The 120,038-nt window shown below is 44.0% G+C and overlaps 2 protein-coding genes across 4 annotated transcripts; one reads left to right on the top strand and one right to left on the bottom strand.

Annotated features, from left to right (window-relative positions):
- Positions 1-6,179: 6,179 nt before the first annotated feature.
- GK5 (glycerol kinase 5) lies at positions 6,180-70,113 on the bottom strand. 2 transcript variants are annotated; one of them, XM_040348787.1, is made up of 16 exons: positions 69,914-70,113; positions 55,798-55,891; positions 55,650-55,725; positions 51,985-52,078; positions 38,101-38,232; positions 34,103-34,178; positions 23,590-23,651; positions 20,638-20,711; positions 20,481-20,541; positions 20,233-20,359; positions 19,210-19,314; positions 14,850-14,944; positions 14,167-14,270; positions 9,178-9,237; positions 6,544-6,677; positions 6,180-6,387 (listed from the first exon to the last, which is right to left on the bottom strand). In XM_040348787.1, the coding sequence occupies exons 1-16, from the start codon at positions 70,034-70,036 to the stop codon at positions 6,239-6,241; spliced, it is 1,566 nt and encodes a 521-aa protein (XP_040204721.1). In that variant the 5' UTR covers positions 70,037-70,113; the 3' UTR covers positions 6,180-6,238. The 2 variants fall into 2 exon arrangements, with proteins under 2 accessions (XP_040204721.1, XP_040204722.1); XM_040348788.1 differs by lacking the exon at positions 19,210-19,314.
- A 2,908-nt stretch (positions 70,114-73,021) lies between these two features.
- On the top strand, positions 73,022-97,531 carry RNF168 (ring finger protein 168). Of its 2 annotated transcripts, none has more exons than XM_040348786.1 (7): positions 73,022-73,164; positions 79,658-79,995; positions 81,741-81,817; positions 82,429-82,608; positions 84,435-84,562; positions 85,576-85,648; positions 94,689-97,531. In XM_040348786.1, the coding sequence occupies exons 2-7, from the start codon at positions 79,683-79,685 to the stop codon at positions 95,583-95,585; spliced, it is 1,668 nt and encodes a 555-aa protein (XP_040204720.1). In that variant the 5' UTR covers positions 73,022-73,164; positions 79,658-79,682; the 3' UTR covers positions 95,586-97,531. The 2 variants fall into 2 exon arrangements, with proteins under 2 accessions (XP_040204720.1, XP_040204719.1); XM_040348785.1 differs by having other exon boundaries at positions 73,023-73,243.
- Positions 97,532-120,038: the final 22,507 nt, after the last annotated feature.

The following is a 120,038-nucleotide window of genomic DNA, read 5'->3' as shown; positions in this document are numbered from 1 at the left end:
GTGGGTTTCATTGGCTCCTATCCATATTGGACCTAATATGTGTGTACAGATTGGCCCTGCGTGTACAGTGCCTTGAAAAAGTATTCATAACCCCCTTAAAATTTACCCTTTGTGTCATATTACACCCAAAAAACGTAAATGTATTTGGATTGATTTTATGTGATAGACCAACACAAAGCGGCACATAATTGTGAAGTGGAAGAAAAATGATAAAAAAAAACTATTAGATAGGCACCTGAACAACCATAACATACAAGGATATACAATGTAATACTAACATAAAAGCACACAAACAGGTTGGGCTTGATGGACTTGTGTCTTTTTTCAACCTCACCTACTGTAAATGTAATGTTACAATTGCATTCAGAAGTCACCTAATTAGTAAGTCCATCTGCGTGCAATTTAATCTCAGTGGCCCAGATTCAGGTACATCTGCGCGATATTTGCGGGGGAGCAGGGCAACGATTTTGCCCTGCGCCCCCGCAAATATTTTGCGCTGCCCTCGATTCACGGAGCAGTAGCTCCGTAAATTGCGAGGGCGCGCCGGCGGGAATCATTTAAATTAGGCGCGCTCCCGCGCCGAGCGTACAGCGCATGCTCCGTCGGGAAACTTTCCCGACGTGCATTGCGGCAAATGACATCGCAAGGACGTCATTTGCTTCAAAGTGAACGTGAATGGCGTCCAGCGCCATTCAAGAATCACTTACGCAAACGACGTGAAATTCAAATTTCACGTCGCGGGAGCGGCGGCTATACTTTAGCGCAAGGCTGCCCCTTCTAATAGTAGGGGCAGCCAATGCTAAAGTTGCCGTACGGAAACTCCGTACCTGGCTTGCGCGGGGCAATTTGCATACTACACGCTGATCACAATGGGAGCGCCCCCTAGCGGCACACGCAAGAATGCAGCCTAAAATCTGCGAGGCATAAGGGCCTTATGCCGCGCAGATTTTAGGCTGCAGTCGGTGTAACGAGGTTCCTGAATCAGGAGCACTCGTTACACAGGAGCAAGTAAGCAATTGCGCCGTGTAACCTATGGTTACACGGGCGCAATTGCTTCTTGAATCTGGGCCAGTATATTTACAGTTGTTCTGTGAAGTCTTCAGAGATTTGAAAGAGAACCTTAGTGAACAGCATCATGAAGGCCAAGGAACACACCAGATAGGGCAGGGATAAAGTTGGAGAAGTTAGGTCTTTTTCCCCCCATCGGTGTAAAAAAATAGAACATGTTTTACATTTTTCCTATGGATAAAAAAACGATAGGAAATTCCGATCGTCTGTGTGGAACTCCATCGGAGAAAAATCCATGCATGCTCAGAATCAAGTCGACGCATGCTCGGAAGCATTGAACTTCATTTTTTTACGCTCGTCGTAGTGTTTTACGTCACCGCGTTTTGGCACGGTCGGAATTTAGTCTGATAGTGTGTATGCAAGACTGATAAAAGTCAGCTTTATTGGATATCCGACGAAAAAAATCCATCGAATTTGATTCCATCAGAAATCCAATCGTGTGTACAGGGCTTTAGAGTCTGCAAAAGACTTGACTCGACTGATCAATACATACAAATGCCTAGGTCAGATAATTTTATGTGTTGCAAACAAGAAATCATTTTTGTAACATTCAGCTGGTCTTTTCACACAAAACACAAAATAGAAAAATGTCGCCAACAAGCTTTTACTGTATTTTTTTTTTATAAAATAAAACATTTATTTCTGCAGTTTGGAGTATCAGATGTCTATTACAACCATTATTTACAGTATAACTCTAGTTATTTTGTACATTGTACACAGACACCGCGCAAATCTGAGGAAATCACACATATCATGCTCTAAAACAATCCACCTTCTTTATTTTTGTGGTGAAAAATATACTGCAGGGCACAGCTTTGTATTGAAGGTGAGTAGTGCAACCTAAGGTACTTTTAATCATTTAATTTGTTTTATTTTAATTTGTACCCAGCCTGGGCCCATTTTATTTATTTTTTTAACAAGAGAAACTGCCTGGGCCCATTTTAATGGAAAACAAAGGATTAAAAGTTGCGGTTGAGCGTTACATTAGTCCGGATTTGGTGTAACCACAGTAGATGCAGTATAAAATAAATCACAACTTGCGTTAGGGTCCTTTCACACTAGCGGACCGTTCGTCCGTTCATTACAAGTCCGTTAACGGACTTGTAATGAATCCCTATGGGATCGCGTCCGTTAGGGGATGGAGCATCCGCTAGCGTCCGCGTCCGTCGGGATTCGCTTTTGCGAACGGAAGAAACCCTATTTTTCTTCCGTCCGGCGGAACGGATCGGATGCAGACGGACAGACGGTCCGTCTGCATCCGATCCCCCATAGGGGAGAGCGGAGCAGAGACAGGGCGGTCTCTGCACTGTGTGCGGGGACCGCCCTATCCGCCGACAGCTCAGCGGAGATGACGGAGTATCCCCGCTGAGCTTTGGCGGACACACAGAGCGGACACAGAAACGGTCTGCTCCGTGTGAAAGGACCCTTAATTGCATCACTTTCATTTACAATGGCCCCAGGGCCAGACTCTTTTTTTGGGGGGAAGTTGTCCATGTGTTTTCCAAGTTGCTTACGAGATGTATTTATTTCGCCCTCCGTTTCTAAAACGTCTTCCCTGTTTGTCTGAAGGCCAAATTCATGTCAGTGCTGTGTGGATGTTGGCATGTCATAGCATGCTGGCTGTGCTTACAAAGGTCTCACTGTTGGTTACAAAGGTTCCTGGTTAGAACCCCTTCTCCTCCCCCAGGAAGGAGTCAAGGGATGTCTTTGGGTGGGAACACCTTGATGACTGGAGCATTTTGTGAAAAACAATAGAAATATAGGTAGTGTAAAAGAACTCGTTTCATACTAAGGATATATAAATAAGCCTCTTACTGAAGTTCCAGTAACGTTTTGTACATTGCATCTGCATCTTCTGTATAACTGTTTTTCCCAACTGTTAATATCAGGATTGAGGTCAAAGTTTATTTAAAAAAATGTAAGGCTTATTTAGCCCCCTTTACACTGGACGCAAGCCATCCAAGGCCGGTAGGAAGGGCTCTTAATCTTTCTGCACTGTGATTGGCTAAACAGTGCTGACACCATCAGAAGCCCGTCCCTTCGACTCCTGATCATCAGCATGTGATCGTGAGCGATCAGTGACTGCATGGTTACAGTCCTGGGGGAGACAAAAGAACGCACCCCAGAATTACACAGCGAGGCAAAGGTGCAGCAGCTGGGTGCGAAGGCCCACCTGCTCATAGATGTGTATAGCGGTTGTAAACAGGGTTAATAAGAACGTAAAACAATAAAATTGTGCAATAGCCCATAGTTCTATCCCCCCCCCCTTCTCCTCTACCACTACTGAAGTTTTTTTTCCTATTTCTGACAGGTACACACTTCACTTCTGCTCAGCTCACCTAGGTGTGGGCCCATGTTCTTAATCTTACTTTTATATTGAAAATCTGGCCCTCCTGAACATTATTTATATCCTTCAAGCCTAACCCTGGACACTAGAGAAATAGCCTTACAGTGCACCCCCCTGCAATGCAATAATTAAATGCTTGTCAACTCCATGGGTTAGGAGGAAGGAGGCTGTGTTACTTACCATCTTCAGCTCCAGCAAGCTCTGGCACACTCTTCCTCTCCCTGACACACCAAAGCTGTAAGCGGCCCCTCTGCATCATCAAATACAATGTAGGACTAATAGTCTACCATTGCAAATGAGGGGGTAGGTAAGTGCTTTAAAGGCCGGCTGGTTTCATGGATGGAGGTTGTCTGCAGGAGCGAGGAAAGGTTTGACATCTTGTTTCTCTACCCCTAGATCGAACAAGTGTTTAACACTTGCAATATGTGCATAGGGGGCACTGCAAGGGTAGTTTTATTTTTTTGCCCAGAGGCTATAATGTATTTAGGGTTTTATTATATTTAAATTGGTTATAAAGGCTTAAGCTTTTCTACTTTCATGCATTCAATGCATGAAGGTAAAAACCTTCTCTGTGCAGCAGCCCCCTCAATACTCACCTGAGCCCGATCTTCTACCAGCCCTATGCACAAGAGCCTCGGCCCTCTGGGGACTCTCCCTTTTCATTGGCCGACAGTGGCGGGAGCCATTGGCTCCCACTGCTGTCAATAATAGCCAGTAAACCAATGAGGAGAGAGAGGGGTGGGGCCAAATCACAGCTGTGTATGTGAATTGGACACGCAGTGCAGCGGCTCAGGAGTGAGCCTGCCTGGACGGCACCATAGTAAAACAACTGCACAGAGCAGGCAAGTATAACAGGTTTGTTATTTTGATGTAAAAAAAAATCCAAAGCTTTAATATCACTTTAAAAAAAGGAATCAGTCATGTCTGTCCTTTCCCATTTTTCCTCCAAACTGTAAATATTAAGTTCCTGAAGTTTCTCTTGACATGTTTTTATCCATTAGACATTTCCCTATTTTTGTTGCCCCCTCTCTAAACTCGTTCTATCTTATCAATGTTGTAAGTGAGGTCTCCAGAACTGGACACAGTATTCCAAATGAAGCCTAATGCCTCGTTCACACGACCGTTTTTTCCGACGGGAAAACTACTATGAGAGCTTTTCTTCGGGAATACCGGCCGTATGTATGCTCCATCGCAGTTATTTAGATGGAAAGACTGCCGGACAAAAAAAAAAAGAAGAAGAAGAAGAAGAGCAGGATCTCTCTCCCCCCCCCTCCATCAGGAAAAAATCCTGACGGGAAAACCGTTCATCTGTATGGTTTTCCGACGGGTAAAAAAAACGCACATGCTTGGAAACAAATCGACGCATGCTCAGAAGCATAGAACTTATATTTCTCTCCTCGTTGTAGTCTTAAGTCACTGCGTTTTTGGCAGTCAAAAGTTCACAGGACTTTTGTGCGAATGTGTTTATACAAGGCAGGCTGGACAGGAATTCTGTCGGGAATACCGTCGTTTTTTATCTGACGGAAATAGGCATAAGGCTGGCCATAGAAAGAGCAAATTTCTTTCATGCAACCCGTTTGATTCCCCTATCAACACAGGCAGTGTTGGCAGGCGAATCCCTCCCGCCAACCCATTGTTTTCTCCAAGTGGAGAGTCTGCTGGGATAACACAGTGATTATTGCTAGCAGCTATAACAGTCACGAGCAATAATTGCATGTAAAATCCAGCAGGCTGGCTATACCTAATTTGAGCAATTGCTCAACATGGGTGCGTTCATCCTGCCCATACATGGTTTGAATCTCCTGCTGAACGGGACGATATTCGAACAGTCTATGGCCGGCTTAACTAAACATACAGGAAAACTGCTTTAGTAATATACCCCAAAATTGCCAGGGTACACGGTTTGCTCATTTTACAATCATCTGAAATAAGTACTTCCAATTTTTTTTCCTTTGTATTAAATGGGCAAACAATGTACCCACGCACTAGCAGAGGATTCCTTTTTCCTAGGTGCATTATTTTGAATATTTAAATATGTTGAACTTCACTTTGAGCAATCTTCCAGCAATGCCAAATCATGCTCCAGACACCGTCAGGGATATGAACCCTATTACACACCTTTGTGGCATCAGAAAAAGGACATACCTTGCCCACCAAACTTTCAGTTTATATCATTTACATGTAGAATAAATAGAAGAGGACCTAGTGCAGAGCCTTGTGGTTGGTCTGTTTCAAATAAACCCTATCTACAACCACAGCGATATCTATCTTTTAGGCTTCTTTCAGGCTTGCGGTAAAGCAGCAGCTAACTGGCATTAGGAAACCTACTGAACTTGTTCATTCGGATCGCGATTGAGATGTGGCCCTCATTGAACTTAAGTCAAATTCTGCTTCCAGAGTTAAAAACGCAGAAGCTGTGAAGCAAAGCATCATAGTGCATATACTGCCTTGTCTGGCTGTATTATCAAAACTTGGGTGGGCGCCTGTTTTTACTGCCCCCTCATCTGAAAGAGCCCTTAGGAGACTGTTTACCCACTTAACACCCTGTGGGTAAATCCTATTGTGTAAAATAAAATAATAAAACACAATATTAGCAGCACTAATGGAGTTGTAGAAAAGAACTGTCTAAGGACAGCATAGAAATAAAGAGTACTAAAACAAAGACAGTTACTGGTTATCAAGTACAAGTTCACAGTAGGTTACTATAAGAGACAGTTACAACCCTGTCAATTATCTCCTCCCAAATAATGCATACATATTTCAGTTCAAGTTCACAGGAGATTTACGAGAACAATTAATGCCAATATTGTAGCTGTTCAGGACTCAATAGTCATTATACCAGTTGGAGCATCTCTGCAGTGCCAGCTCCCATTCAGCAATAGTGTTCTCATAGTCTTTAAGTTTACGCTGTGGTTCAAAAAGAAGCTCAGGTTCTCTCAGTTTCTTCAGTTCCTCCTTGTTGGACCAAATCCCTTAAAGCACAAAAGGGACACATTGGAGTATAAAGTCAGTATTTTAATCAATACTGTGGCTGGATTATAAAAAAAAATATGAATTCTTCCATTGCCATTCCTAGATCTAATGCATGATTCTGGTACTTTTATTTTAGCAGCGGGTGAAATACTTACCTACAGCTAGTCCGGCTAGAAACGCTGCTCCAAGGGAGGACATGTCTGTGTGCTTTGGTTTATCAAGAACTTGGCCAAGCAAATCTGCCGTCATCTGCATGACAAAACTGTTGTTGCTGACTCCTCCATCAGCCCTGCGGGGAGAAAAACAAATCAAGTCATCATGATGAGAGGCAATGCCAGATACTATGGTGCTCAAATACTGTATGTCTCAAAACCCGAACCTTTGTGTTGACCATACACCGTATGAATTTTGACTGTTTTTTGAGGAACTGGGAGAAATATGCTTAAAGGGTTGCCCCATCCCCTCAGCGGATACCTTAAAAACAGGTAACCTGCACCCACTTCCGGACAAGATCGCTGTACAGCGATCTACGAAACTCCCGCCCCCCCCCTCGCTGCATTCTGGGAGACACACAGGTCCCAGAAGACAGCGGGGCCATTAAAAAAGTGCAGCATGGCTCACGCATGCACAGTAGGAACCAGGCTGTGAAGCTGCAAGGCTCCACTTCCAGTTTCCCTTAGTGAAAATGCCAGCACCCAGAGCCGATGAACGGATCGGCTTGGGGTGCCGACATCGTGGGCTCTCTGGACAGGTAAGTGTCATTAAATTTAAAGTCAGCAGCTACAGTATTTGTAGCTGCTGACTGATATATTTTTTTTCTCCCAGGCTGGAACTCCTAAAAAGTACACTAAAAAGGTTCCTGTTAAAAAACAAACAAAAAAAACCAAAAACGTTATACTTACCTCCACTGTGCAGCTCGTTTTGCACACAGTCGCCCCGATTCTGGTCTTCTGGGGTTCCTCGGCGGCTGCCCGCAAGAAGTAATACCCTTCTTGGGAGTTCTCTCCCAAGGGGGTTAGTTCTTGCGAGCACGCTCCGGTGATAAAGATGGCAGCTATAGCCGCAGACTGTATCACTCGGCCCCGCCAGCGCTCCACGTCATTGGATGTGATTGACAGCAGCACGAGCCATTGGCTGTGCTTCTATGGCCAAAGTGGAGAAGAGGACGTTGGGGGCGAGCGCAGCAGGTGAACGGGCTCAGGTAAGTAAAACAGGGGGGCTGGGGGGCCCTCATTGCCATGTTTTTTTTTCACCTTAATGCATACAATGCATTAAGATGAAAAAAAAATAAATGAACCTTTACAACCTCTTTAAGGGAAACCCTCCGTAACAGAAACAAAGGGCTTTTTCCCACATTCGTAACATTTTAAAGCAGCCTAAAAGCACATTAACGCACCTTTAGCATCAATGAGCATTTAGGATGTGTTGTACAGGTGCTCATGTTGCATCAGGCAACACTTCTCAAATGCCTTGTGTGTTGAAAAAAAAAAAAAAGACCAACAAGGCTAAAATGGAAAAGAATCACTTTTGATGCTTTGCAAACTCACCGCAATATATATCACTGATTAGGCTGCACTGATAGACAACACTGTTGGTATTGCACTAATAATTAGGACAATGATAATCAGTGCCACCGATTAAGAGTGTAGATGTCCCTTAACAGCTGGTTATTGGCTCCGCTCTCCTCACACTGACAGCATGAGGAAAGGAGTGCCCATAACCGGCTTCTGTTTACATCGTAATCAGCTGATCATGTGGTAATGGGCCACTGTGATTGGCCCTTTAACCTGATCACAGAGCGCACCACAGGTGGTGCACGGGCAGCGCAATCATGGGAGGACGTCATATGATGGCCTCCCGGCAAAGTAAGCCTCCACTGTAGCCATCTTTCAGCTATAGCGCAGGCAAAAAGTTGTTAAGATGTGGTTGTGACATGTTTCAATAGAAGTAAATAGAGGCAGCATTATTTCTGCCTTGCAGCACTGCAAAGCAACAGTAAAGCTGCAGTGTGAACAGCTCCATCCACTCATCATTGTAACAATTTTGACTGGCATTGATAATTGCTAAAAAAGCGACCCAACCGCTTATTTTCAATGTGTGAAAGAGCCCTAAGGGGGATGAAAAGGACTGGCAAGTTTTACTTAACTACAACCAAAAAAAATAAAAAAATTAGTTCTCCTGTCCTTCAAGACATGGCTATTTATTCGTGTCATAAAATGGCTCCCATACATGCATTTAGCAGTTTACCAAAAGCTTAAAGTAGAATTCCTATAAATGCTCCATCCACTCCCTCCTAACACCTATTCTGACTAACTTGTATAAGCAAAGATGTGTATATACACTTATTTTCTGGCCGCTCCAGTCCAGTCACATGATCTCACCTGTGACAGCCTGTGCCATCTGCAGCGATGGGAGAGAGTGCTAAAAAATGGCTGGCAATGCCTGGGAGTAGTGACATCACCCATAGGCTTCCCTTCTGCTCTCTGCATTTCCTCCCCTCCCCTGCAGCTGCGACCGGCTGATACAGGGGAGCCAGATCATGTGATGAGATCAGCACGGCCTGAAAATAGGTACGTATATACATCTTTTCTTACACCGGTTAGTCAGAATAGGTGTTTGGAGGGGGGGGAAGGAACATTTTTAAAAAGGATTTGACAAAAATTCTACTTTAAGTAAAAAATGTAATACATAGGCAGAAGATTTAAGGCCTTCTCGTCAGCCAATCTGCTCATTCCATAGGTACTCAAAGCTCCCCACGAGAACACAAGTTGACCAAATCATGAATTTACCTGATCTTTGAGATTTTAATGGAAGTCTCCCTGCGCATTGTATCATACAGCTGCTTGTTCCTAAAAGTAGAATTTGAATAAAAGACGGTTATGTCAGCGAAAGAAAAAATGTACACCATAACATCAATGTTTTTTAATTAACTATTTGTTTTTTTCTGTAGTGACAGATATTAATTGTAAAGTTTTACTCTGCAGTGCCCAGCAGCCCCCCGACACTTACCCGAGTCCTCTATCGACCCAGCATTGTGCCCGGTTTAAGTTCTTCTTACCTCTCTCACAAGCTTGGCTGTCAATTCAATTATATGAGGTAGTGGGTGGGGTGGGACCGAGCCACACTATGTGTGTCTATAAACACACACACACACACACACACACACACACACACACACACACACACAGCTCAGGAATGGAGCCTGAGCATTCGACCCATAGCAAGTGGCTTGCTATGGGGGCAGATGGAAAAGGAGCAGACAACGCTGAAGGGGGGGGGGGGGCTCCAGAACAGGAGGTAGGGTACAGCTTTGTGCAGTACCATTGCACAGAGCAGGTAGGTGAAACATGTTTGTTATTACAAACCAAAAAAAGTCAGATTTGCTGATTTAAAGTATGCGTATAGGTGACTGTAGTTTGTAATTCTGGATGCAGTACAACAACCAAAGTGGATTGCTTGCTCTGAAAATCCTCCATTCAGAAAAAAGACTTGCATTCTATTCACAGAAGGCATTCTGTGAATGGAGGAGGTTCAGATGAAAATGCCCTCCTCTCCTTCAATCACATTACTCCATGCAAGGCTTTATCTAAATGATGGATGTGCTGAGCAAGCGACCCAGTGACACATCTGTATTACAGCCTGGACTGGAAGTCTCAGGGCCGAACATTCAGCACCAACAGGAGACTGTGGCTGAAAAAAATGGAGATTTAACAAACATTACAACAGCCAAAGATGGGGCACACTTCATTAGAGGTAGCTTACTTTTCCTGTGCAAATGTACAAAACAGTTTTTGGCCATACTTCAGCTTTAAGTCTTTACATAGTGTCCATGTCGAATGCCATTAACATTTAATTTAATGATTTCTTTTGTTACCTGGAGCAGTTTTTGACAGTACTTCATAGTAATGTGAAGTAGTGAAAATAACTGACAGAGGTATGTCTGATGTAGCTGAAGTTGCAATGCATTTTTCAGATTCCTCTATTACTAACATATCACCCTATAACATTTTACATTTACTAATAAATCATCCACAGTCTCCAACATGGTCAAAATTTGTTTGTATACTGTACATATTTAGTAGTATTAGGTTGAAATGGAATGGACATTAGGGATTGCATATAGTTGCAGTTAATGCTGTTTTTTAATAAAGTGAGCTGTTAAAGCTGGAGTTGGTGCTAGATTTCTTTCGGTCATGCCACGTACACACAATTTTTCAGCATGTCGAAAAAACAAAGTTTTCCCAACTTCATCATTAAAACTACGTTGCCTACACACCATCGTTTTTAAAAAAATGCTCTAGCAAAGCGCGGTGACGTACAACACGTACAACGGCACTATAAAGGGGAAGTTCCATTCGCCTTTGGGCTGCTTTAGCTGATTCCGTGTTAGTAAAAGACAATTTGCGCTTTTCTGTCTGTTACAGCGTGATGAATGTGCTTACTCCATTACGAATGGTAGTTTTACCAGAACGAGCGCTCCCATCTCATAACTTGCATCTGAGCATGTGAGGGTTTTTACGTCCTTTTAGCCCACACACGATCATTTTTTACAACCCGAAAAACAACATCGTTTACAACAACGTTAAAAAATGCAGCATGTTCGAATTTTTTTTTTTTTTTTTTTACGTTTTTCAAAACCTGAAAAATTATGTGAAGCCCACACACGATCATTTTAAATGACGTTTTTGAAAAAAAAAATTTTCATGCCGAAAAATTATCGTGTGTACGCAGCATTAGAGATGACAATAAAATTGCAGTAACCATTGATGGCACATATGCTAGTGGATGAGAATGTAAAATGCATCTTCAGCTCATATACTGATCTTCTCCTATAGTTAGGACTGAGTACGAGTACCAATACTTTTTCTGCTGCTGATGCCAGATACCGATACCTATTTTTAGTGTCATGTGAGGTTTTTTTAGACTAATGAAAATGTTTTACCATTTCTTTAGACTTTTGAAGAACTATAAGCCCTGGTTCACACCAGTACGGCCAGGAAAATCACGCGACTTTAGCACAATTTTAAAGCCACAGATAAGTGCAATGTGGACCGCCGATGCTTAGTATCAGCACCAATAAAGGTACCAGTGCAACACTGATGACCAGGAAAAGGATGGCTCTAAAAGTAAGGTGTGCATGCCACCTTTGCAAATAAAGAATTAACCAGTTAAACCAATTAAAATTGCCAAGAACCACTCTTGACTTGACTAAAGTCTCAACTAGAGATATTTCACATCACTTCCTGTCCCAACAGGAAGTAAAGTGAAAATGTGCCATACACACATAACACAGTCTAATCCTTTCCCATTTATCCAAACAGTATAGATTTGGCTGGGCTTTAAAGTGGAAATAAAACCCTCCAATCTTCCACGGCAAAAAGCCTGATCTACAATGTCTATGGTGCTGCACATGTGAGATAGGACACCAGCCATTTGAAGACTTGACAGTTTGGTTGAGAGCCAACATATAGCACTCTTGACAGTTTTAGCCAGCGATGTGCTGGTGAAACCATACAATAACTGTTTTTCAGAATACGTTAAATTGTCAAGTTTAGTTCTTCGTTAAGGTTGTCATGTAATATAATATACAGGAAAAAGAAATCTCGCGCCAAATGAATTACACTAAATTATATACTTGATAAACCAAGTGACTAACTGAGTGAAGCTGCTCCCAAATAAAATCAGGTGACTGACTTGCATATATTGTATAGTGAGGTGAGGGGCGCTATATCAAAATAGTGGATGCGTGTCACAATGTGCGTTTGAGTAGTACACAGTGTAACTGTGTACCCAAATCTATGTGAAAAACCAAACAGATTATAGTCTAAACTCTATAAGTACAATAGTGCCAAATGCTGTGGAAAATAAATAAAATATATAAAAAAAAAATAAAAAAAAAAAAATTTAAAAGAATGTCCAGCAAATAAATAGTTAAGTGCAAAATGGATCCAGTGTTGTATCAAGTCCAGGTGCAAAATGCAAATGATCCAATCCCAAATCGCAGGGAAAAGTGCAAATGCTAAAGTGCTTGTGAATCTTCAAAATAGCCAAAGTGCGAGATAGAAGTGATCCGCCTTCACCTATAGGTCACCAGAATAATAATGGATGGCTCCTTACCACACGGTGTTGACCAGATTACTTAAAATATGGTCGATCAGGCTTGTTTTAAATGAGGATCAGCAGGGTCTCATTGGATTCCAATGTCAGCGATTGCAGCAAATGGTGTACCAAGAAAGGAGAAGAGATACCACCATAGTGTAAAACCATTTAATATACAAAAGTTAAAATTACAATGCCAAATGGCCTCTTACTGTTGCTGGTGCCCGTTCCCGGCACTGAGGCTGTAGGTGGTGGGGATAGTAAGACAAGATAAGAGATGGCCGCGTCCTGGTCCACTAGCGTGCGTTCCACCGCTAGTTGTCCATCAACCAGTGAGACCGGAAGTGCGTGGCTATGCGTGTGCGCTCGGATACCGCCTCGACGTCACGTTTCAGTTAAACCGTCTTCAGGAAGCGTATTCCTGAAGACGGTTTAACTGAAACGTGACGTCGAGGCGGTATCCGAGCGCACACGCATAGCCACGCACTTCCGGTCTCACTGGTTGATGGACAACTAGCGGTGGAACGCACGCTAGTGGACCAGGATTTTTTTTTTTTTTTTTATATATTTTATTTATTTTCCACAGCATTTGGCACTATTGTACTTATAGAGTTTAGACTATAATCTGTTTGGTTTTTCACATAGATTTGGGTACACAGTTACACTGTGTACTACTCAAACGCACATTGTGACACGCATCCACTATTTTGATATAGCGCCCCTCACCTCACTATACAATGTAATATAATATATAAACATTCAACTTATTGCAGATTGATATACTCATTTTTGCTTTAGGGCTTGTTCACACCATACTTGCTTGAAAACTGATGGACATGGATGGGAAAACCGTGAAGATGTCACTTGCAGAGACATGCACTTTTCAGTGAGTTGTTATGCACATCAGTTTTCACGCGCGTTAGTTATGTGCCCTGTTAACACCAATGTTAAAGCGGGAGTTCACCCAAAAATCAACTTTCTGCAGTTAGATCCAGCATACTGCTGACATCCGCAGTATGCTGGTCTTTTTTTTTTGGTACTTATTGTTTTAGCAGTATTTCTTCTATGGCTCCGAGCGGGGATTACTTCCTGGTATAGGCGTTCCCGAAGACAAGCAAGTTGATTGACAGCCTTCGATAGCGCGTCACGGCTTCCGAAAATACACACGAGTGACACTCGGCAATTTACGGCGCCTGCGCAGTCAGCTCTACACGGCAGGCGCCGTAAACAGCCAAGTGTCACCTGGGCTATTTTCGGAAGCCGTGACGTGCTATCGAAGGCCGTCAATCAACTTGCTTGCCTTCGGGAATGCCCATTCCCCGCAGGATTCCCCGTTCGGAGCCATAGAAGAAATACTGCTAAAACGATAAGTACCAAAAGAAAAAAAAAAGACCAGCATACTGCAGATGTCAGCAGTATGCTGGATCTAACTGCAGGAAGTTGATTTTTGGGTGAACTCCCGCTTTAATGTCACTTCAGTCTTTTTCCAGTGCAGAAAACTACATAAACGTTGCAGATTCCTGCGCAGAAAAAATCTGCACATGATGCCAGTGTTGTGGTGTAAACAGGGCACATAGAGAACAATTGATTTTTGTTGTGCCCTTGCAGAATGCATGCAGAAAAACGAGGTTAGCTAAAAAACATATACACAATGACTTGGCCATGCTATGAATCTATACCTGAATGCCACAGATTCCAGTATCGCCCGAACAAGGTGGCTTTTGCTGGTGGAAGGCTTTAGTCCCATGAATGACGCACACGCATAGGGATCGTTCACTGGAGCCTAAAAGAGACAAAGTGCTGAGTAAGGGAACCCACTCCCTGCCCCTGCCTTTTATGTTTTATAGTAATAGATGAACACTTACATACATGTACCGGCAGCAGGAAGGGAGAAAACAGACAAGTTACAAGCAGACAACACAAGTTATATGCATAATCTCCGTCTCCCAGAGTGAGATGTACATGCATATAATACAAATTTACAAAATGCAACAAATGTAAGCCAGAGACAGATCTAAAAAATTAAGAATGATTGTGCTTGTTACAGGAAATTGTTGTTTTCCTTGTGCATTGACCCCTTCACCGGGACCTGAAAGAATTACCTCCTACAGTGTGGATGCAATGCAGCCAAGCCAGATTTGTTACAGGTGTGGGTGTTGGAAAGAATGTGCCACATATCAGCTATTATATCTGCACTGCAAGAACCAGCCCACACAACAAACAGCTATGTCTAATAAATAAACCACAGTACAATGCAAGAAAGGTCAGTATGTCTCCCATGACACTGAGCTACAGCGCCACCTCTGATCAAGACTGAAAGCAAACACATCTTACTGCCGGAATCACAGAACATATATTATACCTGTAAACCTGTAAATGAGGGTACAAAGTAAATTCCTCCAGAGTCTGGGACACTTCTAGCCATTTCTTCTGTGTCTGCCACATCTGTGTAGAGATCTTTAAGAGAAATGAAAGTATTGAATAAGCCATCGGTTCACAGTTCTAACATCAGTCATATGGGAGTGCCATTTCTAAATGTTAGGCTCTCTGGTGCTACAGGGCCACCAGCTATGGTTTAAATATGTCAAGTGCATTTTTTTAAGAGTTAAAGGGGTTGTAAAGGTTTGTTTTTTATTTTCCAAATAGGTTCCTTTAAACACTTAAGGACCGCCGCCTGTAGATATACGTCCACAGAATGGCACGGCTGGGCAGATGGACGTACCGGCACGTACTGTACATCTACCCAGCCGTGGGTCGCGGGCCCGCGATCCGGTCCGAAGCACCGGGGCCGTGGGACCCGATCGCCGCTGGGGTCCTGCGATCGGTCCCCGGAACTGAAGAACGGGGAGAGCCGCGTGTAAACACGGCTTCCCCATGCTTCACTGTGGCGGCTGCATCGATCGCGTCATCCCCTTTATAGGGAGACACAATCGATGACGTCACTCCTACAGCCACACCCCCCTACAGTTGTAAACACACACTAGGTGAAACATAACCCCTTCAGCGCCCCCTGTGGTTAACTCCCAAACTGCAACTGTCATTTCCACAATAAATAATGCATTTTAAATGCATTTTTTGCTGTGAAAATGACAATGGTCCCAAAAATGTGTCAAAATTGTGCGAAGTGTCCGCCATAATGTCGCAGTCACGAAAAAAATCGCTGATCGCCGCCATTAGTAGTAAAAAAAATAAAAAAATTATAAAAATGCAATAAAACTATCCCCTATTTTGTAAACGCTATAAATTTTGCGCAAACCAACCGATAAACGATTATTGCAATTTTTTTTACCAAAAATAGGTAGAAGAATACGTATCGGCCTAAACTGAGGAACTTTTTTTTATATATATATATATATATATATATATATATATATATATATATATATATATATATATATATATATATATATATATATATATATATATATATATATATATATATATATATATATATTTTTTTTTTTGGGGGGGATATTTATTATAGCAAAAAGTAAAAAATATTGAATTTTTTTCAAAATTGTCGCTTTATTTTTGTTTATAGCACAAAAAATAAAAAAACCGCAGAGATGATCAAATACCACCAAAAGAAAGCTCTATTTGTGAAAGAAAAAAAAAAGGACGCCAATTTTGTTTGGGAGCCATGTCGCACGCAATTGTCAGTTAAAGCGACGCAGTCCCGGATCGCAAAAAGGGGCCTGGTCCTTTACCTTCATGTTGGTCCGGGGCTTAAGTGGTTAAGCTAGTGCATTGTTGGTTCACTAACCCTTTCCTTCGATTTCCCTTCTAAATGTTTTTTTTCTTTGTCCGAATTTCCCACTTCCTGTTCCTCCTCAGTAAACTTGCCCCCATCATCCGAGCCGTTCTGGCTGGGGGTTAGTCAGTGTGCTCGCCCCCTCCCTTGGGACTACATCCCTGCGGGGAGACGCTGTGCAAGCACACTGACTAACCCCCAGCCAGAACGGCTAGGATGATGGGGGCAAGTTTACTGAGGAGGAACAGGAAGCGAGAAATTCAGACAAAGAAAAAAACATTTAGAAGGGAAATCGAAGGAAAAGGTAAGTGAACCAACAATGCACTAGCTTAAAGGAACCTATTTAGAAAATAGAAAACAAACCTTTACAACCCCTTTAAATAATTCCAAGCCAATGTAACTATGCATATACCATACCTGGCTGATCCCTCTGGAAGCTGTAAATCACCACTACTCCAGTGATTTCCATTTATTTCCAGGTGATGTCATTGCCCCCTTCGCATCCAATCAAATAATGATTTGCATTTATTCAGAAAATTCAGAATGACGACCTCCTATGGGCATAATGCAACAGGGTAGCCGCTTAGCATGGGACCCGGAAGCAATTGGAGAATATCGAATTAGGGTCTACTTCAGTGATTTTCAGCTTTCAGGGGCATTGGCCAGGTATGGTATATACCAGCGATAAGCAATTAGCGGACCTCCAGCTGTTGTCAAACTACAAGTCCCATCATGCCTCTGCCTCTGGGTGTCATGCTTGATGCTGTCAGAGTCTCACTATGCCTCATGGGACTTGTAGTTTGGCAGCATCTGGAGGTCCGCTAATTGCTTATCCCTGGTATATACAGTGGCTTGCAAAAGTATTCACCCCCTTGGCTTTTTACCTATTTTGTTACATTACAGTCTTTAGTTCATTGTTTTTTTAATCTGAATTATATGTGATGGATTAGAATAGAATTGTCAAAGTTGGTGAAATAAACTTAGAAAAATAGATACATAAAACAAATTTTTCAGAAAAAAAAAAAAAGATAATTGGCATGTGCGTATGTATCCACCCCCTTTGTTATGATGCCCATAAAAAGCTCCGGTGCAACCAATTACCTCCAGAAGTCACATAATTAGTGAAATGTCCATCTGTGTGCAATCTATGTATCACATGATCTGTCATTACATATACACACCTTTTTGAAAGGCCCCAGAGGCTGCAACACCCAAGCAAGAGGCACCACTAACCAAACACTGCCATGAAGACCAATGAACTCTCCAAACAAGTAAGGGACAATGTTGTTGAGAAGTACAAGTCAGGGTTAGGTTATAAAAAAAAAATTCTCATTTTTGATGATCCCTAGGAGCACCATCAAATCTATCATAACCAAATGGAAAGAACATGACACAACAGCAAACCTGCCAAGAGATGGCCGCGCACCAAAACTCACAGACCGGGCAAGGAGGGCATTAATCAGAGAGGCAGCACACAGACCTAAGATAACTCTGGAGTATCTGTACATAGAGCGACAATAAGCCGTATACTCCATAGAGTTGGGCTTTATGGCAGAGTGGCCAGAAGAAAGCCAATACGTTCATCAAAAAATAAAAGTTTTGATTTTGCGGAAAGGCATGTGGGAGACTCCCAAAATGTATGGAGACGGTGCTCTGGTCCGATGAGACTAAAATTTAACTTTTTAGCCAAAGAAAATGCTATGGTGCAAACCCAACACATCACATCACATCACATCACATCACCTAAAGAACACCATCAGAAGTCGGGACTGGAAAACTGGTCAGTGTTGAGGGAAAGATGGATGTTGCAAAATACAGGGATATTCTTGAGCAAAACCTGTAGCACTCTGTGTGTGATTTGAGGCTAGGACGGAGGTTCACCTTTCAGCAGGACAATGACCTCAAACACACTGCTAAAGCAACACTTGAGTGGTTTAAGGGGAAACATGTAAATGTGTTGGAATGGCCTAGTCAAAGTCCAGATCTCAATCCAATAGAAAATCTGTGGTCAGACTTAAAGATTGCTGTTCACAAGCGCAAACCATGCAACTCAAAAGGAGCTTGAGCAGTTTTGCAAGGAGGAATGGGCAAAAATCCCAGTGTTAAGGTGTGGCAGCTCATAGAGACTTATCCAAAGAGACTTGGAGCTGTGATAGTCGCAAAAGGTGGCTCTACAAAGTACTGACTTTAGGGGGATGAATAGTTATGCACATTGACTTTTTCTGTTATTTTGTCCTATTTGTTTTCTCCACAATAAAAAAAAAAAAACAACATCTTCAAAGTTGTGGGCATGTTCTGTAAATTAAATGATGCAAATCCTCAAACAATTCATGTTAATTCCAGGTTGTAAGGCAACAACTCACGAAAAATGCCAAGGGGGGGTGAATACTTTTGCAAGGCACTGTACATAGTTACATTGGTCCAAGCTAGACCAGTGTAAACGTGTTAATATGTGCCAAAATATATCTTTTGGTCATGCCCAAAATTCAATGCTGCCCTATGTCTTGTACACTGTGTAGTGTTACCTCAGGTAGTATTACTATATATGGAAGATCCCCAAAAGTACTGGGGGAGAGATACTTTAGCTGGCTGCAGTATTTTCCTGGAGGAAGGACTCCACCTGTAAAAAGATCACCTCCCGATCTTTAGTTATATTGTGCCAAGTGAGCTGAGCCACCTTCACCTGTAGGTCAGCTGACCCAATAATGCAGAAAGTGACCATACGCAATGAGGTCATGAGTATGTAGTGCAAAACACCTTTATACAACAACTGGTAAATACTAAAATGTATGGGCGTTACATAAATTATAAATATTTCATGCAAGACTCTTTTAGTCTAGGAATAACCCTGCCCATATAACATTTGTGGAACGCCCTAAGGTATAAATTCACCCTTTGTGGTTTTGATCAGTCTGAACCTCTCCAGTCATTTGGCTTATATTATGTGACTTATGACTTACTTAGCACTTACTAAGCTCTTGTGCCCACTTTATAGCAGTTCCAGTGTCTGAAGCATTGCCCTCTGCTAAACATACCACTTCGTTGCCTATCTTCCAGCCAATCAGGGGATACAGACCTGTTAGATGGGAAAGAGATAAATAAGATTTCTTCTTAACCCTTTGTAATTTAAGTTCGACATACAACTGCTAAGAAAAGCCATTTTTTTTTTTTCATTAAATTAAATAAATTATTTATTTTTTCATATAAAATGGGTTTGGTACAGGCACATGCAAGATTCCTCGACGATTGAGTAGAGCACAACCAAGGTAGGTGTAGTATTAAGGGCTGTACACACGGGCCAAATATCAGGCGGCATCAGCCAGTTCAATTTAAACCGGACAGCATTTGGCCCGTGTACACGTCAGCCGGTCCAAGCTGGCCTTTTCGACTGCTTCTGTCAAAGGGGCATGGTCAAAAAGGTCGGTCAGTCGGCATCCAATTAGACCGGTGTGTTCTTGTGGGGGGGAAAGGGCGTCTCCCTGTCAGAACATAATAGCTCACAAGGGGAGATCGATGTATTAACATTGCATAGTTAGTACAAGATCTCCCTCCGAGCTCTTCAGTTTTCTTTCGTTCCGCCTGCTGGGTTGAATGAAAAAGAAAGAATAGTGTGTACTAGGCTTTAGGATACAAAAGAATAGGCATGATAACAAAGTGCCTAAACAGAACAAATGTTTCGTAACTCAGGATGGGTGGAGGTGTCATGCACAGCTATAAAATAACAGGTTTCCGTACTGAAGAAGATAATGTAGCTGAGAACACCACCTGATTGGGACTGGGGAACATGATGTCCAGAGGTATGCCGAAAAAAGGGGCAAAGGGGAAAGTGGGGTTGGGAGGAAGGAAAAGGGTGTACGGGGAGAAGGTAGGACTCAATCTTCCCAAACCTTACCTACCTTATAGTGTCAGTCCGTATAGGTGTGTTTTTATTTTTATAAAAGCATGCCCTGGAGAACCTGATGCAGAAAAGCTAGCTTATGTTCTTGCCACCTACCTGCTATAGAGGTGTGCAGATTGTTCCCTGTGTTGATTGCCATAAATGTTCCTGTTCCCATTGTCAGCTTTACATCTCCTACATCAAAGCAACACTGGCCAAACATTGCAGCTTGCTGGTCAGCCACCTGTCAGGAGAGAAGATGCAATTACTATAATTTATGGGTGTATTAACCATTTATGACAAATCAGTGACATCCGAGTACCCCGGAATATTGTTAGTTTAAAGAACCAGTAATAATCACTCACCAGTGCCCGTATGGGGATTGGCGTTCCAAATATGCTGGGATTTACTACTCCAAAGCTGTGGCTGTAGGCACAGAATATAAGGTCAGAATTACTATGCGAGAGCCTTTCAGAAGAAGCATGGCATGATGATAAAGATGTGAAGCATGTCTGGTGTTACCTGGTGTCCTCAACAGGAGGAAATATTGAGAGGGGGATGGAAAGTATAGAGCAGAGAAAAGAGCTCCAACACATCTGTAACAGAAAAAAGGAGGTAAAGCATTAAAACCTTTTTTTTATTTTTAACTACACAACATATATTCCTTGATGGGACCGAAAAGAGCAAGCAATACAAAGTCTGTTCTGCCAGGAAAATCTTCCTCATCGGTGTGGTGGTGTACCAGTGACCTTAATGTGGAATTGCCCATAGTGTGACAACATGACCTGGAAAAAAAAACACCCAGGGGAAACCATTGTCATTCTAAAAATGCCCGATTCAGCTAAAGCTTTGGAACATAAAAAGCTTAGAGCCACAAGAGTTCTTTTCTAGTTCAATACATCAGTAGTTCTGTTTAGAGGCATCTTCAGGGCAAAATATATACTTTAGAGCTGAGCGACACCTTTCCATAGTATATTTTGCTGCAGGGTGTGCAGAGAAACTTGTGTTCAAGGGGCCAGATGCGGCCCTTTTCATTTAACGTGTGATATCATGCAACTATTGGAGGGTGTCCTAAATTTCTTGCCTGATGTGGGCCATTTAGGGCTACCACTAGGGGAAAAAGTCAGCTCCACCCAGGCCACCCTATGTATGGATCATGGAACAAATGAAGATAGGCAGAGGGCTTCCCAGCGTTCAGAAAGACATTTACTCCTATGTCCAAGAAGCACATAAAAAATATCCCTCTGTTTACTGCTGGCACATAATAATTTAATGAAAAGAAAAAGATGAAAGAAAATAAAAAGATGAGAATGATGCGCTTATTCAATAATGTGCGATAAAGTAATATACTCAAAGAATGAATATGGCGCTTGATGGGTTTTTCAGGCACGTTTTGCATTTTTAAACGTTCTTGCATGCAGGTGTTATGCATTTTGCGTTTTACATTTTTATTCTCTTTAAACGCATAGTAAAACACACTGTATATAGCTGGTTGCTAAGCAGGGGGCCGGGAAGCTGGCTGTCACGTCCTTAACAACCGATGAGCCATCAGCAAGCTTCCCCCGCTGAAAGTGGAATGCACATTTTTTTTTTAAATCGCAAAAAAAACAAAAACACACAGCGTGGGGGCCCCCCCACCCCCGGTCTAGTATGGATTCAGGGAACCCCCCCCCCCCAGCAAAAATCCATACCAGACCCTTATGCGAGCATGCCACCCAGTAGGACAGGGTTGTCGGGAGGAGGCCTTTGTCCTCATCAACATGGGGTACGTTGCTTTGGGGTGGGGGGGCACAGAGTCCCCCTGCCCCAAAGCACCCCCTGCCCCAATGTTGAGGGCATGTGACCTGGTATGGTTTAGGAGGGGGGGGGGTGACTCGCTCGTCCCATTCCTTTTCTGACTTACCGGGTGGCATTCTCAGATAAGGGTCTGGTATGGATTATGTGGGGGACCCCACATTTTATTTCATTTTGGCGTGGGGGGGGGGGGTGCCCTCCGAATCCATACTAGACCCGAAGGGCCTGGTATAGACTTGGCGGGGTAACCCCACGCCGTTTTGTTTCGCAATTTTTTTGTAGGCAATTTTGATTTTACATTCAGCTTTAAGTGGGGAAGCCCACTGACAGCTGATGACTCATTGGCTGTTAAGGATGAGACGACCAGCTTCCCGGCCCCCTGCTTAGCAACCAGCTATATACAGTGTTAAAATAAAAAAACACATCAAAAGTTGTATCACATACACAACACTTGCGTTTTTGGTGCAGTTCCATTGAAGTCTATTGCCCGCAAATTGCGGGGAAAGAAGTCTCTTACCGTTTCCAAAAATGCAACGGCCGCAAAACGCATACATGGGAACTTGTACCATAGGAAACCATCTGCAAACTGAAAAATGCACAAAAAAGCGCATGGATGTGGATGTGGATGCCACAATTTTTGATGAAGCAATAATCATTGCTGCAAATTGGGATCACAGGTGGTGGGATGCTTGGGGGTTAATGTGAAAAGGGAGTCTGGGACCAAGAAGCAGTTAGGTTAGGTCATTAAAGTGGTATTAAAGGTTCGGCTTTTTAATAAAAAAAAACAAAAACTAACAAACATGTCATACGTGCCTGCTCTGTGTAGTGGCTTTGCACAGAGCAGCCCCAATCCTCTAACGTTGGTGCTCCTGGCTCCTTCCCCTTGGCCAGTGCCCCCAATAGCAAGCCGCTTGCTATGAGGGCACTGGTGCATGCTCGTCCCCGAGCAGTGCTCTATGCGTCCATAAAACACAAAGAGCGTGGCTCAGCCCCACCCCGCTCTCTCCTCAATGGCTCTGAGTGACTGCAGTGGGGGCCAATGAAAAGATGGAGTCCCAGGACAGCCGAGGCTCTCATGCACATCACTGGATCGAGAGGGGGCTCAGGTGAGTATTAGAGAGGGCTGTGGGGGGAGCAACACACAGAAGTTTTTTTTACCTTCATGCATTGAATGCATGAGGGTGAATAACCTTCAGCCTTTACATACAACCACTTTAAGAGCATGGATAGTTACCTATAAACCACCAGCAACTCCTGCACTGTAGCACCTGTGTGAAATTTATGGCAACACTTGCCAATAAATCTGTAAATCAAGCGTTACTCTATTGTGGGTTATTTTTGAATTATGAATTTTAAAAAAACATTTCATCCCGGCTAAACATACTTTTCCTGCATATAAAAACTGCTTAAAGAATGAGAGCATATAATGTTCCCCAATCCAATGTGTAACACCACCACAACCTGTGCAGTGTTTCCTTAGTAAGGCCCAGATTATAAGTTTTATCCTCCTCAACAGCAACATTGCTTTATTTGTATTAGCCATCACAGTATTCCCTCCCAGAGAGTCCATGCAAGTAGAAAACCTACAGTGACCACAATGATCATCAGTGAAACGTCCCACATTATGGGGAAACACAGACAGCGGTACCAATAAAAGTGGCATTGCTTGAAGTTACCTACCAAGTAAGGATCAAAAATCGCCGTCCCACTGGCATTTGAATAGTCTGTTGCATGAACAGATCCTGTAATACATTAAAAGATATGGTCATTTAAAAAAAAAAAATCCTTATATTTTGTTTCCAGTTTGCCTTACCTTATACATAAATCTATCCAAATTCCTAACTGTATGACAGATGTACATAGAGAGTAGGCTCACCTGGAGGCAGCCCTATTCTGCATTAAAGGATAGGTTCACCTTTGGAACATGTTATGTATCCCACCCATATTTAGGGTGGAATATGTAACATATTCCAGGTCCTGTCGCCTCTTCCACCGATCCTCCTTCACCTGTGACAGGGGGTGGGGGGTTCTTCTCCCTGCACTTGCTGTCCCTTTCATACTCCTGTAAATGAACTACAAGTACCATCTTCCACCATGGCAAATGGACCCGTAGCAATGGGCTGCTAAGGCACCGATGAGCACTCTTGTACTTCATTGAAAGCCAGAGGACATGTCAAACAGAAGACCTCTACAGAGGTACAGGCTAAAAGCCAGAGGACATGTCTACAGGAGCCCACATTGCCCCTGTGATATACTAATTGCAGGTGCAATGCTAACCAGGCAATATATAATGAAATGCACATTTTATTCTGCAAAGATATGTACATTTATTATTTTTTCCCTAAAGGTGAACTTATCCTTTAAAGCTACACCACCAAAGGTCTAAACATCTTTGTAAAGAAGCTGAAGACGGCCATGTGTCCGATTCCCAATCCAAAAACAGCAACGGAGAGTAACTAAGGCAGACTTGTTTGATGTCTAACTTTTCTCACAACCATGGCTACCCCACAGATACAATGCAATGATGCCACCCTTGGGCAGGAAGTGTATTACTGGCAGTATCACTAAGTGAAAAGAGAAAAAAAAAAAAAAAAAAACACACACACACACACCAACAACTTGGGCCCCTCTCACATGGGTCCATCCGTGAAGCAGGATCTGCTTGCTTAGCGAGCAAGGGATCTCTCTGCTGAGCAAGCAGATAACAGGTCGGTGTCCACAGCCTGCTCTTGTCTATGGGGCAATCGGGTGAAAATGAACCACCTGTCTATTGCCAACGGATAGGTCCCCCAGCCATCTGTTTTAGGCATACAGGATCGCATCCGATGGCAGCGAGTGTGAGCAGACATGTGTCCTTTGACATCCGCCCCTTCATAAAGAGACTGTAGGATCCAATCAGGTATGTCTAAAAAAAAAAAAAACTGACAGGTGGACCCGATCAGGTCGTCCATCGGATAGGGGCCTAATACAGCCACTAGGCCTGGTAAGCTGCAAAAGCTTAATATATAAATGATACATGATGTCTATAAATAAAAAAAATATATACAATTTTGGTTTTTGGGTTTACAATTGCTTTAAACACTTGCCAACCACCCGCAACGTACTGCAGACAGGCAGCCACTGTAGGCAACGCATACCCATATGTCGCTGCCTATTTCCGGGTTTCTGATTGTACATAGTGGGAGCCTGTCAGCAGGTGAAGGAGCCTGATTCACAGCTGGGACCTGCTGATCAGCCGTGTACAATTACAGCCCAGAGCTCTGTGTTGGCAAACAACACAGAGCTCTGTACAGAGGGAGGGATCAGAAACAGATCATAAGTAAAAAGGAGCACACGTTACACACATTACACATAGTAGGCAGGAACACTTTTAACCCCCTTGGTCGCCCTAAATGTTAACCCCTTCTCAGCCAGTGTCATTACTACAGTGACAGTAGAGCTGCACGATTCTGACTAAAATGAGAATCACAAGTGAATCTTTCAAACAGGGACACTTTCTAATGGGAAGCACACTGGCTAAGTGGTTAGCACTTTCGCCTAGCAGCACTAGAGTTGCTGGTTCGAATCCCAAAAACAGCACTACCTGCCTGGAGTTTGCATGCTCTCTCTGTGCCTGCGTCGGTTTCCTCCGGGTACTCCAGTTTTCTCCCAAACGCCAAAGAAATGCTGGTAGGTTCATTGACTCCGGTCTAAAATGGCCCTAAATGTGTACTGTATTAATGTGAGTTAGGAATTGTACGCTTAGTGAGGTTTAGGGACCGATTATACATACATACATACATACACACACACACACACACACACACGTAAATGGATGGTGTTATACATGTACCTGTAATAAATGACAGGGACAGGCCATCAATTAAAACCTGGCAGAGGTTCTAACCCCTCACTACTCTATCCAAAACCAGGGGGGGGGGGGGGGGGGAACAAAAAAACATTTTGGGTTTAGATAGATACTTTAGGAAATGTGGCTTAATAGAGCAACTTTTTTTTTTTTAATCAACAATAAACTGCCTTTTTTTAGGAATCATTGAAACCTCCTTTTTAATTCCCAGATGATTCTAAACAAGTAGAAGACAAGACAGATTTTACTGTAGTGTGAAGCAAGAAGACAGCTGGTTCATCCCACACGTAGTGGCCGATCTGTTCCACAGCATTACACAAAGGCTGAATGGGCCCATAACACCATGAACAGAGACAGATGGCAAAGTGACCCTTCGTACAGGGAGAGGCTATCATCATTTTTTTTTCTTTGTGGTCCATTTATCTTAGTTTGGATATAAATGAAGGAGATGTGTGCTGCATCTCCAATGATTCATTATCTGTGCCTTCCCTACAGTTACAGAAAAGAACTCAGTTGGGGTTAGAACAAGCATCACAGCCATCTGCCCACGTTCAAACAACTTGCGATGATGCTCATTACGAATATTTAATGCAAAAAAAAAAAAAAAATGCATAAAAAAAAAAAAAACACAGCACAGTGAATTTCTGTTTTTATAAAAGAGTCACTCTTGGGCCCTTTTAGAAATATACACAATATTTGCTAAAGTTATTTTTTTGGATATAAAGAAACTCAGAAATACACAGCAGGAGTATAAAATCTCTAAACCTGCATTTCATTTTGGTCATGTCATCTCTCATTCTCTCCTCTGCATGACAGTCCTAACCGCTGCATCTCGTCATTACTTTGGAGGATAATAGGATTTTTAGACAGCTTACCTGTAAAATCCTTTTCTTGGAGTACACCACAGGACACAGAGACTAAGGCCGGGATTCACATACCTGAGCGCATCTTTATGTCAGCGTAGCGCATCTCATATGCGCTACGCCGACGTAACACAGAGAGGCAAGTACAGTATTCACAAAGCACTTGCTCCCTACGTTGCGCCAGCGTAATGTAAATTCTTTGGCGCAAGCCGGCCTAATGCAAAGTAGGTGGAAGTGGGCGTGATCCATTTAAATGAAGTGTGACCCCCATGCAAATGATGGGCCGAACGAACGGCGCATGCGCCGTCCCGTGGACGCTCCCAGTGCGCATGCTCAGAATCACGTCGGAAAGAACTCCTAAGATACGTCGAATCACTGAACGTAACCTACGCCCAGGCCTATTCACGTAGTACTACGTAAACGACGTAAAATACAACGGCTGTTCCCGTGGTCCATACCTTTGCATGGGTTAGGCCTCCTATATGTGGAATAACTTTACACCGGACGTACGTCTTACGTAAACGGTGTATATTACTGCGACGGCCGCAAGTACGTTCATGAATCGGCATATCTCAGTCATTTGCATATTCGACGTGTAAATCAATGGGAGCGCCCCTTGCGGCCAGCGTAAATATGCGCCCAAGATACAACGGCGTGGTTGACCGTCTAACCTGCTTGTCCAGGTTTTGAGGGTTAAGTATACTGCCCGTAATTCTAGTATGTTGATGGGCAGACTCCTCTCGGTTTTGGCCCAGGATCCCTGGGCTGAAGCCTCTTCCAACACAGCTCCCCAGCCCCTTAGGCTGGCATTTGTAGATATCACCTTCCAGGTGACTGGAAGAAAGGATCTTCCTTTCCGTAGGTTCTTGGTTTGTAACCACCAACTGAAACTTTGGCGTACCTGTGAGGCCAGGCGCATGGGTAAATCCAGAGCCTGGATATTTCTGTGCCAGGCGGCTAAGATGCTGCCTTGAAGTAGTCTTGAATGAAACTGGGCAGAAGGGACGGCCTCGAACTAGGCTACCATCTTGCGTAAAAGCCTCATGGAAAGGCGGATTGAAGGTCTCTTCTTTGCCTTGACCTTATGGATCAGGTCTTTTAGCGATTTGATCTTTGATTCTGGTAAGAATACTCAGCTTTGGGCTGTGTCTATGATCATGCCCAGATACTTTACCCTTCTTTGGGCTTGTAGAGTGGATTTTTGCAAGTTTAAAAACCATCCTAAGTGCTCCAGGTATCTTATAGTGGTGAGCACTGCGTGGTCCAATCCTGCCACGGACTGATCTATTACAAGCAGATCGTCTAGATAGGCTGTTATCTTTATGCCTTGTGCTCTTAGATTGGCCAACAAAGGAGCTAGTACCTTTGTAAATACCCTGGGTGCTGTGGCCACCCCAAAGGGTAGGGCCACAAATTGAAATTGGCGATCTTCTACCGCAAACCTTAAAAACTTTTGGTGAGTGGGATGAATAGGTACATCAAGATATGCCTCCTTGATATCTATGGACGCCATGAATTCCCCGCCTTGTAGGGAGGCGGCTACTAATTGAATAGTTTCCATTCGGAAATGGCGAATGTTCAGAAACTGATTTAATGCTCTTAGATCCAGAATGGATCGGACGTCTCCATTCGGATTTGGGATCACAAAGAGGTTTGAGTAAAAACCTGAACCTCGCTCCTTTAGGGGTACCTCTGATCACCCCTCGGCATAGTAGGTGATCCAATCCTTTGAAAAAGAGTGCTCTTTTTAGAGGATCCTTGGAGAGTCTTGAGCTTCGGAACTGGGAAGATGGGATTTCCTGAAATTCCAACTTGTACCCCAGGGATACTGGGGATACTACCCATCTGTCCTGAATTTCCGTCTGCCATGCCGCTGAAAACTGACAAAGCCGTCCCCCCACTCAGCCGAGCGGGGGCGCCTCTTCATGCAGAGGCTTTGGGGTTCTGCTTATTAACTTTTGAGCCCCACTGCTTCTTGTTTCTTTGGGCCTGGTCTTCCTTGGTCTTTGTGGCTGGCTGGAAATGGCGAAGTAGATTTAACAGGAGACGGGGAGAGAGAACCTTTGTTTTTCTTCTTCTCTGGTAATAGCGTAGTTTTTTTTCGCTAGATATATTTTGGATATACTTTGCCAAATCCTCCCCAAAAAGGCGTTCTCCATGAAAGGGGAAATTCGCCAGAAGCTTTTTACAGGGTGCCTCTGCAGACCAATGCTTTAGCCAAAGGATTCTGCGCAGGATAGAATCTCTCATAGCATCTATTGTAAAGCATAACGCTTTAGGCAAATCTTCCCAAGCCTTGGACTGCTCTGGAGTCAATTCCTTCAGTCCCTCTTTTATCTGGTCTTTGATGACCTGACACTTGCCTACTGCTGCAACCGCAGGTTGGGGAACGGATCCTGCAAGCAGGAAGGAAGATTTAAACAAAGATTTCAGATTTTTCTCTAAAGGATCCTTGAATACCTGTACGTCATCCACTGGACAAGTCAGGTTCTTATTTACAGAAGATATAGCTGCATCTACAGCAGGCAGACTAAATTTCTTTGTAAACTCTTCCTTCATGGGATAAAAAAATATTAAACTTGTTAGGAGGAGAGAAAGGTTTGTCTGGGTGTAACCAGTTTGAAAACATTAGCTTTTTTAGCAATGGATGAATGGGCTTGTTAAAGACCTCTGTAGGGTCTTTAACAAGCCCAAGGAGGAGACAGGTGATTCAGTTAACGCCCAAGGAGGTAACCTGAATGTAGTACGTACGACTTCAGCGTAATATTGTACCTGCTACTTTAGCATCTGAGATGCAGAGAAGGGTTCCTCTGAAAAGCCTGATCCATCCGACTCCTCTGCAGGTGAAATCTCATCCTCATCCTTGTCCCCCTTCATATCTGTCTGAAAGAGGATCAATAATCAGTGAAGGAGATCTGCTTTGCTTTCTGTCCGTCTTGGAGGACTGAGCGATTCACTTGGCGATCTGACCTTCTAGTGTTCCCATGGCTGCAAAAAAAGTGTCTTCAGTGACATATGCAGACCCAGGTGCCAATGAAAAAACTCCTGAACGTGGCGACGGCTCCTCCTGAACTGGTAAATCAATGGTTACAGGGGAGGAAGGTACCGAGCAGGTGCGGCCAGAGCCTTCTGTCTCAGGCGGCGCCGTTTTCTTGCTCCTAGTCCCTGATCCCTTTTTAGTGGAAGACATATTATTGAGCAAGACGCCGAGGTACCAAAATGCATCTACTGCTGTGCCGAGTTTACCAATTTAGGTATGCAACTTCAAACACACAGACTAATGCATAGAGTGGGTGTCTCTCATATGGTAGTGCCCTACCAGCCACCTAGAGTTAGCGTGCCCCCAAAGCTGCTGTGTCCCGTGGGATCTCTGCTGCTGCTGGCCTCCAGGATGCATCTTTTGCCTCAATAAAAGTTCCACTTCCTTAAAAACGGCGTGCACGCCTCTTCCTGCTCCCCTCCCCCTCCTGGGGGCTTCTTATCCGGCATCTGAGGAGGAGTGCAGCGGTGCCATGTCTTTAGCAGAGCTCTGCAGCGGAGGAATTGTGCTTGTCCAAAGGATCAGACACTGTCTGAATGAGGTGAGACAAAACTCAGCTCTTTACTCCCTTTAGTGGCCCATTTTGAGAAGACACCCCATAAAATTTGGAAAAACGTCCTTCCGAAAATCCTTAGGCTCCTTTTTCTCTTACCTTCATCCCCGTTGCAGGTTTTTCTGCTGAAATATTTTTCAAACAGTACCAATCTTCAACCCTCTTTGCAGGCTTTGTGTCCCAAACCTTCAGGGATACGAGTTTCCTATTTAAAGGAGACTTCCCCCTGGAAGACTCTGACCAGGACTTTAAGTCTAAATACAAAAAGTGCTGGAGCTCAGAGCCCAGTCCTCCGACGAGAGACATTACAGGTGACGCCTCTTTGCAGGAGGCTCGGATCCATTCCACTTTTGGTATAGCTTCATAGCCTCTTGGATGGATCCAAAAAAGGCATAGCTCCTTAGCCCCGAAGGGTCTGTTTTAGCAGAGCTTTCCTTAGCACTTCTCCACGCGTCCTACACCTTAGACACTGGTGAAAAAACTGAGGTACTTCCCGAATGCGAGGGGCTATATGGAGGGGAACTGACTCCAAATGGTTGTGCCAGTGTCCAATCACATCTGGTGAGCATATAACCCATTATGTAAAGACTTAGTCTATGTGTCCCATGGTGTACGATAAAATGTATTTTTATTTTTAAGTAATAAAATGTTGGTGCAATTATTGCCATAATCATCTTTCATCATAAGAAAAGGTAATATTATGTGTTAAATACACACACACAGTCTTACCATATACGTTACAATCTGACCATACAATTTTTGTACAATCAACTCTGGATTTACTATAAACAAGGACCTTCTTAATCTGTCCAACCAATTTGAATTTAAAGGGGTTGTAAAGGTTATTTAATTTTTAAAATAGGTTCCTTTAACCACTTCAGCCCCGGACCATATTGCTGGTCAAAGACCAGAGCACTTTTTGCGATTCAGCACTGCGTGGCTTTAACGGACAATTGCGTGGGGGCACTCATGCATGCGTGCTCCCGTGTCCTGCCTCTAGTGACACAGACAGCAGGACTCGGCCCCGCCCCAATGGCTGCACTGCTATCAATCTATCCAATAGGGACCTGAGACACCGGCTGGAGCTGGTGTGCTCGTCCCCATCGCTGGAAAGACCAATTCAGGCAAGTAAAAGGGGTGCTCTGGGAGACAGCTGCATCATAGGAGGGTTCTGCACCATTTTTGGTATGAAATCAATGCAATTTTAGCCGTACAAACTGTATGGCTGAATTTGCATTGCATGCGATATGCACAGCAATATGGTGCAAATCACATGCAATGTCTGGCATCACTTTTGTGTGAACCCAGCCTTGGGCATAGTTTGTGCACTGAAAAAGTATTCCTACCTCTTGAAATTTACCATATTTTTTCATGTTGCAACCAAATTGTAAATGTATTTTATTGGGATTTTATGTGATGGACCAACACAAAGTGACACATAATTGTGAAGTGGAAGAAAAATGATAAATGGTTTTCAATTTTTTTTTTTTTTTTTTACAAATAAATGTGTGAAAAGTGTGGCGTGCATTTTGTATTCAGCCCCCCGAGTCAATACTTTGTAGAGCCACCTTTCTCTGCACTTACAACTGCAAGTCTTTTTGGGGATGTCTCTACCAGCTTTGCACATCTAGGCCCGGATTCACGTAGCACTTACGTCGAAGTATCTCGAGATACGCCGTGTAAGTGTAAATGTGCGCCGTCGTATCTGTGCGCCTTGCCCACAGAACTAGATATGCCTGAAAATAGGCTTCTTCTGACCGACGCAAGTTTCCTACGCCGTCGTATCGTGGGCGCATATTTACGCTGGTGCAAGGGGCGCTCCCATTGATTTACGATTCGAATATGCAAATGAGTGAGATACGCCGATTCACGAACGTACTTGCGCCCGGCGCATTAATATACGCGGTTTACGTAAGACGTACGTCCGGCGTAAAGTTATTCCCCATCTATGAGGCGCAACTCATGCAAAGGTATGGACCAGGGAACAGCCGTCGTATTTTACGTTGTTTACGTAGTAGTACGTGAATAGGGCTGGGCGTAGGTTACGTTCACATCGTAGGCAGTGATTCAACGTATCTTAGGGAGTATTTGACGTGATTCTGAGCATCCGCACTGGGACGGCGCATGCGCAGTTCGTTCGGCCCATCATTTGCATGGGGTCACGCTTAATTTAAATGGATCACGCCCACTTCCACCTACTTTAAATTAGGCTGGCTTACGCCTACGAATTTACGTTACGCCGGCGCAACGTTGGGAGCAAGTGCTTTGTGGATACTGTGCTCGCCACTCTGCGCTACGTCGGCGTAGCGTATATTCGATATGCTACGCCGGTATAACTATGCGCCGTTGTATGTGAATCCGGGCCCTAGAGAGTGAAATTTCTGCCCATTCTTTGCAAAATAGCTCAAGCTCTGTCAGATTGGATGGAGAGCGTCTGAACAGCAATTTTCAAGTCTTGTCAAAGATTCTCAATTAGATTTAGGTCTGGACTTTGACTGGGCCATTCTAACACATGAATATGCTTTGATCTAAACCATTCCATTGTAGGTCTGGCTGTATGGTTTAAGGTTTTTGTCCTGCTGGAAGGTGAACCTCCGCCCCAGTCTCAAGTCTTTTGCAGACGCTAACAGGTTTTCTTCTAAGATTGCCCAGGAAACAATGATTGAGTTTGGAGCTTTTGAATTTCTGGAAAATATCGGGGAACAGATGGGAGGAACTTCCGGATTATACCAGAGATGACCTTTGGAGGTGCTGGAGATACCATCACCCTTACCTTTGCCTATTTGACCCATTTCTGAGAGGTTTTGGGTCCACGCCACACGGTAAGAGTACCCATCTTTTACCTTTTCTGGATTTATGTTTATACACATATTGTTTTTATCATCAAGATTGCCATCATCATCACTGTTCCATGCCTCATATCTCACCTTGCTGGCGAGGATTACACCTGATTGACATCATTAACCGTTTACATGGACCCTTTTCTGAAGTGACTCATGACCACTTTTCATAATACTTTTTAATATTGGAATACATTTATTGTCACTTGGTTTTTCACGCATATTTACTTGCTGCCGCAAGTATATTGTTTACACACTATTTATATATTTTGTGCATATTTGGTCACACCTTTTTTGTACATGTTCACATCATGACCACATAGGTCTAGATTTATTCATTAGCACAATTTTATATTTTACTTTTTTCACATATTATCTGTATGTTGTGTGCTAGCAGCTGCCCTCTTTGTCTTTAGCAGTGCGGTTTTCTCTCCCCTATTTTTCCACTAGATTTTAGTTAGGGGTATCAGAGTAAAGGGGGCTGAATACAAATACACACCACACTTTTCACATATTTATTTGTAAAAATAATTGAATGATTTAGCATTTTCCTTCCACTTCAAAATTATGTGCCACTTTGTGTTGGTCTATCACATAAAATCCCAATAAAAATTTACGTTTTTATTTATAACATGACAAAAATGTGGAAAATTTCAAGGGGTGTGAATACTTTTTCAAGGCACTGGAATACTCAATTTTAAGGAAATGAAAAAAATCATATTTCCTATGTATGCACGCTCATTTACCGTAGGGATAGATGGCACCACATTTTGTGAGTAGTCTCCTAAGTGTATTTCACATTAATGGTAATGCTTTCCATCCTCTGAAAAGCAATCTGCAGTGGTGGAGGGAGGTGTTTGTGGGGAGAGGAATCTCCATACATGGGTTATTGAAGAGCAGTAAATACCTAGTTGGATATCAAACCCTGCCTCTCTGTTACACTTAAGAAAAAAAAAAAAAACAGAGAGTTTGCCTTGTATTAACAGGGTATGAACATTTTTTCAGGTACTAGACAGGGTTGCTTACTGCTTTCATATACAAACCACTCACCATCTGTGAGTTTATACAGCAGCCATGTATCGATGGTCCCAAAAGAACAGTTCCCCTCATCTGCTGCTTGCCGTACCTGCAAGGATAACAGAGTTAGGTTTGTGCTTTTTGGAAATTTCACATTAAGGATTTTCAAAGTGATGCTGGGTAAAAAACAAACAAAACAATAAACAAAACAAAAAAAACACACAATTATTTGGTGGATTCCATTTATGCACATATTAAGGCAAAAACCACCTAACTACTTACATTCAACCCCACTGCTAAGCTTTGCATAAAAAAAAATCCCAGCTTGGTCAAGTTCCTATTAAAAACGTTCACCTCGGTCTCCTTTCATTCCTATAGTTGGTCCCTACACCTGGCAGCCCCAGCCATTCATAGGAGTATGGACCTGGCCATAGGAATGAATGAAGGAAGCAGTATGCACACATAGGGGGGTTATTTACAAAAAACAAATCCACTTTCCACTACAAGTGCAAAGTGCACTTGAAATTTCACTGAAAATGCACTTGGAAGTGCAGTCGCTGTAAATCTGAGGGGTAGATCTTAAATGAGGGGAAGCTCTGCCGATTTTATTATCCAATCATGTGCAAGCTAAAATGCGTTTTTTTATTTTCCTTGCATGTCCCCCTCAGATCTACAGCGACTGCACTCACAAGTGCACTTTCAGAGCAATTTCAAGTGCACTTTGCACTTGTAGTGCAAAGTGGATTCGCCTTTCGTAAATAACCCCCATAGTGCAAGCTTGCCATGGCCAAGAATTATTTTTGGTAAGTATTTAGGCATGTGGCATTCACCGAAGGGGTGGAGGAAGACAACTTCACTTATAATTGGCCAAATTTAAAAGAAGATAATTATACTAAAATAAATGAAATGATAAATTACCTTTGTCATGCGTTATACCCATATTTAAGGTGTAACATGCAACTTCCTCCCGCCTACTTCTCCCCATGCGACAACGGGCAGGGATCAATAAAAAAAAAAAAAAGAGAGTGGCAATGCAGAACTCCACCCCCACTGCCGCATCATTCCTTCAGAGTGTCCTGTGAATGAATGAACTACAACGGCTATCTGCCATTGCAGCAGTCAGGCTGTAGTTCTCAAGGAACTGTGAGGGTGCTGGTGAGCACTCTCATAATTCATTGATCCTTCCTGCTCTTCAGCAACTGTCTGCCCATATGGGAGGTACAGGCAGACAGCTATAATGAGAGTTGTCAGGGTCCTGGCATTGCACCTGTGAGACTGACCATGGGTGCAATGCTCTCTGGACTCCTATGGTTATATAAAAATAAAAAAATAAAAAAAAAAAAGAATAAATAAGCCTCCCCTCTTTAGAAATATGTGTTTTCCCCCCTAAAAGGTGAACTTAGCCTTTAAACTGGCTGTACAAAAAAAAAAAAAAAAAAAAAGCGTTGTTTTGCACATTGCTTGTTTTGTCAGAACTCTGGAATCCAGATTGCCCTGGAGATATCTCTGACATCAATCCACTATGCTTTTCCTTATGTGAGATCAGGACCCAAAATGGAGAACAGAGACTTACTAAGGACCACATTTTATAATCAGCTACAGCTGACAGAACAGATCAGTCATCATAGAGCAGAAGCTTTATTAGCAATCCAATCAGTGACATGAATTACAGTGCAAGTACATAGAGCCACTGCGTGCACTTCAATGGTGACATGAAACATCAACTACATAGTGGAAGCAGCATCTAAATACACAGGATCATGCACACGGGGAGGGAAGAAAGCGTCCATGGTCACAGCATTCATATACCTATAGCAGCGGTTTGCTATTCAGCACCTTTATTATTGGTTGTCAGGAAAAGCATCTAGTGGTTGATATGAAGGTGCAGCTTTTATTCCCAATCCAGACCTCTTCTGAGATCATTGTTTATTTATGGTGTGACATGGGATGCAACATTCAATAACACCTTCCACTCGTTTGTCAGATGCTTCAGTCTCAACCAGAAAGTATGGCCTATGTAAAATGTTAAGGCTCCATTCATACCTGAGTGTACTGGAATCGCAGGCAGAATGGTGCGTTTCTGCTCGCAATTTCAGAATCGCAACAAAACAAGAATGCGTTTGCGATGCCGTTATTTCTTAATGGCACCCCCAAGCATGGCGTGATTTTGGAAGGATTTTTGCTGCAATTAATCATGGCAAAATTTAGTACATGAGCTTGCAATTTAAACAAACATTCATTTAATAATGTAATAGTGATTATTGCATTAATTTGCGTCTTTTACATCTGCTTAGAAATCAGCTTTTAGGAGGACACCTGCGAAAGAGAACAGTGGCAATCAATGGCTCTAAAACTGAAAGCTGGTTTACAGAAGTATGGAAAGATTTTTTTTTTTTCTTGAATCGTACATATTTACCTAGGTGGAGCAATGCTGCATCTGTCCCCCGTCTGCTCCAACACTGAGAACCGAGCAATCAAACACTGCTGATCATTCAGGTTTTCACATCTCCATGAGCAGAGAGCTAATGACTGTCAGTTAAAACAACAACTACAACTCCACCATTAGTGAGTGGAGGAACCTAACCACACCATGAAGATAGAAGATTTTCCTACCTGCCTTCATGAATGCTACACAAAATGTTTGGGCTATGGGTCACCTGAATCAATTTTTCCATTTCTGCCAAACTCCAGCTTCTCTTTTGATTATCACAAGGGATTTTCATCTGCAATTTGTGTTGAAATCAAATCGACCCACCAGCCGGGTAAACCGCCCCCCCCCCCCCCCCAGCCCCCCTTCTCTGCTACCTTACTTATCCTCTTCTTCATTGTTGCTTTATTTTCCCCATTGTGTGGCTTTCCACTTTTGCTTTCTTACTCTATTTTTGTGCAGGTTATGGCAACCGGTCAGCAAGGACCCTTGGATTAACCTTGTCCTTTGCCCTGCATCACAAGGGGACATTATACTTATTTAGAACATATCACTAGGTCTTAGGTAGTGACCTGGGTTCCACATTGCTAGACTTTCTGGGCTCCTAAGGCACCATTTGCAGTTTAATATAAAAGTGAAGACTTCCGGCGCTGTCTAATGGGCTGGGAGGGAGGACTGCAGCAGTACCTATGGATCTGATTCTAACAGAAAAAGTGATAATAAAAAAGTGGTAGCTGCGCTGTGGGGAAAGGGGTAGGAGAAGGAGGGGGAGGAGGAAGGGGGTGAAAGGATCGTGGGTAGACTAGATAGTGAAACAAGAGGTATCTAAATGATACTGCAATGAACAATACAGATAAATGTGCAGTGAACAAACACCTGTATGCTATAATAATTAGCAGTGAAGGTACATAGTATAAATGTTACTACATATATAGACACCCAAAACTGCATATAATATAATGTGAAAAATGGTGCAACAAAAAAAATCAAAAAAATCACACATGTGATTAATTCCTATCCATAGATGAAGACCAGATGTAAAAGTCCAGTAATTGCTCCACAGAGCAGTGTCTAGATGAAACACCTTCACCCAAGATGCAGCATGCCAGGATGTGTACTAGCAGCTCACCTCACGGCTGTTTGTCCACACAGCTAACAAAGACACTGTTCAGAGCTGGATAAGTGGGCTGGTAAACACCTCCTCCTAGTTCCTGAGACAGCTCCCAGCAGCCAATATGTGTCATGGAAAAGAGAAGGTACATACAAGGTGCATATAGTGTGACACTGAGGGAACCTCAAAAGAAGGTGAAGTCTTGAGAAAATGCACTCACATAAGTAAAAAGACAGCGGGCATCAATCTACGAGTGCCGAACACGTATCCCCCTCAGAGTGTCAGCCTTTTTTACTATTTGCAGTTTGCTGGCATACTGGGTTTGTATACTGTACCTTATTTTAATGCAAAGTGTATTGATGTGGTCTGTTTTCCTGTACTACAAGATCATGAAACCCAAATATAAAAAATAAAATAAAAAATAATTTGAACAAAAATAGACCATAACCATAGAATTATTTCTGGTATAGACTTTTGCTGGTATCTTCTTACCTCTGGAATATTCTGCAATACCCAGACCAGACGCAAGGAAACATGTTGAGTAGTAAAGTTGATTAAGCTGGCTGCTAGGAATCTTTTCCTTCGGGTGAAGAAGTAAAGAAACTTGCAAGATCCATGAAGTGCCTACAAGAAAAATAACAACAGGGAAACATGTAAACATAATGCAGACATCAAAAATACCCAGCATGTACTGGCATAAAACAAACATCAATACATCCCTACGCGTTTCACAAGCCCCGGCTCGCTTCTTCAGGGGAGGATGCATAAATGTTGAGAATGCTCTGTCTCTAAAAAATGTCATACGAGTACAGTGTTGCAATTGTCTTTCAACGTGTGACAGCACTGAAAGCCGAAAAATTGGCCTGGTCAGGAAGGAGGTAAAAGTGCCCGGTATTGAAGTGGTTAATGCCAGGATTACTGGTGGCACATGTAGGGTGGTTCACCAACAAATAAATCTAAAAGGACCCATCTTAAATCTGGAAAGGCCTGCATTTAGCAGTTCCTGGAACGTGATACCAGCCTTACTGTGCCGTTATTGCAGGCACTTTGTCATTTCTGAAGTACTTTAGTGCAAAGCAAAAGGCCATTTGGCAATTATCCTGGGGTAGCTTTGTACAGTGCCTGAAAAAAGTATTCATACCCCATGAAATTTTCCACATTTTGTCATGTTACAACCAAAAACATAAATGTATTTTATGTGATAGACCAACACAAAGGGGCACATAATTGTGAAGTGGAAGGAAATTGATAAATAGTTTTCCAAATCAATATCTGAAAAGTGTGGTGTGCATTTGTGTTCCAACTGCCTTCAGAAGTCACCAAAATGACACAAGACCAGCTTGCAGATGACCCTCTCCCTATGCCATCTCATGACACAGAAAATCGGTGGGGTACAATAAATTGCCTCACCTTTTTAATGTAAGCAAATGCCTCATCATTAGAAACCTCCGGTGATACCTACTGTCAAAGAATGGTTACTGAAAGTGCAAGATATTATGGAGGCTGGAGGAGTGGAGACATCGATGTGCTCACACGTACACAAAATTTTACAATTGTTGGGCCATGTGTTTATGTGGTTAGACCTTCTTTCCTCTGACTTGTATAAACAATTAATGTTGCAAGGATGTATTCTTGCTTCACCACAATTTTTATTCAAGTACTTTCTAGAGCAGTGGTTCTCAACCCTTCTAGTACCGTGACCCCTTGATAATATTTCCCATGTTGTGGGGCCGCCTAACAGTAGAATTTTTGTAGCGTGGGTTGTCAGCACCCAAGGCAAGAAAAGTATTTTGCGCCCCCTAACCCAGGGATATTTAGGGCTCCCTGAGCCCCTTCCGCTAGTACAATATTAAAACCCCTTATGGTACATTTTAGGATTTACCCCTCTCTCTATGTTCTCCTTTCTTTCCCTTTTATCTCTCTATCTTAATTTTTTTTCCCCCCCATCCCTCTTTCTAGCCATCTTTCCTGTTCTCTTATTCTTCCTCTCCCTTCCATGTATTCTCTATTTTTATATGTTTTTCTTCTCTTACTCCTTGGGGGGGGGGGGGGGAATAATTGGCAGTGCTGGCGGGAAGTTCTGATCAGCCAACTTGGGTTCTCTTGATCAAGGTCATCTGCTGATCTGAGAACTGTAGTGGGGACTTTAAATGGCAACTCTAATCACAGGTAGTGTTACTCACCGTGTCTCCAGATCTGTAGTGTCTAGCAGCAGTGACACCAATGCCGAAATCAGGAGATAGGGTCTCCTCCAGCCCCTCACACTTCACATTTCTCACCAGTCAGCTGACCTCTAGTCTCTGCCTGCCCCACAGCCATGCCACAGGCTCCAGGGACTGCCCTGCTGGGCGGCTGCGAAAAGGCTGTGAGGTTCAGGAACACCCACAGGATTTGGTGACCCCTGGCAAATTGTCATTTGACCCCCGAGGGGTCCCAACCCCCAGGTTGAGAACCACTGTTCTAGAGGCATGTTGAGCAGGAACTGTGTGATTATACCGTTTTATGATCTTAGAAGCTTTATTGCATCTCCTCCACCCCCCCTCTTTCCGTAGAGTAGGTAGGGGAACCTACCTTCCCTCCCCCATCCCTTTGGGTAGTCCTCATAGCTTTCTACCCCTCCTTCCTGTTTTCCCCCTATTCCCCCCCCCCTTCTATATTACCACTCATTATTTCTATATTTGTTGATGGGTTTCCGAACTTATCTAGTCTATGGATTGACAGTTATTTGCCCTTCTTTTTGTAGACAACTTGCAGGTTACTTGGGGAATGTACATTTTTTTCCATCTTTTGTTGTATTTGGAAATAGAAATATAAAAATAAAGATTTAAAGGAAAAAAAAAAAAAGTCACCAAATTAGTAAATAGAGTCAACCTCTAATTTTATCTCAGTATAAATACAGCAGTGTATTAGATAACCCTGGGGAGAAAAAAAAAAAAAAAAAAAAAAAGAAGGAGGGGGGGGGGGGGGAAGCATCATGAAGGCCAAGGAACACCCAAGACATGTCAGGGATAAAGACATTGTGGAGAAGGGTTAGGTTATAAAATATCCCAAGCTTTGAACATCTCACAGAGCACAGTTCAATCCATCATCCAAAAATATAAAAAACAAAAACTGCAAACCTACCAAGACTTGGCCGTCCACCTAAACAAGTTATGGCAAACTTTGGCACCCCAGATGTTTTGGAACAAAATTTTCTATGATGCTCATGCACTCTGCCAAGGTTCACTATCACTGACCTAAACTGACAGGCCGGGCAAGGAGAGTATTAATCAGAGAAGCAGCCAAGAGGCCCATGGTAACTCTGGAGGAACTGCAGAGATCCACAGGACAACTACTAGTCATGCACTCCACAAATCTGGCCTTTATGGAAAAGTGGCAAGTAGAAGTCGTCCTGTTTTCAAGAAGCCATGTGGGAAACACAGCAAACATGTGGAAGAAGGTGCTCTGGTCAGAGGAGATCAAAATTTGACTTTTTGGCCTAAAAGCAAAAGCTATATGGCACGGAAAACCAACACTGCACATCACCCTGAACACACCATCCCCACCGTGAAACATGGTGGTGGCAGCATCATGTTGTGGGGGTGCTTTTCTTTAGCAGGGACCGGGAAGCTGGTCAGAGTTGATGGGAAGATGGATGGAGCCAAATACAGGGAATTCTTAGATGAAAACCTGTTTGAGTCTGCAAAAGACTTGAGACTGGGGCTGAGGTTCACCTTCCAGCAGGACAATGACCCTAAACATACAGAACTACATTTTCCTTCCACTTCATCTTAGTCCATCACATAAAATCCCAACATACATTTATGTTTTTAGTTTTAACATGACAAAATGTGGAAAATTTCAAAAGGTGTATGAATGCTTTTTCAAGTTACTGTAATAATAATATTTATTCATCTGCAAATGTGGCAAAATTGTATGGCGGTATGTGCAGAAATAGCTAAATGCAATTACACATAATAGAGCAGAGGGTACATCGACTATGACTATGTGCCTTAAAAGCAATAATTAATTTATTGCAGTTATTGGTATAGTGTTGGTGCCAAATCAAACAAACATTATTTTATCTCAACTCTAGGCATTTCATAGACCATTGCTGCCCTCCCTGTAGTGTTTGTTGTTCTTTATTGTATAAAACAAATTAAAAGGGACACTAAAGGTTAGTTCTTGTGGGCGCGCTCCCGTGATACAGCCAGCGGCTATACCCGCTGACTGTAGCACTCAGCCCTGCCCCCGGCGTGCCGCATCATTGGATGAGATTGACAGCAGCGCGAGCCAATGGCTGCGCTGCTATCAATCCATCCAGTCTAGCCAATCAACGGCCAGACTGAGTGGAGAAGAGGACGTCAGGGGCGAGCGCAGCAGGTAAACGGGCCCATGTAAGTAAAAAGGGGGGCTGGAGGGCCGTGATTGCCATGTTATTTTTCACCTTAATGCATAGGATGCATTAAGTGAAAAAAAAAAAACACACAAACCTTTACAACCCCATTAAAAGTCAGAAGAATCAGACCCCCCCCCCCCCCCCCTTATACTATTGGCATCAAACGTAAAAGACGTACACAGATAACGGTTGGTTGGATAATACCAGACTGCCTTCAGGTATAATTTTTCTAAACAGGCAAAAAAACAAACTGGCACTTTAATATGTCATGCTCATGCAATCAGCTTGTGGTTTCCCCTAGCTCTCTCGACACTGGGACTTATCAGGTGATTATAAGAGGTAGTCTCTCCTTCTTAATACATAGTGAAAATGTAGTTATTATAATGTATGGGGGTACAAAAATCTGTAACAAAAAGTTATACAATTGTTATAATAAGTTTCACATTTTAGGTGGACTGATTGTTTAACTGAGAAAAACCCCCAGAAAAAAAAAAACACAGTATTTCACATAATATCCAGCAAGAAACAATGATCTTGTATGGGGCGGATGTCTGTTTAAACATTTTTTTTATTTTTTTTGGTGGGAAGGAAAGTTGCAGGTCTGGTGCTCAAATGCATGTGGGTGGAGCACGAATACCAACAAGTTGCTATGCATCATATACTGCTGTAATTTCCGAAATTTCCTGTTGATGAATAGTTTATTTTGTTATTACATTGTGATAATTTGTCAGTTTAAAAAAAGGAAGCGTTTCCTCCGATTTATCCTGGAAATTGGTATACTTCTGCTTGTGGTTACTGGGGTGCCACCCCTTTTTTTTTAGCTTGAAGCTGAATGATGATTCACCAAGTCATGGCTATGAATCATTACAGGCCAGTCTATGGTTTTCATTCACCCCAGAGAAGCAAGCCAAAAAGACTGCCCCATGTACATAAATGCAAAAACTATACACTGAGACCAGGCTATTACATCATAAAATTGTTTACAATTATTCTGATTGGTTTAAAAAAAAAAATATATATAGCTTCTGGGTTTTTTCCAGTCTCCCTGGAAAACCTTATGCCTCATATACACGATCAGATAAGCGGATGATAAAAAATCTTTTGGATTGATAGCACGATAGTCTGATCGTTGGTACACAGCTCTTGACAGCCGAACACAGTCTGTCCAACACAATCCAAAGGGACAAACAAAAACTTTGCTTGGACGACAGCCCAAAAGACAATCATTTAATCAGTACAGTATGCGTCTGCAAAAAAAAATAATAATATATAAAATCGATAGACAAACACCACGCATGATCGGAAACACAAAAAATAACCCGTAAGGAGATCGGCGAACAATACGAACGGAAAAAGCCAAAATTCATGGCAGGCACAGGGGTCACACGAATTTGACATAATTTCCGATACGTAGCAACACAAACAGGAAGGTTTTCGAGAATCGTACATGTGGTCGAGCGCTAAAGAGGGATCGGCCAATTATTGGTAATGCCGATTATTGCAGGCCGATATTAGCATTTTCTGGGGGGGGGGGGGGTATTAGTCGCAAACTAGACTGATATTTCTTCAGGCATCACCCCAGTATCGGTCTTTAGAGTGGACAGTCAGCTCTAATGTAATAACAACCGATGCATCGACTCTCCCGCCGCTAGCCCAGGCTTTCCCGTCCCACTGGCCCGAGCAACCAGCTGGCACGCCAAAGACCCAAACAAAGCCGATACTTTGTTCGGATCTAATAACCTGGAAGCAATGTCATGACATCACTTCCCGGATTACTGGCATCTTAAAAAAGGCACCAGATCTAAAATATAAAAAGTATTCAAAAACGCCAATCTTGACAAGTGCAGTGGAGGGGTTTGGGGTCTTATAGACCGCAATCTCTCCATAAAAAGGACCGGTCACTGCCTATTACTGTCACAAGGGATGTTTACAGCAATAACAGTGATTAAAAAAATATATATATATTATATCAGAATATATCGGTATTGTATAGGCACCAAAAAAAAAAAAACAATATCAGTCGATCCCTAGCGCTAAATACACTGTTAAATTCGATATTCGTATTATGTAAAAAAAATCTGATAATCATACGACTTATCATTTGCACTGTGTGAGGCATAAGGATTAAGCACTAGCAGTAATTCACAGTTGGCATGGTTAGGCTCCAGGTGGTCCATTTTTTAAATTCGACAATACACACTTTGTACAGAATCTAAATTTGGACATAGATAAAAAGCCCTGCAGTACAATGTGGGTACATGTGATCAGCATGCACAGATTTCCACAATGTGGGTCACGTATTAGGCAGGAAAAGTCAGATAAATCAGATCGCCGGTCAGTTTATCACACAAAAGCACTGCAGGCCAGAAGAGATTGATTTCTACTTAATTCAAATGCAGAGCACACATGCAAGATTACCCCTACATTAAGCAAGATATCGACATGGCAGTAGAGAAAAACACACACACAAACACACACACACAGTAAAAAATGCATATGCATTTTTTGTTTTCGTTTTTTTTTTTTTATGTATTTTTGGTGTGTTTTCTAGTTGCCCGACTCCAGTCATGCACCTGTGAAACATGGACATCAAAAAAAGAGCATTAAACATGCAACTGCGGTCTTTTTTTATTTGTATTTTTTATTCCATTCAATGGGGAGGTGCGCTTTTTAAACATGCTCCAAAAATGTAGCCTGCTTGACTTTCAAAACCGCTCCGCATGTGCAGTGCATTGGTGTAAAGCATTCCATAGCATTTCAAGGCATACATTGTTCATGCATTTTTTTTCCCCCCACTTTAAGGGTCGGTTCACATCATGAATTGCACAGGAATGCACTGTGCGTTCCTGTGCGATTCACATGTGATCTGAGTGCAGTGCGATTTCAGCCCTTTCATTTGATTGGGCTAAAATCACGGGCTGCACCAAACGTAGTACATACGCTACTTTATAAAAAAAAAAAAAAAATGCACAGCAACTGGATCGCATTGTTCTAGTGTAATCTGGCCCTTAGCATGCGAAAAAGCCCTTAAAGTGGATGTAAACCCACTCTCATTCTTTCTAAACTACTGCCATAGTGCTTATTTATAAGTATATACATGCCTCCTGCATGTATCCTTACCTGTCAAATGTCTGTTAACTAAAAAACTGCAGATTGGGTGGATCTGTTGTCTGGAGCTAGGTGGGTGGAGTCGTGATGTCAGACTCCTCGCCCACCTCTACACTCCCCTTATCAACATGCGTTTTGTCCTGTGTATTCCTTACACTAAATTTTGCTATGATCACCAACATCCTGTCAAAATCCAGAAAAGTAACCACATGACTTCAGAGTGGAGAGGGGGTGGGAATTAAAAAATAATGCCCGTCTCCGGGCTAGTGCATGAGATATGTAAATAACCTGTCACTCACAGCAAGGGGGAGGAACAGACAACAGTTTTATCCTGTTTTTTTTTTTTTTTTTTCAGTGAAAGAAACGGACAAAGAAGATTGCTCAGAGCAAGACTGGGCACAGATGATAGGAAATCTTTTACTCTACATTGTGACAGCAAGAAAAAAAAAACATATTCGGGTTTACATCCACTTTAAAGGCTCCCTAACCTTGACATCTTTCTTGATTTGGAAGCTACAACATGGCAATAATAACAAACACATCCATTTAAAACTCAATTGCTCAACTTAAAATTTCTGGAATGTGAAATACAGGCCAGTTATACAGCTTCTATCACCCCAGCCATTCTAGATACCCAGGGCTATCTGTGTGCTTTAGACAGCACTTGCTCCTCATATACAGCAAATTCATTATGCAACGCTGGAATGTGTCCTATTGAGTCATGTGATGTGTGTTACTGACCAACCATAGCTATGGTGAACTTTATTAAAGTTGCAAAAAAGATACTTTATTTACTGACAAGAAAGTTCCCATGTTGCAAACAGCCACTGGAAATAATAGTGCCATTTGTACTACTATAAATTATATGAAAAACACTAGAGAAAAATGTAACAATACATTTAAGTGTTTGTTCACCAATGCCAGAAGTCTGCCAAGCAAAACAGGTGAGTTGGAAGCTCTGGTGCATGAGGAGAGCTATGATGTAATCGGTATTGCTGAAACTTGGCTTCAATCCTCACATGACTGGGCTATTAATATTCCTGGCTATGCTCTCTTTCGGAAAGACAGGGTAAAAAGGAAAGGTGGAGGGGTCTGTCTCTATGTGAGAAGTGACCTCAAAGCAAGCGTGAAAGAGAACCTGGTTGATGGAGAGTGTGGTGAGGCTGAAGCATTATGGGTGGAACTGCATACAGATGTGCGTAGTTCAAAATTAATCATTGGAGTTTGTTATAAACCACCCAATGTTAATGAGGAGGTGGAGACTCAGCTCCTTGCACAGATGGAAAGGGCTGCAAGGGCTGGGACGGTGATAATAATGGGGGATTTTAACTACCCAGAAATTGACTGGATTAATGGCACTTCTGGGACAGTTAAAGGACAAAAATTTAAAAACCTATTGCAGGACAATTTTATGGTGCAGTTTATTGAGGCCCCAACTAGGAATGATGCTCTGTTGGACCTGATAATCTCAAACCATGCAGAGCTTATTACTAATGTTCAGATAAAGGAACACCTGGGTAGCAGTGATCATAACATGATTTCATTTAATGTTAACTATAAGCAGGAAATACATACAGGAAATATTAAAACACTAAATTTTAAGAGAGCAAATTTTCCAAGGATGAGGGCTGCTCTCCAGGACTTGGACTGGGAGGGACTATTGACACAGATGAACACAGAACAGAAATGGGAATTTTTCAAAAAGACTGTGTGGAACCTCACTGCAAAGTATGTTCCCATGGGCAATAAGTTTAAAAGGCTAAAAATAAAACCTATGTGGCTCACGGGCAAAGTTAAAAAAGCTATAAACAATAAGAAAGTAGCTTTTAAAAAATATAAAAATGAAGGAACACTAGTGTTGTTTAAATGTTACAAAGAATATAACAGGATATGTAAAAAGGAAATCAAGGATGCAAAAATTCAAAATGAACGACAGATTGCAAAAGATAGTAGGACAAACCCCAAAAAATTCTTTAAATATATTAATAGTAAAAAGGTGAAGTCTGAGCATGTAGGCCCCTTACAAAATAATCTAGAGTGGGTGACTGGGGACAAAGAGAAGGCAAATTTATTAAATGTTTTCTTCAGCTCTGTGTATACAATGGAGCATGGGGGAGGGGCTCATGTCCAAAATGGGGGTGGGAGTGACACAGCCCCAAATCCACAATGGCTCAAAAGTGATATGGTCCAGAAATATTTAGACAGAATAAAGGTGGATAAAGCACCTGGACCAGATGGCATCCACCCACGGATCCTAGGTGAGTTGAGCTCTGTCATTTCAAAGCCACTGTATATAATATTTAGGGACTCATTAATGACAGGAATAGTACCACTGGATTGGCTTAGAGCTAATGTGGTGCCTATATTTAAAAAGGGAACAAAGTCTTTACCAAGTAACTATAGACCTGTTAGTCTAACTTCTATGGTTGGGAAGATACTGGAACGTTTAATAAAAGACCACATGGATGAGTTCTTGCAGGAAAAAAACTATTTAAGCAGCAGACAACATGGATTCATGAAAGACAGAAGTTGTCAGACAAACCTGATTTCCTTTTATGAAGAGGTAAGTAAAACCCTGGACAGAGGCGTGGCTGTGGACGTGATATATTTGGATTTTTGCAAAAGCATTCGATACAGTTCCGCACACACGGCTCATGTGTAAGGTAAGGTCTACAGGATTGGATATATCAGTTTGTAAATGGATAGAAAATTGGCTGAAAGCCAGAATTCAGAGAGTCGTGGTTAATGATTCTTACTCTGAATGGTCCAATGTTATCAGTGGTGTACCCCAAGGTTCAGTGCTGGGACCCTTACTTTTCAATATATTTATAAATGATATTGGGTCTGGGATCAAAAGTAACATTTCTGTCTTTGCAGATGACACCAAGCTATGCAGTGGAATAACGTCTTTACAGGATGTCTCCAATTTACAAGCTGACCTCAATGCTCTGTCCAATTGGGCGACTGAGTGGCAGATGAGGTTTAATGTTGATAAATGTAAAGTTATGCACTTGGGGGCTAAGAATATGCATGCATCATACATACTAGGGGGAGTACAACTGGGGGGATCTGTAGTGGAGAAGGATCTGGGGGTTTTAGTTGATCATAAGCTCAATAATGGCATGCAATGCCAAGCTGCGGTTTCCAAAGCGAGCAAAGTCCTTTCTTGTATTAAGACTCCAGAGACAGAGATATAATTTTGCCCCTGTACAAATCATTAGTAAGACCTCATCTGGAATATGCAGTTCAGTTTTGGGCACCAGTTCTCAAAAAGGATATCGGAGAACTGGAGAAAGTGCAGAGAAGAGCAACCAAACTGATAAGAGGCATGGAGGAGCTCAGCTATGAGGAAAGATTAGAAGAACTAAATCTATTCACTCTTGAGAAGAGGAGAATTAGGGGGGATATGATCAACATGTACAAATATATAAGAGGTCCATACAGTGTACTTGGTGTTGAGTTATTCACTTTACGGTCATCACTGAGGACAAGGGGGCACTCTTTACGTCTAGAGGAAAAGAGATTTCACCTCCAAATACGGAAAGGTTTTTTCACAGTAAGAGCTGTGAAAATGTGGAACAGACTCCCTCCAGAGGTGGTTCTGGCCAGCTCAGTAGATTGCTTTAAGAAAGGCCTGGATTCTTTCCTAAATGTACATAAAATAACTGAGTACTAAGATTTGTAGGTAAAGTTGATCCAGGGTAAATCCGATTGCCTCTCGGGGGATCAGGAAGGAATTTTTTCCCCTGCTGTAGCAAATTGGATCAACTGGTTTTTTTTGCCTTCCTCTGGATCAACTGTGGGTATGGAGTTGGGTGTATGGGATTGTATTGTGTTTTTTATTTTGTTTGTTTATTTTTTTGAGGTTGAACTGGATGGACTTGTGTCTTTTTTCAACCTGACTAACTATGTACTGGTCATCAAGTCATTACACTGATCTGACTGACAGCACTGTCACTAGTAGGCCTTAGCGACAGTACAGTACAAAGTATGGGGTACACAAAACTAGAGCAGGCCTTATAAATGGCACACTAAGAATGCACTAAAAGCATACCCTCTACTTCCAGCACAGCATACTAAAGCTGCACGGTTCTGGCTAAAATGAGAATCACAATTTTTTTGCTTAGAATAAAGATCACGAGTCTCGCAGCGCAACATCATCTTTCACATTATACAAAAAAAAATTGGGCTAACTTTACGGTTTATTTAATTCATTAAAGTGTATTTTTCACCCAAATAAAATTGCATTTGAAAGACCGCTGCTATAAAAAAAAAAATAATTACATGCAGGACTGCCTTAGATCTCACATTGTGAATATACAGCAATGAGGTTCAAGGCACTGGGTAAAGTTACCATGCATCCCAGTTTTCCTAGGGGCAGTTTTGGTTTTGAGGGGTCTGTCCCAGTGGCAGCCCCCACGGCTTCCATATAACTTTCCTTTGATTCAATTCCATTTACAAAGCTTTTCTTCTAGTAAGCCTCTAATGCGATCTCTAATTTTTGTTGAGACCCAGGTTTTGATCTGCATTGGTAGAGTCTGGATCCACTTGAAACCTGACTGGTGGACCCATAGCTGTGCCGAGACAAGCGCGGCGGCAGCTTGGAGTGGGATCTCAACTGCAGAAGGCAAATAAGTGCATACAATGGATCTAAAAAGTCTACACATCTCATGTAGAGTCAGGTTTTTGTGATGTAAAAAAGAAAAAAATATTATAATTTATATATATATATATATATATATATATATATATATATATATATATATATATATATATATATATATATACACACACACACACACACACACACACACACACACACACACACACACACACACACACACACACACACACATATATATATATATATATATATATATATATATATATATATATACACACACACACACACACACACACACACACATAAATAATGTCTGAACTTTTTTCAGCTTTAATACGACCTATAAACTGTACAACTCAATTGAAAAACAAATATACCATAGAACACAGTGAAGACAGTCATCAAGTGGAGAAAATATGGCACAACAGTAACATGACCATAAACTGGACGTCCCTCCAAAATTGATGAAAAGATGAGACAAAAACTGGTCAGGGAGGTTGCCAACAGGCCTAAAACATTAAAAGAGCTGCAGCAATAAGTACTGGCTGTGTTGTACATGTGACAACAATCTTCCGTATTCTTCATATGTCTGGGCTATGGGGTAGAGTGGAAAGACAGAAGCCTTTTCTTATGAAGAAAAACATCCAAGCCTGGCTTAATATTGCAAGAACAAAGTATGAAGTCTCCCAAAAGCATGGGAAAATGTGTTATGGTCTGATGAAACAAAGGTTTAACTTTTTGGCCATAATTTCAAAAGATGTATTTGACGCAAAAACAACACTGCAGAGCACCAAAAGAACACCATACCGACAGTGAAGCATGGTGGTGGCAGCATGGATGGGGACATATTGCCATACATCCAATTTTGGCAGATCGGATCAGATGTCAGCGGACATGTCTCCGCTGACATCCAACGCTCCATAGGATTGCATGGAGCGGCCGTTCAGGTCCGCTGACAAAACTGACAGGCGGACTTGGCACAGGAGGGTACTTGGTTAATTGCCATTCGCCTTATTTGACAAGCCTATAAAGTTTACTAGCATTTGTCTTCTTTCTAAATAAAATAGTGTACAATTGGCAATGGTTACTTTCAAAGTGCAGTACAACAACCAATCAGAGTTTAGTTTTGGATGGTTGCCGAGTGTTACTACACTTTGTGCTTCATCTTACTGCATACACTGATCTGAGAGCGGGATGAGATAAATGGCATTCCACTATATAGGACAAAAATTAAGGAAGCACAGGCAGACCAACCTGTTCTACATATCCAGCAATATCAGTTCTGCTCTGCTTCTTAAAGGGGGTTGCAAAAGGTACAATTTTTTTCCCCCCTAAATAGCTTTCTTTACCTTAGTGCAGTCCTCCTTCAATTACCTCACCACCCCATTTTGCTTTTAAATGTCCTCATTTCTTCTGAGAAATCCTCACTTCCTGTTCTTCTGTCTGTAACTACACACAGTAATGCAAGGCTTTCTCCCTGGTGTGGAGTGTTGTGGGTATCCTGACTCTCCCGTAGTCCAAGGGAGGGGGTGAGCATGACACTCCACACCAGGGAGAAAGCCTTGCATTACTGTGTGAAGTTGCAGACAGAAGAACAGGAAGTGAGGATTTCTCTGAAGAAATAAAGACATTTAAAAGCAAAATGGAAGGATGAGGTAAGTGAAGGAGAACTGCACTAAGGTAAAGGAAGCTATTTAGGGAAAAAACATTAAAAAAATTGTACCTTTACAACCCCTTTCATAAACACTGGTTTGTTGACACAGACATAATCCAAAAGCGTCAGCAGATTAAAATAAATGGTTCCTGCAAGAAACCTGGAGGCTGCCACTTGCGGCCACCTACACCAGTGCTGGGATTTATTATTGCTTCCAACTACACCAATGCTGGAGCTCATTTTACTCACAGCACAAGCCTTATACCAGGGGTCTTCAAACTACAGCCCTCAAGTTGTTCAGGAACTACAATTCCCATCATGCCTAGTCATGTCAGTGTGTTACAATGCCTCATGGGATGTGTAGTTCTACAACAGCTGGAGGGCCTTAGTTTGAGGATCCCTGCCTTATACAATGCAGAGACAACCATTTTATTTAATCTTCACTTTTTGAGACCAAGTCCACTTTTAGAAACATTCTTGCTATAGTTAATGAAAGAAGGAGTTTGCAGCCTCTCTAAAATGTTTATGTCTTGGCTATGGATCTGCAAATGCAGCCCCGCAAGAAACTTTTAATTACAGAAAACGGTTTTACAGTGTTCAAGTACAAATTACCGTTATCAGCAGGGAGCTGTTCCAGGAACTGACAAGTTCAGCTGCCCGTAGGTCTTGCCAGCTGATAAAATTATGGAAAGGTTTTCCGGTCTTCCTGTAAAAAAATAAAAAAAATTGATTACTTTTTAAATTTCAAATTTTTCTTTTGCAAGAATAAATATCCATAGACATCAGAATTTAGGGCCAGTTTACACCAGAATGTGGTTTTGCGCGTTTCCCAACACATTTTCTGGCACACCCAAAGAAAAAAAAAAAGGTTGTAAATGCAGTGCGTTTGTAGGGCATCAGATCGGAAGGCAATCGCAGTATTATGCGATTTTGTGTAGCATGTGTTTCAAAAGCAGTGCATGCACTTCTGAGTGCAGTTCGGTGCAATTTGCAGCTCATTCTTGTGTGCCACATTAAACATGCACTGGAGCAGACAGGAATGTGGTGAGCGTTCCTATGCGATTCTGCTGTGAAACGCCCTGAACGTGTTGGATTCAAAATTTACACCGATACTGCAAAACAGATGTGACAGATAAAAACGTTGGGCTAGATTCAGATAGTTTAGCGGATCTTTAGATCTGATTTACGTTACGCCGCCGCTATTTTTTGAAGCAAGTGCTTTATTCAGAAAGCACTTGCCTCTAAAGTTGCGGCGGCGTATCGTAAATCCCTCGGCGGAATTCAAATTCTGCGGCTAGGGGGCATGTACTATTTAAATCAGGCGCGTCCCCGCGCCGATTGAACAGCGCATGCGCCGTCCGCAATTTTCCCAGCGTGAATTGCTCCAAATGACATCGCAAGGACGTCATTGGTTTCGACGTTAACGTAAATTATGTCCGGCCGTATTCGCGAACGACTTGCGCAAACGACGTAAACAATTCAAAACTCAGCGCGGGAACGAAGGCCGTACTTAACATAGGATACGCCGCACTTACCCCTGCTATAGCAGGGGTAACTTTCCGCCGGAAAAAGCCGAACGCAAACGACGTAAAAAAAAAGCGCCGGCGGTCGTTCGTTCCTGAATCGGCGTAAATGCTCATTTGCATATTCGCCGCGTAAAAGACACGGAAGCGCCACCTAGAGGCCGGCCTGGAATTGCAGCCTAAGATCCGATGGTGCAAGTCACTTACACCTGTCGGATCTTAGGGATATCTATGCGTAACTGATTCTATGAATCAGTCGCATAGATACGACCGGCCAGCCTTAGAGATACGACGGCGTATCAGGAGATACGCCGTCATATCTCCTATCTGAATCTGGCCCGTTATACACCTGTATGAATGTAAGAGATTAACAATACTCATATGGCAGCAGTGAAAGCAATCAGGGCCTGGTCATGCCATTACTATGTCCGTTTACTTTCCCTGTTATTTTCTCTCATGGATAGTTACCAGACAAATCGAACTCTAGGCATGAAGTTGATCAACTTATGTCCAAAGTGAACAGTAAGCCAGTGCACACAGGGGCGACCTGTCAGGCGACTCAGCCGCCTGACAAGTCGCGGTCCGCTCTATTCAATGGAACCGTTCTAATAGGAGTGACGCGAGTCGATCCGACTTAGAAAAAGGTTCCTGTACGACTTTGTTGGCGACTTGCATTGATTTCAATGCAGAAGTCATTTTGCAAGTTGCCTCTCAAGTCGTCTTGAGATCGCCTTGTCGAGTCACCCCCAAAGTCGTGTCGCCCGTGTGTGAACCGTTTCAGGACAAGCATTCAAAAAGTTAAAGATGAACTTCAGTCATTTAAAAAAAAAAAAAAAAAAAGTTACAAGTTAGCAGCTACAACTACTGTAGTTGCAAACTTTTAATAAACAGACAATTAACAGTCCAGCGCTGTCTTCACCCAGGCCGGTTCCTTGCCAGTCTTTGGGTCCCCAACACCACCATCCTGGCTGTGGAAAGCCGACTGACTTCCTGCTGTTTCACAAATCCCACATTATTTTCTTATAAAAACAAACCTGTTTTACTTATCGGCTCTAATGCAGTGTATTTGCACAGAGTAGCCCGGATCCTCCTCTTGTCAAGTCCCTCTTCTGTGATCCTGGCCCCCCCCTCCTGTCTAGTGCCCCCACAGTAAGCAGCTTGCTATGGGGCACCCAAGCCGAGCTGCAGCTCCGTGTGTCCATGTGCCTCTTGATTGACAACAGCGGGAGCCAATTGCACCCCTGCTGTGCCTCAGCCATTTAGGAGTCCCGAACGGCCGAGACACTCAGGGACATCGCTGGACAGATATGGGGCTCAGCTAAGTATTAGGGGGCTGCTGCACACAGAATACATTTTATCTTCACGTATAGAATGCATTAAGGTAAAAAAAACTTCTGGCTTTACAACCACTTTAACAATATATTGGAAGAGGTGGATTTTTAAATTAGCTGCATACTGAATACATTAATGTTAAGTCACAGTTCGTTTACTTTTAAATTAAAGCCATTGCAGAAAACCACTCCTAGTTCTTTAGTGAATAGGGCTAGCCAAATATTGAAAAACATTCACAAATGACGTGCCTGTTAGCTATGTAAAACTCACTATAAAAAACTTTTAAATATATTTTGCATTTAACATTTGATTTTCTGGAATGATAACCACACCACTGTTTAGAAATTAATTTGAAAAACAAACTCCATCTTGCTCATTCTAATTTAGTAGTCACTGTGGTTATAAAGACAAAAAAAAAAAATGCAAGAAGGGGGGAAAAATTAACCTATTAAAAAAAATAAAAAAAAAAATAAAAAAAAAAAATATTCTTAAAGTGGGGGTTCACCCTAAAAAAAAATTCTAACATTGCCGTATAGAGCCGCATCGACGTTCGGCTTCTTTCGGCAACTCGTGACGCGCAGTATGCGCCAGTTGCAAGCACGTCAATCACAGCCTGTGATTAGGAACGCCCACTCCCGCGGGGAAGCTATTGGTGAAAATAGCCCTAAAATGGTATGTATGCAAAAAAAAAAAAAAACACAACAGCATACTGTCATTCTCATAGGTCTGCTCCATGCAATGTTAGAATTTTTTTTAGGGTGAACCCCCGCTTTAAAAAGGAGAAGTACAGCCAAAGCTCATCTGGCTGTACTTCTCCTGTGGATCACAGGAGTGCAGTTTGTTCTGCACTCCTGTGACCTGTTTTCAGCAGACAGTAGGCTGAAGCCCGCTGTCGGCTGAAGCCACTGAGTCAGTCCAGGCTTGGGAAAGATGGCGACCATATGGTCGGGATCTGCCCACATGTCTGGACCACACCCGGCTCAGGTTCTCAGCGGGCCGCTGAGAACCTGAGCCGTTCCCTCCCTCCACAGCCCAACGCCCCACTGAGCACGGTGGGGGGGTTCCAGAGCAGACAGCGATAGTCACCAGCTCTCTGCTCAGGGAGCTCTGAGAACTGAGCGATTGGCGGTGTGTAATCCCTCAGTGTTAGAGCCGGCGGGGGAACGATGCTGCATCCACCTAGGCAAGTAAGATTCTAGAAAAATAAAAATAAAACATACTTTAAAACAAAATTCTACTAGTGTATAGCCAGCCTAACTGAGATTGTATGTGTTTATTGTACTTTAAACTAATTTGCTTGAAATCCATTGAAGGGGCAAAATAAAATAAAACCTTAGCAGCGTGTGAGGTGTACAGACTCATTTATTTATTGCTCCATCTTTCTCTTTCTACCATAAAACATAAACACTTATTTTCGCTTACTTGTCCCAGGTAATGAAGGTGGCCCTCTGCGTGGAAATTCCAATTGCAGCTACTTGATTTATGTGAATTCCGGCATCTGCAAACAAGCATTACATGTCAGCGACAAGTCAATATGGGCCTCAAATGTCAACTTTCTACAGGAAATTACCTTTCACGGCTTCCTTTACTACATTCACAAACTGCTCCCATAATTCTTCAGGGTCAATTTCAACGTGACCACGACAAGGATACAGGACCTTTATCTGTAGAGGAGAAAAGGAAGAACATGGAGATAATTCTCAGTAAGCTTTCTCCCCTGAATGTGTAAAATGTACCCAACTTAGCACTGATGTACACCGAGGCTTTTCCCAGGTAGGGCTCAATAAGGCTGGTTTCACACATATGCGGCTGCGATTGGCAGTCTGGTGTCCTGTGCGTTTCTGTTCAAACATACAGGACCCTTTTCAAAACCACACCGGAGCCACCCTGAACATGTGTGACCCGGCTCCATTAAAAGCCGCTCACACGTCATATGTTATGCGAATTGGATTGGTTTAAAAAAAAAAAAAAAACACTGCATACAATTTGCATATATGTGAACCCAGCCGCAAAGGGCCAGATCCACAACGAGCGGGCTTAACTTAAATCTTCCTATTTAAGTTACACCGCCGCAAAATCTCTACCTAAGTGCCCGATCCACAAAGCACTTACCTAGAAATTTTCAGCGGTGTAACTTAAATTCGTCCGGCGCAAGGCGGGCCCAATCTAATGGGGCGAGTCCCATTTAAATTAGGCGCACTGCGCATGCTCCCGACGCGATTTTCCCGACGTGCATTGCGCGAAATTACGTTACGCCGAGTTTTGTGAATCGCGCCGGGTAAAAAAAAGTTGCGTCGGGAAAAAAAAGAGATGCGGCGGGGAAAAAAAATATTTAAAAAATAATTTGACAGCGTCGTGGGAAAGAAGGGTCTACTTTTACATGGTGTACTAACTTTACACTTTGTAAAAGTAGCCCTAATTTTGCGTTTGCAAACTAACAACTTACGGAGACTTCACGAAGGGAAATCGCTTCGTGGATCTCCGCAAGTGCTAATTTGCATACCCGACGCGGCATTTCGACGAGAAATGCCCCCAGCGGCGGCCGAGGTACTGCATCCTAAGATCCGACAGTGTAAAACTATTACACCTGCCGGATCTTAGGAATATCTATGCGTAACTGATTCTATGAATCAGCCGGCGTATCCCTTTTGTGGATCTGGCCCAAAGAGCTTTAGGTGTCCTTTTATGAAACTGAGATCAGCGAGTCTCACCGCTGATCTCAGGTCATAAAACATGTTCTCCACTGATTATCGCAGCACAGTGAGAATCTGTAACTGACGGTCACAAAAACGGACAGTTTATGAAGGTGCGATCTCGGCACCTCACTGGCGATCTGTGACAGATTCACCATCTCAGAGGTGGAGAATCAGAGAGAGAAGCGCAAAGCTGGCTGAGTATTGTGGAGGAAGCAGGAAGTGTTTTGACTTCCATCCTTCATACAGGAGTCCGTACAGTCAGAGCACATCTTCCCCACTTATTACACACCCCAAAATGAGCAGGTTAGAAATGTATAGTTTGATAGATATATATATATATATATATATATATCACACATACATACACACACACCATCATATAGCATATATGTGTGTGTGTATTTCTATGTGTATGTATATACACACATACATAATTCTACCTGCATTACAATTATTTTATTAAAGTCATTTTTATATAATTTTTCATTTATTAGTAAAAAAAATTGTAAACCCTAAAATATGGTTTTACCCATGGACTGCTCTATTACAGTTATACAGGGTTTATATTTGTATACTTTATTAAAAAATGTTTTAATGATTATAAATGTATTTGTCATTTATATGAATGGTGTATAGCTGCATTACATATGTGGATTCCATTCATTTACTATACACCATTCACATTTAGATAGGCACGTGTATGAGCTTTAAATATTGATAAAATGTATATTGTTTGGTGGGAATGTAACTATTATTTTATTAATATGTGGTGTATAATGTGTGCCGATTCGTGTTCAACTTTTGTATTTTACACTTCCTCACACTGTAATCCCGCTACATCACGCGAGATTACAGTGAGAGAAGTCGTTCTCAAGAGTTCCCGGCGTTTGTAGATCGCTTCTCATCTCAACATGAGAAGAGATCTACAGAGCTTCATAAACAGGCACTCAGAGCAGAGCGATCTCCTCTGAGAATGCCTGAGAACTGAATAGCGGTATTTTAATCGCAGTTTCATAAAAGAACACCTAAAACATAAGCAAAAATTGTCTTATAACAAGCCATGTGTTTTCTTAACCACTTGAGGCCTTTTCTGGCACACTTTACAAGTTTAATTCAGTATTTTTGCTAGACAATTACTTAACTCGCAAACACTAAATATTTATTTTTTTAGCATTTAGGGAATACAGTGGCGATCATTGCAATTATTTATGTGACATAGTATTTGAGCAGGGTTTTTTTTTTTTTTTTTTTAAATAATAACATTTTAATTAAATTAGAAATGACAATATATACCCCAAAAGATGATGTTACGCCTAGTAAATAAATACCCAACATGTCACGCTTTAAAAAAATTGCGCACGCTCATGGAATGGCAACTAAATACAGTACTTAAAAATCTCCATAAGTTATGGTTTAAACTTTTTTAAAGGGTTACAGGTTTACAAAGGAGGTCTAGCGCTAGAATTATTGCTCTCACTCCAATGTTCACGGCCATGCCTCACATGTGCGGTGTGAACACGGTTTACATAAGCTTGTACGACTTAGGTATGCGTTCACTTCTGCGCATGATTTCGGAGGAATGGGCGATAACATTTTTTTTTCTCATTTTTTTTTTTTTACACCGTCCCTTAAAGCGGTTCTCCACCCTAAAGTGAAGTCCTGCTGATCGGAACCCTCCCCCCCTCCGGTGTCACATTTGACACCTTTCAGGGGGGAGGGGGGTGAAGATACCTGTCTAAAGCCAGGTATTTGCACCCACTTCCGGCCCGGCATTCACGGGCAAAAGACGGGCATTGCGTCACATCCCGTCGCCCCCCCCCCCCCGTTGTGTGCTGGGAACACTCGGCTCCCAGCACACAGCGGGAGCCAATCGGCGGGCGCGGCGCGTCTCGCGCCGTAGGGAACCGGGCAGTGAAGCCGCAGCGCTTCACTTCCTGGTTCCCTCAGCGTGGATGGAGGGGGGAGCAGCAGGGTGACGAGCTATCGCTCGTGCTCTGCTGCGGACGGCGCTGGACTCCAGGACAGGTAAGTGTCCTAATATTAAAAGTCAGCAGCTGCAGTATTTGTAGCTGCTGGCTTTTAATATTTTTTGGGGTGGAACATCCGCTTTAAAAAAATTTGGAACACTTATTTCCATTTCCAGGAATGTAAACATCCCTTGTAATAGAAATAATGATGACAGGTCCTCTTATGGAGAGATCGGGGGGGGGGTGAAAAAGACCCCAAATCTCTCCTTTACTCATTAATTTTTTTTTTTTTTTTAAAGGTTGAATATCTACCCTGGGCATAAAGTAACGTCATGATGTCGCTCCGGTCCTCCGAAACCATAGAGGCAATCAAAGACGATATAGTCTTACCGCCTCTGTGACCAGCCCGCTGCACTGTGGGATAACTTCTCAGGCAAGCCGGCGGAAACGGCAAGCCCGAGAAACATTGGGGAGGGGCAGGAGGGGGGAGCGTCCAGCTCACGTGCCACTCGTAACACTTTCAAGAGAAAGCCAGCCGCTGGCTGAAAAGAACAATACCGGGGTTATGGCCGATATCGTCAGCCACAATCACTTGCAAACTGCAACACAGATATACGTATTGAGCGGCAAGTGGCTAAGCCTGGTACATACAATGAGAATATCTGATCGTCCATTTTTTATATTTTTTTGCATGCTAATCTCATATTGAAAACAAATTGGTTACTAGAGTTACCAAAATTCTCATAAGACCAAATACAGCTTCCCGCAATGATGTATTCTTTCGTTTTCGAAAGAATACATCGCAAGGTAATACCTGGGTTCAGAAATGGCACGCTCAGTGCGCCTGCGCCATTGTCTACGGCATGCAGGCGCCGTAGACATCGGTGCTGTCTTTCCTAAAAATATCTCCTTAACCGTGTAGGTTAAGGAGATATTTCTTGCACCTAAGTAGTCTGTAAGAGCCGGTTCACACTGCGGCGGCACGACTTCGGGGGCGACTCTGCAAGGCGTCCTGAAGACGACTTCAGAGGCGATTAGCAAAATGACTTCTGTATAGAAGTCATTGCAAATCGCCCCCGAAGTCGTGCAAGAACCTTTTTCTAAGTCGGAGCGACTTGCGTCGCTCCTATTAGAACGGTTCTATTGCATAGAATGGGAGTCGCCCCAGTGTGAACTGGCTCTAAGGGTTTACAACCACTTTGAGCCTCGGTTCACACTGTCGCGACTTGTGGAGATCAGAACTGGCCAGAACTTCTTATCTAACCTGGAGCCAGGCATTGAATAGGCCTCCTGATGTACAAGTACAGTTGGCTTTCCACAAATTCTCAATTTTTTTTTTTTTTTATTATTTAGAAGTTTAGTAGTACTAGTAGTTTAGTTTAGAAGTACTTAAGTACTTGCTCAAATATTAGTGCAAGAAACACTGAACAGAAAGCAATCCCTTTTATCAACATGTTTACCTTCTCATGTTGCTATCTATTACAAGGGCTGATGGGAGTATAGCATGACAAGAACATAGTCCAATCTTAGCTATAAATTTACCACACCATCATCACCTTACACTTTGCTAATCTCCTTGTCTTGGATAACAGAATGTAGGGAAGAGATCGGATTCATACTTGTACATAGAAACATAATGAAGCCTCTGGTACAAAGGCCAATCACTGCAAGTGACTTGGAAGATCTGAACATGCCACATTATAAAATTGGTAGTGCCAGGATTCTCCTGATACCAAAATGTTATTACACTATACCAACAAGCACCAACAGCACCTTTCACTGTGCGTGCAAAAGTCTCACTCCATGTTTTTCAAGGACAAATGTTCAGTTACGTGCGACTTGAAGTCACGACTTTAAAAAGATTCCATCACTACTTTGGTCTGACTTTTACATTGACTAGCGTGCCATAGACTGCAATGGAAAACCTCAAAAGTTGCAAGAAAGTTGCACTTGAATGTTATACATGCGACAGTTGCCCATTTTCATTGGCCAAAGCTGCATGACGTGTGTTGTACAAATGTGAATGGAGCCAGGCCTTGAGGCTTAAAGTGGTTGTAAACCCACTGTTACAACTTGCACCTACAGGTAAGCCTAGATTAAGGCTTACCTGTAGGTGCAAGAAATATCTCCTTAACCTACACGGATATTTTCACAAAAATGGGCACCGCTGTCTACTGAGCGTGCCGTATTTGTGAATGGCAGTAGCGGGGTTAATGCCGTGTTTTCAGGCATGCGCGGGGATCTGCCGGCCCCACGCGCATGCGCGGGGATCTGCCGGCCCCACGCGCATGCGCGGGGATCTGCCGGCCCCACGCGCATGCGCGGGAGTGACGTCATTGCTGCTCCGGCCAATCACAGTTCCAGCGGCGAAAAACAGGAAGAAGCTCCAGGGGACATGGCGGTGGACGGGACCGAGTTGGACTTCGATCTCAGGTAAGTGCCACATAATGAGCTAGAATGCTATGCATACTAGCTCATGTCTTTCTCTTGCAGGTGTATTTAAAAAAATAAAAAAAAACCAAGGGTTTACTTCCTCTTTAAGCAGGCCAGACTGTGGTCAGTGGGATTAGAAAAGGCCCTGGTGTCCATGCGAGTAAACAGTTTATGTGTACATAGGTTTGCAAAACAATGGGATGAAGGAATATTCATGAACTTTGCTTTATTTCATACTTACTGTTACATTGTGTGAATGCATCAATGCAGTGCATGTTATCTCAGCTGGCAGAGCTTGAATTCATTGAATGAGTTTACCAAAAAATTTAGATATTGCAGAATATACAGCCTCATGCTACATAACTAAGCTCCATGTCATGCTGAATAGACTAAATTATTAATGCATCTTAAAGCGGAGGTCCGTTCAAAAAAAATTTTTAAGTCAGCAGCTACTAACACTGTAGCTGATGACTTTTAATAAGGACACTTACCCGTCCTAGTCGCCAGCGATGTCAGCACCCGCCGAGGCCGATCCTCGATCCTGGCAGCTCCAGGCACCGCCATCCACAGTAAGGGAAACAGGCACTGAAGCCGTGCGGCTTCACTGCCTGTTTCCTACTGCGTATGCGCGAGCAGCGCAGCGCTTTGTGAATGGGCCTGCTGCTTTCTGGGATACACACAGTTCCCAGAATACAGCGCGCCCCATTCACAAGAAGAAACCAAGTGTAGGAGAAGGAAGAGAATCCACCGCGGAAGATGAAGAGGCAGATTCTGGACTTCCGCATAGCAACAGCTATTTAGGGTAAGTAAAAATTATTATTTTTTTTCCCCCATTTTTATTTTTTTAGATTTTTGGTGGAAAGATTTTTTTCAGAGTGGAACTCCGCTTTAAATAGAAAACTATCTCAGCACTCAGCTCATTAGCAGTTTTGACGGAGAGGGGCAAATGAGGTTGCTGTAATGCTCATCAACTAATGACATCATTGGTTGTTAAAGCGGGAGTTCACCCATTTATTTAATTGTTGCCCTTTTCCCCTTAGATTCCTGCTCGTTTTGTCTAGGGGAATCGGCTATTTGTTTTAAAATATGATCCGTACTTACCCGTTTTCGAGATGCATCTTCTTCCGACGCTTCCGGGTATGGGTCTTCGGGAGCGGGCGTTCCTTCTTGATTGACAGTCTTCCGAGAGGCTTCCGACGGTCGCATCCATCGCGTCACTCGTAGCCGAAAGAAGCCGAACGTCGGTGCGGCTCTATACTGCGCCTGCGCACCGACGTTCGGCTTCTTTCGGAAAATCGTGACGCGATGGATGCGACCGTCGGAAGCCTCTCGGAAGACTGTCAATCAAGAATGAACGCCCATTCCCGCAGCCCATACCCGGAAGGGACGGAGAGGATGCATCTCGTAAACGGGTAAGTACGGATCATGTTTTAAAACCAATAGCCGATTCCCCTAGACAAAACGAGCATTAATCTAAGGGGAAAATGTGCTCTCTAACGGTGAACCTCCGCTTTAAAACGCCAGCGGCTAGAAGGTTGTAATGGTGCATAATGAAAACCTGTGGCTTTGTGTAACTAAAAGGCAGGCTTGTATACAATTTTTAGGTATTTTTCCAAGGCACCCCTGAAGACATGAGAAGGCACCCTGGTTGAAAAAGGCTGATCTATAAGGCCCCTTTCACATTGGGGTGGGAGGTGCAGTGACGGTAAAGTGCTACTATTTTTAGCGGTGCTTTACCGCTAATTTTGCGCTGCTATTCGGCCGCTAACGTGGCGGTTTTAACCCCGCTAGCGGTTGAGAAAGGGTTAAACCGCCCGCAATGCGCCTCTGCAGAGGCGTATAGCCGCGGTGTCCCATTGATTTTAATGGGCAGGAGTGGTATACACACTGCTCCAAAGATGTGGCTAGCAGGACTTTTTTTCCGTCCTGCCAGCGCACCACTCCAGTGTGAAAGCCCTCAGGGACCACCAGCGCAAAAGGGGCCCTTCTTCCACTGACCACCAGCGTGAGGGAGCACTACAATTTTCAACACATCAGTCTTTTCTGGCCATCAGAATGCTCATGTCATTTCATTTTTATTACCGGGTGTCACATATGCCAAGTGCACCACATTATCTATGGTTTCCTTTATGGTAATAAAAATTGGGAAAGGATGACCGATGGGGCACGATAGGGTAGTATGTGGTTATGAATGAACTGGACTTGTGTGAAGCTATCCGAGTAGCACCTAAAAAGGTCTCTTTGCCATTAGCAAAAGTTTGAACTACACGTAGGGATGTGGTGTGGCTTATCTATAGTAGTCAGTTCATAAACAATAATTTACTAGGTTTTATGTATTTCTATATATATCGGCTTACTGTACAGTGAGCACTATATATGGTAGTTATTAACAGGGGTTCCCCAAAACGTAAAAGTTATTTAAAGGATTTTTCAATGTAGAAAATGTTGATAACGACAGATGTAGAGTATGAACAATTTGGCAATCCATCTAACATCGATACCTGTTTTGTGGTCTTTTTTGTGGAGCGAGCATGGCGTAACCTACTGGGAGATAATTGAACTTGTGGATAGTGGCATTAGTAGGCCTGAAGTCTCCTATCCTTATGCCGTGTACACAAGATTGGATTTTCCCTCAGAAAAACTTTGGATGTTTTTTCAGACGGAATTCCGCTCAAGCTTGGCTTGCATACACACGGTCACACAAAAGTTCTCTGAACTTTCGTCCATCAAGAAAGTGGCGACGTACAAACACTACGACGAGCCGAGAAAATGAAGTTCAATGCTTCCAAACATGCGTTGGAATTTTGTGCGTTGGAATTGCTACAGATGATCGGATTTTCCCATAGGAATTTTTTCCTATGGCAGAAAATTTGAGAACCAGCTCTCAATCTTTTGTTGGAGGAAATTCCGACAGCAAAAGTCCGATGGAGCATACACACGGAATTTCCATTCAAAAGCTCACATCGGACTTTTGTTGTCTGAATTTACGATCGTGTGTATGGGGCATTAGTCTTGGAATTACAACCAGCAAAGATGTGGACTGAACCAATTTAGCCCTTTTGAGTCAGTCCCACTATGTCCCACCAGGGCCAGCTTGGAGGCCATATAGTGTAAAGATCTAACTACAGCTCAAAGCAGGACCTTAGAGATCACTTTTCATATATTGTCTTTGTACCCTGAAAAGGACATCACCGGTGACTGAACCATAAAGGACGCACAGGACTGGACCTCTGTAACAAGCTTGAGCTGGCAGAGAACAGGTCCTTTAGCTACAAGGCTCACCAATAACTGAACAGGGTAGCCAGAGTGCAGGCCAGAATCTTGTAACTAAAATACCCATTTAGAGGGTGTGGGGCGGGGTAAAGCCCTCTGACCACACAAAAAGATGGAAATAAACACGCTCAGTAACATTATACAAGATTGCAAAACACAACGACACAAAGCCGACTTTTAGATTCCATTGATCAATTAAGATTCTAAAGCTCTGTGAGAAATTCAGGCGGGAACACAACTTTTTATTTCTTACCAGCATTCTGGGGAGAAAACTGGTCACAAAGATATTATTAAAGGGGTGGTTCCCCTAAAAATAAACTTTTGACATTGCATTTGGTACAATAATTACAATTAGAATCGGCTGGTTTTATTTAAAAAATACCTCCGTACGTAGCGTTTGCTATATTCGTTCCCACCGCCACTTCCGGGTACGATGCTGGCGGTGGGCGTTCCTAATTGATGGACAGGCATCCGACCGACGCATCCATCGCGTCACGAGATGCCGAAAGAAGCCGAACGTCGGTGCGGCTCTATACGGCGCATGCGCACCAACGTTCGGCTTCTTTCGGCATTTCGTGACGCGATGGATGCGTCGGTCGGATGCCTGTCCATCAATTAGGAACGCCCACCGCCAGCATCGTACCCGGAAGTGGCGGTGGGAACGAATATAGCAAACGCTACGTACGGAGGTATTTTTTAAATAAAACCAGCCGATTCTAATTGTAATTATTGTACCAAATGCAATGTCAAAAGTTTATTTTTAGGGGAACCACCCCTTTAAGTGGGAAGGCAATGTGGATGAAATCGGTATTTAGGTCTGCATCAGTGTGTACAGATTATGGGGGTTATTTACAAAAGGCAAATCCACTTTGCACTACAAGTGCACTTGAAATTGCACTGGAAGTGCAGTCGCTGTAAATCTGAGGGGTAGATCTGAAATGAGGGGAAGTTCTGCTGATTTTATCATCCAATCATGTGCAAGCTAAAAATGCTGTTTTTTATTTTCCTTGCATGTCCCCCTCAGATCGACAGCGACTGCATTTCCAAGTGCACTTGTAGTGCAAAGTGGATTTTCCTTTAGTATATAACCCCATACGTGTTTCACAATCTAAACAGATAGTTCACATTTGATAGAACAGCCAACCCGCAGGGGCGTTCAGCGCGGCGATCAGAGGTGCTGTGTGTCAGTCTGATACACCGCAACTCTGATCGTGGTATGAAGCCTCTGACAGAGGCTTCTTACCACGTGATCAACTGTGACCAATCACAGCTGATCATCATGAGAACCAGGAAGTGCTGGTAAACGGCTTTCCTCAGTTCACGCTGACAGGGAGCCCCCCTTCCCTTTCCTTATCTCATTTCCTCATCCCATCACTTTTTTCCCCGTTATCACAGCCCCTCACGTTCATTCCTCACTATGAGAATTTTGATACCTCACTGGCACTATCACCTGCACTCCCCACTCATATCCTCCTAGCCTTACTCATGGCCTGCCTACCATATATAGTTGAACAGGTCCATCTCCACATCTGTCCCCCTTGGTCGCCGTGGGAGATCTCTCCATACAGTGGCTCTAGCGCCTGAGCTGATGGGACCTCTGTTTTTAGGCAAGCGGCACAGTGTTTTGTTCCCCAACTACTATATTGTTCACATGTGTATACTGTCTTTAATGTAAGGTTTACTTGTATTTATCCCCATATTCTGTTCAACTTTTCTATAGCTAACAACTGTATATTAATTACATTTTAGAACTCTCCTGACGAAGCGACTCAGTCATGAAACTAGTTGCGATCCCCCTCACATGACCCCTACCGGAATTTTCCCTCAAGGGATAATCTAATATCAGTGATCTGTACGGCTGGTTGTTGTACTGTGATTTTTTGTTTATGTTGCTTTTGATATTTTTTATAGTCTCTTGATATTATGTCAATAAATGTATTATTATTATTATTCAGGATTTATATAGCGCCAACAGTTTACGCAGCGCTTACAATATAAAAAGGGAGACAATACAGTTACAATACAATAAAATACAAGAGGGCCCTGCTCAGAAGAGCTTACAATAGGGTGGGGCAGGTGGTATAAAAGGTTGCAACTGTGGGGAATGAGCTGATGGAAGTGGTAAAAGATTAGTTGGAGACGGATAGGCTTCCCTGAAGAGGTGAGTTTTTAGAGGTCGCCTGAAGGTAGCAAGAGTAGGGGATAGCCGGACAAGTTGAGGTAGTAAGTTCCAGAGGTAGGGAGAGGCTCTGGAGAAATCCTGGAGATGAGCATGGGAGGAGGAGACGAGGGAGCTTGACAGTAGGAGGTCTTGAGAAGAGCGGAGAGGACAGTTTGGGATATAGTTGGAGACAAGATTGGTGATGTAGCTCGGGGCAGAGTTGTGAATGGCTTTGTATGTTGTGTTTAGTATTTTGAATTTAATTGGCTGGGTGATCAGGAGCCAGTGTAGGGATTGATGGAGAGGTTTGGCAGACACTGAGCGGTTGGTAAGGTGGATAAGTCTGGCAGCAGCATTCATGATAGACTGTAGAGGGGATAGCCTATGTAGAGGTAGGCTAATAAGAAGGGAGTTGCAATGTATATACTAATGTGTATACTTTTTATTATAAATTTCTCTCTTGAGTTCACCTGCCTACTCTGTACCGCTATAGTCCTATTGCCCCTTCCCCTTTTCTCAGCTTTTGCTGTTGGTCTTTGGGGTCCCCTAAGCCCTATTTCTATTCAAATTGATCTTCAGGATGATGGTACTAGAGGTAGACCGATATATCGGTCGGCCGATATTTGGCCGTTTTTAAGAAATCGGCATCGGCCGATTATTGTAAGAAAATCGGACGATTTTCGGCTGCCATGCTAAACCCCGCTCCACCTCCAGCAGCACGAGAAATTAATCCTTCAGCCTGGTAGCCTGCGCGCCGACCCCCCCCCCTCTACCTCGGCGGGCTGTACTGTAGCATAAAGCAAACTTGTCACAAGCCCCAGCAACTGCAGTAGTTGTCTGCGCGAAGAGATCACACTTGTTATGCTTCCTGCATGCTGGGACGGTGGCGGGATTACTGAACATAGGCTCTAGGCTATGGCTCCAGCCTTAGGGGGGGGGGGGGGGGGGGGGGGGGGTGTCGGCACGCAGGCTACCAGCAGCGTGGCTGAAGGATTCATTTCTCGTGCTGCTGGAGACTGGGGTAATGTACAGTATTCCTATCATCTCTGATAGGTGCCTCGGCTCTCTAGTGATTGTACATAGTACTCCAACTCACGTGGGAGATCACAGGTGTCATCCAATGGACAGTGTGTACATGTCAGAGCACACCCCTCTCCTGTATACACACTCATTTTATATATATCCATCCCCACCCACGGCCAGCTCCATCCATCCATCCACCCCCCTCTACAAAGCATCTCCCACCTACGGCCAGCTGCATCCATCCACCTCTCCACAATGCATCCCCCACCCACGGCCAGCTCCATCCATCCATCCCCCTTCACAATACATCCCCCACCCACGGCCAGCTCCATCCACCCCCCTCCCTCCATCCACAGCCAGCACCATCCATCTCTTCCACTCCACAACACATCCCCCCTCCACGGCCAGCAGCATCCAGCCATCCCCCTCCACAACGCATCCCCCACCCACGCCCAGCACCATTCATCCACCCCCCTCCACAATGCATCCCCCAGGCACAGCCAGCACCATCTTTCCCCCTCCACAACGCATCTCCCACCCACGCCCAGCACCATCCATCCTCCTCCACAATGCATCCCAATCCAAAAATCGGCCCAAAATATCGGCCGCAAAAATCGGCATCATATATCGGCCATCGGCTGCCCCGATTTCTAAATATCGGCATCGGTATCGGCCAGAGAAAAACCCATATCGGTCGACCTCTAGATGGTACTATTAACTTTATATGCTTTTTACTAAGAGGCTAATAAATAATTTATGGGGTGGAGGTCCTGATGTCACCACCCCTCCTCTCCATCTTGTCCAATCAAAGAACTCCATGCAATCATTAAAAACAATACAAGGCGTTGTTTGAATGGTGGTATAGTGTCCCATTCTGCTGCCTATCGTAGAATGCTGCGGAAGTCACGTGGCGGCCAACTGCGCATGCGCAATGCGTTCCAAACGCAAGTGCGATGCGTTCCAATAGATTTACAACAGTACACACCAGCGAACCCGGCATTCAGGTGGAATTAGAGGAAAGTGGCCAGTCGGCCTCACTTCGCTCGGACGGCTCGCTCTGCTCGCTCGGCCTCCTGGCTCTTTTTTTAACATCCTCCAATCCACGGGGATGTTAAGGAAAGAGCCTGGATGCCGACCGAGGTTTCACTGTCGTGAATCCATTGGAACGCATCACACTTGCGTTTGGAATGCATGCGCAGTTGGCCGCCACGTGACTTCCGCAGCATTCTACGATAGGCAGCAGAATGTGACAATACACCGGCAGTGCCCAGCAAGACACCCCCTGTGGTTGGTGTGCAGTGGGGCAGCCCAGGGGTCAAGTCCTGGGGAAAAAAGTGTGGGAACTCCCACCCAAGATCCACTCCCCCCACCAAAAAAAAAAAATGATACGCTCATATGCATAATTACTAAACCGCATGTTTGTTTGTTTTTCGATCCACTGTACCTTAGTAATCCTTTTTTACTGCCCGCAAGTTCTTTCTAAATCCCACGATAACTCACGGCAGACCTCCGCAATGTCTCCTGGGAACAATGACAAAAGCTCCCAGAAGACATTGCGGCATCGAGGAAGTGACAGAATACCCGCACACTACCCGATGAATACATATACAGGAAGCGGCCAGTAACAAAGGATTACTGAGGTTCGCCTGCCCCTGACAGTGACTCGAGCTGGGCATCGCCGCTTAGTGAAGGATTGGCTCGGGCGGCTCGGCTGCTCTCATCCTGCAAAGGGAACTGCGTTCCTACTGTGAAAAAAGTGCAGGAACTCCGTTCCCACGCGTTCCCGCAGGACTTGAGCCCTGGGGCAGCCACTCAGCAAAGAAGCCAGGAGCCCGTAACGACCACCGTGACCGTCACCTGCAGCAACCAATCAGGTATTGACAGTTCCAAGCTGGAACAATGTAACTCAGCAATATAGATCACACCTGAGCTCAGATAGATAAATATGGCATGGTGCTTCTCTCTGCATTCCAGCACTGTCCCTGGAAAGTTGGAAGTATGTCTGCCATGGCTTCTCTTCCACACTGGGACTGTCCCTGAAAATCAGGTGTGGAGACAGATCGTGCGATCCATAGTGAGAGGTACCCGGCAGAGGGAGATTCATGTATGCACTGCTCCGCTCCCTGCACTTACCTTGTCCTCAGCTCTTCCACAGATCTGGGCGGCGGAGTTATACACATGACACCGAATGATCGTGCTGCCCACATCCACCGCCACCACCAGCCGCTCCCGGTATCCGTTCCTGACAGATCCCATCCTCAGGATGATCACATACTATTCAGGAGACGCTGGGGAGTTCTCCGGGGCGGGGCCGTCCTGAACGGAGCCATGTTTACAGTGGGCGGGGCCGAGCAAAGGAACATTTTCAATGAGAGCGGCCATGTTTAGTTCTGGCAGTCATAATAGTTTGCGCCATATTTACTAATGGCACTTCTATTATCAGGTGTTGATTATAGGCTGCTCCAAACTACTGGCCTGGTGGCAACCCCTTTCACACAGGTGACCCAAACAGGTCCATCTGTCAGTCTTTTTAAGAGGACCTGTTCGGATCCTCCAGTCTCTTTTATGGAGTGCCAGATTCCCATTCCGTCTATCGAAATCAGATGAAAATGGATAGTTGGTCCGTTCCATCCGATTGTCCCATAGAAGAGAGCGTGACTGTGTCCCTGTCCGCTCTGCATAGCAGAGGGGAGACAGACCTGTCATCCACCTGTTCAGAGAGAGATCCCTAGCTGAACAAGCGGATTCCACTTCACAGCGAGCGGCGCCGGTGTGAAAGGGGCCTTAACCCCCTGCCACTTAGGCAATGGTTTTAATTGTTAACAACCATGTTAAAAATCTGGATTTTTTTTCTAGAAAATGACTTGGAACATTCAAACGTGATATGTTTTCAACAAGCAGATGCCCTGGAAAATAAAATGGTGGCTGTTGCAATTTTTATGTCACACGATGTCTGTGCAGCCATTTATCAAACTCAGATTTTCAGGAACAAATACACTTAAATTAATTTTAGTGAGCACAAAGCCAATATAATAATACCCATTTATTCATTTTTGTGATATTAAAGAAAATGTTGCATCGAATAAATAGATATCAAACGTGTCATGATTTAAAATTGTTTGCACCTGTGAAATGGTACCAAACTACGGTACATAAAATTGCCCATAGGTGATGCTTTAAAGCTGTTGTAAAGGCACAAGGTTTTTTTATGCATGAAGGTTAAATAACCTTCTCTGTGCAGCATCCCCCCCCCCCCCTCCTATAATACTTACCTGAGCTCCCTCTTGATCCAGCGAGCCTTGCCTCTTCGGGGACTGGCACTCCCGATTGGCCTTTGGCAGCAGTGGGAGCCATTGGCTTCCGCTGCTGTCAAACACAGCCAGTGAACCAATCAGGAGGTGGCGGGGCCAAGCCACAGCTCGGAGTGTGAATGGACACACAAAGCCACTGCTTGGGAGCATGCCTGCTTGATTGACCCCGCAGCAAGCTGCTTGCTGTAGGGGCACCCAGGAGGAGGCAGGAGCCAGGAGAGCCGGTGTTCTGTCAAAATAGCCAACTCCGCAGAAACTCCAACTACTTAACTTCCGGTTTCTTTACCACTTCAGCCCCGGAAGGATTTACCCCCTTTACCCCCCTTCCTGACCAGAACATTTTTTGTGATTCGTCACTGCGTCACTTTGGATGACAATTTTGCGGTCGTGCAACGCTGTACCCAAACACGATTGATGTCCTTTTCTTCCCACAAGCTTTCTTTTGGTGGTATTTAATCACCTCTGCGGTTTTTATTTTTTGCGCTATAAACAAAAAAGGAGAGACAATTTTGAAAAAAAAGCAATATTTTCAGCTTTTTGCTATAATAAATATCCCCAAATATATATATATTCTGCTACATATTTTTGGTAAAAAAAATTCCCATTAAGTGTATATTGATTGGTTTGCGCAAAAGTTATAGCGTCTACAAAATAGGGGATAGATTTATGGCATTTTTATTATTTTATTATTTTTTTTACGGCGTTCTGCGATTTTTATCGTGACTTCGACATTGCGGCAGAAAGATCCTGCAAGGCGGGAATTTCAAAGGGATGTAGGGGTACACCCTTTTGCCTGCCCGTGCCAATCTGCTGACATAAATGGCATGGCATGTGGGTAAACCATCAGTAATTTTAGATTTTGACAAATTGCAACCGAATACTGTCTGGTGCACGATATTATGAGTGGAGATTGTTACTCCGCACCGATACTAGCCAACAAAATGGCCGCCTCTGAGGCCGCGACAACTTTGTCCTCGTTAGCCGCTGAGCTGTCAAAACAGCTAAATCTTCCTGTATCGGACTGTATCCGGTTGCCAGTGTTACAATCAATTTACTTGGAGCCTGTAAAGCACTGCTGATCGCAGGTAACATGCAGGACTGCTGCAGACTTGTCAGTGTCAGTGTATCTGTCTGCTCGTACCTCATATGGGCAGACAGATGCACACTGGCAGGAAGAGACAATGAACTGCCAGTGTGCTTAAAGCGTGGGTTCACCCTATAAACAAGAAAAAAAAAAAAAAATTCTTCTAGCATAAAATCAGGCATTGTAGCGCGAGCTACAGTATGCCTGTCTCGAATTTTTTATCCCCGTACTCACTGTGTAATCGTACATAGACGATTCCGACTGCCCATGGGGAATGGGCGTTCCAATCCAGACGGAAGGTGATTGACGGCCGGCTCTGGCGCGTCACGCTTCTCCGGAAATAGCCGAAATAGGCTTGGCTCTTCACGGCGCCTGCACATAGCCTGTGCGCAGGCGCCGTGAAGAGCCGAGACCTACTCCGGCTGTCTTCGGGGAGCGTGACGTGCCAGAGGCGGCCATCAATCATCCTCCCTCTCCATAGGCACGCCCATTCCCCGCGGGAGTCGGAATCTATAATGTACCAGTACACTGTGAGTACGGGGATAAAAAATTCGAGACAGGCATACTGTAGCTCGCGCTACAATGCCTGATTTTATGGTACAATGTTGACACTGAGGGTGAACTACCGCTTTAACAGCGCCTTGGTAGTTCATTGAAACTACAAGCCGACAGCCGAAAAGGCTGTTGGTACTTGAAGTTTTCCATTCACGCAACTCTGTGAATGAATGGTGGAGCGTGGGCGGTGCCCCGTCTATCTATCTATCCAATCTATCTAATCTATCTATCTATATCTCATGGAGCCTCTGTGGTGATTGTTCCGCTTGGTCTTCGGGAAAATGGCGGCCAATGATAGACAGAATGCAGCGCTGGCTGCAATAAGCAGACATGTATGTAGAGCGGGGGGTAAGCTCTAGTGACGGGAAGTGAAAGCCGTGATCCGGAGAGATTTGGGTCTCTATTGGTGTGTAGTTTGGCGCCAGAAGGCTGAGGTAAAGTGCGGTGTGTGGACTGTGGAGGGTCCGCGGTGACTGAGCGAGGTGTCCCGGCCTTTCAGCCCTGGATCGGGAGGTGAGGTGATCAGGTTGGCGGGGCTGACACTGTATGGCGATCTCTGGGCGGTTGGTGATCAGTGGACATGTATGGACAAGTCAGTGACAGGAGGGGGGAGGGGCGAGGGGCAGTGTGTCTATACTGGGGTACATCTAGAGAAGGTCAAGGGGGGATCCAGACATATAGGCAGTCCTTGTGACTGAAGGTGTCCTTATCTATCAATCTTCAGTGGCAGACTTATGCCTCGTTTCCACTGAACGGTTCGGGTCAGTCAATTTGGAATGGTTAGAATGGACCGGTCTATTCTGGTGAGCGTTTCCACTGCAAATCAGACCGTCAGGGACCATACAAGGTTTAGAAAAAATGCCTAGCGCGTCCACCAATCAGTGGAATGTATAGTAGCCCCGCCCTAATGGAACCGTTCCATTTTCTATGGCCCCACATCGGAAGCAGGACCCAGAATGGTACGGTTCGGTTTTATGGCACACTTTCATAATGGAAACACCCAAAATAGCGTACTGTACCGAACCGATCCGCTCAGTGGAAACGAGGCATTAGGTTTCATTACAAGCTGACTTATATTGTATGTGTTCCCTTCTGTTCAGTCACTTAAAGCGCAGGTGAGCAGAGGCTGCAGTGGTGGGTGCAGGTGAGCAGAGGCTGCAGTGGTGGGTGCAGGTGAGCAGAGGCTGCAGTGGTGGGTGCAGGTGAGCAGAGGCTGCAGTGGTGGGCGCAGGTGAGCAGAGGCTGCAGTGGTGGGCGCAGGTGAGCAGTGGTGGGTGCAGGTGAGCAGAGGCTGCAGTGGTGGGTGCAGGTGAGCAGAGGCTGCAGTGGTGGGTACAGGTGAGCAGAGGCTGCAGTGGTGGGTGCAGGTGAGCAGTGGTGGGCGCAGGTGAGCAGTGGTGGGCGCAGGTGAGCAGAGGCTGCAGTGGTGGGCGCAGGTGAGCAGAGGCTGCAGTGGTGGGCGCAGGTGAGCAGAGGCTGCAGTGGTGGGCACTGGTGACGCTGCACTGATAAAGTTGTTAATATTTATTTTTGTAACTTAATTCTGCATAAAACATTTAAAGCGGATGTGCCACGAAAAAAAAATATTAAAAGCCAGCAGCTACAAATACTGCAGCTGCTGACTTTTAATATTGGGACACTTACCTGTCCTGGAGTCCAGCGCCGTCCGCAGCAGAGGATGAGCGATCGCTCGTCACTCTGCTGCTCCCCCTGCCGTCCTCAGTGAGGGAACCAGGAAGTGAAGCGCTCCGGTTCCCTACGGCGCATGCGCCGCTGATTGGCTCCCGCTGTGTTCTGGGAGCCGAGTGTTCCCAGAGCACAACGGGGGGAGGACGGGAGGTGACGTTCTGCCTGCAGTTAACTCGAAACTGTGTGGCCGGAAATGGGTGCAGATACCTGTCTTTAGACAGGTATCTGCACCCCCCTGAAAGGTGTCAAATGTGACACCGGAGGGGGGGAGGGTTCCGATCAGCGTGAGTTCCACTTTAGGGTGGAGCTCCGCTTTAAGTGTCATTTCATTTCAGATAATTTATGAGGGCATGTTTAGGGGCGGTGCACGGTAGGGATCGTTTGGGTCAACTGGTGGCGAGTAACCCTTAAGGCCTGGCTAGTAGCTCAGGACTTGAAATCTTGAGCCCTGCTGTAGGATGTCATCTGCTGGGTAGTGTTCTGTGATATTTCCTGATATACAGGGGTTGATTTACTAAAACTGGAGAGTGCGGAATTGGGTGCAGCTCGGCATGGTAGCCAATCGGCTTCTAACTTCAGCTTATTGAAGTGATTGTAAAGTCTCGTGTTTTTTTAAATAACAAACCTGTTATACTCATCTGCCATGTGCAATGGATTTGTACAGGGCAGCCAGGATCTGGCATTGGGCTGATTCTTCTCATGCCTTGTCTCTCCGACTCACAGCTGCGGTGGGTGGGGCCGAGTCTTCCCGCTGACATCAGTTGGGGAGGGGAGACAGAGCTCAGCTGAGCAGCGGGAGCGGAGCTCATACAGGTTTACAATCCTGCAGGGACAATTATTATACAGGTGCAGAGAGGATGGGAGCATGTAATATGTGAAATGAGAGCAGCGGGAGGGGACAGACAGAGGGAGGGGGGACACAACAGAGTTTACCCTCTGTTCTTCTTTTTTTCCTTTAGCTCTTTCATATTTGACTGCGGATTCTTGAATCTTGGATACTTAGGGGTGAGAGGCGTATCCCAAGTTTGTAAACGATTTCGCCCTCTGCCCCCTCATTTTCTTACCTCCAGCCTTTTTGTATCACCACATAGATTAGCAGATCTCCATCAAGCCCTTTTGGATCTTCTGGATCAAGGTGTCATTGCTCTAGTTTTTGTATCAAATAATTTTTTGGGGGTTTTACGCCAGCCTGTTTATCGTACCCATACTAAATGGGAGCAGCTGTCCCATGTTGGATCTCAAAGCTCTGAATGTGCTCCTGTGGGTACAGAAATTCCAAATAGGCTCTACAAAAGCCGTTATTTCCTACCTTTCTGGTCTAGGGATAATTGATTGAGGATGCTTATAGTTATGTTCCTATCTTTTCAATGCATCATCAATTCCTCCTCATTGCTGTGGGCCCTCTACACTACCAGATTATTGTCCTGCCTTTTGCTCTTTTGTCTTCATATTTATTATCCAGCAAGGTGCTAACTCCACTATAAGCATGCTGTGGTCTCTTGGCACCCACAATGTAGAATACTTAGGCCCCTTTCACATTGGGACGTTTTTCATGCGGTACAGCGCTAAAAATAGCGCTGCTATACCGCATGAAAAATCATGCCCTGTACTCTTCAATGTGAAAGCCCGAAGGCTTTCACACTGAAGCGGTGTGCTAGCAGGAACGCTCCAAAAGTCCTGCTAGCCGCATCTTTACCGCGGTATAGGAGCGGTGTGTTCGCCCGAATATCGCGGTAAACACGATGGTATAGCCGCGCTACAAATAGCGCGGCTATACCGTCACCGCGGCTGACGCTTCAGTGTGAAGCCAGCCTTAGATTACTTTGTTGAGGAAACAGTCAGTATGGGAACTGTTGGCCAATGTGTTTTAATTGCCCAGACTTTACAGTGATTTCTGATGGATCTCGGACCTTCAGAAATTGTAGCTGGAACTGACTCATTGTTTGAAGTACTTGGGGTTTAGTTCTGGACACAGCTCAGGCCTTCCACAAGAGACTTAGGCCCGGATTCACGTAGAATCACGTATCTTTGTGCGGGCGTAACGTATCCTATTTACGTTACGCCTCCGCAACTTTTACAGGCAAGTGCCATATTCTCAAACGAAAGTTGTGGCGGCGTAGCGTAAATAGGCGGTGTAAGCCCGCCTAATTCAAATGTGGTAGATGTGGGCGTGTGTTATGTAAATTTTATGTGACCCCACGTAAATGACGCTTTTTTACGAACGGCACATGTGTCATCTGTGAAAGTATCCCAGTGCGCATGCTCCAAATTAACCCGCAAGAAGCGAATGCATTCGACGTGAACGTAAATGACGCCCAGCCCTATTCGCGAACGACTTACGCAAACAACGTAAAATTTTCAAAAAATTTGACGCGGGAACGACGTCCATACTTAACATTGGTACTCCGCATCTACGCCTCATATAGCAGGGGTAACTTTACGCCGGGAAAAGCCTAACGTAAACGGCGTATCTGTACTGCGTCGGCCGGGCGTACGTTCGTGAATTCGCGTATCTAGCTGATTTACATATTTCTAGGCATAAATCAGCGTACACGCCCCTAGCGGCCAGCGTAAATATGCAGTTAAGATCCGACGGCGTAAGAGACTTATGACGGTCGGATCTAATACAAATCTATGCGTAACTGTTTCTTAGAATCAGGCGCATAGATACGACGGCTCGGACTCAGAGTTACGACGGCGTATCTTGTTTGAGAATCCGGGCCTTAGACTCTCTAGTCTAGCAGTACTATGGTGTAGGACATGTAGATCCATTTTATAGACAGACCAATTCGTTTGTCGCTCATGACTAGGTTCTCCCTGGCTTGGTGGCTCAGCCATCTAGCTGTGGAGTCAGAAGCCGTTCCTCCCACCCTTTAGACCAGGGATCCTCAAAGTACGACCCTCCAGCTGTTGTAGAACTACACATCCCATGAGGCATTGTAACACACTGACATTCACAGACATGACTAGGCATGATGGGAATTGTAGTTCCTGAACAACTGGAGGGTCGTAGTTTGAAGTCCCATGCTTTAGAGGATTCCCAAGGTGAATCCCAACCTGGGTCATCCAATCTGGATTCAATTGGGCAATGCCATGGCAGTGACATACATCCATCATCTGGGAGAATCCAGAAGTTCCTCCCAGAAAGGTAGATCAGATCCTGCCCTGTGCAAAACTTCACCTTCCAGCCCTGTACAACCCAGGCATAGACAATTGGCAGGCAGATTTCCTTGGGCAGCATTATCTGGGTGAGTAGGCCCCCTTACTCAGGTGTTCCAGGACCTGTGTACAGGTAGGGGATGCTGTATTTGGACCTCCTGGCCGCCAAGTTCAACAAAAAGTTGGACAGTTTTTTTTTTGTTTTTTTTTCAGTGACACAGATTCGCTTGCAGGATGCATTAGAGGCTCCGATGGCTCCATGGAATTGCTACACCCTAATCTGTCTTCCCTCCCCTGTAACAAACTCTTTGTCGGCTTCGCGAGATCAAGATTGAGAGCGTTCCAATAATCCCATTGCTCAGGTGGATGTGGTATGCTGACCTCTTAAGACTCCTGGCAGATACTGGATGGGTGCTGCCAAGTGGTCATGAGCTTCTGTCCTGAGGACTGATTTGCCCTCCTGCTTTATGGTTGCTGGCCTGAACAGGTTTTGAGGGACAGAGGCTGCTTATGCCCTTTCTACTCTGTTTCAGCTACAGTTGGTCTTTTTCCCAGCAGCTATCAAACACCAGCTAATGATTAGGCTGCTTAAGAATGGGGGTGGGGCCACATACACCTAGCGGCCTGCCCAGATACCATCCCATTGACTGTTTGATAGCTGCTGGGTCCCGCCCACCCCGGCCAGGGTCCCGCCCACCCCCACATCGAGCTCAATTCTGACAGCTCCTCTCTGTTGCTTGTCAGTTTCACACACTCAGCGCAGCGTTTGAAGCTTGCCAGAGCCGCTCAGTGTGGAGAAGGGAGGAGGAACGGCGGTCAATGTTAAATATGGGCCTAATTTTGATAATATCGGCGATTTATCAAAAATGGCCAAATATCGGCCGGACGATATATCTGTCGACCTCTAGTGGTCACCTCTACAAGGTAGTTGCTTGAACTGGTTGCTTTATCCTGTAAAGTAGGGCTTGAACATCCCAGGTCGCCATGGTGACCAGAAATTGTGTCCTGATGCCTGTGTTTGTGAGCTGTCCGCATCCGCCTCCCACTTGCTGGCTGCACTATAGCTGAAAGATGGCTACAGCGCAGTCATCCAGTACTGGCAGGGCATCAAAAGACGTACCCAGCGGGCGCCCCCACGCACATAATGCACCCTCGGTGATCACTGCAGTGTCTATCCAACCAGAGCTGATCGCATGTAAACTAATGCAAGTTATCAGAGTTTCCTTTCCTCAGCGCAAAATTTTATAACAGAAATTTAAGAAAAAAAAAATTTGTTTCAAAACATTCAGTCTTTTCATTTTTTTAGCAAAAAATACCCAGTGATGATTAAATACCACCAAAAAGAAAGCTCTATTTGTGTGAAAAAAAATAAGAATTTCATGAATTACAGCTCTGGAAATTAGCCTGGGCAGGAAGGGGACGAAAGTCACGGTTTGTGTGTTTATTTTTTTTTTTGTTCTTCAGCCTGTTGGGCGAAACTTGCCGTATGTACTGGGCTAGGTGGATTTGATTTAAATCATAATTTTTAAAGAGCAACTGTCATCTCTGTCCCACAGCGCCTTTTCCTCTGACACGCTGTTGACTCACCGACAGTTCTATTCACTTTAATGGACCAGCTGGTGATGTGGCAGTGCCACAACCAGGTGAGGGAGGTGGCGGCAGCAGGTGAGTCGATGCCCACTAACAGGTGCTGCCATGATGGATCTGAAATGACAGGTGCTCTTTAAATGTAAGGACTCATTCTTGCTAGTAGTTAAATCTTTACAAACAAAATGAAGGTTTCCTCTTTAGAATAATAAGCTGTCAGGTTAGTAAAACAGCGATATCCGAACCGATTCAGTCATACAGTTTGTAGTGTACATAGATTTGCAAAATATTGTGATAAAGGAATATTCCTGAAGTTTTTTCTCATGGTTACTGTGAAGTTGTGTGAATGCATCAATGCAGGTTTCTTGAGTGTTCTGATCTTCCTTAATCAGGTAATGTGTGAAATTGTGAAAGAAAATACATTTATTATCTAACATAATTCTGTGTGTCTTTATTGGAGCATCTTGTAAATGTCATATCTCTGTTCTGCAGATGAAGAATAAAGTGTAAATCCAGCATGCCCAAAAAACCAACCTATCCTTTGCCACGATCAGAATGCCTGTGTGCCATTTGTCGGGAGGTTTTTCTGGAGCCGGTGACGCTGCCATGCAGTCATACTTTGTGCCATCCCTGTTTCCAGAAGACTGTGGAGCAAGCTAGCCTGTGCTGCCCTTTTTGTAGGCTTCGAGTTTCCACCTGGGCCCGTCACAGTGCCCGCTCAGGAACACTAATCAACAAGGAACTTTGGGCGATCATTCAGCGTCAGTATCCAGAGGAGTGCAATCGCCGTGTTTGTGGACTAGACACTGAAGAAGATGAATTTGAAGATGGTGAGCCTTCTTATCATTGACTATTTTCATTGCTAGCCTTGTTTCCCCTCTGATGCAAGAGCAATGTAAAGGGAACAAATGACTTTCAAAACCCAGGAGGGAATTAAAGAAGTTGTAAACCCCTCCTTGTGTAATTTGTACCTATAGGTAAGCCTCATTCTAGGCTTACCTGTAGGTACTGTAAGTATCTCGTAAACGTGCGCCGTTTAGGAGATATTTGCTGTATACTGAGCCAATCATGTCATTGGCGCATGTTCTCTGAAGGAACGGCCGCCCGTGCCTTTTTTTCAGGAGCGTGTGCTGTAGGGCTGCAATTAACTATTATTTTCATAATTGATTAGTTGGCCAATTTTTTTTATTGTTTTGATTAATTGGGTAATAACCTTAAAGTGTGGTGTATAATTTAGTTATGTAAAGTTTCAAATAAAAGGCAATTTATTCCTAAATATTTCTATGCAGTGGTAAATATAAATAAGCAACTATGGTAAGGTACAAACTCTCTAATCCACTCTGAGAAGAACAGACAGAAGAGATATACTGTATATACTATTAGAGGTTGAGTCTGGTAAATATCATCAGACTCGGAGGTTACGTTTTTTTTATTTAACCGCTTGCTGACCGCCGCACGACCAAATACGTCGGCAGAATGGCACGGCTGCGCAAAAGGACGTATATATACGTTCCCTTAAGAAGCGACATTGTGGACGCGTGCGCCGCAAGCTCCCTGACTCCGACCGCGGGTCCCGCGGGCATATTTGCGATCGTCTCATGGTGAGGAAGAACGGGGAAATGCTTATGTAAACAAGCATTTCCCCAGTCTTCCTAGTGACAGGACAGTGATCACAGCTTCTTGTAATCGGTCACACATAGCCCATCCCCCCTACAGTTAGAAGCACTCCCTAGGGCACACTTAACCCCTTCATCGCCGTCTAGTGGTTAACCTCTTCACTGCCAGGGTCATTTTCACAGTAATCGGTGCATTTTTATAGCACTGATTGCTGTAAAAATGACAATGGTCCCGAAAATGTGTCCGATGTGTCTGCCATAAAGTCGTAGTCACGATAAAAATCGCAGATCGCCACCATTAATAGTAAAAAAAAAAAAAAATGCCATGATTCTATCCCCTGTTTTGTAGACACTATAACTTTTGCGCAAATCAATATACATTTATTGTTGTGTTTTAGATATTTTTGGTAAAAAAAAATATCGGCCTGACATCTAAACTGCGCAGGTTTAAGAGATATCCTGACCTGGGTAGCTACAGGTAAGCCTTAATCTAGGCTTACCTGTAGCATAAAGTGGTTGTAAAGGGTTTACAACCACTTTAAAATGCATGCAATGTTAAAGTATATGTGACCCCCCCCCCCCCTCACCTTGCAAAACGCATTCAGTTTAACATAGCTTTTCATATAAGCCTTTTATGTTGCTATTGAAAACCCACTGTATACCACTGATAAAAATTGCTCTCCATGTTTTATGGCACAAAAATGTGTCCTTAATAAATAGAGGTGTAAACGGGTCGTTGGATAGAAGATACAGTTTTAAATAACAATTTGTGCAATTGTGGTTTTCAGATATGCACTGGTTTAAAAGTAAAACCATTATTGTAAACCTCGTTATTATACACACATCTGCTAATGTTTCCCTGTTAATGTCATGTTAGAAATAAGATGGTGCCATTGCTAAGTTGCTTCTAAAACTGCCCGAATAAGTATTGCCTGATGTTTTGCTGCTTTTTGCCCTAGACTTTACACCTCATCCAGATCGAAAACTGTGCCGACCAGGAGAAATCAGAGAAGAATATGAAGCTGAAATAAGTAAGGTAAGAAGTAGATCTAATACAATAATGTTCCAGGTAGATATTGCCACTGATTCTTTACCTCAAATGCTGCAGTCACCGATTTTGTTTGGCAGCTAGGAACACTACTTTTCTACTTTTGACAACCACCTTCCCCAGCAGCAGGCAGAAGACGAGGACCACCACTCGCTGTGACAGCAGCAGTCTATCTCTCTCTAGTGGTCCAACATGCCCTTTCGTAGAAACTACTACTTTCCAATCAGTAAGGCTCTTTTTCTCTTTCGTTCATTGACCTTAGGGTTATGCTTCTCCTGGTAGGAAGTAGCATAACCCTAAGGTCAAGGAGGGCTGTGTCCGTCTATGAACTCAGAGAAATGGATTTTACGGTGAGTACAAAAATCCTTTTTTCTCTGACCAAGGAGCAGCCTGATGCAGGGAAAGTGTGTTTTTTGGAGTGGTGCTGGAATGAATTTTTTTTTTTAACCACAAAACAATTTTGCGAGCTGTATCTTTTTTGTATTTTATTTTTACATAACCAGTTGGCAAAGTTTTATTATTCTGTTTCACCTCTGGCCATATACACAACACTGTATATAGATTTTAGTTTTGCAGCGTTGACTTGTGTGTCCCCTTAGATTGAAGCTGAGCGGCTTAGGATAGAAGAGGAAGAACGGAAGGCAAGTGAAGACTACATTCAGAAGCTTTTAGCAGAGGAGGAGGCAGAGCAGCAATGGTCTCTAGAACGCACACAAAGGGATTTGGAAGAACAGATGAAGAAAGATGAGGAGCTTGCCAGGATTCTCAGCAGTGACATGGTAAATAGTGACACTATGAGGAAGCCATATGGCTCGTTGTTCATTATTAGTAAATGTCTACACAGAGCTCTGGGCTGTAAATGTACACAGCTGAACAGCACGTCCCCGGCCGTGAATCATTGGCTGTGACATGCTCCTGCTGTGTACAATCTAGGGATCGACCAATATCGTTTTTCGGTCCAGATACGATACCGATATTTCGGCCACCTCTCTTGCCAATAGCCGATATTTTTTGCCGATATTAAACGTTTTTTTTTTTTGTTTATTTTTTTACACTGTCATTTAAATAATTGTAAAAAAAAAAAAAAAATTTGCACTGTTATTGCTGTCACAAGGAATGTAAAAATCCCTTGTGACAGTAATAGGCAGGTGAGAGGTACTCTTTAACCACTTAACCCCCAGACCATATTGCTGGTTAAAGACCAGAGCACTTTTTGCGATTCGGCACCGCATTGCTTTAACTGACAATTGCGCGAGGTGGCTTCCAAACAAAATTGCGTCCTTCTCCCCCTCCCACAAATAGAGCTTTATTTTGGGGGTATTTGATCACCTCTGCGGTTTTTAGTTTTTGCACTATAATCAAAAATAGAGCGACAATTTTGCAAAAAAAATATTTTTTACTTTTTGCTATAATAAATATCCCCCAAAAATATCTAAAAAAAAAATAAATACAATTTTTTTCCTCCAGTTTAGGCCGATACGTATTCTTCTACATATTTTTCGTAAAAAAAAATAGCAATAAGTGTTTATTGATTGGTTTGCGCAAAAGTTATAGCGTTTACAAAATAGGGGGTAGTTTTATGGCATTTTTATTAATATTTCTTTTTTACTAGTAATGGCGGCGATCAGCGTTTTATTTCTTTATTTTTTTTCTCTTTCGGTACTGCAACATTATGGCGGACACTTTTGACACATTTTTGGGACCATTGGCATTTTTATAGCGACCAGTGCTATAAAAATGCATTGGATTACTATAAAAATGCCACTGGCAGGGAAGGGGTTAACACTAGCGGGTGGGGAAGGGGTTAAGTGTGTTCTAACTATAGGGCTGGCTTCCAGATTACTAGATCAGGCAGCTGGCGGACATGCCGGCTGGTTGCTCAGGTCTCCTGGTGGGACCGGAGAGCGCAGACGAGCAGTGGAAGGGAAGGAACGTCCCCATCCGCTGCTTGTAATAACAGCCGAGCGGCTGCTGAGCTGCATTGGTTATTGCAATAAAGCAGACCATCCGCTCTAAAGAATGGTACCATGCAGCTGCATCTCTCCCGGTAAAACCCTTTGAAACAATATTAGTCTTTTTTTTTTTTTTTTTTGTTTTTTAACGATACTTCTAAAAAAGTGAATATTGGCCGCACCGATAATCGATGGGGGGGTCCCTGCTTTTACCCCCCCATCACAGCGGGAACCGGATGGGGGGTACGCAGGCACATGCCCTAAACCTGAAATTAGGTATTGACATACCAGTGCGTCGCTTTCCCTACAGCTGCCGCTCGTCTGCAGTACAAGTGGTTAATGTATGTCATTTCATGCTTATGTGATTGACTGATTTTTTTCCCAGATGTGTCAAACTTTCCACTACTTCCAAAGGTCCCTGCAGCATTTCTCATTGTAACACTGAGATTTGATTATGAGGTTATAATGAAGGTAGACGACCCCTCCCCCTTTCCCAAATTCAGGAACTAGCCTGGCAATAACATGGTTCCTACCTTCTGTTCTGAAGCAAGTGTGCCAAAATCCTGTATATAGATCACCTAGAGGAGAATTTTTGTTTTTCAACAAAACTGCCCTTAAAGGTTTAACTTTTTAACTTTTTTTTTTTTCACTAGAATGAGTCCACTTCATCATCTGTCCAAATATCCCCAGTGGAGTCACCTGTAATCCTCAAGAAGACTGTCGCTATAAAGTCTTGTAAACGTATGAAAAGCAACAGGACACAGTCTGGAGACATTCAGAGGTGAGGAAGGAAGTCATTTGATGTAATGGAATCTTGACGATGACAAAATCTAACTTGATCAGGAGAGCCAAAATGATTATGCCATATATGACTTGGTCATATTAAACATCTGCATTGGATCCATTTTGTACTGTATTGAAATGATAAAAAATGATCTGTCTTGTCAAAAGCAAGGGTCTTCTAAAGCTGATCTCCAGCTTCACTGTCACTTTAACTAATTTGTCTGAGATAATCTGGCCCAAACAAATGATTTTCTACACGAACAGGTGCACCCGCTGGGCAGCACTGTGTAGATTGTATGCAGATCCAGCTATCTTCAGTATCCAGCCTTGTGATATGGCTGTGGGATGCGCACATCCTATTCCACAACCAGAACAAACTTGAATCGGGCTGAGTGGTGCTCAGCTATTTATAGGCAGCTTTTGTATGCTCTGAATGTAAAGCTTCCTCTGGCTGAGGCAGAGATCATAACATCATCCGCCCTCCTCTGCTCACCATTTGAACCTTTTCATGGGAGTGAGAGCCTGTATTCAGGTTTTGGCAACTAGCTTAGAGGCTGAAAATGGCTTTTAAAATACTGATTGTGTATTTATTACTGTTTGCAAGAAATTTGAGCTAACTAGGAAGTTATTACTTTACTGCTGAGCAGGTTTTTCTTTTTTCTTTTTTTTTTGTAGTTCATGCTTTGCCGCAAAGATCTGTATCTTACACACCCTAACACTCCATAAATGCATGCTTTACCTTGATCCGATGGCTGTGGCCTCTGATATTTTCATCCCTGCCGCCTTCTATATGGGGCCATCTATCTTCATCTCTGGCCTCATGACACCGCTCTCTAGGTGTCTTTTGGGGCTGTAATGTGCTACACTGCTAATGTGTGTGTATATATACAAACACTTGAGGCCGCAGCTGTTGCATCAAGGTAACCATGTGTCTATAGAGGGAAAGTGGGTTAGATCAGGGTAAGGAGTTTAGTGCACTTTGTTTTAAAGTTAATTTGTTCTGTGTTGCAGGTTTCTGTCACCCACATCAGTGAAGATTTTTGGTACTAACGGATCTACTCATTTTAGAAATGGGGAACTTCAGGTAAATCTGTTTGCAATAAAAATTTCGGCCAACTGGAAATCTCTGCTTTTTTGTTTTCCCATTGCTATACTGGAATGACTGCAGCCGAATAAAGTCAGAAATCGTGATTTCCTTTCTTTAGTAACTGATTCCTGCAGGTCCTGGGGAGTTAAGTTAAGCTGGTTCCCAGATAGTCTGTGATCATAGACAGATCTGTCTGATTTGATGCTAGGCTGACCTCAAAGTTTTGATGGTGGAAGGGCATGCTGGAGCTAAGATGGAACACTCCTGCAATTTGGCTGCTGAGGCTGGGTCATTCTAACGAATGTGGCTATGAGCAAGATGCTGGACTTGACTAATGGGTTGAGTTGGGCTGGAGGTGCATAGAGTTGTCATCCCTGATCTTCACATTTGCAACATGCAATGGGAGAAGGCAGAAATTCCTGGCTTAAAATTGAACTGAAGAAATTTTATAATAGACGGCGAACAGACAGACTATTATCACAGAAGAGACGTGCAATAAGATGCACAAACCTGCCTGCTCGCTGTCTTCTGCTGCATGTAATTGAGCTGCTCATGTGCAGCTGGCCAGTGCTGAGATGGTCTAAACAGACTCCTGACATCTTCCCTTTGAGACAGGTAAAGGAACTGAGGACACAGATTCCCCAGTCCCTTTCTCTGCAGCCTCAGCTGAACTGAAGATGAATGGACAGGAGACCGAGACATTGTAAACACAGTTTACGATGCTTCATTATGAATGGACAGACAGTGATTACTGACTGCATTCAAAAAATGAAGGAGCTGGTAAATGATGGAGGGGGGGCGAAGGAGCAAGGAAGAGGACACTGAGGAGAACAGAGGAGCATGAGAGGGGGACCGGAGGACGACGACCAGAGCAGACAAAGGAAGCCGGCAGAGGACCCAGGGAGCTGCAGGAGGACACGGGACAGTTGGGACGATCAGTGGGGGGGAGTTACAAGCACTGATCTCCCTGTATACCTTTTAATAAAGCAGGTGAAAGCCAGCGGCTGTCAGCTGCTTTATTAAAAGGTATACAGGGAGACCGGTGCTTGTAGCTCCCCCACTGATCATCTGTAAGTACTTGTGCAAATGCTTGGTATCAGTGCAACCCTAGTTAGGATACTGGGGCTTGCTGAATTTTTCTAGGTGGGGGAGGGGTGTGTGAGTGGGCGATGCAAATACTTTTTTTTTTTACCATATTGCAGGGAATGCTTTAAGGTAAATAATGTCCAGGCTTTAGAACCACTTTACCTTCTGATAAGCAGTACATGTGTGTTAACGTGGTGGAGCACAGAAAGACATTCGTTATGCTTTGTTGCATGGGCATTAATTATCATTGATCACATTAATATTGAGCACTTATGTACAGTACTGTATAAATTATTTGGAAACAAATTGTCACTTCTTGATTGGTCACATAAAAATTAGTGTTGAGTAGTTTTACACCATTATTTGCATGTGAGAGTTGTTGATTTAAAGTAGGGTTGTCCCGATACCGATACTAGTATCGGGACCGATTCCGAGTATTTGCGGGAGTACTTGTACTCCGGCAAATACCCCCGATGCCTCATCCGATACCATGCCGCTGCATCCCGCCGCCTGGTTAATACGGGCGGGGAACATTACAGCTTTCATTTGAATAGCTGTAGTGCTTCCCGCCGCGCCGCGTATAGACACTCCCCCTTGCTCGGGTGAACTGTCCAATCCCGAGCAAGGGGGAGTGTCTATACGCGGCGCAAATCACTACAGCTATTCAAATGAAGGCTGTAATGTTCCCCGCCCGTATTAACCAGGCGGCGGCGACGTGGCAGCATGCAGGTAAGGGGGACATGGCTGCATATGGGGGGGGCATGGCTGCATATGGGGGGGGGACGGCATGGCTGCATATGGGGGGGGGACGGCATGGCTGCATATGGGGGGGGGACGACATGGCTGCATATGGGGGGGGGACATGGCTGCATTTGGGGACACATTTAAAAAAAAGTATCGTATTCGGTATCGGCGAGTACTTGAAAAAAAGTATCGGTACTTGTACTCGGTCCTAAAAAAGTGGTATCGGGACAACCCTAATTTAAAGGGACAGTGCAACGCATTTTATTGCTTTTGTGCAAATTGACCCCTTTCCCAACTGGTCCTGAAGCGATCCCCACCCTGTTCAATCTGAGACCCATGCAGTACTTCTACCCTGATTAGGGCCAGCACCTATCGCTCAACAGTCTAGTGTAAGTGGCCCAGTGGTTAGTAGATGCTCTTACTATAGTTAAATTATCTCAGCTGGATTTGGCTCCAGAAAGGCTAAAGCCTCGTACACACGCACGGTTTTCTCGGCAAGAACCAGCAAGAAAACTGCTGGCAGAGCTTTCTTGCCGAGTAAACTGAGCGTGTGTACGAGGCTTTCATGTTTCTCGTCAAGAAAACTGCCCAAAATCTTGACGAGAAAAATGGAGAACCTGCTCTCTATTTTCTCATCTGTGTTTTCCTGCCAAGAAACCCGAGAGTGTGTATACATGCCTGTTGCCGTGGAAACACGCGCATACTCAAAATGACTTTTACGCATGCGCAGTAGCTTTCTAGGCATAGGTAGGGTGTAGCAAGATGGCGGCGACTGCATCGAATGTGACAAGTGTATGCTCTTCGTAGTCGATGACGTCACCGTGTTCGTTCCATTCAAAACAACAGCGGTTCTTTTGAATGGAGTTTCTGTACACTCGGCCGGCAAGAGAATCTTGCCAAGAATCTCGTCAGGAAAAACAATGTTTCTTTATCGTACATCACGGGACACAGAGCAGCATAGCCATTACATATGGGTTATATAGTGTACCTTCAGGTGATGGACACTGGCACTCTCCGACAGGAAGTTCCCTCCCTATATAACCCCCACCCATAGTGGGAGTACCTCAGTTTTTTCGCCAGTGTCTTAGGTGTTGGTGCACGTTGAAGGTTGTGCCTGCAGTTTGTCCTTGGGACCAGGGCCAGCCGACCGGATCCGTCCAAGGTGCTTCATAGCCAAAGTGGACGGTACCCGGGCCCCAATTCGTGGATGGGGTTTTGCCTATAATGCCTCTCCTTGGAGGGCTGGACTCTGGGTTCCAGGACTGGGTTTTTTAACCTATGAATACCTGCTGCCAGTAGTGCTGTATAGGTCCAGGTGTGTGGTGTTCCTGACTTGGACCCCGGTCCCTGAAGGTCTATGACCATACCCACGGTGAAGGGGGAAGATTGGGCCTCTTGCATGAGCAATACCCTGCGGCGTGGAAAGGTAAGCGGGGGGCCTACGGAACTTGGTTTGTCAGTGGGCTCCCCACAGGGGACTCTGGGGAAAAGCCTTTTTTATGCCTCTGTGCATGGGCTAAAAGAGAAACCACAAAGTCTGCATGACTGGATGGCTCAAACACCCAGGTATACTGTTCCTCTGGCTGGGCTAATAGACTGCTGCTGCTGCTACAAGGTGTTTTGCTCCATGAAATGTAAAAGGGAGCATGTCAGGTTTAAATTACTTACTTCCTGATGTCTGTGTGTCTCCAGCAGCTCCCGGGCTCCTCTCCCCACATGGATTCTGCTTCCTGCTTCCTGAGAGCGGCGTCGGGAGCGCGCGCGCGCGCACTGTTATAGGCGCCGACGCTGCGTGGAGGGGCGGGGGACGCCCAGGGAGTTCCCTCCCCTCTGTACATCAGAGGGAAAAACTCTATTTAGCCTGTCAGTTTGCTGAAGGCTGTGAAGGGACACGGAGCAGCGATGCTGAGCTGAGCAGGATAGGTTTGCCTATGTTATGCTGACACAGTGACACCTAGTGGCCGTTTTTTTTGTACACACCTTACTAAAGAGCTGTTTAAGCTCATATTTTCTCTGAAAAGCCGGTGTACTAAGTAGCAGTCAGAGTACTTAGTATTTGGTACTCTCTTAGCCCAGCATTAAGGGAAGCAATATTAGGATATGATTAAGCCCTTGGGGCTCAATATTGCTATCTCTTGTTAGGTTTTGGGAAGTTTAGTTTCTGTCTAACATTACCCTAGCCTAAATTTTTTTCCTCATTTATTTAAATGTGTGTTTTTTCTCCAGCTATTACAGTTAGTTGTATATTAGCGGAGTATCTCAGATTTGTTATTATGGCTCCTAAGGGTGCAGGGAACGCTAAAAATGCTAAAGGTGTTAAAAAGCCGAAGGGTTCCCCATCGGGCTCGGAGGATATTTCCCAGAATCCACCTGCCCCTACCTCCCCGGAGGATCCGGAGGTTGCTGCCCTGGGTGAGCCATCGGGGTTGCTAGGTGCTATGGCGGGCCCTATTCAACCAACTCCTTCCTATGTCACGGAAGAGATGTTAGCCTCCACCTTGGGTGGATTTGAAAAGAGGATGGCCGCTCTTATTACGGCCTCTTTATCCGGGAAGAAGCGGGCTAGGTCCCCGTCTCCCAGGTTTGAATCTCCTGAGGAAGATGTCCTTTCCACTGAGGAATTGGAAGATACAGGAGACCAGGCTGAGGATCATCTGGACCATTTGGGTTCTGAAGATTCTACTATAGAAGAACCTTTTTCAGCTTCTCACGCAGAAAAATTGTGGGTTCAGTCCTTAACGGATATGGTGCGGTCAGCTTTTAAAATGCCTTTGCCTCAGCCTCTGGCCTCCGCTGTGTCCTCATTGGGCTCCCTAAAAGCGCCCCAAGCCAACCTGGTGTTCCCGGTCCATCCTTTGTTAAAGGACCTGATATTTCAGGACTGGGTTAAGCCAGACAGGATTTTTTTGCCTCCTAAAAGGTTCGCAGTTATGTACCCTTTAGAGGAGGAGTTTTCAAAAAAATGGGCTGTCCCCACTGTTGACGCAGCCATATCATGTGTCAATAAAGCTTTAACATGTCCAGTGGACAATATTCACATGTTCAAAGATCCTGTGGATAAAAGGCTTGAGACCTTACTAAAGGCATCCTTTTCCACAGCGGGGGCAGTGGTCCAGCCAGCTGTAGCTGCCATTGGCGTCTGCCAGGCTTTAAAAGACCAGGCCAAGCAGGCCCTAAAGGACCTCCCGGCTCAACAGGCTCAGGACTTAGCCGATCTACCTAGAGCCTTATGTTTCGCGGTAGACGCTATCAAGGATTCAATCCAACAGGCGTCCCGCCTATCCCTGTATTTGGTCCACATGAGAAGATTACTTTGGTTAAAGAACTGGTCTGCAGAAACCCCCTGCAAAAAACTCCTTACAGGATTCTCCTTTCAAGGAGAGAGATTGTTTGGAGAAGATCTTGACAAATATATTCAAAAGATCTCTAGTGGTAAGAGCACCCTTTTGCCGGTTAAGAAAAGGTTCCGAGGTCCCTCTTTTAAGCGCCCAACCTCTCCAGTTCCAGGGCCCTCATTCTCTAGGCAGTATCGACGGCCTCCTGGACGCGCAGCTGCAAACAGGCCCCAGGGGCAAGCTGCAGGGAACAAGAGACCGTGGAACCGTAAGCCGGTTAAGGCTGCCCCTAAGGCAGCCTTGTGAAGGGGCGCCCCCACTCTCTCGAGTGGGGGGAAGACTCCGGTTGTTCTCGGAGTTGTGGGGGGCCCAGGTTACCGACCAATGGGTTCTGTCCTCAGTAACTCAGGGGTACAAGCTGGAGTTTCGGGAGTTCCCCCCTCCTCACTTTCAAATGTCAAGACTTCCAGGCGACCCTCAGAGACAGGCATCGCTTCTGTCCGCCCTAGAGCGACTCCTGTCTCAAGGAGTGATTATGGAAGTACCAGCAGGGGAGCAAGGACAAGGGTTTTACTCAAACCTCTTCGTTGTCCCGAAGCCAAACGGCGACGTCAGGCCTATTCTGGACCTAAAGTTATTAAACCGCTTTTTAAGAGTCCGGTCTTTTCGAATGGAGTCCATTCGTTCGGTGGTGGCCGCCCTCCAAGGAAAGGAGTTCTTGGCCTCCATCGATATAAAGGACGCATACCTGCACGTTCCGATTTTCCCAGGCCATTACAGGTATCTGCGTTTTGCCCTAAACTATCGGCATTATCAGTTCGTGGCTCTTCCGTTCGGACTAGCCACGGCCCCTCGGGTTTTTACGAAGATCCTGGCCCCCGTATTAGCCATCCTAAGGGAACAGGGCATTCTGATCATGGCCTACCTAGACGATCTTCTGGTAGTCGACCACTCAGCGGCCGGTCTAAATCGGGCAGTGTTGCTAGCAGTAAACTGCCTAGAGTCCCTGGGTTGGGTTCTAAACCGGGACAAATCGGCTTTACAGCCCACAAGAAGGTTGGAGTATCTAGGTCTGATTTTAGATACAAGACAACAACGGATCTTCCTGCCCCAGTCCAGAGTGGACTCGATAAGGGAGTTAATCCACATAGTCCTAAGCAGCACAAGGCCATCTATACGCCTCTGCATGCGCCTGTTGGGAAAGCTAGTGGCCACCTTCGAGGCAGTGCCCTATGCCCAGATCCATTCTCGGAGGCTACAGAGAGCAATTCTCGCAGCCTGGGACAAAAGACTCCAGGCCTTGGATCTTCCCATTTCCCTTCCCTATGCGGTAAGGCAGAGCCTGTGTTGGTGGCTAGTCACAAAAAATCTTCTGAAAGGAAGATCGTTCAATCCCCCCTCATGGAGGATAGTAACCACGGACGCCAGCCTATCAGGTTGGGGTGCAGTCCTAGACGATTTAACCCTACAGGGGAAATGGTCAAGGGCAGAATCAGCCCTACCCATAAATGTCTTAGAGATCCGAGCAGCTCGGTTGGCTCTTTTGGGCTGGACGGAGGTTCTGCAGGGCTCCCCAGTAAGGGTACAATCCGACAATGCCACTGCCGTAGCTTATATAAACCACCAGGGTGGCACCAGGAGTCAGGCAGCCCAAAGGGAGGTAGATCGGATCTTTTCATGGGCAGAAGCCCATGTCCCCTGCATCTCAGCTATCTTTATCCCCGGGGTGGACAATTGGCAAGCGGACTTCCTCAGCCGCCAACAGATGTCCCCAGGGGAGTGGTCCCTCCATCCCGAAGTGTTCCAGGTCATTTGCCGGAAGTGGGGTACTCCGGAGGTGGACATTATGGCGTCCAGATTCAATGCCAAAGTAGCAAACTTTGTCTCTCGAACGAGGGATCCATTGGCCTGCGGGACAGATGCCTTGGTGTGTCCTTGGCATCAGTTTGCGCTAATCTATGCCTTCCCTCCAATACGGATGCTACCCCGTCTTCTTCACAGAATTCAAAGGGAACGCAAGCCAGCGATTCTAGTGGCCCCGAAGACCTTGGTACTCCTTGATAAAAAGGATGACCGTAGAGGAGCCTTGGGTCCTCCCTCTACGTCCGGACCTCCTCTCACAAGGGCCATTCTACCACCCTGCCTTACAGGCCCTAAATTTAACGGCCTGGCGGCTGAGTCCCTGATTCTCAGAAACAGAGGCCTTTCAGGGCAGGTCGTTTCTACCCTTATAAACGCAAGAAAACCAGTTTCCAGGTTAATATACTATAGGGTGTGGAAGGCCTATATTACCTGGTGTGAAACCAGGAAATGGGATCCCCGCAAATATACTATTGGGAGAATCCTGGAGTTTTTACAGTTGGGAGTGGAAAAAGGTTTGGCGGTCGGCACAATCAAGGGGCAGGTGTCTGCCTTGTCGGTCTTCTTCCAGAGATCGTTGGCTGCCCATTCCTTAATGAAATCCTTTTTACAAGGTGTTATTCGGGTGAATCCCCCGATTAAAGCTCCCCTGTATCCTTGGGATCTAAATTTGGTTCTATCGGCCTTGCAAAGGCAGCCCTTTGAGCCCTTGTCCGTGATTCCTTTGGTCCTTTTGACTAGGAAACTAGTGTTTCTGGTGGCCATGGCATCCGCCAGAAGGGTGTCGGAGTTGGCAGCCTTGTCATGTAAGGCACCTTATTTATTATTGCATAAGGACAGGGTCGTTTTGCGGCCGCTTCCGTCCTTCCTGCCTAAGGTGGTATCAAATTTTCACCTTAATCAAGATGTGATTCTTCCATCATTTTTTCCAAAGCCTTCTTCTAAGGAAGAGAGGTTACTACATTCCTTGGATGTAGTTAGAGCTGTAAAGATTTACTTGGAAGCTACAGCCCAGATTCGTAAGACGGACGTCTTATTCATTCTGCCGGAAGGGCCCAAGAAGGGCCAGGCAGCGTCTAAGGCCACTATTGCTAAGTGGGTTAGGCAGACGATTATTCAGGCCTATGGCCTGAAGGGGAAGAGTCCACCCTTATCGGTTAAGGCTCATTCCACTAGAGCTATAAGTGCCTCTTGGGCAGCGTATCACCAGGTCCCTATGGCTCAGGTCTGCAGGGCAGCAACCTGGTCATCTGTCCACACATTTGCAAAATTTTATCAAATGGACGTTAGGAGGAACGCTGATTCAGCCTTTGGGCAGGCGGTACTGCGGGCCGCAGTTTAATCTCCTCTTGTCCGGTGGCACCTCTTGTTTGTTTTTTTCTGGTTGTCTCCCTCCCCTCATGGAGCATTGCTTGGGGACATCCCATATGTAATGGCTATGCTGCTCTGTGTCCCGTGATGTACGATAAAGAAAAAGGGATTTTTATTAACAGCTTACCTGTAAAATCCTTTTCTTGTAGTACATCACGGGACACAGAGCTCCCACCCCTCTTATGGGGAATTTTGGGATGCATATTGCTTGCTACAAAACTGAGGTACTCCCACTATGGGTGGGGGTTATATAGGGAGGGAACTTCCTGTCGGAGAGTGCCAGTGTCCATCACCTGAAGGTACACTATATAACCCATATGTAATGGCTATGCTGCTCTGTGTCCCGTGATGTACTACAAGAAAAGGATTTTACAGGTAAGCTGTTAATAAAAATCCCTTTTTTTTTTCCTGACGAGATTCTGGGCCCATGTGTACAGGGCTTGAGTCCTAGTTGTGAGTCTGCAGAAGTTGAGGCCTTTTGTATAGCATTTACACTTTTGAGAATTGTACATTGTACTAACAAGGCTAGTTCATAGACATTTGTAAACTGTTTTTTTTCTAGACTTTACAACCTATGCTTTCAATTTCATGTACTGGATGTGTAATCAGACACTTGATTGTCTTATATGTTGTATTTGCAGAACAGGAATACTGGTGCTGAAAATGGTATAGCTTTGCTGGAAGAATCAGATGATGATGATGATGCAATGCCTATACTCTCCCCTCATTCATCTTTTACTCCTAGTCCTATAGAAGTATCTGATACAGAGATTCAACTACCTGGTCTGACTAAATACTCTCCTACCAGAAATGCATTACACACAGAATGGTCATCAAGGAACACATATTTAGGGCAAATGGTAACTGAGGCTCGCCTATCCATGACTAGTGCACATTTATCACCTCCCAGGTGTTCCAGTTCTATGGATAGTAGTAGGAAATGGCAAAAGCCACAATATCTTGATGCCACCAGTATGCCTGAGCATTCGAATAAACTATCGCCTAAAAGAACTCTTGATTTATATGGAGACACTGAGTATCATCCAAGAGAGAAGAGGCCTTGTCTGGAGAACAGCACAGCAACTGGATATCACACAGAAAAGTTAATGGAACTGGAAGAAACTCTCCATGAGAAGAAACTGCAGGAAGAACAGGACCGGATTCTCGCACTAAAACTACAGAAGCTCTTAAACAAGGAGGTGATAAAAGTCAGCAGACAGAAGGGTTCCCCAGATGAGTACAAATTGCGGCCAAAAAGAACACCTCCACAGCAGAAGCCATCGGAGTCTGCATCACCCAAAAGGACTGCTTCAGAGTGCAGTATGGATCAAAGCAGTTCTAAGAGCTCTGAAAGTGGGGAATCCTCTGATGAAAATAAAAAACCTGCCCCAAAAAAGCATGCACAATCTTTTCCACCTAGAGATGGGACAAGTAAAACTTCTGAACAGCCCTCATTGCCTAATGGGGTAAAAATCCTGAAGCCAAGTAACAAGCAGCAAACCATACTGGACATGTTTCAAAGAGCTTCAAGAAAGTAGTTTCAATAAGAGCTTCATATTTGCTTAAAGATGAATTAGACATTACAGCTTGGACCAATGGAAGCTCAATGTAAACATTGCCATACCTGCATTTTGGCTTTAGGCCTCTTGTACACGGTACTGATGTTTGAACGTCTGCATTTTTGGATGTAATCCCAGGCCTGTATGTTGTGTTCGCAAGCGCATATTTGCGCGTTCTAGCTCCCGGAATGTTGTGTAAACTATTGTCGCGTAAGCGTTTACCGGCACAAAATTCTGACAGGGAATGCAGATTTTTATGTTCTTTTTTTTTTTTATGAATTCGCAGTGCTTGTTTACACACCTGTGTGTACAGCCATATTGTAAACATTGGGCTACATTTTTGATCCATAAGAAAAAAAACTGTACTGAGCATTTTCAAGCTGCAGTGTGCAAGTGGCCTTAGGGATCGATCTTCCCATAAGGTTATATGTGCTGTTAATGTTTTTTGTGCATGTTATTTACATTCAAAAGCCATGAAAAAGGGCTGCTAGGTTCGGTAGTAGTTTTATTTTAGACTGCTTATGCAAACTATTACATACAATAACGCTGTTTACAATTAATGAATGCACTTCCAGTTAATGATAGCTAATTGCCTGTTACTAGCTGCAGCACCACATTTAAATGTGCAGGTCTACTGTTTTCACCAATCTGTCCCACAATGCTGCACGTTTTGCCACTTGCCAATTAAAGCTCCTTGTATTTTTAGGAGATATAGCCCTGGTTCAGACTGCACGCCGCATGTGATTTGCACCTTCATTCATTTTAAATGACTCTCTTCACACTGCATCCTTTAAAAAAAAAAAAAAAGGTTCAGGCGGCTTTTTTTGTTTGCACTGGAACTGGATCGCATGGGTGCTTGCACCCATACAATCCAGTTCAGGCAAACACACTGCGTTTCACAGTGTGATTGCTTTGCAGTGCATAAATTGCTGCATTTCCTGCACTGCGTCAGTGTGAACCAGGGCTTAATGACTGCAGGCAGCAATGTGCAGCGCTACTGCAGATGTAAAGTGAAATTTGCTTACTTGGTAGGGCTTGCTGAATTTTTTCACATACAGTAATCGACTTGTTTTTTTTTATGAATTAAAGCGGACCTTGCACTAAAAAGTAATGTCCTCATATTTGTTTTCCCCCACCCCCTGTTTGCAAAACACTGCATTACTCCATTTAGTTCTGGAATGCAGCATTATGAAAAAAGGAAGTTGGGGGGGGAATAGCCACATAGGTGGACCTTGCCTTCTAATGCAGGGTCTGCTTTAAATAAGTCTTGTGTGCATAAGTAGTGTAAATATTTGCCAGCACACCACGGATCTTCAAATGAAGTCCAAACAATGTTTAATTGCAGCATGATCACATTGCAAGCTAGAAAGTGCAATGTTCGAGACGTGAAGAACCCGGTTCATCAGGCATGTGTCATGCCTAGCTCCGAAAGCTTGCACTATTTTCTTGTGATGTGATCGTGCTTCAACAAATCATTGTTTGGACTGAACTTGAAGATCCGTGGTGTGCTGGCAAATATTTACACTGCATTATGTATGTTCCAGTTTTCTAGCGGTTGCCACAGCACCTGTTGTGTTATTCCAGTATTGTGTGCGATGCAAATATGGATGGTTACATGTGTGCATAACTGCCTCAAAGTGCTATCATATTTCAGGCACAAGTGAAAAGTTTCATGTGTTCAAGCCACCTACTGGTTCTCAAAAATACTTTTTTGAATAGATATATTTTTTCAGAAATAATATAACCAATAAATTCTTCTGTGTGTATATAGAACTGTAATTGAATAGACATAATTTTTCTTCTGTTGCCTAGTTCTGTTTTTATGGTTTATTAAGGCCTAGTGCAAATTAGTTTTATGAGTCAACTGTACTCTGTTATATGAGTTAGATTATGCAGTTAGGCAATTAAATGTTACTTTTCACTTCTTTGGTTTCAGTGCTCTATAGCCTTTTTTTTTTTTTTGGTTGCCTGGTTTTAGTTTTGGCTACTGTATTGTTGTCAGTCGCATTAAAAACATGCACAGTTACAGCCTTGTGCTAATAGGGGAATGTGACGAGACCCCTTCTCGCCCAGGTCCTGCTCTCCCGACACTCCTCTGCTACCAGTGAGTCAGCTTGCAGATTGCAACGTCTGATGGTCCAGTCATCCAAGGTTCCGGGATCCGAATTACAGCTATGTGCCATTCGGACCCATTAAGAACAAACACCAGGCATGCAGTATGTAAGTTCAAACAGGACTCTTTATTTTCAAGTACACAGCACACTTTTATACAGAATTTTGGAACATCCCACTCCCAACAACCGCTTTCCTATTGGTCAATTGTAAAGTATATGCAGTCTTCACTCAAGTCCTCCTTGACCATGCAAATGAGGATTTGAACTTGTCAACAGGGATTGGTCCAATAGCTTGGATAGAAAGACTTGTGTATTGAGACAGAAGCCCAAGGGGGGTAATCAATGTACACAATAACCCGGTCTACTTAATTACTACCTCTGAGAGGTTACATTGCTTTAGACAATAGAATGCTAATTCAATACAGCTGACAGGCTTCTGACCTTTAGAACAATACAAAGTCCCTTAGCATAAACGCATACATCTTCAGACGGGCTGTCTCTGACAGAAGACACCCACACCTGATAATCACAAAGGCTTTAAACAGGCTTATCACATAATGGAAATGTCTCAATATAGCTCAGTAACCACTCCATTACTCGAAGGTCCATGACATTACTTCCCCTGGGAAACAGTCCAACAGCCGCAGTGGGACCCAAACGGGTCAACTCGAGAATGTTGAAAAAGTAGCCTTAAGGTTCCAGGACTGTCTGCTGGGATGACCCATCTGCCTTCCTGTTTTGAGGTCCTGGCCCATAATCGGACGACAAGAGGCTCACATTCAGTCCTCTCCAAAAGCCCCTGTCCCAGCTAGGTCTGTCACACATCTCCCCCTTTGGCAGGAGACTAACACTGGGAGAGACCCCAATTCTGGTACCCACCCAGTACCCCAGATAACTCGTCCCAAACAGAGCATTACTCACCCAGCCAATCTCTGCCTCTCTCAGAGAACACGCCTGCCGCTGGGGAGAGGCCTGGACTGGCCCTTCTCCCTGGAGTCCTTTCAGCCGCTGGAGAGAAGACAGGGTGGCTGGGCTCAGTTCATCATGCTGTTGGGGGATCTGGGCCAACTGGCCACCATTCCTGGGGTATACCAGTGGAGACTGAAGTCCCATCCCCTGATGCTAGGTGAAAATCCCCCGGTGCTTGCAAAGCCAACATCCTCCTGTCTCAGTGCCGCACCATTTTCTGGGGTTGTGTCAGTGGAGATCAGAGTCCCATCCACTACCACAGGAACCCCCTCTCCTGTTAGTTGAGAGCAGAGGCCTGGGGCACTCTGCTCTGTTGCCAGCTCTTCCGCTGGGTTGCTGTGAGTGGAGACCACAGTCCCATCCACCGATATCCGCTCAAGCTGTAGTGGGGTGCAGCCGCCAGTAGCATCCTGTCCTGCTGCCAGTGATTCAGCTGGGAGTACGAGCTTTACTACCTCAGCTTGTTGCTGGGGAGGGGGGCCAACCGCCCCGGCTCCCTGGAACTCCACAGTTGGTCCCGGTGCTGGGCAGAGATGGCTAGCACTCTGCCCTGTTGCCAGCACTTCTGCTGGAGGCTCCCCAGGTTGTTCTTCCTCAGCAGAAAAGTCTATCAAATCCCCTGTCTCTACAACTGGTGTCTGGGGATAGAGGTTCACCATCTCCTGTCCATGGAACCCAGAAGATGCTATAGGTACTGAGCAGAGGTTAGCAGGGCTTGGCCCTGCGGTCAGTACTTCAGCTTTGGGAATGGCAATCTCCAGATTTTTCACTGGCATACTGCTGGACAGGCACATTCCTCCATTCAAAATCATCCCATGCAGGAACCGGATCATCAAGGTCAGTCAACGCTTGCTGCATCCGCCATAAGACCTCCGGACCCGTAGCTACAGGGGCAGGTTGGCAAAGCCCACTGTTACTCTGCCACATTGCCGATTCTTCAGCCAGGATTTCATCACTGTCAGCTGATATTTCCTCATAGTCCCATGTAAAGAGAGCCCTACCCTGCTGCTGAGCGGAGTCTAGCAGCTGTTTGTAGGCGATTTCCAGCTCATGTTGCCGCTCTCGTTCTCTCTGTTGCCGCTCTCGTTCTCTCTGTTCCTGCAGCTGGAGGTCTCTAATGGTATTCTGTATGGCCGTCTCTGATGGGTTAGCACCATATAATGCCAACCGTTGTTGAACTCGCTGCTGGAACAAGTCTTCAACTGACCGGGGTCCTGCATCACCATCCCTCTGATCCATCTCGGCTAGCACAATGATCAGGGTGGCCTTGTTCTTCCCACCGGTCCCTCCACAGCTCTCCAGCAAGTCTTTTAGCATGGTTCTCCTCCAGGCTGCATAGCTGGTCATTCATGGTGGTGGTTTGGAGTTGTCCCAGTAACTGGAGAGCAAATCCCACTGCTGCCACCAATGTGACGAGACCCCTTCTCGCCCAGGTCCTGCTTTCCCGACACTCCTCTGCTACCAGTGAGTCAGCTTGCAGATTGCAACGTCTGATGGTCCAGTCATCCAAGGTTCCGGGATCCGAATTACAGCTATGTGCCATTCGGACCCATTAAGAACAAACACCAGGCAGGCTGTATGTAAGTTCAAACAGGACTCTTTATTTTCAAGTACACAGCACACTTTTATACAGAATTTTGGAACATCCCACTCCCAACAACCGCTTTCCTATTGGTCAATTGTAAAGTATATGCAGTCTTCACTCAAGTCCTCCTTGACCATGCAAATGAGGACTTGAAATTGTCAACAGGGATTGGTCCAATAGCTTGGATAGAAAGACTTGTGTATTGAGACAGAAGCCCCAGGGGGTAATCAATGTACACAATAACCCGGTCTACTTAATTACTACCTCTGAGAGGTTACATTGCTTTAGACAATAGAATGCTAATTCAATACAGCTGACAGGGTTCTGACCTTTAGAACAATACAAAGTCCCTTAGCATAAACACATACATCTTCAGACGGGCTGTCTCTGACAGAAGACACCCACACCTGATAATCACAAAGGCTTTAAACAGGCTTATCACATAATGGAAATGTCTCAATATAGCTCAGTAACCACTCCATTACTCGAAGGTCCATGACAGGGAAAAACGTAACATTTTAAATCCCCTAATGCACAGGTGTCAAACACAAGGCCCGCAAGCCGAATCCGGCCCTCCAGGCCATTTCATGTGGCCCTCGCACCTTTCCTGCAGCTACAGCCCTCCTCTGGTCCTACTCCAGACCCTTACTTTCTGCTTTCAAGCAATGCATCCATCTTCTTCCCAGCAGCACTATAAGGAAAGGGGGTGCACTGTGATGTAAGGGAGAGTGGGGGACTCAACTTCTGATCATGGGGTGGCTCTTGACCTCTAATGTAAAGAGGAGATGATGCGCTGAACATCTAATATTACAGATACAACCGGCCCTTTTAAGGGCAATCATAATGTTGATGCGGCCCACAATGAAATTGAGTTTGACACCCCTAATGCTACCACTGGTGGATCGAAGACGGTTATCAGCCTGAATAATGTAATATCTCCTCTAAAGTAGCATGAACAGTGCAGGCTTACATTCAGTAAAGCGGAGTTCCACTCATTTTTTAGTTTATTAAAAGTCAGTAACTACAAAAAGTGTAGCTGCTGACTTTTAATAAACACTCGCCTGTCTCACAGTCCAGCAATTTATCATTTGTGATTCTCATGTTTACTGTTTAACTCAACATTTTTACACAGGCAAAAGCCTTGCCATAAGCATATAAATCAACCCTAGTATTTCAGTTAGGTTTTCGAGACTACAGTGGCTTAAAAAAAAAAAAATGAATCCGGATGAATTTTTTTTTTTTTAAACACTATCCAAAAACAAAATGCAGATATAATTGTCTCTCTTTTAATGACTTACTCAGCCTTAAATTGATTTAATGAGATGAAAAGTGCAACGCCCAGACAGATTACTCAGAGGTGAACTGACGGTGCTTCTGCATTGAGTGTCTTCCAACATGGAGGCATAAGGTGAAGAGCCGGCCACTCGTCCTTCTGAAAAGTCGCTATTACATTGAGTGGAGTGTACAAAGTACAGTGGTTTGTGCGTTTTGGCATTAAAGTGGATGTAAACCCGAAAAAATTTAAATACAATTTATGCCCCAATGTACAGTATAAGATTTCCTATCATCTGTGCCCAGTCTTGCCACACAGAGTTAATCCAGCTCTGAGCAATCCTCTTTTATTGTTCAGTGAAATAAAACTGACTTGCACAGAAAAACCTTAGTCCGTTCCGCCCGCTTGCTGTGAGTGACAGGTTATTTACATATCTCATGCACTAGCTTGGAGACGGGCATTATTTTTTTAATTAATGTAATGTAACTTTTTGTACACAACCACAAATTCTGGTAGATTTGGTATTTTTCTACCCATACTGAATCAAACTTGTGTATTATACCTGTGGCAGGGCTTGATTTTACAAAATCGGGAACTGATGTAAATTATAGATATCTTGTAAAGATGCAGATTTTGTCTGTAACAAATGAAAAGAACAGAGGTGAATGGGCGGCCGGTAAGCATGATCTGATATACGACCTCGCTGATAATGCTGCTTGATGCCGCTGTGCATGATCCTAAGATGGCACATAAGAGTCAGGAAATCAAATTTAAATACAAATCTAAAGAGAATAAGTGATTAGTCCACTAGACCTGTCACACATTGATCCTGTTTATGTATGGCTAAATCTGTAAGATCAGAATATTTGTAACCCATGCTGCTGATGATGTGTGAAATGTAGGGTGCCAGTACAATAATTTACATACTCACTGGTTCCGCTTGCCAATGGTGGCCTTGTACAGATGTGTTTCCCTCGTACATATGGGATCAATTATATCCTGTTATGCCAACCCTACAATCGCATGCTCTACACAATGTTCCTTGGGCCCCTCTCTGAAATTTCCTGTGTCACCTAAGGTTACATGGCTTCCAAGAAGTTGACAGTATGGATAGCACAGTGCTAATTCCTTTTTAAAGGAAGATAATATGGTCTCTATATTATTTCAACAATAAAGGTTGTCTTGCTTCAAAACTTGTGATTCACTTACTTAGGGGACACATACAGGTTCCAGCAAAGTCAGACTAGGTCGGCATACATCTTCCAGGTTATTACATTAGAATGTAAGAAAGCCTACTACTTGAATGATAAGCAAGGTCAGTAATGAGGAGTTCAACCTCCAAGGGAGGATGCATCTGAGCATAAAGTGAAGAACTTTGTGTAATGCTCTATTGAGCCCTTCACTCAATGCATTCCTTAAATCTTGGCTGTATTATCGGGTACTTATACTGGTTGTTAGGAACACATGCTGGGCACCTCCTCCCCCACCACCACTCATTTGATGTCTGTGTGTATTGAATCCCTAAACTGATGATTGAAGATGGTGATTTTGGGGGGAGGGAAAGGAAAATGAAAGAAAGGAACTACAAAGCTAGACTGCCTTCATTCTTCCAATCAGTACTGAGATACCATTCTCTTTTCATGGCTGTCTGTTTTCTTGGTGGTGTAATTGCCTTCACATTGTAGTCTGATATTTTTACCTGGGCAGGAAGAAAAATAAATCCTCAATCCACCATACTCGAAAACATCTATCTTTAAACCATTTTTGAAAAAATCTATTATAGGCGGTGAAAGGATTCCAGCATGTCCGTTTTGCTCATAAATAACGAGTGCTAGATGTAGGAGTTAGTAAACATAATAACATTGCCATAAGTAAAGCATAGCCAAATATTTTATTTATAGAAAACCAGGTTGTGATCTTCAGCAAAAGGATTCCAGATGGAAGATATTATTAATGTAGTATACATCATAACATTATGACCTTCAATTTTCAATAGCAAGAGATTGTGACCGGCTCTCTATGCAGCCGGTTCACATATCTCCGCTGTGGCTCTGGTGAGAATTTGCACAGGGTCATGTGCGCCTTTTGGTCCATTTCAGGTCCAAATTCAGCCAAAAGCACAGGCTCAAGCAGCTCTTCAGTAATTTTTTTCAACTTTTCATCTATTAAATCTTCTGCCCTTTGGATAATAAAACATTGTTTTCTGCCAGTAAATACCCTATACAGCCCACTTCCTGTTTCTTGTCTGGTAATTAGCCTAGGCTTATGACTTCATGCACAGCTCTCTCTAAGGCCCCTTTCACACTGGGGCGGGAGGCGCGGTGGCGTTATAGTGCCGCTAAAAATAGCGGCGCTATACCGTCAGATTTTCCGCGGGATTCGGCCGATAGCGGTGCGGTATTAACCCCCGCTAGCGGCCGGTAAAGGGTTAATACCGCCCGCAATGCGCCTCTGCCGCGGTTTCCCATTGTTTTAAATGGAAAGGAGCGGTATACACGCCGCTCCTCTCACCGCTCCAGCAGGAGATTTTTTTCTCTCCTGCCAGCGCATCGCCCTAAGTGTGAAAGCCCTCAGAGCTTCAGGGTTGGATAAGGGCAGAGATAACAGGACTGCAGATCCATGTGTAATCATCCACAGAGGAGAAATGAGCAGGTAAGCAGAGGTGTGAGTGTATGTGTGTGTCTGTGTAAATCCAGGAAGTGAACAGGCAGCAGCTTCAGCTGCCCACAGTTAAAATGTCTGCTAGAATATTTAGTTTACTCTGGCCGAGCGCCACTGTGATAGACTACTGTGTTTAGGGTGATGAGACTGGAAGTCTTGGCTCAAACTCGGAACTAAGTGCGTTATGCTGTTTGGACCACACATCCAGCAGCCTCACATGTTGGTTAAGGACATCGTTTGTTTTGGCCAAGCTGGTCCAAATGAACTATGTAAAGTGTTTAAAAAGATGGAGTTCAGCTTTTAAGGGTTACTAAACCCACAACAGTAAAATCAGTCTGTATATGCAGTAAAGCATGCTTGTTATACTCACTGTGGATCCTAAGGGGTTAATCCTCTGAAGTGTATAAAAAAAAGATGTTTGATTCTGTCTTCTCTAGTCCTCTCCTTCTTTTACTGTCCCCAATCCATCTCCTGATAGAACAGAGCCTTGGAGGCACTCTACACATGCTCAGTTTGGTGTGTATTGCTAGAGTTTTTTTTTTTTTTGTGGGCAGGTGCATGTGCGCATTACTGTCCAGACAAAATGTCAGGGGTCATGCAGCCTCATAGGACAGTCAGGGGAGAATGGAAACTTCTCCTACAAGCTTTAACCTGTGCTCGGCCGGACACTTATAGAAGCCACAAGACTGCTCTAACTACTACTAAAAAAAAGGTATTTAGCAGTTTATAAAACATATATAATGAAATACTGCGCCAACATAAAAAAGTGTTAGCAGCCAAAAACACAATAAGACTGATTGTGAACAAATATGTGAGTAAAAGTGTAGCACTGAAAAATGTATTAGGTGGATAACCCAAACCTTAGAAAAAGGTAAGTGAATATATGTCTCCTATTTAGAAAACATATAAACATAACACATTATAAGTGCATAAATAGATTTCACACGATATGATATTGCAGAAAACTCACTAATGTTAGATATTAACAATAGGTATTTTTAAAAAGTGACCATTGAAACCACTATGTGATGAAACAAAATCAAAAAAAGTGTAATCAGTGTTTATATATCAAACCTTGAAATGACATAAATAATAATATAAATAGGCCACAATTCAGGTGTCCCTATGATGAAAAAACAAATGTGATAAAGAATCCAGTGGCAATAACAACACCAACTTAATAGTCCATAAAACAAAGATCAGCAGTGACGTCAGAAGACAACACACTGGGCCATATTCTGAGTAAAGTTACGATGGAGTATCTCAGGATACTCCATCGTATCTCGCTTTTTTGGCCAGTGTATCTATGCGAGTGATTCTTAGAATCATTTTCGCATAGATACGCTGAAGATCCGACACGTGTAAGTCACTTAGACTGTCGGATCTTAAATGTAATTACTCCACCGGCCGCTAGGTGGCGTTTACGTTCAGGTCTCATTTGTTTATGCAAATGAGCCTGATACGCCGATTCCCGAACGAATTCGCGTTGTGTAACCATCGCTAACGTCGTTTGTGTAGGCGTAAGGTTACCCCTGCTATATGAGGGGTAACCTTACGCCAGTCCCACGTAGGCCATGTTAAGTATGGCGTCGGGTCCGTGTCGTGTTTTCCCGTCGGGTACGTCGTTTTACTAAGTTGTTCTTTTTTTTTTTTTTTAATTCTTTATTTTTCATTTTTCAACATATCACATTGCCTCAAAACACAGGTTCGTATCACATCAAACAATATAAACAGCTTCATACTCTACATTCTTATGTTTGTCTTTTCTCCTATTTAGATTTCTTCTATTTTTATCTGCCGCTTTCCCTCTACATCTCTTCTACCCAAGTACTTTTTCTCCTTTTCCTCTTTTCCTCCCTTTTCTACCATCTTTGACGTGATCTTCCCCTGTTTAAGGCACTAATACCCCATCTTCTCCCCCTCCCCCCCCCCCTTCCCCCGAGTCTATTACTCGGCACAACAAACAAAAACAAAAAACAAAAACAACAAAACAAAAAAAACAAAAAAAAAAACCCTAAAGCTCTCCCTCCTCCTCCTAATGGACTCTCCTCCTCACCCTTACCCCTCCCCCCCCCCGCGTCCTATATCTGACATATGGTGCCCATATCTCTTCCACCCTCTCCTCCCCCTCCCTCAAAGAGGCTGTGAGGGTTTCCATGCTTTGCATTTCAGTAATTTTGGCTATCCATTGTGATTTGCTTGGGGAACATGCGCTCTTCCAAAGAACCGGGATACACGATCTGGCTGTGACCACTAAATGTCTCACTAGGGATCTCTTAAATTTTTCTATTGACATGGGTAAATCTAATAGCAGATATGTCGCCGGTTCATCCCCCAGCACTATCTCAGTTATTTCTTCTATCACTTCAGATACCATTTTCCAAAAGTCTCTGACTCCTTCACAGTTCCAAAAAATGTGTAGCAGAGTTCCCTCTTCTTTCTGACATCGCCAGCAAATATTTGATACTTGGGGAAAGATCCGATTTAAGACCTCCGGTGTTCTGTACCACCTGCTCAGAATCTTATATCCTCCTTCTTGGAATTTAGATGCTATTGATGCTTTATGATTAAATTGAAAGATTTTTTTCTTCTGAGTTTCCGTGAATGTTACCTCTAGGTCTCTTTCCCAACTCTGAATAAAACCTATTACTCGTGGCGCTTTTATTTCGTTTACCATTGAATAGAACAGGGATAGTGAATGTCTTACTGGTTCTCTCTTAAGACACATTTTCTCAAATTCCGTCAGTATTTCTCTCACCCTGATTTGTCCTCGAATAGTTCGGAGAAATCCCCCTAACTGTCTTCTCCTATACGGGTCTAGATGTTCGGCCAGTTCCCTTTCTATTTCTTCATTAGACATTACCCGATTCTCTCTCTGAAAGTGTATCAATCTGGTTTGACCTCTATTTTTTAAGTTCCCGAATCCTGGATCGTTCAAGCCAGGAGTAAACAGTGGGTTCCCTAGAATTGGTGTCATCGGGTTGACTTCCGTTTCGTCCTCTAGGTTTTTGAGTATTTTTTTAACAGTACTTATTGTCGTCCCTATCATTGGGTGTCTCTTGACTGTCTGTGGTATGACCGATTTAGAGAGCCATAATAGCCCCTCCAGTGGGATATCCGTCATTTCTTGTTCTAAGAGGATCCAAGGTTTGATCTTTGGCGCAACGCACCAGTCAAGTACTCTCGACAGGTGAACTGCCTCATAATAGGGTAGCGGATCTGGGAATCCTACTCCCCCCTTTTCCTTTGGCAGTGTTAAGATATCTCTTCTCACTCTTGCCGGTTTCCCTGCCCATATGAATCCTGCAAACTTCGCTTTGATTCCTTTAAGGAATCCCTGCGGTATCCTTGTTGGGAGTGTCTGTAGTACGTACAATAACCTCGGCATTGCATTCATCTTTAGGATGTTAATCCTCCCGAACCAAGTAAACACCTCCTTGTCCCATTTCTGTAAGTCTTTTTTCAATTGTCTTACCAACGGGGCTAAATTTAACTCTAATATTCTGCTTAGTTTCTTCGGTATTTTAGTCCCCAGGTATCCTACATGTGAGTTCGTCCATCTAAATGGGAAGCAGTTCGCTAAATGTTGTTGTTGTGTATTATTCATCTCTACCCCCATTGCCTCTGATTTGTCATAGTTTACTCTAAAGTTTGAGATTTTTCCATACTTATCTATCTCCGCAAGCAGTGGGGGCAGAGATAGTACTGGTTCTGTCACAAAAAACATTAAATCATCGGCAAATGCCGCGAGCTTCTGCTCCCCCCCCTTTACCTTTATTCCTCTAATATCTGTGCTTAGCCTTATTGTTCTTAAAAAAGGTTCTAATGTTAAAACAAAGATCAATGGCGATAGAGGACACCCTTGTCGTGTCCCATTGCATATATCGAAGGGTTCTGACATAATGCCATTTATCTTTATTTTCGCTTTTGGTCTGGAATATAGGCTCATAATCCATCTTTGCATTCCCTCCCGCAGTCCTATATGTTGGATAATAGATTTTAAAAACTTCCAATCAACCCTATCGAATGCTTTTTCAGCGTCCGTAGATACTAATACTAAGGGCTTTTTATGTGACTGCGAGAGGTGGATCGCATTTATCACTCGTTGCGTATTTTCCCTACCTTCTCTTCCTGGCGTGAAGCCTACTTGGTCCTGATGTATCAGGCTAGGCGTGTATGGTAATATTCTATTTGCTAAAATTTTTGCGAAGATCTTCAAATCAACGTTCAGTAAAGATATTGGGCGATAATTTGCACATTGCGCTGGGTCTTTCCCCTCTTTCTGTATAACCGCTATGTGTGCCATAAGAGTTTCTTCTGGCATCTTCTGTCCTTCTCGTATCGAGTTGAAAGCATCTAGGAATCTCGGCAGCAACTTTTCTGCGTAAGTCTTATAATAAAGAAGGGTAAATCCGTCTGGGCCGGGTGCTTTACCTGGTTTTAATTGCTTAAGCGTGTTTCTAACTTCTTCTGCTGTTATCGGGCCTTCTAGACTTCTCCCTATATCTTCTGATAGCTTCGGCATTCCTGACTTCTCTATGTATTCTTTTATTTTTCCCTCCCTCTCCCCCATTTTCGCCATCCTCTGCTCCCCTTCTAGTTGGTACAAACTCACAGCAATTTCTTGTGGGGATTTCATTATTTTGTCCCCCGTTGTTTTAATACCCTCTATATGGTTTTGGGCTCTTACTTCTCCTAAAGCTCTCGCTAGCATCTTACTTGGTTTGTTGCCAAATTCATAAAACGCTTGTTTACACCTTCTTAATGATGCTTTCGCTTTATCCGTTAATATTAGGTTCAATTCCTCTCGTGTCTTCCTCAGCTCTTCCTCTACCTGTATTGCCAAAGATCTTTTATGTACTTTTTCTAGTCTACGGATTTCTCCCATCAGAGCATCCATCTGTGCTCCTATCTTTCGTTTCCTATGTGTTCCCAGAGATATCAATATTCCTCTGATATAACACTTATGTGTTTCCCAAATGCACATTGGGGTCACTTCTCCATCTTCGTTATTGTCAAAGAAGGTCTCCATTTCCTGTTTTATCTTTTCCTCATACTCTGGGTCCCTTATAAGGGACTCATTGATTTTCCAGTGCCATTCACGTGCTACCGCTTCCCCCCATTTCAATGTACACTTTATAGGTGCGTGGTCAGATATTGAAAAAGACCCAATAGTAACTTCATCTATTCCCTGTAAATAATTTTGTGATACAAATATATAATCTATTCTGGAATAGGTTCTATATTTCGCGGAAAAAAAAGTGTAGTCTCTCTCATGTGGGTGGGTGGTCCTCCAACAGTCTACTACCTGTGTTTCTTGTAGGAGCCTATTTGCTTTTCTTAGTTTGCTATATGCTAGATGTGAGGTTCCCCTTGATGTGTCTAAAATAGGATCTAGAGCAATATTTAAGTCTCCTGCCATTATTACAATACCTTCCGTAATCTGTTGTATCCCGTTTGTGTACTTCTCCAATGCTGCTATTTGACCGTCATTGGGCAAGTACACATTTACCAGGGTCACCTTCTGCTCATTTATGTATCCTTTCACAATAAGGAGGCGTCCTTCCTCTTCCTTTATTATGCTTAACTCTTTCCATAATATCGTTTTTGAGAGCATAATTGATACTCCCTTTGTCTTTGTTGACGATGAGGAACTGTGATACACCTTTGGGAATCTGTGATTCTCTAGCTTTGGAATTTTATTTTTTTTGAAATGAGTCTCTTGAAGAAATACTATTTGTGCCTTTGATCTCCATAGTTCTGCCATTAATTTTGATCGTTTCTCCGGTTTATTTAGCCCTTTCACATTATAGGTCATTACCGTAATTTTAGACATTTTGAAATTTTGCCTAGATTATCCCCCACAGCTCTTCTTGGGAGGGGAAAGGGATCGGGGGCTGATATAATAAGATGATGGGGGGCTCCACCCCCCGGCCAAAATGAATGCGCGAGAGGAAGCGAGCGAGGAAGGGGGGGGAAAAAGGAAAGCCCAGGAAGAGAAAGGGAGAGAAGAAGGAAAAAAAAAAAAAAAGGGTGACCTGATCTGGTTTAACCCCTGGGATCTCAGACCTGGAAAAAAGGAAAAAAAAAAACCCAAGAATACCCTCCACCTAGCGTCTCCGACTTCCCTCCACACGGAGGAGAGACGCTCTAATGGGGGTCGATGTATGAGCAACAAGGAGAACCGCGCCTTCCCGTAGGTCCGGGTACCCCTCGTCTATTTGGTCTCCCACCTCTCCCCTCCACAGAAGGAGAGAAGGAGAGAAACAAAGACCAAGAGAGGAGAGGAGCAAGAAGGGGGGAGAGAAAGGGAAAAAAATCCTCTCCCCCCCCCCGTCCACTCCCCCCTCCCCACCCCCCGCCTCCCTCCCCCCGTCTCCTACACAGCTAACAGCCTTTTTATATCTGGGCCTTTTCATCCCTCTTCAATAGCATCGGTATCCACATATTTACAATATTATACATACATATCACATACATATCATTCTATATATACCTGTCGTTCCTGTCATCCCTCCTCTTCCCTCCTCTCACTTCCCTCTCTCTTATCTCCTTTCCCTGCCATGGCCCAACGATCTTGCAATCTTAATACTTTTACATTATTCCCTAGCTCCACAGAATCCCTATTTTGGGTTGCTTGTTTGTTCTTCCCCTCCACCCCCCCCCCTTCCTCCCCTCATCCCATCTCCCACTAACCTTTCCCCTCCCACCCCCTCCCCCGAATCCTTCCCATTCCTCCCCCCCCCTCCCCGTGTCATTCCTTTAAATTAGTCCTCTATTGACTGTGTTATCCCCATCCTCTAGTGTGTCTAGATATACTAGACCTTAGTGTCAAAATCTTCCCTAAATCAAGTGCTCTTATTTTACCCGTGTGATCAATTCCTTCCTTATTACACTGCATCTCTACTCTTCCCATTCCCTTACTTGTTCGTGTCTCACTCTTACCCATCCTTGTTCCCACTTGATACTTAAACCCCTTGTAATATTTATCATACTTCATTTAGTGAAATGATGTCTGCCTCTTAACCATTAAACCCCTACTGACCCAATATATACAATATCATACAATCCAATATCAAACCCACAAAAAACAAAATTCCCCTCTAACCCAACACCAACCCTTCTCCCTATTCCCCCCCCCCCTACCCCTTCCCATTCAACCCCAAACTCCCACCCCCCCCCCTTTGGTGGACGGGGAGTCCGATCATATCCTATATTGGTTTCTGGTTTGCAATTCTGGCCTCTAATCTTCTATAATCATGAGCATACCCACAACATACCCAAAATACATATACCCCAAATCCAACTACACCCGCAGTAAAACACCAATAACCATCCAACGTTTGGAAATGGCCTAGAAAGGACCTCCAAAAAAAAAAAAAAAAAAAAGCAAAGGGAGAGAAATGTTCTCAGGATACCCCCAAAACACACAAAAAAAAAAAAAAAAAAAAGAGAAAGGCAGGCACTAGAATTCCTCATTATTTCTGAGCTTAACCCCCATCTGTGTTATACTGCACACTTTACTCCAATTTTTCCAATATCCCAAATATTTTCCCCGCCCTTAAAAAAAAAAAAAAAAAATTGAGGGCTGTAAAAAAGAAGGGGGTGTTAATTATTGTCAGAAACCCCCCTTAACTGGGGGCAGGTAATTAGCTTCTACTAAGTTGTTCTTGAATACGACTTTACGTCAATGACGCACACGTCGGCGTCATTGACGTTTTACGTCGAGAGCTGGAGCATGCGCACTGGGCTATTTTAAGCCCGGCGCATGCGCAGTTCGTTAGAATCGGGGGCGCGCTTAATTTAAATAGAAGCCGCCCCCTTGGATATACGTGGGGATACGCCGGGCCAATTACACTCCGCCGCCCCAAACTACGGAGCAAGTGTTTGGGGAATACAGCACTTGCTCCTGTAGGTTGGGGCGGCAGAGTGTAAATGGCTTACGCGGCGCCCGCCTACTTTATTTAAGAATATGGCCCACTGTTGCTACAGATGTCTGTCTGTCTTTCAAATGGATATAATGCACAGTAAATATCCACACCCGGGGTGCCTTCACCATTTAGAAATGGGGGAGAGAAAAGGGCACTCTTAACCGAAGTTGTGGGTCTATCAGCCTTGTATCCAAAGACCATGGAATCAGGCTCGAAGTACGAATCCTTAAATCACCTCCTTTATGGACAGGCAATGGATCCAAAGGGCCGACGGTTCCAGGAAATGGATGATACTCTGGGCAACGGATTGCCCTAAACCCAACTCTCCAAGGTGTATCTCCTTCGGGTGCTATAATATTTAAAGCATAAAAAGGAAAAAAGAGGGCCTCCACATAGCGTAAATCCAAAATTATGAAGTTTATTGAAAAAGTAAAAATATTCAAACAAATGAATATTTGGATAAAAGTGGTTGAATTGAACATTAAAAAGCGCATTTCATCCACAAAGACTTCAACTGGTGTACACGCTAGCCTCCCACCCTCTGCGCTTATATAAGAATTTTCAAATTGTAAGCATGTGTGGAGAAGAAGAGATAGTACATGTGGCGCTGTTCTATGTGATGTCACAAATAATTAGAAAATATGTAAAAACATCATGCTTAATAAATATAAAATAAAAAATATAAATAATCCAAAAGTGCATGCGTGCTAGGTGCAACTGATACAAGTGTGCAATGAGTATAAAATGAGTGCACCTGTGCTGATTAAACTGTGCAATCAATAAGTTCAATAAACTTGTGCAAATCAGGAACACTAATAATAATCTGCTGCAATCAATACAAAACAGCTGGTGCAGACATATTGAAGTGCATGTAAACAAATATCAAACGGCTATGAGAAAGTCCATTGTTGGCAGGTGAAAACAGCACAAATCCTGAAAAGAAATCTGAAAAGAATTTCCCTCGTGCTGGATATTTATAGATGCGTGTTTGGTGCTTGGTGAAAGTGACACTTTTAATCCCAGTGGGTAGACACTGCAATCCATGCCCCTGCAAAGCCTGCACTCACCGGAAATACACCCCCTTTTGGGGTATGGAACCTTCACAGTGCAAGCCACTGTGTCGCTCTCTGGCAATCAAACCAACCTTTTTGCTGTTCTGGTTTTTCCACTCCAGCTCATGTACAAGAGAAAAAGCACCACATAGTGTTTTATTGTTTTTTTTAAAAGTTTATTGATAAAGCTTTTAAAATGGGTACTCACACTTTAGTGGAAAACAAATCGCATGTAATCTTATTAGGAAGTGTTGTGGCGTTCTGCTGCTCGACTGGTTTCGTCTACTGACTTCATCTGTAAGCCTTGTGTGGCTGACCTGAAATCTGACTTCCGGTGTCCGAGCGTATGTTACAAACGTAATGACGTCACCCTACAAGACGTCTCTCTATGGCTACATATTACAGCATCCTGGTGTAGCCCAATGTGAGGCGGATGTACGTATGAAGTAAACGTGCTGGCCTGTCCCGCTGAAACCAAGCCTCTACCTGAAACGCCAATCCACGCAAGTCTTCCCAACCATGTGACGACTACATCAAGCACAAAGCGCCCCGGACGCCTGGCCCATGAGTATGCCAATTATACTGGTCTGGCATGATGACGTATATCTCGGAGCTGCGCGTCACATGATAGAAAGTTGGCGAATCATTCAAGGCTGGTTATAGGCCACGTTACTCTTCTATTATAGGCGCCTTCTACACGTAATATCAACGTCTTCGCCACCATGCATTGTATGAGCCATAGGGGAAGATACACTCCCTGGCTCGCATGACGCAAATGCTATCCAGCAATGTACACAAGGGCAGCAGCAGGAGCCATTGAGGAGGGAGCTTTTGTTTATATTGTCCACAGTCCTGGTTTTGGCAATTCAAGGGATGGCTGCAAAGACGCTGATATAGTGAAGGCTGCAAAACTGGTTCATAGTTGCCAACAGTAGCAACATGCTAATTAGGAGCAGAGCAATCATTTGAGTGTTGCAAGAAGTGGATGTAAAGATGCGACGCATGGAAAATGGGCGTGGCTAACATTATGCTAAACATTGGGCATGGCTTAAAGGGGGTGTAGTTACAGTACGTAGTACAGGAAGAGGGTCAGAGAAAGGTGCACTACAAGACTGGGTCAAAGACTGCAGGAGTACTACAAGACTGGGTCAGAGACTGCAGGAGTGTCTGCAAGACTGGGTCAGAGACTGCAGGAGGACTACAAGACTGGGCCAATCACTGCAGGCGTACTACAAGACTTGGTCAGATACTACAGACGTAGTACAGGAGAGGGTCAGAGACTGCATGCATGGCACAGAAGAGGGTCAACGACAGCAGGCGTAGCACAAGAGAAGGTCAGAGACAGCAGGAGTAGTACAGGAGAGGGTTAGAGACTGCAGGCATACTACAAGACTGGGTCACATACTGCAGGCATAGTACAGGAGAGGGCAGCTGCTTTGGGCCCCACAACACTGACTGGGCCTAGGGGAGGCTCCCCCTTTTGCCCTGCATTAAAGAAGGTCCTGATTCATATATGTTTTCAAACAAAATACCTTAATTTGGGCAAACTATAGCTTGCAGAAACTGGCTGATGCAGGAACTAAATAGTTCTCCTTTATGCATCTACCAATTGCCCTTGAAATCCTATGCTTCGTTTGAGCCTTTGAGACCTGAGGGTAAGCAAGGAACAAGTGACTCCCCTATCACAAAAATTCTCTTGCTCCCATGTTAAAACCATCTGGTCAAGGCAGGCTGGTGAGAACACCCTCGGCTATCCACGCCCCCTCACTATTACCGACCAATCACGTGAGAGGAGGTCACCACGGGACTTCATGCAAGTTTAGGGAGTAGGGGGAGGATATGGCTTCTGTGATCATTAACGTCTGTGTTACCCCAGCGCTGCCTCATTTCTTTTGCTGTGATTTACTTTGCCACTGTTAGACTCCCGCTGCCCGTGACAGCCTATTTTCCGGGATTCTGCCCAGGACATGCTCAGACTAGGACATGGGTCTGAATTCCGTGAATATCCTGGGCAAATCGGGACTGTTGACACCTGAGCGCGAGAGTAGGATTCAAGTGGTTGAAACCCTCACGGTTTTTCACTTTAATGCATAGTCATATGACGTCCACAGAGGGGATCTCCCATCCCGGGTGGACGTCATATGACGTCCTGGACTTTGTGCGGTGATATCTGAATGATGCCTGCAGCTAGAGGCATCATTCAGATATCATTGTTTGCCTGCGCACCATAAGAATGATCATAGCGGCGGTTCCGCCGCTTGATTGTTCTTATAGGCGGCGGGAGGGGACACTCCCCCTCCCGCCGCCATCCGGTGCTTCTCCGGGCTCTCCCGTGCCATCGGGGGCCCGGAGAAAGAATCGCCCAGCTCCGGATAGGAAGCATAGAGATGACTGGTGATCAGATGGTCACCAGTCATCTCTATGACCGTCGGAGGCCCAGGCGCGATTTGATGACGTCACACCCAGGTACCCGGAAGTAAACAAAGCCGCAATTGCGGCTAGTAAGCATAAGATTGGTGACATTTTTTTCACGATCTCATGCTTTCCAGCCTGGAGGAGAGATGTGGTGTCTTATTGACCCTGCATCTCTCCTTAAAGAGGACCTGTCACACACTATTCCTATTACTAGGGATGTTGAAATTCCTTGTAATAGGAATAAAAGTGATCAAATTATTATTTTTTTTTTAAAGTGTAAAAAATAAATAAGTTAAAAAAATAAAAAATAAAATAAAAAAATTAAAACACCCCTGTCCCCGGTAGCTCGCGCTCAGAAGCGAACTCACACGCAAGTCCCACCCACATATGTAAACGTAGTTCAAACCACATATGTGAGGTATCGCCAGGTGCGTTAGAGCGTGTGCAACAATTCTAGCACTAGACCTCCTCTTTAATTCTAAACTGGTATCCTGTAAACATTTTCAAAGCTTCGCCTATGGAGATTTTTAAGTAACAAAGTTTGGCACCATTCCATGAGTGTGCGCAATTTTAAAGCGTGACATGTTAGGTATCTATTTACTCGGCGTAACATCATCTTTTATATTTTACAAAAAAAAAGGCATTTGAAAAATTATTGCGCAAATACCGTGCAAGATAAAAAGTTGCAATGACCGCCATTTTATTCCTTAGGGTGTCTGCTAAAAAAACATATATAATGTTTGGGGTTCTGAGTAATTTTCTAGCAAAAGAATGATGATTTGTACATGTAGGAGAGAAGTGCCAGAATAGGTCTGGTATGGAGGTGGGTATAAAAGCCCTGTATTGAAGGGGTTAATAACGGCATGGCTCCCGCTGCTGTCAATCAAATCTAGTGACACAGAAGATGGAGGCGCGGCAGAGTCGTGCTGTCTGTCAATGGACACAGCAGCAGGACACAGGAGCGTGGGGGCACTCAAGAAGAGGAGCCAGGAGCGTCGTGGGGGGGACCCCAGAAAAGGAGTATCGGGGCCTCTCCGTGCAAAACCATTGCACATAGCAGGTAAGTATAACATGTTTGTTGTTTAAAAAAACAAAGAAAGTTTTACAATCACTTTAATGTTGATCTGGTTAATTAAAAATTCGATTTTTGTGATTGTGATTGAACAGTAGGTAAACATCCAAGAGGGATTGGTCCCACAGAAAATGATGATCTTGATTTTTATTTAAAATCTTCATTAATCTATTCGAAACAAAAAATCCTAATTACTGAACCATTTAATTAAATTGTGGTCCGTGACTGGTTACCAATTCACTTAAGTGGCCTGCGCTCTTCAATAGGTTGAGCACCCCATGCTCTAGGGGTTGTTTTTTTGTAGATTATTGCTTGTAGAACTTGGAACAGAAGAGGGATTGGGAAATGGGGTACTTCAAAATGTTTAGCAAACAGCAGATAGAGGAAAATCTTCTCCTTAAGGGACCATTCACACTAGGAAATGTATTGTAGCCCACTTTACTCTAAGGCTGGGTTCACACTTGTCCGACAAACGGTCCTACATTGGGAGCCTCATGTAGCATGACGTGTTTCTCTATGAGAGCTGTCTTAACTGGTCCTACACAAGTCGGTTCGACTTTGAAAATGCTCCCTGTACTACTTTTGGTCCTACATTGATCCTACTTCAACCCATTGAATATCATTGAAGTCGGACCAAAGTAGTATCCTGTTCATGAAAGTAGGATGGATGTAGGACCAATGTAGGATAAATGTAGGACCAATGTAGCAGAGCAAAGTAGGATGAAAGTAGTGTAGTAGTGTGAACCCAGCCTCATACCCCTAACTAAAATCTAGTGGAACCAATTGCCTTTAGAAGTCACCTAGTTAGTAAATTGAGTCTGCCTGTGTATAATTTAATCTCAGTAACATTACAGGTATCCTTTGAAGCTCAGAGGTTTGTTAGAGAACCCTAGTGAACAAACAGCATTATGAAGGCCAAATAACATACCAGACAGCTCAGGGATAACGTTGTGGAGAAGTTTAAAGCAGGGTTAGGTTATAAAAAAAATATCCCAAGCTTTGAATATCTTACGGAGCACTATTCATTCCATCATCCGAAAATGGAAAGAGTATGGCACAACTGCAAACCTACCAAGACATGGCTGTCCACCTAAACGGACAGGCCGGGCAAGGAGAGCAGTAATCAGAGAAGCAGCCAAGAGGCCCATGATAACTCTGGAGGAGCTACAGAGACCCACAGCTCAGGTGGGAGAATCTGTCCACAAGACAACTATTAGTCGTGCACGGCACAAATCTGGCCTTTATGAAAGAGATGAAAGAAGAAAGCCATAAGAAGTCCTGTTTGCGAGAAGCCATGTGGGGGACACAGCAAACACGTGGAAGAAGGTGCTCTGGTCAGATGAGACCAAAATTGAACATTTTGGCCTCAAAGCAAAAGGCTGTGTGTGGCGGAAAACGAACAGTGCACAACACCCTGAACACACCATCCGCACCGTGAAACATGGTGGTGGCAACATCATGTTGTGGTTGATGCTTTTCTTTAATAGGGACAGGGAAGCTGGTCAGAGTTGATAGGAAGATGGATGGAGAGCCAAATACAGGGAAATCTTAGAAGACAACCTGTTAGTCTGCAAAAGCCTTTAGGCTGGAGCAGAGGTTCACCTTCCAGCAGTACAACAACCCTAAACATACAGCCAGAGCTACAATGGATTGGTTTGGATCAAAGCATTCATGTGTTTAAAAGTCCAGACCTAAATCCAATTGAGAATCTGTGGCAAGACTTGAAATATACTGTTCACAGACGCTCTCCATCCAATGTGACAGAGCTTGAGCTATTTTGCAAAGAAAAATGGGCAAAAATGTCACTCTCTAGATATGTAAAGCTAGTAGAGACATACCCAAAAAGACTTGCAGCTGTAAATGCATCCAAAGGTGGTTTTACAAAGTATTGACTCAGGGGGGCTGAATACAAATGCACACTTTTCAGATATTTGTAAAAAATTTGGAAAATCATTTATCGTTTTCCTTCCACTTCATAATTGTGTGTCAGTTTGTGTTGGTCTATCACATAAAATCCCAATAAAATACATTTATGTTTTTGGTTGTAACATGACAAAATATGGAAAATTTCAAGGGGTATGAATACTTTTTCAAGGCACTGTATATCTTAAAGTGAAACTAAACCCATCAACTTAAAGTGGAACTTTAGTCAGAAAATTAAGTCCTGCTAAATCACTTCAGGCTGGCCCCTTTTTCAGATAAAGCTATGTAAAACATTAAAAATAAGTGTCTATACTCTTTAAAATCAAGTAATACACTGTTTCACCCTGCTCTGCACATGCTCAGTTGCTCTCCAATTTTAGGAATGTTTAGGCTTGACAGTTTGGTTGAGAACACATGCAAATGTGACAGTTAGCATTCCCAGCATTCCAAAAATGTTACTGTTTTTATCAACTGATAAATTGATGGGTTTAGTTCGGCTTTATGGTTTACTGCTGGTGCTTTGGGCTTCGGGCTTCAGCAAAATGGCAGCCTCCAGCAAGAAGAAACAGGAGCAATGCTGGAGGCAATTTACAGCACACACTAATTTTACTAGTATAATTATTAATGTAGAATGTATGTTCCTTGCTAAAGAACATTTTCTATTTTATTAAGTTGTTATGGGTAAAGTTCCACTTTAACTTTTTCCCTTTTCAATTTTCTCTGGGGTCAGACAAGGCTGCCCTCTCTCACCTCTGCTTTTTGTTTGCTGTATAGAGCTATTCGCCCAAAGCATCAGACGGAACCCAGAGATCAGAGGGATTACCGCACCAGGACCGGAAAGACGGGAGGTCAAGTGCTCACTCTACATGGATGACGTGATGGTGTTCTGTGCCGACCGGCTCTCCATCAACACACTCGTCCAGATGTGTGAGGACTTCGGTCAAGCTTCAGGGACAAAGGTCAACTGCAGTAAGTCGGAAGTCATGCTCTTCGGAAAATGGTTCCTGCCTTCTTCTGCACCCATCCCCTTCAGCATCAAAGCGGACTTCATCAAAATACTTGGAGTCTGGTTCGGAGCTGAGGGCGCAGCCCTGAAGTCCTGGGAGGAAAGACTGGCTAGGATGAGACAAAAGTTGTGACTTTGGAGCCTCAGAGAACTCACTATCGAAGGAAAAACACTGGTACTCCGCAGCGAGATTCTCCCTGTGTTGCAGTACCTCGCCCAGGCCGAAACATGTTAGCCTTCTTATATACTCTGCTCATCAGAGTTCCTTGCTGGAGCTGAAGGTGGCTCTGCAGATGCCCCCCTGACAGCCTTGTTGGTGTGTATTTATCTATTTATTTTAATTTTTCTTTCCTTTCTCCCTTGTGCATTTTTTAGTACTTATTATAAACTCCAGATTCAGCACAGTCATTCTGACTGTGGGCATCTGAAGC

This window comes from Rana temporaria, chromosome 4, assembly GCF_905171775.1.
Source record: "Rana temporaria chromosome 4, aRanTem1.1, whole genome shotgun sequence".
In the NCBI taxonomy this organism is placed as follows: Eukaryota; Metazoa; Chordata; class Amphibia; order Anura; family Ranidae; genus Rana; species Rana temporaria.
The sequence above is the reverse complement of the archived record's forward strand: the minus strand, read 5'-3'. Positions and strand labels throughout refer to the sequence as shown.

Coding starts and splice junctions, on each gene's coding strand:
- RNF168 (XM_040348786.1), top strand. CDS start 79,683: ATGCCCAAAAAACCAACCTATCCTTTGCCACGATCAGAATGCCTGTGT. Junction 82,609..84,434: donor GGATTCTCAGCAGTGACATG/GTAAATAGTGAC, acceptor TTTTTTCACTAG/AATGAGTCCACTTCATCATC. Junction 84,563..85,575: donor CAGTCTGGAGACATTCAGAG/GTGAGGAAGGAA, acceptor TCTGTGTTGCAG/GTTTCTGTCACCCACATCAG.
- GK5 (XM_040348787.1), bottom strand. CDS start 70,036: ATGGGATCTGTCAGGAACGGATACCGGGAGCGGCTGGTGGTGGCGGTG. Junction 52,079..55,649: donor ACCTTCATTACCTGGGACAA/GTAAGCGAAAAT, acceptor ATTTTTTTACAG/GAAGACCGGAAAACCTTTCC. Junction 14,945..19,209: donor AAAGTGGGCACAAGAGCTTA/GTAAGTGCTAAG, acceptor TTTCTCTTAAAG/ATCTCTACACAGATGTGGCA.